The sequence below is a fragment of the Ornithorhynchus anatinus genome, chromosome 7, assembly GCF_004115215.2.
Source record: "Ornithorhynchus anatinus isolate Pmale09 chromosome 7, mOrnAna1.pri.v4, whole genome shotgun sequence".
Taxonomy (NCBI): domain Eukaryota; kingdom Metazoa; phylum Chordata; class Mammalia; order Monotremata; family Ornithorhynchidae; genus Ornithorhynchus; species Ornithorhynchus anatinus.
Window position 1 is genome coordinate 47,976,997 of NC_041734.1, and position 144,179 is coordinate 48,121,175.

Consider the following 144,179-nt stretch of genomic DNA (forward strand, 5'->3'; position numbering starts at 1 on the left):
CTTGAACACTGTCCCTTCTAGCAGTTAATCAACAACAAATGATGGCTGAAATATCTGTCTTTATACACCCTAAGGCTCTCAAATATTATTTTACAGTAGATACCATATTCTATGTATATTGATGCCTGTTTACTTGTTTTGATGTCTGTCTTCCCCCCTTCTAGACTGTAAGCCTGGTGTGGGCAGGAATTGTCTCTCTTTATTGCTGAATTGTACTTTCCAAGCACTTAGTACATTGCTCTGCATACACTAAGTGCTCAAAAAATACTATTGAATGAATGGTAATGATTTTTTTTTAATTCCCCTTTTTACTCTACAACACATTTTCTCGGGCATCATAGTTTGAAGACAATTTATTAATGTATGGATATAAAATTAAAGATAGAGAGCCGAAATCAGATCATCACAAGTATGTGCCCTACTACATAACCTGGGTGCGCAGAAACCTATTAAGGATATGGCTTATAGGGTAACTTGCTGTGAATATGATGTGATAATAAAATAGTGTCCAAAAGCAACCATCAGGTTTTTTGACTATTTTTAGCCTGTATAAAGACTAAGTAGCTTGAGATCAGAAATATAAGGAACTGCAGTTTATATGGTGAATGTTTCCACATCTGTAATTGTCTTCTTTTCTTTCCACCTGCCCTTCTGTTTTTGCTCATCAATGCCATATTAAGAGTACACTCAGACTGCCTTGGGGCTGCCAATAGCTGATCTGCTGCTTCTTTATCCTCCTGCTTTGAAATATGTGGTTTTGTGAAGGGGCCAGGGAGTTATGACATAGGATGTGCAAAAGAACAAGTGATCAACAGCCCTGACCAGGTGAGCAGCACAAAAGAAAAGGATTTTGGCATGAGGAGGGGAGATGGGGGAGAACAGAGGGGAAGACAGAGAGACAGCGAAAGGTTGGGGGGGAAGAGAGAGAAGGTTGAAGGATGAGAGGAAATGAGAAACATGATTAAAGCAATGAGAAAAATACAGTAGGCTTCAGAGAGAAGGGTGAAGATAGCCATGCTAAGTGATTGACTTAGGTAAAATTTTAGAAGACATTTTATTAGCATTCACTTAGACAATATTAAACACTTTAAATAAATACAAAATTCAGGGAATATTTTGGTATGTAGAATTCCTTTTCTATTCTGAAGAATCAGATTTTATGTAATCATTCATTTCAGAATCATCTTGAATTTGGTACTATTCTTGAAAAAACATTTTTAAAAAGCTCAACTCTGAAACAATATTTTCAAAACAAATGAATTCCAAAATAAAAGTTGTACTCAATTACTTTAACATCCCAAAACTCACTATTATTTTACATATTTAGTCTATGTTGAAATTGTTCAGTATTTGTTTACCCTTAAGAGGATGTTAGAAACTAAGATTAAATACAAAGTTGCACCCATCATACCAATTTGTATTTTTTATAAAGTACATTGATTTATACTAATGTAGACATTACTTTAGGTCAATCATTACACACAGAAACAAATACAATGCATGAAATGATAACCTCTCTCTTCAGTGACATTACTTATTTTTACATTAAATTTTTAAAGCACTCTGTAGTATTTACTCATATTAAAGGAATCACAAGATACTCAACTGCTATGATAGAATATAGCCACTCCACATTGGCATAAAAATTGGTGGGCAGTGAACAGAAAAGTAAAGTCATTCAAGTGGAAAGATTTTATATTTTCAAGCAAAAAAAAAAAGTCATACCAACCCTACCCTTTTTTTGGGAGAGTCACTTTGTAGATATATTTTTCTACTGATACTCTAACTTTCAAAATGATTTGTTTTGTTTGCAGCTATGGTTTATTTTTTTCTTATTTTCATAACTGTCTTCTTCCTGACCTTCAAACTGATATAAATAAAAATATATACTCTTCAAGAATTAAACACTAAGGGTTTACATTTGGGAAATGCATTTCACTCTTTCAGCAGCAGGAAATGTTGAATTATATTTTTGAGGCTTTTATTCAACCCTTACAAATTCTGCCAAAATTGAGAGTTGAAGCTAAAGGATTCTTTCTCACCTCACCCTGCTAGGGTCAAAACACAGGATGTTGTTAGCAAACAAATTTTACCCTTCTTGGAAGCCTGGGGCAGAACCTTTCAGAATTATTACTTTAAAAATAACAACAGGAATATATTTAGCTATAATTGAATAGGTTTTGTTGAAATTGCTGGAATAAGTCATTGAAGTATTTGGTTAAGAAATCAATGAAGAACATCCCATGCCAATGGTCTCAACATGGCTATTAGGTGCCAAAATCACACAAAAACAAAAGCCCCAAATTCTAAACTGCCTTCCTTCCCAAAGTCCAACAACAACAAAACCCTGCTAGTTCCAGGCTCCCTGGGGTTTCCCTAGAATTACAGATGGCATAGCTAGCCAGGCTAGATCTGGGTTTCCTACACTGCTTTAAGGTTAACACATCACAAAGAGGAGCAGTAGAAATACAAAGCTTTAGATGACACAGGGCACAAGGACAGGGCACTAGGACAAAAACAGGGGGTTTTTTTGGAGGGAAGGGTTAGAAAGAGGTTGTCCATTATCTAAGACTATTCATTTTAAAATTTAATTTGGTCATTTCCTTTGACATTTTCTTTGAAACACCTTTTGGTGTGTGCTCATAATTAGGAATCTCTGGCCACAACTCCCTCCATGGTTTAGGAAAAGGAGTGGATGTAACTAGGGAATAAAGAGGAAGAAGACACCTGGGGAGTAGGCAGGGCCATAAACTATGTGACCATAAGAACTCTCCAGGTCTCCAGGCAATCAGCCTTTAAAGCTTTTGTATCTCTGTGGCCTCCAGACATCCACAAAGAGATCTCCATAGGTCTAACAACTAACTGATTTGGCCTGCAAGCATGTCTAAGGAACCACAGATCACAATTCACCTTTCAGCACAATCTTAATATTTGCCTTAATGGGTATAGCTGTAGTTTTGTGAAGATTTATTTTTTTTTTATTTACTGCTTTTAGATTTCATCACATGAACTGAAATGAGTCATAAATGTTTAAATTTCTCCCTATTGTTTTCTGTTCTTGGAGTGAGTTATAGAAAGGGGGATTTTGGCATTGAATTTCATCGTACCACTTTGTTACTGATGAAATTAGGAGGCTCAGACTGAGTCGGGGTAAGATCTATGCAATGTACAGATGGCACCCACTGCCATTAACAAGAGGTGCAGATTTGGATTGTGGGCATTTAAAATATTAATTTGGACATTTCACTTTTGCAGTAAAAATGGCAGGGAGAGTCATATTCACTCTAGACTACTACAGATTTTAAAAAGCAAGGCTTAAATTACAGAACCACAAAATATGTTTCCGATGCCACTCTATTTTATTTTGCATCTGGCTTAAAATGGCTAAATGAGTTCCATTCTTTTTTAAAAAAACATCAACAATCATGCAAAATCCTGATCTGCAAAAGCCAAATTTTCATCTGCTGGGATCCAATCTACAAACCTTGGGATGTTAGAGGTTATAAAGGAAATGCTACCTGATCCCTGTTATATCAGAAAGAGCCTATTGGCTAAATGGAAACCTCCAAAAAGCAGTCTGACACACCAAAATTTCACATACACTTTGCTTACTTGACACAAAACAATATTGGCTACATTAGTGTCCTCTTGCATGAGGGAAGCCCATGTTTTACAGTATGAGAGACTTGGTACCTCATTCCTTTCCGCAAGACATCATCAAACTTTTCACCAGGTGCTTCCTGCCGCATTCAAGCCTGCCTTTTAAGAGGCTAACAAGACTAGGAAGTATCTAACCTGTATTTTGTCCTGCTGCTTTTCTTAAAATATCAGCATGGTATAAAAAAAAAGTTGCTCAAAGGGTCATACCTTTGCTCATGTAGCAGCATTACACTAGATGAAATCCTTTCAGATCGAGATGACTCAATTTACAGAAAATAAGCTATGCGGGCAGTACTAAACCTGATGCAAAGCTGTGCTCTACTGGTTTAGAGAAAGGGGCCAAATGAAAATATTTCAAGGTAGAGGCTAATTTATATCAGTACACACATCAGGACTATAACAATGACCAAGATTTCATTAGTGCAAAAAAAAACCATTTATAATCTTTAGAGGACTTAAATAAAGCTTCGAATAAGTATATGCACTAAACTAACCATTCAGTTTGGAAAGCTGTAGCTGCAGCTCGCCAAACCACATAGGCTCTGATATGGACAATTACATTCAAAGAGGTTACTTCGAAAATAAACTGAGCATTATCATTTTTAAAGTCTATTGGTTCAGAGGAGAAGGGCTCCAACCGCTGGAAGAACACGCTGGATGGGAAGGCAGGTCCAGCTGACAAGCCAAGCAGTTGTCCTGTTCAGAAGAGTTTCTCAAATACACCTTCTTAGTGATGGAAGCTTGCAAAAACAAAAGCCAAAAAAAAAAAAATAGACCTCTTCTATGTATTCTGCAAGAGATAGCTTCCCCACCCCCACCAAGAATTTTACAAGAACCATGAAACCAAAAACTGTCCCCAAAATGGGCATTTGCATCTATGGCTCAAGTTCTCCTTTAAAAACAACCCTCATCCCGCCCACTCCACCCCCCGACAAAAAAAAAAAGTAAAAATCCCAAATATGACACGACCAAAGAAAAGGAGAAAGCAAAGGCAGAACATGAAATAGTAATATACTGTTTCAGAACCTGCACCATCCTGCAGAAACAGGAACATAACTCAAACGCTGTTCTCGACAGACCCAATCTCTGCTGGATATGTAAAAAACAACAACAACAACAACAACAACAACAACAACAACAACAACAAGGCAGCATCACAAATCCACAACACTTTGTGAAAGTCTTAGAACAGAGCCCAAAAGAGAGGTCAGCCCAAGCTCAGAAGAATTTATCATCAATTCTGAAGTGGGGCCTCGTTACATCGTCGGGGTTGATGAAGACCGAGATGGACTTGCCCGGGTTCTCAGTCACTAGCTGCTGAAGTTTTTTGGCTAACCGGTCGTCGGGTTGGTTGGGGTCCCCTCCGTCGGACTGCGGGGAGGGGATGCTAGTGGCACTGCCTCGCCGCTGAAGGTCGAGCGTTAGCCGATTGGCTGCCTTGACGTGTTCGATGGCCGTGCGCAGGTGCTCTGCGGGGTCCGAGCGGACCGAGGACAGCTTCCGGGCGTGAAGCATGACCGTCTCCTCGGACAGGTGCTCGAGCATGTTGCACTGAGGGATGAAGTAGTTGGGGCACATCTTGTTCACCAGGCAGTGTTGGAGGTCATCAATGAGACCCACGAGAAAATGGGCGGCGTAATCTTCCTGGGCTAAATAGTTGGCGGGAAGCCTGTCACAGGCCCACAGCATCATACTCCGTAGGTGGTAGGGACTGATGGCTTTGGGGCGGGAGAGGAGCTTGATGATTATGGCCTTGCAAGCCTGATAAGCCTGCATGAGACTGCTCGAGATGCACTTCTTCAGCTGCACTTCGCTCCTGGCAAAGGACAGCCGCCACTCGTTGTCTTTCTTGCCTTTGTAGGAACAAGCGGGCACCAGGTAAAATCCGCTGATGACCTCTTCCTCGGTAATCTTCCCATCCCAAAAATGGTTCTCCATAAGCCAGCTCTGGGCCACCGCAGGCCACCCTTTGAAGGACACCACCGGGACGATGTCATACAGCATGCGGCTGCTCCCCACCCCAAGGATGATGGAGATGATCGTCCCATTCTTTTCCACCTTCTCTACCTTAGGCATCCCTCGCTGGGGCTTCTTCTGGATCTCGGAAAGAACGATGCTGATGGAGTCATAAAACCAGTCGGCCACTTTGGTTGGAGAGAAGAAATAATTAGTGGCCCCGTTGATGTGGTCCACGATGGTGCAGCAATCTTTCCATTTACTGATCGTTCCTTCGTCGAAGAGTCGAAGGCTCAGCCAGGAGTGGCACAGGGCAGAGTGACGCATATCCAGGGTCACAGGCTGATTCCGATCGTGCAGTTTCAGGGCCGGCACAAGAAGGGTGAAGTCCATGTCGTAGTCGGTCCCTCGGGCATAAACGTTGAGTTCATCTAGGTCGAGGTCCACCACGCCTTCCCGGACACCCCCGGAAAGCAGCAGATATTCATTGGCCACGGGGAGTTTCTGGTCCAGTTTCTGGACCATTCCTGGAACAAAAGAGAGAAAGCATTGGAGATATTGCTTCAAGGCTCTGTGGATATCAAGGATTAATTACCCACTCATTCATTCATTCAATAGTATATATTAAGCACTTACTATGTGCAGAGCACTGTACTAAGCGCTTGGAATGTACAATTCGGCAACAGATAGAGACACTCCCTGCCCATTGACGGGCTTACAGTCTAACTGAACATCCATAGGTTGGATGTTGACATGGAGACTTTGCTAAGGCTCTTCTGTATTGTTTTTCCCTATCCTCCTTCCTCGATCTACCCCTCCCATCATTGTCATCATCATCAATGGTAACTGTGGAGCACTTACTGTGTGCAGAGCACTGTTCTAAGTACTTGGGAGAGTACACTACAGCAGAGTTGGTAGACACATTCCCTGCCCACAATAAGCTAAAAGTCTCATCCCAAAGAGATGCAGAAAATCTGATATAAATATACTCCGACGTTTCCTCCACAACCCGAGTGCCAAGAAAAAACCAAGAGATGATTTTCTTCAGCCCATTCCTGATTTATTTCTGTGCATGGACACTTAGGCTAATGCTCATTTTCATAAGTGGAATATACCAATCATCACCCTCCATCACTTCTTTAGCTCCATTATCTCAATCAGCATCACAAGCTCCATAAAACTAACACAATACTAGAAATAGAATGGATCTAACACCATCTATTAATATTTCTGTGAAAAAAAACCCTAAAGCCACAGTAATTATAAAGTGGTATTCACAAATTCACACATTTCCACCATGTCTCAAATGAATAAAGTGAACGTGATAACACTATAGAAACCAGTGTTAACTGAATGCATGCTTTCTATTCATTTTCCTGTTTCTCATATTAACTGCTCTTTCCCCTCCTTTATTCACAATTCAAGAATTATTTCTGCTACATAGCATTCCTGATTAAGCCAACTCATTTGCCACGCCATCAGGGCTACCTGAGATGATGGTGATGAAAACGATGATGATAATAATAGTAACAGTGATATCTGTAAATCTCTTACGCGTCAGGCACTGTACTATGCGTCGGGGAGAGGTAAGTAAGATAACCAGGTTGGAAATAGTCCCTGTTCCACCTGGGGCTCACATCTAAATTGGAGGGAGAACGGGTATCAATTTCCCCTTTTGCAGACGATGAAACCGAGGACCAGAGTAGTTAAGTGACTTGCCTGAAGTCACACAGCAGACAAGTGGTAGATCAAAGATTAGAATCCAGGTTCTCTGACTCCCAGGGCAGGTTCTTTTTACTAGACCATGTTATTCTTTCCCTCTTGGCACTTTGGCATCTATTATTTAGAATTGAATATATTTTATCCACCTAGATTTCCCCATTATTTTGGTTAGTTTTTTTTAAGGGAGGAAGTATGAATTTCCTTTAAAATGTATTCCGAGTATCGGTTAGAGTTCTAGGCACCTTGAGGGTATTCAATAATATATTTGGTAGCTGCTGAATAAATACTATTGACTGATGAAGTCACTTAACTTGGGACAAAAGTGCAGTGTGCAGACTTCAAATCTTCCCACTCCGTGAGAAGCAGCATATCTAGTAGAAAGAGCCCCAGGCTAGAAGTCAGAAGACCTGAGTTCTAATCCCAATTCTGCCACTAGCCTGTTGTATGACCTTGGGTAAGCACTTGACTGTTCTGTGCCTCTGTTTCCTCATTTATGAAATGAAGATTAAGTATCTGCTCACCCTCTCTTGTAAATGTGAGCCTCAAGTGCGACAAGGGCTGGGTTAAATACAATCTATCCAGAAACAGTCCTTGTCCCACTTGAGGCTCACATTTACAAGAGAGGGTGAATAGATACTTAATAGATACTTTTCTTTGTTTGGATAGATTGTATTTAAACCAGCCCTTAATACAGTGCTGGGGGATAAAGTAAGCATTTAAATACTTACCATTATTACTCAGTCCTAGCATCAACTTTTTCAATTTAGAATGGAGATAAAGAGAGAGAAAAGGGGTTAAACAGGAAAAGGGTCACAGCTGTACTTGATGTGGCTGCATTAATTTACACCAGTTGGACAATTTCAGCTGTACTACATTCAAGGTTTTAAATGAAGAAAACTGTTCATATCCTTTATCTGACCTGCTGCTTTGACATTCTCTCACAAGATCTGACCAGTAATGCCCCAGAACCTACAATTTATTTAAATTTTAAATTATAAAACATCTACTGTAACGTTACTGTCACCCACAAAGTGAGTCCAGGCTTCAGTCAAAGCACCCATCGCTGTGATCACGAGCAGATATGAAGAGAAAAGGACTTACTGCTTTCATGTTGCATAACGCTAGGACACGAGGAAGTTAATGCATAATTTCTCATCTATCTCCTCATTCTACAGTATCAGTTTCTATAATGCAATGCATATTTATTAAGAATTAAATGAACATTTAATCTGGAGTAAAGGTAAAAGGTTACCCCCGACCCTGCCTTCAAGGAACTAATGATTCTTTGACAGAACAGTGGTGGAGAAAAATATTTATATGAACTTATATATACACAACAAGAGATACTACTATCTGAATAATGCCCTCCAACAGTGTGTAAACAGGAACACATTGCGTTTACTAACGTGCTTTCGCACTTTCCTGACTTTTGGCAATATCACCATTTTTCCTGTAACATGAAGTTACAGAAAAACAAGCAGCCAACGTAAATCACGACTGAGCTTTATTCTCCACTTCAACTCCACCAGTGTTGCTCTTGTTTGCTCGGGGATATTTATTAAGTGGTGTCCAACTGGGATCAACCTAGGGAGCAGTTCTTCTCAGTATTTTTATTGATAATTTGAACAAAGGAAATAGCTTGCAAATCTAATTTGTATGTCGGGCAGGAATGCTGACACTTCAGAATGCATGAGTATAATTCAAAATAACTTGGTCAAAGTGGAGAACTGGTTCTGCCGAAAAGTATCAAGTTCATTCTATTATTCAATAGTTGGTAGTGCCTGCCTCCTGTGTGCAACAAACTCTACACTGTGGACCCCACGTGGGACAGGGGCTGTGTCTAACCTTGAATCTTGTATCTACCCCAGAGCACAGTACTCGGCACATAGAAACTGCCTAATACCACTAATATTATTATTAATGGCCCCTGGGGAGAGAGTAACAGGCAAAAGACACAGTTCCTGCCCTCAAGCTCCAGACAATATAATGGTTTACAATCTAATTCATTAGGAAAGAGTGAATATAGAACATTGTAAAACACAAATCAGCAAAAGATTGGCCCACAAATATTAGACAAATCAAACTGACTAGAAGCTGATGAAACATTGTCACAATGCCAATATAATGCTGGGATCTACCACAATTAGGGTTAAGATATGCCAGAGAAGGGTAATAGTTCTTGTGTTAGATTCTGCACTAATCAGACTTTCAAAGGAGTGCCGGGAAGATCTTTGAGGACTGCTTGCTAGGCAGTCAGACCACAGACCTAGAAGAAGGGCAACCCTCCTGCCCCCCAAGTACTGGTCTGGAACATTCTGGGAGGGGGCTGATGTCCTGAGGGCAATGCAAAGGGAAGTAAGATCACAGGGACCTTCCCATTGTCTCTTGTATCTATAAATTAGATACTATAAATATTTACTTATATCAATGCCTGTCTCCCCCTCTAGATGTGTAAGCTTGTTGTGGGCAGAGAATAAGTATACCAACTCTGTTAGACTGTAATAATAATAATAATGTCGGTATTTGTTAAGCGCTTACTATGTGCAGAGTACTGTTCTAAGCGCTGGGTAGATACAGGGTCATCAGCTGGTCCCACGTGAGGCTCACAGTCTTCATCCCCATTTTACAGATGAGGTAACTGAGGCACAGAGAAGTGAAGTGACTTGCCCACAGTCACCCAGATGCCAAGTGGCAGAGCCAGAATTCGAACCCATGACCTCTGACTCCCAAGCCCGGGCTCTTTCCACTGAGCCACGTACTCTGCTAGGCACTGAGTGCAGTGTTTTGAACACAGTAAGCACTCAATAAATACCACCGATTGACTTTAAGGATGAGGGAAAAACTAGAGCATGTCAAAGAAAGATGGTAGAGTTATCACAGGGGTCCACCATAAGTGTGGTCTTCATTTAGAGTTTATTTGTGAGTTTTATTTAATTTTAATAATTTAAATCTTTAGAGTGCTCACAATGCGTGCCGAGTTAACTTGCCTCAAATAACTCCCTTATTCCATATTGTCGATTTTCTTCCTTCTCAGCCCATGTAATGCTTTGACTTAAATGAAAATTAAAATCCTATTTTAAAAGTTGCTCTCTCTTTGGAATTAGCTCCGGGCATCTTTTTGCTGAAAATAATGTGAAAGATAAGATTCTGAATATCAAATATTTGTATTAGTGCCTATTAAAACATCTAATTATTTTTCTCCCATGAGATTGTAACGTCCTTGAGCAATACGAATATTGCTACCGCCATCCTCCCTCAAGCGCTTAGTTCAGTGCCGAGAACTCAAAGGCTACTCAATAAATGTCACGGATTGACATTTTATTATTAATAAACGTTGACACTGATATTCCTTCGTGTAACTATTCTTGTGTCCTGAATCACTTTGTAATAAATTCATATTATTTTGGCTAAGGTTTTGTATCTTGGGGATGCATTACTGTAAATTAAATGATTTCCTATGGGAAACTATATTTCATTAACATTCTTTCACTTAACACTTTATTTTTATGGAACCAATTAAGAGCACTAGCTGGGGGGAGGGTCTCTATATAGGGCAATAAAATAGTTCCTGTGGGAAAAGGTTGAAAGAAATGTAGTTGTTTAGCCTGGAACAGAGAATGTGATGGGAAGACAACTGACTTTAAATATATGAAGGGCTTCTTTGGACAAAATGTTAACCAAGTACTAAACGTGAGAAAATGGGCTTAAATTAGCATTGGGGTGATTTCAGATAGACTTATGAAGAACTTAAACAATCAACAGTCAAAAACATTTTTTTAAGAATGTACAATGAAGTATTAAACTAAGTTCTGGGGAGACTGCGTGGGCAGTTATTCAGTCAGTGTCCTATCAATCAATGGTATTTATTGAGTGCTTACTGGGCACAAAGCACCGTGTTAAGCACTTGGGGGAGTAATAATACAACAAAGTACAATATAACAGAGTTGGTAGACAAATTCCCTGCTTACTAGTTTATAGTTTATAGACAGATAACAAAATAAATTATGGATATCAATGTTTTTTATTGAGTGCTTACTGTGTGCAAACCATTGCACTACAGGCTTGGGTGAATGCAATACAACAGAGTTGATAGAAACTGTTCCCAGCCCAAAGGAGCTTATCTACCTAACTGCTATGGGACTGAGGATGGGGTGAATATCAAGTGCTTACAGGGTGCAAACCTAGGTCTTAGGTGTTGCAGAAGGGTGAGGGAGTTGAAGAAATGAGGGCTTAACTGGGGAAGGCCTCTAGCTCTAGTCCCTAACCCACAGGGACCCTAATCCACAATCCTAATAATGAGAAGAGCTGACACACACACTCAGGGAATAGTCAATACAATATTATAACGAATAAAAGCAGAGAACAAGCATGAGAAATTCACCAGGAAAATGAAAGTCATTGAAAAAGTTAGTTTGGGTTAATATTTAAACAGTGCGAGAACCCAGAGACCCCCATCTGTAAGTCAGCCGAGAGGACAGAAATCAATCTGTCTGGCTCTAAATACAAATATTTAGAGGGAAACAATTCAATTTTAGTTTAAATATTTTCTTGTTCCTCACCTCTCTTGCATCACGTCCCCTAATTGCCCTCCCTTCTGTGTCACCAATGCAGCTGAATCTATAACCCTTAAGCATCTTTTCATCCCACCCCACAGTGCTTATGTAGACATCAATCTGTAATTTACTTTAACGTCTGTCTCCCCTCTAATCTGAAAATGCCTTGGAAGGAGGCATCTTGTCTACCTACTCTACAGTACTGTACTACCCTAAGTGTAAGTTAGTTAGAGGCGGGGATTGTTTCTGCTACTATGTCCTGCACTCTTCCAAGCACTTAGTACAGTGCTCTGCACATAGCAAGCACTTAATAAATCCCACTGATTGCTTAATACAGTGCTCGGCACACAGTAGGCACTCACATACCACTAACTGATGGGTGAAACAAAGCCAAGTTTATAATAGTCCTCGAGTACCTCATCCTACGTCAATAATACTAATTATAATAATGTTGGTATTTGTTAAGCGCTTACTATGTGCCGAGCACTGTTCTAAGCGCTGGGGTAGATACAGGGGAATCAGGTTGTCCCACGTGAGGCTCACAGTTAATCCCTATTTTACAGATGAGGTAACTGAGGCACAGAGAAGTGAAGTGACTTGCCCACAGTCACACTGCTGACAGTGGCAGAGCCGGGATTCCAACTCATGACCTATGACTCCCAAGCCCGGCCTCTTTCCACTGTCAATGAGAAACTGACATCACTGCCTGTCTCAATGTGGGAACTGGAAGTTCAGGAGGAAGGAATCGCCTATCCTCCCCACAAACCCTACACTTGTGCACATGGGCCAAAGAAGCAAGACAGTGACTCAACGAGGAGATAAGCTGTCAACATTCACCCATCTCCACTAAGGACTTGATAGTGTTAGGCCATTCTCTCTGGATGGACGCTATAGTGATTTGCTGACCTCATTTTAGGACCTGTGGATCCCCCCCACCTGGAGCTATTGAATCACCACCTACTTAATGAACCTGTATTGGCCACTGGGCACTACAGTCAACTGCTGCAGCTCTGGACTGTCTTCCTCTTATGTCCCAGCCCCTGCCATGTGGCCTCAGAACCCTCCCTCTTAGCACTCCCATCCATGTCCTCCACATCCAGTAACCCTTCTTATCCTCCTCCCCAAAGGTCAGCCCTCCTCAGGTCACTCCCACCCAATCCCTCCTCACACCTTACACAGCCCCCACCTCTTTCCCCATCATCCTGTCCCAACTCTGCCCCTCATCCCCGTCTCCCAACACTGGTCCCACCAGCTCACTCCCATTCAATCCCTTCCTCCCTCTCACACCATCCCCACCCCACACATCCTCTCCACACCCTCAGTCAAATGGAGCCTGTGGAACTCCAGCTCCATCATGGGATAGCTTCCCTTCTTCACTGACCTGTTCCTGACCCAATCATAGCTCCTCTTCGCCATCACTGAAAACTGGCTCTTCCCAGATGATACAGTCTCCTTTGCCACTCCTTCTGGGGTGTGGAAGGGGGCTCATCTTCTCCCACTCCCCAAGACTCAGTGGGAAAGGGGGAGAACTGAATTTCCTTCTTGTTCCCCATGCCACTTTCACACCATCCCACCTTCCCTATCCCTCTCTTTTCCATCCTTTAAAGCCCGTATCACCTGCCTTTACCACCCACTCTAATTACTAGTCATGATCATCCATGGCCCCTCGAGCTCCTTCTCCAATTTTCTCAACCATTTTGATCCCTTTCTCACATTCCTTCTCCATACCTACATTAATCTTCAGGGACTTCAATATCTATGTGGACAATCCTTCCACTGTCCACCTTTTCTCATTCCTGTACTCCAATGAGCTCCCACTTCCCCCTACCTCACATTCACAAACCTTGGCACACATAATTTTATAATCTCTAGCCACAGTTCAATCTCTACCTTCATCAACTCTGAAATTCCTCTAGAGAGAAAGGTTGAGCACAGGGGTAAGAAGCATGTGATAAACCCAATAATAGGTACAGCACAAAGTGATTCTGGTTGCCATATTACTCTCTAGCCACAGACTGGGCTTTGATGACCACTTCACTCGGCACCAGCTCCAGTTCAGAACCCTTATCCAGACTCTGAGGCTGCCATCTCAAACCCTGTTACTTATCATCTGCACCTATGTCTCTCTAATCTCTGGGCTACTTTGTGGATTGCGTCACATGACTGTTCCAGGGGCTAAGAGTGGGCTGGGGGGGTTGGTGCCAGGCAGGTATCATATTATGTCATAAGATTGGCAAATACCGATCAAAGGAGATGTGGTTCATTAGTTGATCACAAATCAAGCCCTACTACCAGTGGTCAGTGGATCGGATAGCGTGCCCAGGTGCATTCATAATCCAATCAACAGCCTCTTATGCGAACTGCACTCCTGTCACGTACCTCTCTCAAGGAATCTCGGAAGTTCCCTTTGCTCTAGGGTGCCAAAAAAGCCCCTTTGGGATCCTGGGGTGCTGGTACACACTCCACGGGGGTATCCCAAGTCTTTTTTGGAGATTGACCCGACATTTGAAAAGACTGCAAAAGCCTTGTCTGGCACTTCATGGAGAAAGTCCTCAATGTGTTAATATTCATGGTTGGTAATGAAAGAAGGAATGACAGAAAGGGAGAAAAGAGAAAGGCTGCACATAAAAGAAAGGAAGAAGAAAAGAAGAGATGGCCATAACAGTGCAGGAATCTGTTTCACTTGCTCTCCCAACTAGTTAACTTTACTACTATTCAGAAATTACAGGTTGGTTTCTTAACTACTCTACCTCCTGGCCCTTTTGAGTCCATGCATTTGAGGAATCATTTTAGAAATCATGACCCCACTAAAAATAGACTTTACAAAGCACAAAGCCAGAGTAGATAACAAAATAAAATTGTATGCTACTTTCAATTTGGTTCGACTATTCTGAAGACTTCTGTCACACAAAGCTTCAGTTGATAGGAACTATCAGATAACACACTGGTCCCCTGCCACTTTCTAATAAACAACGAATGGTAAACAGTTCAGCTGGACATTCAGCCCCGCTTTCTTGGTTTAAGCAAATATTTCCACAGCCTCTAGGTTCTGTTCCTTCAGAAAGCATAAGCTTGGTAGTGACTGGGAATGTAATGATCAACACCTATTAGTTTCAGAGTAAACTGCTGGTACTGAACCATCAAGATTAACATTCCTGATTAAAGAGGTCTCCAAATCCCTTAACTTTGTCAATACCATTGTTACTTGGGCTAAAGCTAGATAGTTGGCATTACCGACAGAGAATAGAACTTTAAATGATAAGGTATCAGCAATGTGGTCAAAACGGGATGATTAGAGCTTCTCTCTAACAGAAAATCACCACACTCCTAATTACCGAAAAAGAGATGTAACTGCCACACTTAAGTGAAGCAAAAAAAAAAAAATATATGAAGGGAATGGTTATGAAAAGTGATGAGCCATTTAGTGACCTTTATACACACAGAACCTGTTTCCTTTGTGAAGAGGTACTATTCAGTGTTCATTTTTGCCCCACTAAGCAACTAAAAAGGCACAGACACTTGAATACATCAGGAAAAAAAAAAACATGAAAAAAGTACTTTGGGAATTTAATAAAGCATAAGACAAATGCTGTTTGTGATACCTCAACCAAATCAAAAGCAAAATATGCAAAATTTCAGAAGATAGGTTGAGGAAAAGCAAAGCCAAGAATGTCCTGCTCCCAGTCCTAGAAACCTATAGTTTCTTGTAGTTCACTTTTAACCTGCACAGATAAGAGGGGGTCCTGCCACATCTCGGTTCTGATCCTTCAAGATCAAGAATCTGCATGAAGGAATTGGCAATATGGCTAGCGGTTTGCACAGCAGTCTCGTTTCTTTTCCCACCAATCGGGTTCCCAGTGGGACATGAAATGCCCAGGGAAATAAATGGGTAGCAGTACCGCACACTGTCAAGTTTACTCCAAGGCTTTTTACATGCGGGAGCCATTTATGGCCAAAGAAATAATAACGATAATATTGATAACTGTGGTATTTGTTAAGTGCTTACTACATGCCAAGCGCCGTACTAAAGTCACATCTCTTCCAGGAGGCCTTCCCTGATTTAGTCCTCTTTTCCCTGGCTCGTTCTCCCTTCTGCATCATCTTTGAAGCTCAATCTGTGACCCTTGGACACTTGATATTCTCCCCACCCAGAAACCCACAGCACTTCAGTAAGTATCTTTAAATTATACGTTATACTTATTTATTCAAATTAATGTCTGTTTCACTCTCTAGACTGTAGAGCTGATTATGGGAAGGAAACGTTTCTGCTAATTCTGTTGTTCTGGACACTCCCAAGCATTTACTACAGTGCCCTGCACATAGTAAGTGCTCAATAAATACAATTGATTGATACTATGCAATGGGGATGATCCAATAATCAGTTTTGATATAAGTCCTGTCCCACATGGGGCTCACAGTGTAAATAGGAGGGTGAACAAGTACACAATCCTCACTTAACTATTGAGGAAACTGAGGTACAGAGAAGTTTGGTGACTTGCCCAAGGTCACACAGCAGGCTAGTGGCAGGAGCTGATTCCAAATCAAGCCACACAGCTAACAAGTGGTGGAGCCAGGATTAGAACCCAAGACCTCTGACTCCCAAGCCCGTGCTCTTTCCACTGAGCCACGCTGCTTTTTAGTAAACAAACTTTCATTAATGATGGCTCTGTTCCAGCAGGCAGTCCCCTACTTGAACAATCAGGACTAGAATTCCTGATTTCCAGAGCTGGGCTCTTTCTACTTGACCAGAATGACCCCCTACACGATAAAGAGAGAAAAGTCCTGTCATAAATGTCTACTTTGTAATTTACTAAATTAGGCTGCATTTGCTGCTGAAATTACTAATAAAACCAGAAAGCAAAGAACATTATTTTAATGAAAACTTACAAAGATCATCAAATTTTGGCCTGTTACTCAAAGTGCCACAGGCATTTTCAAACCCAATCACACGAACCCAAACTTTATATTTGCAGGAAAAATTTATTCTGTTGGGAAAAATATGACATACTATATTTGGGAGAAACAACTGCGGAAAAGGAAATGAAGTGATGGAATTCCGATTTTAGAAGAACCCACTAAGATGAACGCAAGCCTGGCTGACCTAGTTCTTAATACCTAGGCACCATTCAACCAGTAGCTCCAAACTCAGACATACCCTTAGAATTCCTTTATCAAGTCTCTGGAGTTTCATTCATTCATTCAATCGTATTTACTGAGTGCTTACTACGTGCAGAGCACTGTACTAAGTGTTTGGAATGTACAATTTGGCAACAGAGAGAGACAATCCCCGCCCAACAACGGTCTAAACGGAGATGATCAAGTGAGGAATTTTAATTTAATTTCATCCAGGACATTTCACCCCTCTGGATTTAAAGAGCATTAACCCAAGGTAACAACTCTCAACTGATGTGCAGTGATACACAATGTACATGAAAGCAAGGTCATTTATTTTTTTCCAGAAAGCAATTCCCCTTCTCTGGCAGGAGATGGCATACGAACACCACTTTCATTTCCTAAAACACTGGCACTAGTATTCGGAGGGAAAGGAATTTTGTGATGTTCATACGGTGGCCAAGGTTATTCTAACCAACAATCACAGACTATTAAGAACAAACTGATCTATAACTGTGTGTAGGACTAAGGAAAGAGCACATGGAAGCAGCTCTAAGATTCAGCTGGAATATATTTTCATGAAGTAGGTGAATGGGGAAGAATACAATAATAATAATAATTCTTTATTTGTTAAGTGCTTACTGTGTGCCAGGCACTGTACTAAGCAATGGGGTGGATACAAGCAAATCAGGTTGGACACAGTCCCTGGCCCACATGGGGCTCACAGTCTTAATCCCCATTTTGCAGATGAGGAAACTGAGGCACAGAGAAGTGATGTGACTTGCCCAAGGTTCCAGAGCAGACAAGCAGAGCCGCGACTAGAACCCACAACCTTCTGACTCCCAGGCCCGTGCTCCATCCACTACGCCGAGTGTACAGTAGGGACAAGTTTTGAATTAGGACACTGCACGGGTACAGGGTATGGTATACAGTCATATTGCAATAAACAAGAACGTAGCATCCTTTAGAACTAGTACTTTTTCTTCCTGGGCACTCAAAGTTCTTTTGCTGCAGAATCCAACAAAAGCACAAACACTCAGGTAAATGACCACCTTATCGCCTATAATTGCAGATTCATCTACAGTCAGGTATGATGGGTGTCTAACCTTTAGAGGGAAGGGCCACATGAGATGGGCATGAGGGTGACAGGAATTGTAGAAATGGGGTCACAGTCCGACTAAGTACGCATGACGTGGGAGGGGACAGCCCTAGTCAATCAGACTTGTTTCAGCTTGACCCACTTTTCCTTAAACCACCTCCTTTAGGGCTCTACCAGTTGGTTCAAGTGATTGGTTGGTTATATTTATTAGGTATTTGCTATGTCCCAGGCACTCTGCTAAACCTCTAGACTGTAAGCTCATTGTGGGCAGGGAATATGTTATTACTGTACTGTACTCTCCCAATACACGCTTAGTAGAGTGCTCTGCGCACAGTAAGCATTCAATAGGTAGGACTGACTGACAAGAGTATCTGCAAATAAACAGCTCGGGGACACATGCCCCATTCCATACAGGGCTCACAATCTAAGTAAAGGTAAACAAATACAAGAATACAAGGGAGCAATGGATTGTAAAGCACAATTAAGCATTTAAGTCAACACACCAAGGTAAACATTAAGAAAGTACGTAGGTAAACATTAAGATAGTACAGAAAACCTTTGGAGGGACGAGTCTTCTGACCACCAACCACTCCAGGAAACTTTTTTTTTATTTGTCTGTTTGTTTTTAATTTATGGTATTTGCTAAGCTTTCCAGGTGCCAGGCACTGTACTGTGGTACTTATCAGGCTAATCTGGTTGGCTAAAGTCCCTGTCCCACATTGGGCACACAGTCTTAATCCCCATTTTACAGGTAAGGTAACGGTAGAGACAAGTAAAGTGACTTGTCCAAGGTCACACATAGGCAAGGGGCAGAGGTGGGATTAGAACCTAGGTCTTCTGACCTCCACACCCACTAGGCCATGCTGCTTCTTGGTTACAAATCCCTGTGTAAGCTTCTCCAAAATTCTACAGGTTGTAAAGGCAAACCTGAACTACACAATGCTTTAAAGTGCTATGGGGGAACTGGTCATGTTGGTGGGGGTGGAGGGTGGGAGGGACATGGCTGAAAGATTTAGAAGCTCCTGATATGAAGGGGGATGACTCTAAGCTACATTCTAGGATTTACAGGACAAACTGCATCCCAGGATGTCCTAGAAATAATTCAATTCCTGAAGTGACTGTCTCTACAGGGTCTTTCAAACCGGAAGATGTGGAGTTTACGCTCCTCTAGAGAGAGATTTCAGTCACCTGGATTCTCCTCCTACTTGAAAAAGGGTAAGAGGAGCTGCATGCATGTGGGCCTTCATCTCTGAAATGAATGCCACAAAATTAACCCCCTACTGATATTTAATAATGTTGGTATTTGTTAAGCGCTTACTATGTGCAGAGCACGGTTCTAAGCGCCGGGGTAGATACAGGGTCATCAGGTCGTCCCACATGAGGCTCACAGTTAATCCCCATTTTACAGATGGGGTAACTGAGGCACAGAGAAGTGAAGTGACTTGCACACAGTCACATAGCCTCCTGCCACTACACTGAAAAATGGTAAGGTTCCTGTTCAATCTAAGGGATGCAGATTTAGAATGCTGAGAAAATCCCACCTAGTACTGGTTCATCGCCAGTCTGGAAGATCCTGTTGAGATTTGGCCAGTTTCAAAGTGGGCATGCAATTTACCAATCGATCATATTTATTGAATGCTCACTATGTGCAGAGCACTGTACTAAGCGCTTGGGGAGAATACAACATAACAGAGTTGGTAGTCATGTTCCCTGCCCACTTCAGTTTGGGGCCACGGTAGATCTGGGGTTCGGATATTTGGGCCACTTGAGATTTGAGCTTCCAAACTAGGCTCCCAGAGATTACGTGCTCTGAATGGGCCCTATTCCTACACTTTCTGGAAGCAGATCTATATTCTCATAGCTGGTTGTGAACAGGATGGCCTCCCGGGGTGGATGGGCCCTGCTGGCTGGACCAATCTGCCAAAATAGAACCCGATGCTTTGTCAGACACTGTTTTTCCTCACTGTGGGTTTTCTCTTCCCAGACAATATCTCTTTAACACTCAGAAGGGGATGGGTTTGGGTTATTACTCTCCAATTTCAAAATGAGTAAGATTGAAAAATAGGTAGAGGCAACCTTCAATTTACATTCACAGTATGCTCGTGGCTTGTAATTCACTGTTTTTGGTGTTATAAATTCAGGTATGATTTTCTGATTCTCTTTTCTATTCTTTCTTCCCTCATCCCCATCCTTCTCTTTCTCTCTCTGATTCACGAGTCACTGCACCGTAAACTAGTTTAGTCTAACAAAATGATTTTACCAGATAGGGAGTCTATTAAAACTCTGAATATGAAGAAGAGTAAATTGCTGGCTAAATCAAATCAAGAGGTCCCATGACTGAACACAACCATAAGCTGGCAATTCAGGCATTTAGCTCTCTGTGTAAGATCAGGCTAAGGGGCAGGAGGAACCTGGCTTTCTTTATAGTGTGAAAGCTGATTCTCAAGGGTTCTCCTCGCAGAGAAAATCAAGTTTTCCTTTCCCCCACTCCAACAAATTCACCTCTGAGTAGGCTGACATGCACACACAACTGTAACCCTCACACTTTACACAGCCTTGTTTCACATTTTTGTCCAAATGCAGCTCTTCAGTTCACCTAGCTCAAAAATCTCAAAGACCTTGACTTGATCAAATACAATGGATGCTTTGTAACAGCAACACTATTAACTATTCATTCCTAATGAATTGTTAATGCACGGTAGGAGAAAGATGAACTCGTCTCACTGAGTCAGAACTATGAAGAATTCATGAATGAACCTTCAGGTGCCACAGAAGATGGGGAGAACAATACAGGAGAATGACAAGGCCCAGAAGCTAGGACCTTACATAGTTAATACAAATCAGCCCACAGGTTTCCCTACTTCTTTTTCCCTAAAAAAAGTTATAGAAGATCAGAAGTAAAGTGTTTAGAAGGAAGTTATGTAAACAAAAATTATGCTGAATGGAACTTTAAGGGAAGCAGCCTGGTTTAGTGGATCAGCACAGGCCTGGGGAGGGGGGGGGGGGATCAGAAGATCCTGGGTTCAAATCCCAGATCTGTCACATGTCTGCTGTGTGACCTTGGTAAAGGCACTTCATTTATTCAATTGTATTTATTGAGCGCTTTCTCTGTGCAGAGCATTGTACTAAGTGCTTGGAAAGCACAATACAGCAATAAAGAGACTTCACTTCTCTGGGCCTCAGTTACCTCATCTGCAAAATAGGTTAAGAATTCATTCATTCAATCACCATTGATTGAGCGCTTACTATGTGCAGAGCACCGTACTAAGCTCTTGGAATGTATAATTCGGCAACAGACAGAGACAATCCCTGCCCAACAACTGTGTTCACAGTCTAAACAGGGGAGACAGACAACAAAATAAAACAAGTAGTCAGGGGTCAATACCATCAAGATAAATAGAATCATAAATATATACACGTCATTAATAAAATAGAGTAATAAATAATATATGCAAATATGTACAAGTGCTCTGGGGAGGGGAAGGGGGAAGTGCAGAGGGAGGGAGTAGGGGGAATGGGGAGGGGAGGAGGAACAGAAGAAAGGGAGGGCTCAGTCTGGGAAGGCTTCCTGGAGAAGGTGACCATCATGGGGCCCAGGGACTGTGTCCAGCCTGATTAACTTGTATCTCCCTCAGTGATAATAATGTTGGTATTTGTTAAGCGCTTACTATGTGCAGAGCACTGTTCTAAGCGCTGGGGTAGACACAGGGGAATCAGGTTGTCCCACGTGGGGCTCACAGTTTTAATCCCCATTTTACAGATGAGGGAACTGAGGCACAGAGAAGTGAAGTGACTTGCCCACAGTCACACAGCCGACAAGTGGCAGAGCTGGGATTCGAACTCATGAGCCCTGACTCCAAAGCCCGTGCTCTTTCCACTGCGCCACGCTGCTTCTCAGTGCTTAGAACATAGTAAGCTTGGCACATAGTAAGCACTTAACAAGTAATATTATTTAAGTTGTAGGCTTAAGGAGGGGAGAGGAGGGATGACTATAATTAAATCAGTGTTGACAAATGAAAATGGAAGCAATTCCCAGCCTCATGCTTTGGGAGCTTAATGGCTAGTGCCAAGAAACCTACATCTCAGATCCTGAAATTATGAGTTAAAAAATGACTCCAGTGCTTTCAGGGAATATTACCATATCCCCGAGGGTTGAAATGGGCCATGATAAAGACAGTAATGATTTTGGGATGCTAATGCAGCACTGGAAAGGCAAGAAGCCTATGCACAGATCTGCCTCAGGGAATATCCTATAAGCAGCTCCTAAGAGCAGGGCGGCACCCAGTGAACACCAATTATCATCAATAGTATTTACTGAGTACTTACTGTGTGCACAACACTGTATTGAGCAACTGGGAGGGTACAATACCACAGAATTGGTAGACATGTTCCCTCCCCACAGGGAGCTTAGAGGCCCCTTAACTAATAATTATCATCTGTGGGAGGGCATCCTCCACTGCAGGCTCAGAGCTGAATCCCTGGGCTGCATCTGCAGGGACAGACCCTGAGCTAGACCCCCACCACCCTCAGTAGTGTTAGTATTTATTGAGCGACTACTGGGTAGAACACACCGCACACTAAGTACTTGGGAATCCAAAACAAAGAAGTGACATCCTCCCTGCCCCCGGAGGAGTTTATATTCTAATGGGGGAGACAGGAAGAGATATTTACAAATCGAGGAGTCAAGATGAACAATTCAATATAATAATAATGTTGGTATTTGTTAAGCGCTTACTATGTGCAGAGCACTGTTCTAAGCGCTGGGGTAGACACAGGGGAATCAGGTTGTCCCACGTGGGGCTCACAGTCTTAATCCCCATTTTACAGATGAGGGAACTGAGGCACAGAGAAGTGAAGTGACTTGCCCACAGTCACACAGCCGACAAGTGGCAGAGTCGGAATTCGAACCCATGACCTCTGACTCCAAAGCCCGTGCTCTTTCCACTGAGCCACGCTGCTTCCCTACTGAGTAAATGTACATACAGAAGTGCCGAGAGTGGGCATAAATGCATTTTTCTTTCTGATGCTGCCTTGCTTCTTAGACTTTAATCGGAAAACTGGACAACCTATCTGATGATGTCTGTCTTCTGGGGAAGTGGGATATACGCCTTAGTAACCCCTTGAACTGGATCTTTATCTCAAGTTTGTAAATGAACTTGTTAGGTGAGGATTCCCCCAGCTCTGTCTACTCCAGTGTGCACAGCATTGCTCTCAGTATATTAAGGGTTTAAGAAATACATTAACTAACCAACCAACCAGTGGACTGAAAGTCTGGGCTGGGACTTCAGTTCTGAAGAAGAGGAAAGGAACCCAAGTAGTTGGACCTTGCCCTTCCTGCCAGAAAGGGTAATAGAACAAAGGTGAACTCCTGCCAATAAATACAGGCAGTTATTTGTAAACATAATCTATTTCTTTTAAACACCTTATATGACTGAGAATGGTTCTCATTCTCACCCCTAAGCACGGGGTGATACAAAGCAATCAGAATCCCTCCCTGCCCCATTTAAAGCTCACATGCTGATGTTTATTAAGCTTTAGAAAATAAAAATTGTATTTGTGCTACTTTATTTTAAAACACACACACATTTCCCTCAGTGATCAGATGGTGACAGATTTCAGATAGAATTCAGTCTTGGGAATAAGCAAAGCAATTGTGTATTTGCCCATTCATAAAGCAGCTGGGAAATAGAAAGAAAAAGTCTATCTCCCTTATCACACAGCACACACAAACACCATTATTCTAGTTTCAGAAAGTTTATATGGGTCACTGAGTATTGGGTGCCGAGTTCACTGGGGAGCTAAGCAATAAACCTCCAAGTGATAGGCACAATTACGGTTCAGTTCTTGAAACCTAAGACTAACTATACAGTTTAAATGGAGGTTTGCAGTGTCCAGGGCTATCAATCTTCACTAAACAGAAAATAAAAGAAAAGAGTCCTGGCAGCATGGATCCAAAAAAAAAAAAGGCTCCAAACAACAAGCACAATAAGTCCTTTTGAAAATCTGATTATACTAGATTTTCTATTTTGTTTGGGTGAAAAAATATGTGGTGAATGCAGTTTTTAAAAAGAGAAAGTACCTGCTGGGGAGACTTCATAAGATGGTAAAAAACAATGGCATGTCACTGAAAACTAAATCTATAGAGTGCCTTATTTACATAGTGGAGAAATGGTAATAATGTCTGACTGAAGCTGCCCACAATAGGCTGTGGAATCATGGCTCTTCAAAAGATTTCCCTTCTGAAAAAAACAACGAAAATGAGGGAAAAGATAAACCTCTGCAGTAAAAGCACAGTGCAACCTTAAGAGCTGCCACAAGAGGTCCTATATTTCTTGAAATTCATTTTTGTCTCTGTTATTAAGGGGAAAATGAACCACAAAAGCAAGGAGGGGAAAGAAAAAGCTTGAAAAAAATCAATGTTTTTTTTCAATGGAATCCCACTATACTGCAATTCTTTGGGCCAATGTCTCCATCCTGGAAAATAAGTCAAGTTATATTATGAAGGGAGGAGACAGTGTAGAGAGTTGATGATGATGACGACGATAGTATTTTACTAGTAATGGTATTTGTTAAGTGCTTACTATGTGCAGAGCACTGTTCTAAGCGTTGGGGTAGATATAGGGTAATCAGATTGTCCCACTTGGGGCTCACATTTTTTAATCTCCATTTTCACAGACGAGGACACTGAGGCCCAGAGAAGTGAAGTGACTTGCCCTAGGTCACACAGCAGACAAGTGGAGGAGTCGGGATTAGAACCCACGACCTCTGACTCCCAAGCCCGGGCTCTTTCCACTAAGCCACGCTGCTTCTGTGAGCCAAGCAGTCTACTAATCACTGGGGTAGCTCTACGACAATCAGATGAGACACTGCTTCTGTCTCCACATGGGGTTCACAGTCTAAGAGGGAGGGAAAGGATGCGCACATACCCATTTCACAGTTAGAAAGAAAAATAACGTAGCAACCTTATCACCTGTGGTAAGGCAAGAAAGATGAAAAACCTCCCTTGCTTGCTCCTCTCCAAATTCAGCATTTAGAAAACTGTGGATTTCATTAGTAGCCACTGTGGCCCATGCCCCAGAACCAGTAAATTTAAAACACAAACAAGGTTTCCAATGAGGGATTTTGAAGAGTAGAAGACATTTTTAGTTATTTGTTAAACGCTTAGTAAGTACCAGGCACTGTACTTAGTGCTGGGGTAGATAGAAGCTAATCAGGTTGGACACAGTCCACATCCCACATGGGGCTCAGTCTTAATCTCCATTTTACAGATGAGGTAACAGACATAGAGAAATGAAGTGACTTGCCCATTTCACAAAGCAGGTAAGGGGCAGAGTCAGGATTATAACCCAGGCCCATGCTCTATCCACTAAGCCATGCTGCTTTTTTAAAAGAGTTTTTAAGAGGTCAACAAGCCATTAAGAGGTACCAGAATGAGCAACAGGTTTTGACCACCAAGAGGCCTAATCCAGGGCCTGCAATTTTTGAAGAAAATTTTGAAACTCAAAATGCTACCTCAACTGTGCATTCATGAGGATTTTTTTATATGGTAGTATAAGAATACCCTGCTCCTCTTCCAGGTTTGGAGTAATGAATGTAAGCCCCCGATTACTATAAGCCCATCAGTGGGCAGGGATTATCTCTGTTGCCGAATTGTACATTCCAAGCACTTAGTACAGTGCTCTGCACACAGTAAGCACTCAATAAATACTATTGAATGAATGAATGGGAGCCGCACAGGCATACTCTCTACGTGAAAATCTTCTGGAAGGCATAGGGAGCCAGGAGAGAAAGAGTAATAGGGGAGAGCGGAGGGGGTAAGAGTCTTCATGTCACAGGTAACCATGGAAAACCAATCAATCATATTTACTGAGCACTTGCTGTGTGCAGAGGACCGCAGTAAGCATTTGGGAGAGTACAGAGTTGGTAGATACATTCTCTATCTATATGAGCTTCTCTCAGGCCCTTCTGTTCTTCAGGCCTTCGGCTAAATTACTGTCTTAGTTCACCCTGTTAAACTACAAGACAATTACAGAAACAATGCATATAGAAAAACACATTCTAAAGGCATCAAGAAACATTTCATGTATATTATCTATCCATCACCCCCAGTCAAATACCATTCATATACAGATCAATCCCGTTTCATAATTAGTTTTTGCTTCGATTTCTGTAGGCTGAATAGACCCTGAAAAAAGCAGCAAGCTGTCATTAGAAGACTGTGGTTCCACTTTGGTTATTCATTTGTCCCATAATGTTACTTTGGACTGCAAAGGAATGAATTGTTTGACTCAGTTTATTGCTTACCCAGTCAGGCATGAGGTCCCTTCTGTATCAATCTGTTTGAAGATTTCGGCCCAGGAACAAACAACCAGTCACTTTGACACTGGCATCCAAGCTGAGATGGCCTCATTTGAAATGAAACTAATGCACAATCTGCTCTCTAGGAACAATGTGCAAAAGTCCATCAATTCCAGTTCCACAGGCCACCCCGCAGCCTTGGAAAAGTAATGAGTCAAACCTTTACTTCCATCCAAACCAAGGATGTAGAACTGAAATGCACTAAAGTCCAGTAATAGCGCTCTGAGCTGTCTGTGGAGCCAATTCTCTCCTATCCAATCACCCACCAAACAACAAAGACAAGGTTAATCAAGGACAAAAATTCAGGCTGGGTTAGGATAGATCTATTAAATGGAAGGATACTCTAGAAATGTGGGAAATGAGGAGGAAGAAGGAAGGTGGGGTGACATCTTTTAGCTAGGTTTATTCCTGACCTATACAGGGCAAGAATAAAGAGTCTAAATAAAGAGGAAAGAAAAGAAGCACACCTAATATTTAATATTAAATGGCCTCTTTGAGGCTAAAAGACAAGAGTCCAGTCATCTTTCTCCAGCCATGATCTCATTCTCCTTATAAGTCATAAAATACTGAGCACACGCTGTAAAAATAATGAGTTTTTTCTATCTTATCCTCATCTGTCTGTGCTTATCACAGTCAGGGGTATGTTTGTTTCCCAGGGTCCTTTATTTAACACTATCTTACTTGCCATTTACTACATACTAAAGTTTAGCCAAGATTTTCCAAAGAACAGATTTTCTGAGCAGCAAAATCAATTCTATCACTTGGTTGACAAGGGAATGAAGGAGACCAAATGTCAGGGGTGGCCAGAGGGATAATGAATAATAATAATTGTGGCATTTAAGTGCTTACTATGTGCTAGGCTCTGTACTAAATGCTGAGGTAGATACAAGATAATTGGGTCAGATAGAGTTAATAAAGAAAGTGGAGTATTAAGGAGTTATTTACAAGGCAAAAGCCAGAGCACACGGTTTCACTGAAAGCTCATAAATGTCTCAGGAGCAGAGCAAGGGAAAAAAAGAAACAGTCATCGTGTGTGATGGTGCAAAACTAGCAGGAGGGTGTAGATATATTTTTAATTACCTAAAACGACAGCTCGTGACAGCACAAAGTTAATCTCAAATCTTTCAAGAGGCACTTCAAAGTCTAGAGATGCTTCTGAGGGTGGCAGAGAGACTTGAGGAAAAAAAAATATTAAGGCGGCTAGAAAGAAAATAACTGATATTGAATTTATAGCAAGTCTGCACAATTAAATGGCTGGCCATCTTCAAGTGGCACTGATTCTCCTCAGATGATGAATATATATTTCACTTGTTGTTTTTCTTCCTTTTTTAAATGAACAATTTGGTTAATCTAATTTGGCATATTTAACACTAAAATAGGAGAAGGGAATCAAAAAAAGGCTTAGAGGCCTTCCTTCTACGTTGCCTACAAAAAGTGAGGATGGAGCCCTTACCTCTATCAAGGGCAAAGACATAACGGATGAATAACTTACACAGTCAGTCATTCAATCGTATTTATTGCGCACTTATTGTGTGCTCAATAAAGTGCTTGGAAGAATACAATAACAATATAACAGACACATTCTCTGCCCACAGCGAACTTACAGTCTAGAGGGAGCGGGTGTACTTCAAATAGAGTAAATGTAGTTCATTAATCCACCACTGATGAAACATGAACCTCTCCCATAACAATAGAAATAAGCAATCTTTCTGGTTATTACTTTTATCACTGTCAGTGGAATCATCTCTAAATAAGATGAACAATTACATGTAAGTGTTCATTCATTCATTCAATAGTATTTATTGAGCGCTTACTACGTGCAGAGCACTGTACTAAGCGCTTGGGATGAACAAGTTGGCAACAGATAGAGACAGTCCCTGCCGTTTGACGGGCTTACAGTCTAATCAAGTGCCAAGGACTGTACAAAATAATCAGGTTGGACAAAGTCCCTGTGCCACAGAGGGGTCTCAGAGTTGAAAGTAGAGGGAAAACAGGTATTAAATCCCTCTAGACTGGAAACTTGTTATAGGCAGGGAACGTACCTACCAACTTTGTTGTATTTTATTCTCCCAAGAGCTTTGATAGGCACTTACTGTGTGTCAAGCACTGTTCAAAGCACGGGGTTACATACTAGATAATCAAACTGGACACAGTTCCTGTCCCATATAGGGCTCACAGGCTAAATAGAAGGGCACTTAATAGGTTGATGTAATAGGCAGTAATAGGTACTTAGGTTAAATATCTAGAGCTCTAAGAGCGAGTTATTCAACAGCTAATTTTAGGGCTATTTTATTATTTTGTAAATGGAAACAGAATATGGAAATATAACTTTTTTGTTGTTGTTGTTGTTGCTCTTAACCTGAAAATGCAAGTTACCTTTGGGACAATCTTTAATAGACTGAAAATTCATATGTCATGTTTTCAATCTCAAAAAATACCCTAATTTTTGACATTTAGTCGGAACGTTCTGAGTCGAACTGCATTTACATCCCCCAGCCAAATAAAGAATAGGTAGAAGTTCTACCTGTTGAAAAATAATTTTGAAGCTAGATGTTTATGATTTTTAATTAAAGCCACAAAAAACTGATTGGGATTGCTTCAAACATTTTAAATAAATACTTCATGATGTTCAAAATGATTTGCAGCTGGAGAATGCCTATCTGCATCTACTTACAATTCAACAGAATGCAATCCAAAAAGAGACAGGATAAATCCATCACCAATTATTTAAAATATATTTACATTGTTATATAAGGTACAATGTACTCTTCAGACCACAAATCAAGAAATAATAGTAATTGTGGTATTTGTTAAGCTCTTTCTATATGCTAATCATACATATGGGGAGGCAAGAAGGTAAAAGAGAAAACAAGACGAGGTGCTACAAACACAACAAAGCAAGAAGCAGGGTGGCTTAGTGGATAGAGCACAGGCCTGGGAGTCAGAAGGACCTGGGTTCTAAACCTAGCTCCACCACTTGTCTGCTATGCAACGTTGGACAAGTCACAACTTCTCTGGGCCTCACTTACCTCATCTGTAAAATGGGGATTATGACCGTGAGCCCTGTGTGGGACAGGGACTCTGGCCGACCTAATTAGCTTGTAGTGAAGGTCACCAAGCAGACAAGTGGCAGAGCCGGAATTAAAACCCATGACCTTCTGTCTCCCAGGTCCATGCTAGATCCATATAAGTGCCAAGCACTGTACAAAATAATCAGGTTGGATAAATCCCTATCCCACACAGGGTTCTCAGAGTCAAAGGTAGAGGTACTGAATCCCTCTAAACCTCAAGCCTGTTGTAAACAGGGAACGTGCCTTTCAACTCTGTTGTATTATCCCAAGCACTCGGCATAGTATTATAGTATTTGTTAAGTACTTACTATGTGCCAAGCACTATTCTAAGCACTGGGGTAGATACAAGGTAATCAGGTTCTCCCACATGGGGCTCACAGTCTTAATTCCCATTTGACACATGAGGTAACTGAGGCCCAGAGAAGTGAACCCGATTTGCTTGGATCCACTCCAGCGCTTAGTACAGTGCCTGGCACATAGTAAGAGCTTAACAAATACTACAGTAATTAAAAAAAACTCTGCCTCTTGTCCCTTTCTATCTGCTCTGCATCAGTGTTTCATATCTGATGCCTCTTCAAGCTGGGTCCCTGGGAGCTTTTAATCTGTTTCCTGTAAAAAGAGCAAGAAGGAGGTAGAAGAGCAGGGAACTAGCATGATAGGTTAAAGAGAGGTTTGATATCAGGTTAAACTCAATCTTTCCCTCATGACTGAAATTTTCACACTTGTTCTGTGTCCTATTGCCAACTGTACAGGGATGTACACCATCTGAGTTCCAATGTGAAGCCAGGGAGAAGAAATATCGCTTAAAGGGCTCAATGGAAGGTCTTTTAGTCTGTCCTAGGATAAGCATCTCAAATGTTGATTTGAGCTACCTACTCATGTAAGATGTTTGTCACTAATTGCAATTGGTTGTGATTGGCCAGGCTGATGAAACGATAGTTTGACGACTTAAAACTGAATTTCTGATCATGCATCCATGCTAAATAGTTAATGACCAATGAGTCTAACCCACTTGGACTGTTCTGTTTTTCTACTAACTTAAAGGAGTGGATTTTAAATCTGTGGTGAGAGGAGAGGCTTAGTGTTTTCCCAACAAATGCTATCATATAATGAAAGTTAAGTAGATGTCCTCCAAAGTTTCTATCTCTTTCTCTCTTCTCATTCAGCTAGAAGAAGTACTTAAATGTTTAAGCAACCACAAAAAGCCATGATGCAAAATAGCCAAAAGCACAAATAAGTAACAGAATAAGCAAGTAAAGTGCCAGGACAGAGCATTCATTAACAATTCCATTTAAACTAGTAAGCACAATATACAGTATAGATTTGCAAATGGAGAAATCTACACTTGTTGAATTATTTACTATATTCATTTGAAAGTCTGCACAAGAAAAAACAATGTAATGACTGTTAGTAGAAACGTAGTTGATAGTGAATTGTTTTAGGTCAACAAGGAAGAATCTAACGGTGCAAGTTATGGAATCAGCTGCTGCCACTGATGACTTCTTTCTCCTTGCTCCTATCACTTTCTCCTCTTTTCTCCTTCCATTCTACCCTTTGGGGTGGTACTAAAGAGATGCCTAAAGGGAGAGAAACCTAAGGGAGGAAAATAGGGTCTCAGGTAATTCATCATTGACTTTTAAATGTTGGTCATATCAAGACACTGTCTGCAAAGATGGGGATTCAGTTATTCAATCAATCAAGCAATCATATTTGTTGAGCATTTACCATGAAGCAGCACAGCCTAAAGGCAAGAGCACGGCCTTGGGAGTCAGAGGGAGTGGGTTCTAATTCCATGTCTGACACTTGTCTGCTGTGTGACCTTGGGTCCCGCGACAGGGCTCACTGTCTTAATCTCCATTTTACAGATGAGGTTAACTAAGGCAGAGAATTGAAGTGACTTGCCCAAGGACACAGAGTAGACAAGTGAGAGAATACGTCCTCATCCCTACACATATGGTAAAATCAATCATAATCAATCTCATTTTACTTCCCTGCATTGAGTCTCTGCAAATGCAGGGCTATGAATTCTTTTTCATTCATTCATTCATTCAATAGTATTTATTGAGCGCTTACTATGTGCAGAGCACTGTACTAAGCGCTTGGGATGAACAAGTCGGCAACAGATAGAGACAGTCCCTGCCGTTTGACGGGCTTACAGTCTAATCGGGGGAGACGGACAGACAAGAACAATGGCAGTAAACAGCGTCAAGGGGAAGAACATCTCGTAAAAACAATGGCAACTAAATAGAATCAAGGCGATGTACAATTCATTAACAAAATAAATAGGGTAACGAAAATATATACAGTTGAGCGGACAAGTACAGTGCTGTGGGGATGGGAATAGTAGATAAGCACTTGATCTCTTAAAGATGGGCTTCATTACCTTTTGTGGCAAGAATGCCAGAAGAAGGGATGGGAGAGAAAGTCTCAGCCTCCCAACAAACAACTTCCACAGAACATTTAGGTGCAATTACCACCATCACGGTTCACAGACAACTTTGATTTTAAGTGCTGCAAACCATCCCCCATCCCAAATCTTATCTTGGTTGCAGAAAAATACAACTTATTTTGTCTTCAAACTTTGGAGTCAATCACTCTGTGCAATAAACAATTCTTTTTCTAACCATTTTCCAACTTTAGAAAACTCCCATACAGCCTATCTAGCCCCATTTTGCTCTTCCTGGTTTGAATTAATTATGTAGCAGGCAATGGGGATGACACTACCCACCCCTCTAATATTCATAATAATAACTGCTAAGGGCTAAGTGCCACATACTGTGCTAAGCACTACGGATAGAGATAGTTTACTATCTGAGAGGGACAGCAGGGATCTTATCCACATTTTACAGAAAAGGTGAAGTGACTTTTCATTAATTCATTCAATAGTATTTATTGAGCGCTTACTATGTGCAGAGCACTGTGCTAAGCGCTTGGAATGAACAAGTCGGCAACAGATAGAGACAGTCCCTGCCTTTTGACAGGCTTACGGTCTAATCGGGGGAGATGGACAGACAAGAACAATGGCAATAAATACAGTCAACGGGAAGAACATCTCGTAAAAACAATGGCAACTAAATAGAATCGAGGCGATGTACATTTCATTAACAAAATAAATAGGGTAATGAAAATATATACAGTTGAGCAGACGAGTACAGTGCTGAGGGGATGGGAAGGGAGAGGGGGAGGAGCAGAGGGAAATGGGGGGAAAAGAGGGTTAAGCTGCGGAGAGGTGAAGGGGGGTGGTAGAGGGAATAGAGGGAGAAGCGGAGCTCAGTCTGGGAAGGCCTCTTGGAGGAGGTGAGTTTTAAGTAGGGTTCTGAAGAGGGGAAGAGAATCCGTTTGGCGGAGGTGAGGAGGGAGGGCGTTCCGGGACCGCGGGAGGACGTGGCCCGGGGGTCGACGGCGGGATAGGCGAGACCGAGGGACGGCGAGGAGGTGGGCGGCAGAGGAGCGGAGCGTGCGGGGTGGGCGGTAGAAAGAGAGAAGGGAGGAGAGGTAGGAAGGGGCAAGGTGATGGAGAGCCTCGAAGCCTAGAGTGAGGAGCTTTTGTTTGGAGCGGAGGTCGATAGGCAACCACTGGAGTTGTTTAAGAAGGGGAGTGACATGCCCAGATCGTTTCTGCAGGAAGATGAGCCGGGCAGCGGAGTGAAGAATAGACCGGAGCGGGGCGAGAGAGGAGGAAGGGAGATCGGAGAGAAGGCTGACACAGTAGTCTAGCTGGGTGACATAGCAGAGCCTAGGATGCAAGTCTAGTGTTGAGGAACCAGACTGTAATAAGACCCTATACTAATTGGAAGCTCCTCCACTAGACTGTAAGTTCCTGCTCCACTCTCCCAAGCACACTGTAAGGACTCAATGAATAACAGTGATTGATTGGCAATGAAAAAGAGGTATCTCAGTTTCAGTCTTTAGGTCAGCAACTCCATTTCTTTGGGTGACTACGTTTGAATTGCTTTTGGACTGTTCTGCCTCTGCCTTTGTATTTTCCTATGTTCGTGGCCACATGCGTGGTCACTTTAAGGCAATGACAGCCCCCATACCGTCACCAGATCATTTCCAATTGGAGTTTCTGCCCCACAATCCATCATATTTTCCAATAACAAGGTGTTGGACAACAGAATGAATGTGTTGCAGGTCTTAAAAATAAAAACAATTCACCTTGGACTTCTTTTTTTTTTTAAGAGTCCAGCGTCCAAGTGCTGAGTTTACTGTTCCCTATCTGGAAATTGATTCCCCAAGGACAAAGTATCATTAACTGAGTTGCTCTCATTTTAAACAATCCAAAAGCTAAAGAGTGAATCCACCAGGAAGACCAACCTATTTACAGATTAGACTACTGAATTTAATGGCAGAAGCAATCAACTGTACAGAGATCTGTACTAAGCACTTGGGAGAGTAATAATAATCATAATAATAATAACTATGGTATGTGTTAAGCACTTTCTGTATGCCAGGCACTGTACTAAGTGCTGCGGTGGATACAAGCCAATTGGGTTGGACACAATCCCCGTCCCTCAGGGGACTTACAGACTCAATCCCCATTTTACAGATGAGGTAACTGAGGCACAGAAGTTAAGTGACTTGCTCAAGGTCACAGGCAAGTGGCAGAGCCAGGATTAGAAACCATGACCTTCAGACTCCCAGGCCCGTTGTACAATATATTAGATAGGCATATTCCCTTACTACAGGGAGCGTGGGAAGAAGTATGGTTTTAAAAGAAAAAAAAGAGCTTACAATTTAGAGTTTATTAATGAAGTTAACACAATGTCAACCTCATCAAAGCTACTTTTGTAATTGTTTAGTCCTCTCAGATTTTTTTTAAAATGGTATTTGTTAAGTACTTACTATGTGCTAGACACTGTACCATGCGCTGGGATAGATATATGCTAATTAGGTTGGACACAGTTCATGTCCCACCTAGGGTTTACAGTACTTTACAGTATTTTACAGTTGAGATAACTGAGGCACGGAGAAGCTAAGTGATTTACCCAAGGTCACTCAGCAGACAGGCAACAGAGCTGGGATTCAAACCCAGGTCTTCTGACTACTAGTTTCATGCTCTTGCCACTAAACCACTTCTTTAACCTTCTCTGATGGCTGTTTGAAGGCACAGGGTAAGGGGCCAAGAGAGAATGAGTGCATGAAGATATGAAGTAACAGAAGGTAGGAAGATGGAAGCAACAAGTTTTAAGAGGTGAGAGAGTTATCTATGGGCCAAGTGGATGGGACAGATTTTGAGCAGGGAGTTAAAGAAAAGGCAGCAATCACTTGAATAATAAACTGAAGAAGCCTCAGGACTGTAGGCTCCTTGTGGGCAGGGAATGCGTGTCTATGTTGTATTGCACTCGCCAGAGCTTAGTCAGAGCTTGCTCTACGTGTAGTAATTGCTTAATAAATGACTACTTTCTCTCATTTTAAGGGATGCCATAATCTTCTCTCCACTCCCCTTCCCTAATTCCCATCACTTCCAGTTAATTAGCTCTCCTTCTAGTTAACTCATTCTGTGAGCAAAAGGGCAAGAGAAGAGGGCGTTTTTGTGACAATATGGGCTATTGTTTCCTCCCTGGAGAACTTTTAAGTCTTCCAATAGACATTTATCTTCATGCTAGAAGAAAGCCAATTAACAACTGGAAACAGAAGGCCCAACACCTAGCATAAAATGTGAGTTATTTATTGTCTAGCATAATTTGAGGCCACAGGTACTGATTTTCCCCTCATTATCTTGAGTTCATTTACCTCCTGATTTTAGCTAAAATGTCCTAGCAGTTATTTATTATTATTAATGATAATAATAATAATAACAATGGTATTTGTCGAGCTCTTACTATGTGCCAAGCACTATTCTAAGTGCTGGGGAAGATACAAAGTAATCAGGTTGTCCTAAGTGGGGCTCACAGTTTTAATCACCATTTTACAGATGAGATGACTGAGGCACAGAGAAATTAAGTGACTTGCCCAAGGTCACACAGCAGACAAGTGACAAAGTCGGCATTCGAACTCATGTCCTCTGACTCCTAAGCCCGTGCTCTTGACACTAGGCCACACTACTTCTCTGGTTTAGATGATTTACCATCTTCTTTCCTGGGTCACTCTGGTTTTTAAGCTTTATAAATTGGCTGTCTTTCATTCTTGGGCCTTCTGTCATTACATGGACAAACCTACACTGTGTAGCATTAAAGCTAGTGCAGATTTGAGAGGGTAGCAGGGTGGAGGTAAGAAGATTCAAGAGTTGATGGGGAAAGAGTATTGAGTCTAAGGTCCAGGTGAACTGGATATATTTTAAGAGCAGGCAGGAGCTGTCAACTAGAGAGGAGCTAAGAAGGGAAATAGGATCTGGGATTATGTCAATCAAACTAGAGCAGATTTATTCTTTATAACCAGATCTGCAGAACTGAAATCCTTCTTTATTTTAAACTACATTTGCCAGCTGATTTGCATCAGCAATTTTTCCTGTTCAAGGACCTCTCACAACTTTGCAAATACTAATTAAACCTCACAACACCCCTGTGAAATGGGTATTATTTCAGAAAGGGGAGTTAAATCAGAGCACAGTCAGTTCAAGCAATTTAATGACATTAAGAGAGCAGATTGTCTCCACTAGTACAATTTAACAACTCAACTATTACCTCTAGAAAGTTGTGTACGTTCCAGACCACTCAAAGCAGCACTTCAGTTCCACTTAACATCTCTGGAATGCCTTTCTGACCATTTCCAGTTCTCTGCACTAAAAATCACCATAGAGAACCCTATTTATTTTATCTGCTCAAATGGTAACAAATTGTATTTTTAACAGGTGCAATGATTAGAGAAAGCATGGTATATCCATTGGTTAAATATCCAAAGAAATTTCTCAAAACAGGGGGCAAAGCTATGGTTATTACTATTATTATGTGCCATCAAGTCATTTCCAATTCTTAGCAACTTCATGGATATACTTTCTCCAGAATATCCTGTCCTCTGCCATAACCCACAACCTTTCTAATGGTTCTTCCATTATCGTTGTTATGGTCTCTATCCACCTAGCTGCTGGTCTGTCTCATCCACATTTTCCCTGGCCTTTTCCTAGCATTAGAGTCTTCTCCAATAAATTAGTCTTCGTGATTATGTGTCCAAAATATGCTAATCTAAGTAGAGTAATGTGATCTTCCAAAGATCACTTTGGTTTAATTTTCTCCAAAATCCATTTGATTGTTTTTCAGGCAGTCCATGGTACTAGCAAAAGCCCTCTCCAACACAGCATTTCAAAAGAATCCAAGTTCTTTCTATCCTGTTTTTTCACTGTCCAGTTTTCGGATCCATACATTGTCACTGGGAACACCATTCATTCATTCATTCAATAGTATTTATTAAGCGCTTACTATGTGCAGAGCACTGTACTAAGCGCTTGGGATGAACAAGTCGGCAACAGATAGAGACAGTCCCTGCCGTTTGACGGGCTTACAGTCTAATCGGGGGAGACGGACAGACAAGAACAATGGCACTAAACAGCGTCAAGGGGAAGAACATCTCGTAAAAACAATGGCAACTAAATAGAATCGAGGCGATGTACAATTCATTAACAAAATAAATAGGGTAACGAAAATATATACAGTTGAGCGGACGAGTACAGTGCTGTGGGGATGGGAAGGGAGAGGTGGAGGAGCAGAGGGAAAAGGGGAAAATGAGGCTTTAGCTGCGGAGAGGTAAAGGGGGGATGGCAGAGGGAGTACAGGGGGAAGAGGAGCTCAGTCTGGGAACGCCTCTTGGAGGAGGTGATTTTTAAGTAAGGTTTTGAAGAGGGAAAGAGAATCGGTTTGGCGGAGGTGAGGAGGGAGGGCGTTCCAGAACCGCGGGAGGACGTGACCCAGGGGTCGACGGCGGGATAGGCGAGACCGAGGGACAGTGAGGAGATGGGCGGCAGAGGAGCGGAGCGTGCGGGGTGGGCGGTAGAAAGAGAGAAGGGAGGAGAGGTAGGAAGGGGCAAGGTGATGGAGAGCCTCGAAGCCTAGAGTGAGGAGTTTTTGTTTGGAGCGGAGGTCGATAGGCAACCACTGGAGGTGTTTAAGAAGGGGAGTGACATGCCCAGATCGTTTCTGCAGGAAGATGAGCCGGGCAGCGGAGTGAAGAATAGACCGGAGCGGGGCGAGAGAGGAGGAAGGGAGGTCAGAGAGAAGGCTGACACGGTAGTCTAGCCGGGATATAACGAGAGCCCGTAATAGTAAGGTAGCCGTTTGGGTGGAGAGGAAAGGGCGGATCTTGGCGATATTGTAGAGGTGAAACCGGCAGGTCTTGGTAACGGATAGGATGCGTGGGGTGAACGAGAGGGACGAGTCAAGGATGACACCGAGATTGCGGGCCTGCGGGACGGGAAGGATGGTCGTGCCATCCACGGTGATAGAGATGTCTGGGAGCGGACCGGGTTTGGGAGGGAAGATGAGGAGCTCAGTCTTGCTCATGTTGAGTTTTAGGTGGCGGGCCGACATCCAGGTGGAGACGTCCCGGAGGCAGGAGGAGATGCGAGCCCGAAGGGAGGGGGAGAGGACAGGGGCGGAGATGTAGATCTGCGTGTCATCTGCGTAGAGATGGTAGTCAAAGCTGTGAGAGCGGATGAGTTCACCGAGGGAGTGAGTGTAAATGGAGAACAGAAGAGGGCCAAGAACTGACCCTTGAGGAACTCCAACAGTTAAAGGATGGGAGGGGGAGGAGGCTCCAGCGAAGGAGACCTAGAATGATCGGCCAGAGAGGTAAGAGGAGAAACAGGAGAGGACAGAGTCCGTGAAGCCAAGGTGAGATAAGGTATGGAGGAGGAGGGGATGGTCGACAGTGTCAAAGGCAGCAGAGAGGTCAAGGAGGATCAGAATGGAGTAGGAGCCATTGGATTTGGCAAGAAGGAGGTCACGGGTGACCTTAGAGAGAGCAGTCTCGGTAGAGTGGAGGGGATGGAAGCCAGATTGGAGGGGGTCTAGGAGAGAATGGGAGTTAAGGAATTCTAGGCATCACAGAGTTGACAATTTGTATTTTTGTGGCTATTGTTACATCAGCACATTTCATGACTTTTTCCAGGCTCTTCATAGCAAGTCTTCCTAGCATTAATCTTTGGCATATTTCTTGGCTACTAGTTCTTTTATTATTATCAATCCCAGTAGAGAAAAATTATCAACTATTTCAATCTTCTCTCCATCCACTACCCATGTTAAAACTTCAAGTTGTCAAGATCTTTGTTTTCTTGACATTCAAATATAGGCCCAGCTTTCTGCCCTGGGTAGACTGTGGTAGGCTGTCTTTTTCACGGGGTACTCACATATAAAATTATCAATTTCAGAAAATACCCAGACTGTAAATTGGGGAGATTGTAGAAAATTTTACTGTGCAGCTTCATTCTTTAAGGTAGTGAGGATTTAGTATTAGATACCATCTTACAATTTCAATTTTCATACTTCTGGGAAAGCCATTTTGGCAATCTGTTATATGGTGGTATTCTCCTTAGTACAGAGCTCTGCACACAAATACTCAATAGATATGACTGATTATAGTTAATGATTTTGCACTATTCATATGCTTAAACCAAAAACTTGCCAAAGGGCAACTTTTTGATTGAAGTATTAATTCATTCTATAACCTACTGCCTTCAATAATTCTATAATGAGCACTTTTAAACCTTCATATGATAAATATGAGCAGAGCTCCCTTAAATCACCTTCACTTACAGAGCAAACTTCAAATTATTCTGTCATCTTTAAAGACAAAATACAATAAAAAAAGGAGAAATATTTGAAATAGTACAGAAGTTTAAAAAAAATTTCCTTTATAACAGTAGCAGTCTTGGGAATAAAAGTATTAACAACCTCTTCTAGTGGTATTATCAATCTAGGTGAATCCCACTAGATCAATATAACATTAGAACTGCAGCACCAACTTCCTTAGCCACTCTAATGTGGAGTGAACATGCACTGGGAACTTGGAATGGAAAAGTGCCCGACAGCAAGACTAATCTTCCCCGCCTGCCTACTTGACCAGAAATTCAGATTTAGGTGGAGGGTCCCAAGATTTGGGATTCTATTCCACCTCAGATTCTTTATGTTAATGTTTGTGGGATAAAAGACAGGAAGAAACAAAGACAAAGCAATTGAAAAGTTGAGGGATTTATGAGGAGAAAAGGAAAGTAACAGGATAAGACAAGTAGAACAGCAGACAATTTTAGGAAGAGACAAACAAAAGGCGGCCAGAGAGAGAATAAAGTGATTAAAATTATGATGTACTGCTGCTTGTAAACAGAGAAGTGTGGCCTAGTAGAAAGACAATGGGCCTGGGAGGCAGATAATTAATAATTGTGGTATTTGTTAAGTGCTTACTCTGTGGCAAGCACTGTACTAAGTGGTGGGGTAATCAGGTCCTACATGGGAGTCACAGCTATGTAGAAGGCAGAACAGGTAAAGAAGCATTTCTCCCCAGCGCTTAGTACAGTGCTCTGCACATAGTAAGTGTTCAATAATTGCAATTAAAAGCATTAATTTCTCTCATTCAACCCTCATATTCAATCTGTCACTAAACCCTGTCAGTTCAACCTTCACAACATCACTATAAAATTAATCCTTTCCTCTTCATCCATACTGCTAATGTGCTGATCCAAGCACTTATGCTATCCCGCCTTGACTCCTATATCTGTCCTCTTGCTGACCTCCCTGACTCCTGTCTCTCCCCACTCCAGTCTATACTTCACTCTGTTGCATGGATCATTTTTCTAAAAAAATGTTCAGTCTATGGCTTCCCACCCCTCCAGAACCTCCAGTGCTTGCCCATCCACCTCCACATCAAACAGAAACTCCTCACCACCATCTTTAAAGCACTTGATCAGTTCACCCCCTATCTTATCTCACTGATCTACTACTACAAAGCCTAACCCATACACTCCGCTCCTCTAGATCTCTCCACCGACCCCTTTCCCAAGTCCTCCCTCTGGCCTGGAATCCCCTCTCCCTCCATATATGTCAGACCACCACTTTCCCCACCTTCAAAGCCTTATTATGAGGATTACATCTCCTCCAAGAGGCCTTCCCCAATTAAGCCCTATTTCACCTGGCTCCCGCTACCTTCTGCACATCTACGCACTTGAATCTGTGACCTTTAGTCATTTGATAGTCAACCCAAGGCACTTATATACATATCTATAAATTACACGTTATAAATGATTTATATTAACATCTGTCTTTCCTTCTAGACTGAAAGCTCATTGTGGGCAAGAAATGTATATACCAACTCTGTTGTACTGTACTCTCCCAAGTGCTTAATACGATGCTATGCACATAGTAAGCACTCAAAAAATACCATGGATGATGATGATGCACACAGGAAGGGGTCAAATAAATATCACTAATGATGAATCCCTATTTTGCAGATGAGGGAACAAAGGCACAGAGAAGCTAAGGGACTTGCCCAAGGTCACACTGCAGGTAGGTCATAGAGCTGGGAGTAGAACCCAGGTTCTTTGACTCCCAGACCCATGCTCTTTCCACTAGGGCACACTGCTCTCTAGATCAGATCAGAGGATCTGAGTAGTAATCGCGGAGCTGCCACTTGCTTATTGTGTGACCTTAGCTAAATCATTTAAATTCTCTGAGTCTCAGTTTTCTCATCTTTAAAATGGGGATTCAATTCGTGTTCTCCTTCCTCCAGTAATTATCTCGATAAATATCACTGAGTGATTGATTCCTACTTATACTGTGAGTCCTATGCAGGACAGGAACTGTGTTCAACCTTGTATCTTTTATCTACCCAAGTGCTTAGTTCACTGCTTAGCTCACAATACCGTAAATATTATTAAAAACCTATAGCTTCAAAAGTGACAGAATAGACTGATGAACTATGATTAATAACATTTGGATCTCGGAAAAACATAAGCAATGATAGGTTTGTATCATCAAATCTGGCTACTAAATTAAAATTGATAATAATAATGTTAATAATGTTGGCATTTGTTAAGCGCTTACTATGTGCAGAGCACTGTTCTAAGCACTGGGGTAGATACAGGGTAATCAGGTTGTCCCACGTGAGGCTCACAGTCTTAATCCCCGTTTTACAGATGAGGGAACTGAGGCACAGAGAAGTTAAGTGACTTGCCCACAGTTGCACAGCTGACAGGTGGCAGAGCCGGGATTCGAAACCATGACCTCTGACTCCCAAGCCCGTGCTCTTTCCCCTGAGCCACGCTGCTTCTCTAGGGTAATTACGGTAGGAGTGTTTTTTTAAAAGGAAATGATGATAGGTAATGCAGCCTATATTTTTGCTGAAGGATGCTACTTGATAGTTGAGGTGATTACAGGAAAAGAGGTAAAATACCACTTCTGAAAAATAACTTGGCTCTCACCAGTTATTTTAATGGAATAAACGATTCAAAATCTTATAGAGAAGAAAAAATCTTATGGAGGAGCAGCATGGCCTGATGGAAAGAGCACAGGCCTAAGAGTCGGAGGACCTGGATTCTAATCCTAGCTCTGTCAGTTGCCTACTGTGTGAGCTTGACCAAGTCCCTTAACTTCTCTGTTCCTGTTTTCTCATCTGTAAAATCAATCAATTGTATTTACTGAGCATTGCGTGGACAGTACTATAATAAGGAGAGTATAATATAACCGAGTTGGTAGACACATTCCCTGACCACAATGAGCTTACAGTCTAAATAAAAATAAAATTGGGATTCAATGCTTATTTTCCTCCTATTTACCCTTGAAGTCCCTTGTAGGACAGGGACTGTGTCCAACCTTATTAACTTGTATGTACCCCAGCAATGAGAACAGTGTTTGATATACGTTAAGTGTTTATTAATAATAGTAATAATAATACAGAAACCTAATGCAGAATTTTTCAAAGGAGGGAAGGACAAACTGCAAGTCAATCAATCAATGGCATTTATTTATTGGGCACTTACTGAGTGCACAGCACTGTACTATGTGCTTGGAAGAGTACAATCCAACAAAGTTGGTAGATCCGTTCCCTGCATACCCAAAAAAACCTTATAGTCCAAAGGGGGAGACAGACATTACTACAAATAAATTAATTACAGAGATGTACATAAGTGCTGTGGGAACTGAGGGTGAGGTGAATATCAAGTCCAAGCATACATAATTGAAATACATTGCCCTATACGGTTAACATCCAGAAGAGGAGCTCAAATTCTGAGCCCGGAGGATTTTGATAGCGCAGACAGCTAAGAAGTTCTATGAGTACAATACCATCTTATCTACAAATGAGAAGTGATGAAAGCCATTTCATAGGCGGGGATGCCACAGTGAGTCACTTATGATACTCAGTGTGAGAGAGTGCTGAGTTGTTAACCATCAGAAACATTCAGCTCTTCTTGGGCTCTCATGGGAAGACAAGAGGCTTGTCACTGTGACAGGAGAGCACAGTTGGAATCTAGGATCAGCAAAGCCTTAAGTGGGTTCTAAAGATGGCAGAGTAAACACAAGTCTTTCTGGACTCAAGGCTTGCTGATTCAAACAAGCTTGGTTTGGACATATAAGAAAAACTCAAGAAACAATTCAAAGGAAGCCCCACCCACTCACTTATATTTGAATTACGCCTTAAAATATACAGAATTTAAAGATTGGGACAGATGTGAAAAATCTTCTATTCATCTGGGAGTGGGATTCAATACCCATATAGACTTATTCACTTAGCTACCCGAGCAGATACTGAATCAAAATGGGCTACTCAATTAAAGATACTTATAGAGTGCTACAGCATCTTTGTATACATCCATAATTTATTTATTTTTAATAATGCCTGCCTCCCCCTCTACTGTAAAGTCCTTGTGCATTCTGTTGTATTGTACTCTCCCAAGCACTTAATACAGTGCTCTGCCTGAAGCACTGAGTTTAATGTTTGGGAGAGTACAATAAAATCTGTCCACACAATTCCTGTCCTCAAGGAGCAATCTAAGGTCATGAACACTCTTCAAAGTACATGCTGTGAACATAGGCAAAGTGGCTTTTTATTTTATTTTATGGTATTTGTTAAGCTTTTACTATATGCCAGGCACTGTAATAAGCACTGGAGTGGGGAGAAGATAATCAGGTTGGACACACTCCACGTCCCACAGGGGTTCACCGTTGCAATCCCATTTTGCAGATGAGGGAACTGAGGCACAGAGAAGTTAAGTGATTTTCCCACCGTCACACAGCATTCAAGTGGTGGAGTGGTGCTTCTGAACAGAGAGAAGCAGCGTGGCCCAGTGGAAAGAGCACAGACTTTGGAGTCAGAGGTCATGGGTTCGAATCCCGGCTCGGCCACTTGTCAGCTGTGTGACTTTGGGCCAGTCACTTCACTCCTCGGTGCCTCAGTTCCCTCATTTGTAAAATGGGGATGAAGACTGTGAGCCCCACGTGGGACAACCTGATTCCCCTGTGTCTACCCCAGCGCTCAGAATAGTGCTCGGCACATAGTAAGCGCTTAACAAATACCAACATTATTATTATTATTAGAGATTATGCACGTCAATGATGGGATGAACAAAGACGAAGAACTTAAGAGGAATCCATTCCACAGTTGGAGTAATATTCCCTTATGTTGCTATGTGCTCCCCACTCTGAGCCTCTGGCTGACAGGGAGTGCTCCAAAGACCACTAACTCATTGGACATGTGTCCTGTAATTTTTTTCAAAAAGAAACCATTCATTCAGATATATTTTGAAAGAAAGTGAGGAGAGAAATCAGAAAAAAAAAACCAACTGCTCCACTGTGCTATTTTATTAAAGTAGCTTTGTAGGTTCATTGTGGTCAGGAAATATGTCTACCAACTCTGTTGTATTGTACTCTCCCTAGTGCTTAGTACTGAGTTCTGCACACAGTAAATACTCCATAAATATGACTAATAGCTTTGCCGATAGTTTTGAAAACCGCTCTGATGTTCTGCTTCCCTGACAAATTTCAGACTGGTGCCAGCCTTCTTCACTATCACCTCCAAAAGCAAGTCACTCAAGTGAAAGGGTCAGTCCTATCTTCATCCACTTGGAAATGTTATTAACAGCCACTTGAGAAACAGTGATCTTCGACCTCATGAAGACTTCTAAAGCTAAGTAAATCTCCTAACTGCCATGAGAAAACAGATACCTTCACATCCATTCCAGTTGGAAGCTTGTACATTTAGGATCAGAAACTAAAGAACAGAATGAGAAGTGTAATGAGTGGTGTATTCAGGTATTCTTTGAGCTGTATATTTCTCTTCTTGTATATACTGTTCATCTTGTCTTTTATGTGGTTTTTGTTGCCTTATTTTGTTTCTGTTCCCAGCTCCCTCTCCTGTCCATTATTCTTAAATTTGTGAGTCCACGGAGGGCCAGGACCATGTCTAATTTTCACTAACACTAAGGGACATGGAAGAAACCCTCTTGTTTCCCAGATACCTTTCTAAATTTCACCACTTCAAGTAATCCCAGTGTTTCAGGTATTAAGAATAGTCACCAATAATAACAACACAGAGCTGTGATATTTCTTAAGCACTTATTACGTGCTAAGCACTCTGAGCACTGCACTCTATACAGGACAATCAGGTTGGATACAGGACTCACAGTTTAAGTAGAATGGGTAGTTTACCTTGCTACTTCTCACCTTCTTTGTCTCCAAGACACAAGTCTGAAAGAGTTGATGTCATTTTCTATTTAAAAAGGAAATCAGCTGCTGGGAAGCTGCTCATAGGAAGTACTGATGCTAATACAGAACAAGTCAAAAGACTGTAGCCACTGCAGTCTTAGTTTCTCAATAAGTCCTCTTGTTTTAGGAAAGTTCAGTCAGTAGAATGCACCGTGGAAACAACGAAGTTGGAGAGGGGAATGATAGGATTATTGCTGAGTGTAAGTTTTTTGTAGGCAGGAAACAATGTCTGCCAACTTTGTTGTACTGTACACTCCCAGGCGATTAGTATAGTGCTCTGCACACAATAAGCATTCAATAAATACCACTGATGGATTCAACACAATAGCTGTAATACCCTACCTCTGTAGTGTGATTGTTAGCTTTTTTTAATGAATCCCTACTCCTAGAGAATTGGACATTTATTGGAAGGTTGGTTCTTGGAAATTCACAGAACACACAAAAAAAAAACTCAGCTAGCTTTTTAATAATTAAACAAATGTACTAACATTGCATAGGATGAACTTGAATTTAGGAGTGCTCTAGTGACAGAGTGAGACTGCTAAATCTCAAACTAAGCAAGTCTGAGCAATTTGGAAATACTAATTCATTTTTCAAACTAACAGAACCCAGAAAAATACAAAGGATACAAACTTGGAGATGTAATCTTTCCCTCAGTGAATGGGCCTATAAAGGAACAAGGATTTTACAATACAATTTAGAATGCTGGTGTCTCCCTATTAGACTCAGAAAACAAAGGGAAGGTGGGAATAGGGGGGAGACATTTACCATGCTCTATTGAGCAATTTGGCCACTTTCAGGCCTAAATGTCTCTGTCCTTCATTATACTTCCCTCTTTCCTTAAAGCACTTTGAGGATTAGGACAGTGATTCAGTTTTTCTACATATAGTCCTGAGCATCTAGTAGGGTTAGATGCACCACTCAGGGAATATTAGTAATGAGAATAACCATGACGATGACAATAAATTTGTTAGGATTATGCCTAAGCAAAAGTGCTCAACTCCTAACTTTCTCCAGTCCTTCATTTAACTATGCTGCCCAGATCATTTTCAAAAACATTCTGCACACATCTCCTCATTTATATTAATGTCTGTCTCCCCATCTAGATGGTAATCTCATTAAGGGCAGGGAAACTGACTACCAACTCTGCTGCACTGTACTATCCCAAGCATTTATCAGAGTGCTCTGCATACAGTAAGTGCTCAATAAATACTACTGATGACACTGAGGATGGTGATTCCTTCAAAATACTCAATGACTACCCAATTCTTTGTTGCATCAATCTGGAACTTCAGTTTATCAGGCTTTTGAGAGAAGCAGTGTGGCTCAGTGGAAAGAGCACGGGCTTGGAGTCCGCGGTCATGGGTTCGAATCTCGGCTCTGCCACTTGTCAGCTGTGTGACTGTAGGCAAGTCACTTAACTGCTCTGTGCCTCAGTTACCTCATCTGTAAAGTGGGGATTCAGACTGTGAGCCTCACGAGGGACAACCTGATTACCCTGTATCTACCCCAGTGTTTAGAACAGTGCTCTGCACAGAGTAAGTGCTTAATAAATACCAACATTATTTTAAGGCACACAGGCGCACATTCCTCTTACTTTATCTGCTCTCTTCTCTTTATCTGCTCTCTTCTCCCATTACACCCCAGCTTCCAGTCTTCATTCCTCTCACATTAACCCACTAATTATGCCTCATTCAACTCTCCCACCTTCAACCCCTAGCTCACATCTTTCTACCTGCCTGAAACTTCCTCCCTACTTCAAATCAGCCAGACCAAAATTCTCCCTTTCTTCAAAGCCCTTCTGAAAGCCCACCACCTCCAGGAGGCTTGCCCCAATTCATTTTTCTTCTCTGAGCTTTGCCAATTACCACCACAGAAGCAGCGTGGCTCAGTGGAAAGAGCCCGGGCTTGGGAGTCAGAGGTCGTGGGTTCTAATCCCGGCGCCGCCTCTCGCCAGCTGAGTGACTTTGGGCAAGTCACTTAACTTCTCTGTGCCTCAGTTCCCTCATCTGTAAAATGGGGATTAAAACTGTGAGCCCCATATGGGACGACCTGATCACCTTGTATCCCCCCAGCGCTTAGAACAGTGCTTTGCACATAGTAAGCGCTTAACAAATACCACCATTATTATTATTATTACCTCTCCATACTCAGGCACTCTGTAAAGCAAAGCTCTTCTGTAAATATTCTTACTATTCAAGTACTTGATCTCTTATCCAGTTTTCCATTTCTTTTTTCCTCCTAATCATAATCATTTTGTGTCAGTCTTCCCTGCTACACTCTAAGCTCCTAAAGGGGAGAAATTGTGTCTTCTTACTCTACTGTACTCTTCTCACTACTTAGTGCATTGCTCTGACTGATTAGCATTGTCTAATTTAAGATTCATTTTCCAGCTGGATAAACTGAGGAACCAAATGGAGTTGGTGTGTTATGGGTGACCAGGAGTCAACAGTAGAGAGGCAAAACTAGGCTCCTTGGCTGCCACTCCTGTGCTCACTTTTGCAGGCAATAAAATTTTCTACTAATTTGTCTTTTGAGATATATTATGTTCACTAACCTCAATTACGATACACAGAAGATTAGCTCAATGATCATTACAACTGTCTTAAAATCATCAAAGGGAAATGAGCAAAGGAGATCTTACTTTTGGAAATTAGAGATGACATTCCCAAAAGCAAAGGAATTCCATTCAACAACAAAGCACTCTAATATACCTTTAAAAGACAAACTGCTATCACACAAATGCCTGGAACGCTGACAACATCAGAGCAATACTGAGTGGCAGCACAGCCTAATGGAAAGAACATGGGTCAGGGAGTCAGAGGACCTGGGTTCTAGTCCTGGCTCTGCCACTCATCTGCTATGTGATCTGGAGCAAGTCACTTAAACTTCTCTGTGCCTCAGTTTCCTCAATGGTAAAATGGGGATTAAATACCAGTTATCCCTCCTACTTAGATTGTAAACCTGATGCAGGACAGGGATGTGTCCCACCTAATTAACTTATATCTACCCCTGAGTTTAGTACAGCATTTGGAACATAGTAAGACACATAGGAAAAGAAAAGAAGGAGAAAGAAGGAAGCTGAAGCAAAAGGTACACTGGGTGGAGAACCTACACTTCACCACCTCCCCTCTTATCTTCCTTTGCCCCCACCCAGAGCCATCTGCCCACTTGCCTCACTCCTGTCTTAACATGACCACACAAGTCCCATTGTGATGGCAGAGTTCCAGTTCCTGGCCCCTCTCCAGTGGCCCTGACTCACACTCGGTCTCTGCTTGTGCTAGGAAGACCCCTGGCCTGAGCCTGTAGCATTTGAGAAGACTCAAGCCCCTGGGCGTCAGAGGGCAAGAGGTTGAACCATCACCCTGGGTCCACCTCTGATTTATTTTCCTAATCCAAAGGATGAAACAGGCTAGCTAAGTCTAACCTTCCTGTCCCCAAAACTGTGGGGGCAAAGCTAATGATGTTGACCTCATGGTGCCAGGCCCACTGGGGGCATGACTCCAATTTACGGGTACCTAGGACTTTGTGCCACCTTGCTCTACGTTTGGACAAAAGCCTGGGCAGAGTTCTGAGAAGTGTTATGTAATAATGAGATAGTAAAATATAGCAGGCAAAAAAAAAAGAAGAGAAAGAGCCTGAGTAATCTTCAAACCCTGAATAAAGAGTTGATTGTACCCACCTCAGAGATGATGTCATCAGCATTAGTGAATGGGGCTCAAAAAAGTATGGGTACAGAGTGTAATTATGGCCAACATGTCCTAGCCTCTGATTTCAAAAAAGCAATAGAGCCCACGGACTTTCTTGAATTCAAGAGAGGTGGGGAGATTTATTTTCAGAGAAGGTGGCATGGAGCCTTTGAGGTAAAAATGAAGAACTACAAACCAACGGTTTCAGCTACTAACCAGAGATCAGACAATGAATGTACTGTTCTCCACGCAGCTAAATATGCCCTTTAAATTCTACCATACCGAACTGCTATTCATTCAGCACTGTTCTTCCAGGCACTGATGATGGAAATTATCTTTATGACACTACCTTTAAATACCACGTTTAATCTAGATATCTTTTAATTTGGGGTTTAACATATCCCCAACTGATGTACAACACTCTGCACACAAATACTCTGCTCAATAAAAAAAGATCGACAGCTGCAAATAACACATAATTACTCTGATACCTGTTAAGCGCAAACTGGGTGGCAAACACTGTAATAAGCGCTGGGCTGGATACAAGGAAATTGGGTTGGATACAGTCCCTATACTGCATGGGGCTCACAGTCATTTTACAGATCAGATAACCGAGGCACAGAGAAGTGAAGCGACTTACCCAAGGCCACACAGCAGACAAGTGGCAGAGCCAGAATTAGAATCCATGACCTTCTGACTCCCAGGCCCATGCTCTAGCCACTGTGCCATGAGAGCGTGCATATGAGTACATATGCAAAATTACCATGAGTTGAACCAGAAATCTGGTTACTTTCTTAATTCAGAAGTCTTGAGCTCACTAAAAAAAGAGCAAACCACCATTCCTCTTTATATTATATAGCAATTTCAGACTGACTACTGAAATACACTATTACCAGCACTGGTGGAATTTGAAGTAGAAGTATTTGGGTACCCATGTGGTGCAGTCTACTTGGGAATCAGTAAATCAGTTACATTTACTGAATGTTTATTGAGTGTATAGCACTGTACTGAGTGCTTGGGAGAATACAACAGAACAGAGTTGGTAGACACGGTCCCTGGCCACAAGGAGCTTAGAGTCAGTCTGGAAGTACAGAATAGTGAAATTACACACTTCCTGCCCAAAAAGACTTTACACTCTAACATGGGAGACAAACATAAAGATATTTACAACAATGTCAGTGTAAGCACATTTAGCAGACATATATAGATGAACACTCAGGAAGGGGTAAATGAGTTCCTAAGTGCTAGAGCTGGATGATATGGCTCAGGGTGCTGGGAGATTAATCGGGGCAGTAGATTTTGTCTTCTCTAAATACTTATTCACAGTCTTATAACTGCTTTTTCCAACTGATTTCAGAATCACAATTTTATAACTGTAAAATAAATTAATCACATTTTCCATGTAGGGAAACTGTGATTTTTAAATGCTGACCGAATTTGGAACAATACAGGTGCTCGACAGATGAGAAGCAAGGTGGCCTACTATGAGAAATGGCATGACCTACGAAATAGAGCACAGGCCTGGGAGTCAGAAGGACCTGGGTTCTAATATCGGCTCTGCCACTTGTCTCCTGTGTGACCTTGGACAAGTCACTTTTCTTCTCTGTGCCTCAGTTACCTCAGCTGAAAAAATGAGAAAAGACTGTGAGCCTCATGTAGGACATGGATTCTGTTCAACCTGATTAGCTTGTGCCTACCCCAGCTCTTAGCACAGTGCCTCGCAAAGAGTAAGCTCTCTACTCTCCCAAGTGTCTAGTACAATGCTCTGCAAACAGCAAGCGTTCAATAAATACGACTGATTAACAAATACCATAAAAAAGATCTAACTCTTTAAAACTAGCCCTGTCTCTTTCAGTCTATCAATCAAATGTGAAGAAGCATACACAAATTACCCAGCCACTTTCTTATAGACTCCTGATGACTTTATGGTACTTGTTAAGTGCTACTGTGTGTCAAGCACTGTTCTAAGCACTGGGGTAGATACAAGTTATTCAAGTTGGATATAGTTCCTGCCTCGCATGGAGATCACAGACAAGTAGGAGACAAAACAGATACTGTAGAGAGAACAGGCACTGAATCTCCAATTTGTAGATGAGGAAACTGAGGTACAGAGAAATGAAATGACTTGCCAAGATTGAGACTGAGAGTCCCACGTGGGACAGGGACACTGTCCAACCTAATTTGCTTGTATCCACCCCAACACTTAGAACAGTGCCTGGCATACGGTAAGCGCTTATATTTATTCCTAAGTGTTCATCTATATAATTATTATCATTATTATTTCCTAGATATTTTGCCGACTATCCCAGAAATCTTTAAATCTTCCAGGAGAAACAAATGATTCAAGAAAAACAAATGTGTAAATATGCGAGAGACTTGGCTTTTGTGCTTTACAAAATACATTAAGATAAAGAAACTATGAAAATTGATTTCATGGTTTGTATGAAAAACTGTAAACAAACACAAAGGTAATACAGTACAGCTTTTGAAATGAAGTTTATTTTACTCAAACCTGCTGTCAGTTGAGAGTTGTAGGTTATATTTTCACACCGCTACATTTAGCTGAATCATCTGGTAATATAAGCTACATTTATTTCATACCTCATGCTCTGGAGAGGACCTTACCTACAGATATTTTCATAAGAGAGGAAAGAAAGAAAGTAAAAGAAATAGAGGTAGTAGATTGGGTTTCAGTCCAGAGCAAAGCAGAGAGCTACCCTCTTTGTTCCAGGAAAGGAAAAGGAATAATGGAATAATAACTTCTCTTTCTTTTCTTTCCATACCTCAAAAGATGTCTTCAGAGATTCTTAGAGAAACTACAAAACACATAGAACAAACAGAAATCTGTGGAACTGTACTATGTATAGCAAACCTAAATAGTGATTTATTACCAAAGTGAGAAATTTCTAAAGGTAAATTTAGCCAATTGCCTTGGGCCTCTTCAAACTCCAATATGGATCATCAAGAGGTAGCCTACCTCAAAACTGAGGAGTAATTTCAGAAATACAGTGCATCACCTCCCACTTCTACTCTATTTATTAATCTATATGTGGTGGAAGAACTTTTCCTTTTGAAATTTTGGGCTATATTTTCAGAGTCCTACAAAGGGATCACTTTCTATTAGTCATCTGAACTATATAATTTTACTTTGCCGAACTACTTTTTGTCTTCATACTATGAAAACATAAATTGTTGTTGATAATTACCATATTTTCACACAGTATTGCCTCCACCACAAAATTGCCCCACCTTGATTCTTTCACTCCACCTCCATCCCCTAGCACTTTTGTACATATTTTCAATTCAGTCATATTTATAGAGTTCTTACTGTGTGCAAAGCACTGTGCTAAGCACTTGGGAGAGTACAATACAACAACAGACACATTCCCTGCCCACAACGAGTTTACAGTCTGGAGGGGGAGACTGACAATATGACTAAATTAATATCTCTACATTCTCATATCTCTATATTCTCCCATTTCCCTTCTCCCTTCTGTCTCCCCTTCTAAATTGTAAGCCCCTTGTGTTCAGGGCTACCAACTCTATTTTACTCTCAGGAGGCTCTGTTCAGTTTTCTGAACACGGTAAGCTATCAATAAATACCAATAAATAAATTTCAGTACCACTTAATTGAAAGCACTGTTAGCTTCCCCTAGGGGGAGGAGAATGAGCAGAAGGGAGAGAGGGAACACACCACCCCCTCCCCGCCTCACAGCACTTATGTATATATCTACAATTCTATTTTATATTGATGTCTGTTCACCTGTATTGATGTCTGTCTCCTCCTATCTAGACTGTAAGCCCGCTGTCAGCATGGATTGTCTCTCTTCATTGCTGTATTGTACTTTTCAAGTGCTTAGAACAGAGCTCTACACACAGTAAGTGCTCAATAAATACGACTGAATGAATGAATACAGCAGAATACAGTGAGGAAAAGAGGTTAGATCACTGAGTCCTTATTGTTTGCTAGACCTGGGGGAATAAAACCAAAGTAAGATGCTATTTCCTTTTCCTTTCCCAATCCTCTTTTTTTCTTCTTCTCCCTCATTGCTAGACTAATCCATATAGTACCATGTAAGAGCTCCACTCCTCTTTTAATGTGACAAACGTTATGCACAAAACTAGGGCAATTATGTGACTAAAAACTGCATTAGGTAGGGTGTTTACCTCAGGGATTGCAGATCAACTGGAAAATTTGGCGATTATCATTGTCCAAGTGATTAATGGAGAGGTGTCATACTGCAAATCTATGACAGGAATAGGTCAAGCCTACTGATTGTTTGTCCAGAGTGACAGCCATTAGGCAACTCTGCCTCTATTTCCCAAGAACCTATCACCTTATGAAAGTCCTAAGTCCAAATGCCAAGGAATACAAGTCATATATCAGACAATAAAAAATACCATTTCGAAACATAAATGGACAGATTGTCAAATGTGGCAACTCAAATAGAAGAAACAAAAGTCAAAAGGTAAGTGAAGGTGATGTGAGTTCTGTTTAGCATCAGTTTTAGTTGCCATTCTTCCGTAACAGAAAATAATAAAAACGCCCAAACTGAAGGAAAAAAACATGAATGAAGAGACATAAATGGAATCTTAAATATCTAATTATAAAGTACAGACCTTGAATAATAAACTGAAAAATCTCCTCAGGGAGAACCAATTGAAAGCCCCAAATTGAACAGCCATGGCAATTTGCAAAAGAACAGATGTTCTGAAATGGAGTAATGGAGAAACAAAGAAGAAAGCATTTTTATCTGGCTTCAAAACAGTTAAGTGGATCTGCCAATTCAGAGCTGAAAATGAGCTTTTAACAAATACAGCAGTGAAGAAAAACGGTCAGAATATCTTGGAATTCATTAGATACCAATGAATGAGCAGTTGTGTATTGTCCAACATCTTCCTGTTATCCTGATCAAGAAGGATTATATTTGAGAATTTTAAAACACATACAAAGTACCTAATAAGAGATTTTGCAGCTTCTCTGCTTCACCCTGGGAACTACTCAATCACACGCAGTATACGTCGTTCCAAACTTTTAGCATCTCTAGAATGTCACTGCATATTCAGTCTGGGTCCAAATCCTATCACATCTATCAGTTCTATCCTCTCCACATCTCTAAAATCCACCCCAAATTGCTATCTCACTGATCTAACCACTGATCATATGCCATCATGACTGTCAGCCTCCTCATAGAACTCCCTGCCTCCTTTCTTTCCCTACTCCATACTTCACTACACCCAAATCATTTTGCTAAAATACCACTCAGTCCTCATCTCCCCACTCCTCAGACACATCCAATGATTGCCCATCCATCTCTGCATCAAAGAGAAACTCCCTACCACTGGCTCTAAAGCACTCAAACAGCACTCCCTCCTACTTCACCTTACTGATCTCCTAGTACCACCCAGGCAGCGTGGCCTAATGGAGACAGCATGGACCTGGGAGCCAGAGGAACTGGGTTCTAATCTCACTCTGTCAACTGCTTGCTGTATGGCCTTGGGCAAGTCACTTAACTTCTCTGCACCTCAGTTTCCTCAACTGTAAAATGGAGATAGCTGTTGTCACTCCTACTCAGATTGTGAGCCCCACGTGGGACAGGGACTGTGTCCAATGTAACTGATTTGTACCTTCCTCAGTGTTTATAATTATGTTTGACACATAGAAAGTGCTTAACAAATACCATTAAAACAAACAAACCACCCCCTCAGAATTTCAGTCACTGAAATCACTGAAATTTCATTCCTCTGTCACTGAACCTCTATCTCATCTTTCTCACCACAAACCCCTCGTCCAGGTCCTCCCTCTGACTTGGAATTCCTTCCCCCTTTACATCTGGGGCTTGGAAAGTGTCTATATTATTATATTGTACTCTCCCAAGAGCTTAGTACAGTGCTCTGCACACAATAAGCGCTTGAATACGATTGACTGGCTGATCACAACTCTCTCCAACTTCAAAACCCTACTAAAACCACATTTTCTCCAAGAAGCTTTCCTTGACTAAGCCTTCACAATTCCCTGTCTAAGCCCTCTTTTGGTGCACTGCCTATATACTTGGATCTGTTTCCCTTAAGCACTTTGATATTCACCCCTCCCTAAACTCTACAGCATATATGTACCTATCCATTTGCAATTTAAGTCTCTCTCTCCTTCTAATCTGTAAACACCAAGTGGGCAGGGAATATGTTTATCAACTCTGTTGTATTCTCTTCTCCCAAGCACTTAGTACACTGCTCTGCATACAGAAAGCACTCAATAAATTCCACTGATTCATTAATCCATCACCAGTAGGGCCAGTGCTATGATATCTGTGATTGTTATTTGAGCTATGTAGGTCAGAAAACCTGTTGCTCCTTTCCTGTTTATCACCTTTATCTTTAGTATCTTTGTTTGCCTTTCCTTATATATCTGTTGTCAACATTCCTGTAGACTCTAAGCTCGTTGCGGGCAGGGAATGTATCTGTTTACTGCTATACTGAACCCTCCCAAGCATTCATTACAATCTTTGCACAGAGTAAGTGCCCAATAAATATGATTGAATAAATGAACATTCTTCCCCCCTCAGTTTTAGACTATGTAATCCTTGGAGGCTAGGGACCTTGTCTATACCTCATCTGTGCATTTCTTTCCTAGTGCTTAGTACAGTGCTTTGCACACAGTAGCACCAAATAAATACTATTACTTTTACTTATCAATGGGATTTTTTTAAGCACTTAGTGTGTGCAGAGCACTGTTCTAGAACCTTGGAAGAGTCAAGAGAATAGAGTTGGTAGACATGATCCCTGCCCTCAAAGGTATTACAATCTAAAAGAGGAGGCAGTTATTAAAATAAATTCCAAATAGGGGAAGCAGCAGAGATTAAAGATATGGATAAGTGCTGTGGGTTTAGGGTGAGTGAGTCAGAGAGCTTAAGGAAGTATAGATCCAAGGGATGAGTGACCTAGAAGGGAGGGAGAACAGGGTGGGAAGATGAGAAGTTAGTCAAGGGAATCTTCTTTGAGGAGATGTGATTTTAATAGAGTTTTAAAGATGAAATGAGTGGCAGTGTGTCTGATATGAAGGGGTACAGAGTTCCAGTAACCTGCAAATTATCTGCTACGTTTGCTTTCAGGTGGACATATAGTCCACGTGTGCCCTGTCATGATGATCCAGATTCCAAGCAGCTTGTGGCTGGGGACCTGGCAGTTGAAGCTTTAAAGGCTTTAGCCTGCTAGCCCAGTCACTGAACAGCCAGGCACTACCTTGTCCCATGAACCTGTTTCTCAGAAACAAAAACCATATCAGAAGAGTCAAACTGAGATAAGGGCCAGCCGTTACTATAAAGAAGAGCATTTTCCTAAAACAATTCATTTTAAGGAGTTCCCAAAGCAATCCATAGATAATAATAACAATAATAATAAAGATGTTGGTATTTGTTAAGCACTTACTATGTGCAGAGCACTGTTCTAAGCGCTGGGGTAGATACAGGGTAATCAGGTTGTCCCACATGAGGCTCACAGTCTTCATCCCCATTTTACAGGTAAGGTAACTGAGGCACAGATAAGTGAAGTGACTTGCCCACAGTCACACAGCTGACAGGTGGCAGAGCCAGGATTTGAACCCATGACCTCTGGCTCCCAAGCCCAGGCTCTTTCCACTGGGCCACGCTGCAGGAGATTCATTTTTGAAAAACTTACAACAAAAACAGAAATCAACTGCAGAGAACCAAGACTGGAAAACAGTGAAAATTTTAAGTTGGGGGAGGGAAGTCATTAGCATGCATAATAAATAAAGGCAGTAGAATATTGATTGTAGTAATTTAGCCAAGTTGGCAACACTCACCTCTTCAGTCTGCAGGAAACTGAAAGGAAATATAATCTATATTACATATTAAATGGAGTGAGTATAGCCTCAGGATAAAGAGTTACTAAATGAGCATGGGTGTTCCGTGCTCTGTGCCAACCACTAAAACAAGCAAGCAGTGCTGGAATTGTCAGGAGAGGAAAAGGAAAAGTTAGAAGATTCTTTCACAGAAAGCAGGTCTAGGGGTTATCTTGCTCCTTTTCCCCAACTTCCTGGGCTGCTAAGGGATATGTTTGCAGAGTACTGTACTAAGCACTTGGGAGAGTACAATATAACAGTAAACAGACACATTCCCTGCCCACAACCAGCTTACAGTCTAACGGGAAATGGCAGGATATACAAGTGCTGAGGGTGGGGTGAATATCAAGTGTTAAAAGAGTACATATCCAAGTGCATAAGTGATTTGGAAGAGGGAGGGTATAGGGGAAATGAAGGCTTAGTTGGAAAAGGGCTCTTGGAGGAGAGGTGATTTTAAGATGGTTTCAGAATTGGGAGGAGTGGTGGTCTGTGGTGTGTGAAGGCTATATTCCGAACACCAGTTCCAAACACACAAATTCACATGGCAAAGGCACTGCTGATCCTGAAATCTAAGTGTTTCAGGGATCTATTAACCTGGAAACGGTTGGGGATGGTGTAGTAATCCTATAAGAACTATGGGAGGAGGAACTCTAGCTCTGGGACCTTCACCAATTTCAGCGGTCCGTACAACTATCTGCTTTACCAACTCGGGGCTGTACCACCACTTTCATTCATTCATTCAATAGTATTTATTGGGCGCTTACTATGTGCAGAGCACTGTACTAAGCGCTTGGAAAGAACAAGTCGGCAACAGATAGAGACAGTCCCTGCCATTTGACGGGCTTACAGTCTAACTCTGTTATACTGTACACTGCTAAGCACTTAAAACTGTGGTCTGCACAAAGTAAGTGCTCAATAAATAATAATGGTGGTATTTGTTAAGCACTTACTATGTGCAAAGCACTGAGTTCTAAGCGCTGGGGGCATACAAGGTGATCAGGTTGTCCCACGTGGGGCTCACAGTCTTCATCCCCATTTTACAGATGAGGGAACTGAGGCACAGAAAAGTGAAGTGACTTTCCCAAAGTCACACAGCTGGCAAGCAGCAGAGCCAGAATTCAAACTCATGACCTATGACTCCCAAGCCCGGGCTCTTTCCACTGAGCCATGCTGTTTCTCTAAATAAATAACACTAACTGATTGATATGATGATAGAAGAGTTATGAAAGAAGTACGTTTAGCATAATATAATAGAGGACTTGATGGGACATTAGATCAGGAACAGATACATCTGTGTGAATTTTACATTCGAGGAGTTCATTCCAGAAAATCTATCAGACACCAAAATAAACCGGTCATTATACTATTATAATGGCAATTTATGCATTTGATTCAGGACAAACACAGAACCACAAGCCTGAACAGGATCTCCAGAGTCTATGTGAACCAACCCTCTCTCTTTAGCTAAATTACACCAGATAGGTGAGTCTGGAATTTTGTTTCTCTTTCCCAAAGCTTTTCTAGTGGGAGAAACTCAATGCAAATCTTCAACCTGCAGAACTCAAGGCTCAACAGGCTAGGGAGAAGAGCACAAAAAGAGAGACCAAAGCTGTGGTGTATGGGTATGCCAGCATGTGCACTGGGTTGGGTTGGATGAGGCTCTCCAATTTCCTAAATCCCATAATGACCTATTGCTCCAGTCTTGAAGGTCCCATGTATGTAATATAGCCATCATTATCATCATCATCATCATCATCATCGTAATGGTTTTTGTTATGCGCTGTGTGCCAAGGACTGTACTAAGCAGTGTGAGAAGTGGCATAGCCTAGTGGATAGCGCATGGGCCTAGGAGTCAAAAGGCTCTGACACTTGTCTGCTGTGTGATCTTGAGCAAATTACTTCACTTCTCTGTGGTTCAGTTCGCTCATCGGTAAAATGGGGATTAAGACTGTGAGCCCCATTTGGGATGTGGAGTGTGTCCAAACTGATTAGTTTATATCTACCCCAGTGCTTAGAACACTGCCTGGCACGTAGGAAGTGCTTAACAAATGCCATAAAACAAATAAATAAGCACTGGGGTAGATATAAGATATTCAGGTTGGAAAAATCCCTGTCCCACATGGGGCTCACGGTCTAAGTAGGAGGAAATAAGATCTAAAATCCCATTTAACAGATGGCTAACTGAGGCACCGAGAGGTTAAAAGCCTTGCCCTAGAACACACAGCAGGTAAGTGTCCAACCTTGAACCATGTCCAACCTAATTCACTTGTCTCTACACACTTAGAACAGTGTTTGACACATAGTAACCTAGTGCCAGAGCCAGAATTAGAACCCAGGTCTTCTGACTCCCAGCCCTACACTGTTTCCACTAGGCCATGCTGCTTTTGGTGATGTGACTGGCCACACCAAACTGACACGAAACTGACAAAATACTGAGTGACATTCCTGACGATGTACTGAGCTGAGACTAGAGGTCGGACCATCAAGAAGCATATATACTGAGCGTTCCCCAGGATGTAAGTACTCTCCCCAAGAATAAGTACTCTCACTGAAAGTATATAGTAATGATCTCACACAGCACAGCCCTCAAGGCTTTTACAGTCAAAGAGCAGAGGCAAGAAACACATGCCCTCAGCTTAAGAGTGTAATTAAATTCAGTAACAACTGAGTGTACAAAGGAGAAAGGGAAGATTGATTGGTGAATATCCATGACTGTTATAAAGATTACACTAACCTGTTCACCTCCATTTCAGAGAACTGTGGGAAATGGCCAATGTGTAAAAACAACACGAAGCAAAAAAGAATCACATCAACTGACCGATGTGGGATAATGGTTTCAAATTTGGCTTTACAAAGTGATCAATAATGGACTTGTCAGTTTGCTAAACATTTATAAAGCACTTAACAAATAACAAATAACATTAGAGCTCAGCAGGAGTGTTTTTCTTCCTGAAAACACATATTTTCTTTAAATTATCAATTTTTTAAAAGCAGTATCCATTAGATAGCTCTTACCCTAATTGAATTGGTATAGATCCCATAACTGGGGAATGCTAAGTAAATTCATACACGACGGTAACATCAAGCAGATTATACCAACATATTTAATCGGAACTGAAAATGAGAGAAGGAATTCAGACAAAGTCTCCCACCATTGGGGCAGTTAAATGGGGACCCCAAGCTTTCAAGCCCCCGTTAACCAGGAGTGTGAGCAAGGGCTCACCAGACAGTAGTCTCTGCATGTTTTATTATTGAAATGTTAACCTAAAAATGTTAACTATTGATAGTTTCTAAATTTGTCTTTCCCCTTGAAGGGTAAGTAAGCTCCTCGAGGGCAGACACTAGCCCTAATTCATCTCTTTACTGATCCAAACCACTTACTATAGCTTTGGGTACAATGTAGATAACAGATTATTTTGATGGTTGGAAATTTCATCTCTATGGTGCTATAGTGCTAGGTGCTCTGATGAAAAGAGTGTGTGTCAGTGAGAAAGAGGCAAGTCAGAGAGAGAGACAGAGCACATGAGGAAGGAAAGAGCATAAGAGAAAGTGCACAAACCTAATTTTGTTTTAAGAAACAATTTACAGTGGATGAAATAGCTGAGACTTATTAGTTTTAAATGGGTTAAAAGACTGCGGGGCGAGGAGTGGCAAGCGATGTTTCTGGATTAATGAAATATAATCAGCTTTCCTCTCCCAACATACAATTATTGCTCTCTGTTTTAGTGTTTTGTTCATTCTCTGCAACATTGGGTCACAGACAATTTGAAAAAGGGTTAGAGTGATCCCTGTATATGGCTAAAAAGAGGCATCTACATCCAAGGCAAAGGGTAATTCCCAAGCCTGGAAGAGTAGGGCCAGAAAGAATTGTTAGAAAATTGCTCACCACTATTAATCAACTGATGTTGATAGCTTGTTCTCCTACCACCTCTTCCTCCAAATCAGATACCCTAACAGACAAAATTGGTTATCATAAAACATTCATCCCCTGCCTCCCTACACACACACGCACACCCCCCCACACACCACACCAGTAATGGGAAACTAACAAAGCTGCTTTATTTTCCTCTAATCATCCTCCCATGTGTATATGTGCCAGATGGTGCTGAGCTGCAAGTTGAAAGGAAATGATAAACCCTCAAAATATTGTAATATTAGGTTATAAAATGGCTGACCTTCAATTATTAACATGACCGCTCCTAGTTAATTGATGGTAAGATTATAGAGTAGGCACCTGCATCTTTGCACCCTAGGGAGAAAGAAATACAGATACACAGAAACTATGCTCTGTTCATTAAAAACAGGTTAGCCTTTTGCTCCTGAATGGGGAAGTAGCCACACTTACCATGTAGAGACAACCTACGCCTGGCGTTAATAATACAAAATACAAACAAAAACATCTAAAAATCCACTTGTGTTGACTTGAATACAAATGGAATTTTCTATGTAAATCAGGTGTGCAAGCAATAAATAAAAACAATGATTTAGGCATTCCAAACGAGTGTCCACTCTCATGCACTGCAGTTCCCTCCAAAATGAGGAAGACTTGAGTCAGCTGGTAGGATTATGGCTGCCATTCAAATGTGTAGCACAGTGTGTGTATGTGTTTTAATTCCAAAAAGAGGGCTCTGGACTCCCATGCATTTCTCATCAATTCTCTTCCTCGTCCCCCTTTTGGTGGCTACCAAAAGTTACTTATTTCTTCAGTGGTGTTTAATCAACCTATCAACAGTATTTTTTAAGCACCAACAATGTGCAGAACACTTACTAAGCATTTGGTAAAACACAATGGAATTAATAGACCAGTTCCTTGCCCCCAAGAAGCTTACAATCTAGCAGCCATGAGGATTAAGGACTGTGTCCAACAACTATATCTATCCCAGTGCTTAGAACAGTGCCTGATGCTTCGGATGAGCTTAATGAATACCCTAAAACAATAAAACAGTGTATGATAAAACAAACACTAACACATTACAGGAGGAGGAAACAACAGACTATAAAGATAGGTACCTCAGTATTCCTGGGGTTTTGTAATAAGTGTTTAAGTGACAAGAAGTTGCTGAAATAGCAATTGGGTGAATTTGAAATGGGGAGGTTAGAAATAAGTCACAGAAGACGCCTTGCAGATGTGATCTTAAAAGGCCTGAAGATCGGGGCAGTGGTCTGTAGATGTGAAGGGGAAGGCAACTTCAGCCAGAAGGCGGGGAGGAGAGAAGCTAGAGAGGAATGAAGAGGGGTAGTAGAAGACAGTGGGTAAATAGGAGAGAGAAGTGACTGAGTACCTTACAGCCATAGGTAAACGGTAAAGTGTTTCTACTTGATGCGGTGTAAGCTCCTTGTGAGTTGGGAACACGTCTCGCAACTCTGTGGCACTGTACTCTCTCAGGAAGCAGCATGGTGTAGTGTAGAGCACGAGCCTGGGAGGTCAGAAGGACATGAGTTCTAATCCCAGATCTGCCACGTCTGCTTTGTGACACAGGGCAAATCACTTCACTTCTCGGGGCTTCAGTTACCTCATCTGTAAAATGGGGATTGGGCCTGTGAGCCCCATGTGAGGATCAGCGTGGCTCAATGGAAAGAGCCCGGGCTTGGGAGTCAGAGGTCATGGGTTCGAATACCAGTTCTGCCAGTTGTCAGCTGTGTGACTGTGGGCAAGTCACTTAACTTCTCTGTGCCTCAGTTACCTCATCTGTAAAGTGGGGATTAAGACTGTGAGCCTCACATGGGACAATCTGATTACCCTGCATCTACCCCAGTGCTTAGAACAGTGTTCTGCAAATAGTAAGCGCTTAACAAATGCCAACATTATTATTATGTGGGAAGGGACTGTGTCCAACCCGATTTGCTTGTACCCCTCCCACTGTTTAGCATAGTGCTTGTACATATTAAGCGCTTAATACTATTATTATTATTTAGTCAGCACCTGATAAATCGTCGATAAGTACCACACATTGATTCACTGATGCAGTGAAGACTAGGCTCTATTAGGGGAAATATTGGCAGAACGATGTTTAGAAAAATGATCTGAACATTAGAGTGAAGTCTGGACTGGAGAGCGGAGCTGGGAGAATAGCAAGGAGGCTGATGCTGTAGTCAAGCTAGGATATGAGGAGTGTCTTTACCAGTGTGATGACTGTTTAGGAGCCCAAGACCAAAAAATCTATCTAACACTGTACTGAATCCAACTTTTCTCACATAGTTTGGGAGACCAGCTATATCGGCCCAAGTATGAGGCTGACCTGGCCACTTTATTATTATATTATGGTATTTGTTAAGTGCTTACTATATGCCAGGCGCTGTACTAAGCAAATCAGGTTGGATACAGTCCCTGTCCCACACAGGGCTCACAGTCTTCATCCCCATTTTACAGACAAGGTAACTGAGGCACAGAAAAGTGAAGTGGCTTGCCCAAAGCCACAGAGTAGACAAGTGGGGGAGACGGAATTAGAACGCATGACCTTCTGACTCCCAGGCCCTTGCTATATCCATTAACCCACGCTGCTTTTCATTGATGGATTTTAGTCCTCAGAAGCAATTATGTTTTCCTAAAGGTTTTCCTTGCGAAATCCCTCAACTGTGGGAAGGCCAAACAGTATAAGTCAAAAACTGAAACCAAACAAACATATATCATGGCACTCCAATAAGATTTACTCAGAAATTAAATCTGGAAAAATGATATGCTATCTCTTTACTAAAATCCACAGAAAAGAGATCAAAAATGGAAGGGGAAAATAACCAATAAAGAAACCAACAAGGGAGAAACTAAAATGCCTTTATAGGTAAAAGAAAAATGATTGTTTCACTCCCATTTACCTTTCTTTCCTTACATGCTCATTCAGACAAAACAGAAGCATACCTCTCAGTTTATCCACTTTAAAAAGACATAACTAATATTAGAAAAGCAGTGAGGAAAAGAAGAGGGACAACGGATGAAGTGGTGAAAAATTCGCTAGTACAGTGCTCTGCACATAGTAAGCGCTCAATAAATACTATTGAATGAAAATTCACTGAATTTGTTATATTAGCAAGAGACTGGGACAGGCAACACCCCAGTGCCTATGACCTAAATGAAAATCTAATCATCACCCCACTTATCAGTAACCTCAGCAAGGACCCACCAGAATTATCCTCCCTGGGGCTGAAAAACACAACCATTCAGAATAATTCACCTTTTGTGCTGGGCCTGCCCCAGCTTTTATTGCACTCCTGTCTATTGTTCATGCCAAAGGACATCAAACTTTGTCACCCCCTCATGACATACTTTGAACAGGGATGGGGACACTGTTCACTTCACATAAAAACTTGGCTTAGATTTCAAACCACAGTCGTTTTTTCTTTAAAAAAAGGGAAAGAAAAAAAGAAAGGGCTTCAACTACTGCAACAAACAAATCTGTTGCCAGATTGCATGGACAGAACAAGCCAACCTGCTGTGTACGTTATGAATTATGGAAAAGAAAAATCATCCTTTTTTTCTTTCTACTGGCACCTTCAACTTGCTGGGACTCGGCAAGGAAAGGAATCCAACATTAAAGAAGTGTTTCAGTTGCAGCCTTCACATTATATTAAATCCAAGCTGAGCAATTCCCAAATGGAAATAAGTTGCAGAGCAATAGCATGTCTATGGATAGTGCTTGAGGGAGTAAAGCAAAGTCTTGAGATTTATCACTGCAACTGGCCGAGGGGAATTTAAAAAAATTGAAAAAGCTTCCAAGATCTATGCAGCCAAAGGCCAATGAAACAGACTCAGAAATGCTCAGAGAATGACAAAACTGAAATCCTGGAAACTAGACTGGCTAATCTCTCTCAATATGGAATTACACATTTTTCTTCTACCCATGATTGCACTAACCTGTTGGAGAAAATTAGGAGGAAAAAAAATTGTGGAAACTGGTTCTCATAACATATGGTTCAAGGTCGGAACCTCATCCTTCAACTGAAAAAAAAAGAGGTTTTGCATCTCTTTTGCAGGTTATTACAGGGGTAACACTGTTGGTCAGTGTTCTTGACTAAAACTGGTCTGCAGAAGCTAAACAATAATTCTAATAGTCCAGATATGTAGCCACTACTTCCATTTAAATTCTCCAACGAGGAACTCCCGATTCTATTTCAAACTTCTGCCACCGAGCCAAGATGACTGAGGGAAAAAAGAGGTGAGCCTGGGTACTTAATAAAAATAATTGTGGCATTTGTTAAGCACTTACTGTGTGCCAGGCACTGTACTGTGGATACAATCAGATCAGGTTGGACACACTCCCAATTCCACATGGAGCTCACAGTCCTCATCTCCATTTGCAGATGAAGTAACTGAGGCCCAGAGAAGTTAAGTGACTTGCCCAAGGTCACTCAGCAGGCAAGTGGCAAAGCCCCGATTAGAATCTAGGTACTTATGACTCCCAGGCCCCTGCTCTACCCACTAGACCACAGAGCTTGACTAGTCAACTGGATGCAAAACACATTAAGAATTTCAAGGGTATTGTTCAGGTAGGATGGTCTTATGGAGGTACCAGAAGGAAGCAGCAAATCTAGTCTCTGGCTCCCCGGAACACTTGCACTTCTAGTAATTGTGGTATTTGGTAAGCACTTACTGTGCAACAAGCACTATACTAAGCACTGGAGGAGATACAAGACAATCGAGTTGGACATGGTGTCTGTCCCACATGAAGCTCACCGCAAAAAGGAGAACGAGTATTGAATCCCCATTTCCAAATGAGGAAACTGAGACTCAGAAAAGTTAACTGATTTGTCCAATGTCATACAGTCGGCAAGTCGGAAGTCAGGTCCTCTGACTTCTGAGCCCATGCTCTTTCCACTGGGCCATTCTGCTTCTAAATGTACACTTCTCGATATACGATTCCTGTCAAGGAAGAAAGCAAAGGACCACTGGGAGATGAAGAAATAAGAAGAGATGAATGTCTCCTTCTGGTCATGTGGTGTACACTATTAGGAGCACTAACATGGGGTGTGAGGGAAGAAATTCAGCAGCACAGTACTATTTACCCAAAGTGCCAAAAAAAATAAAGACATTTCGTTCAATTGTTTATATTCATTCCTTCCGTTCTCCCATCTTCCCCTTGCCTTCTTTCCCCTCCCACTGGTTACTTTTCAATTATCAATTCAATTAGCCTGAGGCAAAGGTGTTCTGCATAACAGTAAGGCTGAATGCTGAACTCCGCTTCACTTTCCTTAGGGGACAATAGCTAGGGGCACTGTTAAAGCTAGATCCTGCTCTTTGGCTTCCCAGAGATTGCAGGGGCTGATTGGTGAAATGGTGCTTTAGCTACACCACATAAGGATTATTATTTTCTTTCCATTTGTGGAGAGATGGGGCAAGAATGAAAAGGGGAAAAGATTCTCCAACTCTCACAGCTATTATTAAAGGTAATCTCCGTGCCAAACTCAACAACTGTTGTGAAAAATGAGAGAAGGCACAGCATGAGAGAAGCAGCATGGCATAGCAGAGCATGGACCTGGGAGTCAGAAGGTCATAGGCTCTAAGGCTGGCACTTCACTTGTCTCTGTGTGTCCTTGGGGAAAGTCATGTCACTTCTCTGTGCCTCAGGTGCCTCATCTGTAAAATAGGTATTGAGACCGTGAGCCCCATGGGGAAGAGAGACTGTGTTCAAACCGATCCACCCCAGAACTTAGTAGAGTATCTGGCACATAGTAAGCACTTAACAAATACCATAATTATTATTAATTATTATGTCTGCTGGTGATGAGGTCTTATAGAGATCTTCTGTTCCCTACTCACAGACTACCGCCACTATCCTTGCCAACCATTTTACAATGAGTGCAGCTGCGCACACAGACTGTGTTCTATTACTATTAATGATCAGCACTGTGTATTTGTTGAGCATTTCCTGTGTGCTGAGCACCGTGCTGAGATAGATGTGATACAATCAGATCATGCCTAGGGAACAGAGTAGGGGGCAAACTATCGCTGGTACTATAAAAACAATGCAAGTACATGGTTCACTGGCTAGAGGATCCCTCTTCCATTTCTATAGTAAAGTCCTATGAACACAATATGGTGTCACTTTACTGGAGAAGAAGTGGCGACATCTGGATAGTGGTTTCTAGGTATCCCTCCTTTATGGAGGCAATGCTCAACCTAAATGTCAATAGAACACAAGACAAACTGCATCTGCAAGCCCACATGCAAGAGATTGCATGTTAAGAGTGTAAATATCACTTGGAGACAATCTCACCATCAGCAGCCCATCTTGAAGCATGTAGAGAAGCAGCATGGCCTAGTGGAAAGGCCACAGGCCTGGGACACAAAGGATCTGGGTTGTAATCCCAGCTCCACGGTGTGTCTGCTGTGTGACCGGGAGGAACTCAATTAACTACTTAGGGCTTCAGCTATCTCAACAAGCACTTAGTGCAGTGCTCTGCACAGAGTAAGCACTCAATAAATATGATTAATAGTTAATAATAAAATGGGAATAAGACTCTGAGACCTATGTGGGACAGGGATGTGTCCAACCCGATTAACATATCTATCCCAGCACTTTGTACTGGCACATAGCAAATGCTTAACAAATACCTTTATAAAATAAAGGTAAGATGTCTGTCTATATAAGCTCTTAGTACAGTCTTCCTCAAACAGTAAGCGCTCAATAAATACCTCTGCTTGACTGACTGATATGCCTTTCCATGCAGAATATTTAATTTAAGTAGTTAACAAATACCATAAAAAAAAGTGAAGCACAATTGTTAAGCAGCAAGGATCCTGAGGATGGGTCTGAGTTGAATGTGTTTTATAAAGATAATTTTTAAAAGATACAGTACGGATTTTGCTCTAAATGTTATATTTCCCTGTTTCTAGAACAGTGTTGGGCACATTGAAATGCACTAAGTAATTGTGATGGTGATGAGCACAAGAAATTAATCAGCTAATCAGGATATGAGCACCTTCAGGGTGCAGGGACCCTCTACCTGAGCAAGTGCAGTAGCTGGCGAAAGTCCAAGCACCAAGCCGACCTCACACACTTCAAATTTATCCTTTCCTGCCTTAACTCTGCCCTCTCCTCCGCCAGGCAAAGCTTCTTCTCCTCCCTCATCGACACCCATGCCCGTCACCCCCGCCGACTGTTCCGGACCTTTAACTCTCTCCTTAGGCCCCTGTTCCTCCCCCTCCCCCATCTCTCACCCCCAATGATCTGGCCACCTATTTCCTCACGAAAATCAACACGATCAGGTCTGAGCTCCCCAAAGTCACCCCTCCGCCTCTCCCCTCCCCCCCACCGACCCCCTCCCCTACTTTCCCATCCTTCCCTGCAGTATCCTCAGAGGAGATCTCCTCCCTCCTCGCAAGTGCCACCCCCTCCACCTGCGCCTCGGACCCCATTCCCTCTCACCTTCTTAAAACCATCGCCCCTGCCCTCCTACCTTCCTTAACTTCTATTTTTAACCACTCGATCTCCAAGGGCTCCTTCCCCTCTGCCTTCAAACATGCCCACGTCTCCCCCATCCTAAAAAAACCCGCTCTTGACCCCACTTCCCCCTCCAGTTATCGCCCTATCTCCCTACTACCCTTCCTTTCCAAAATCCCAGAACGAGTCGTCTACAATCGATGCTTAGAATTCATTAACTCCCATTCTCTCCTAGACCCCCTCCAATCTGGCTTCCGTCCCCTCCACTCTACCGAGACTGCTCTCTCTAAGGTCACCCGTGACCTCCTTCTTGCCAAATCCAATGGCTCCTACTCCATTCTGATCCTCCTTGACCTCTCTGCTGCCTTTGACACTGTCGACCATCCCCTCCTCCTCCATACCTTATCTCACCTTGGCTTCACGGATTCTGTCCTCTCCCGGTTCTCCTCTCACCTCTCTGGCCGGTCATTCTCGGTCTTCTTCGCTGGAGCCTCCTCCCCCTCCCATCCTTTAACTGTTGGAGTTCCTCAAGGGTCAGTTCTTGGCCCTCTTCTGTTCTCCATTTACACTCACTCCCTCGGTGAACTCATCCGCTCTCACGGCTTTGACTACCATCTCTACGCAGATGACACACAGATCTACATCTCCGCCCCGTCCTCTCCCCCTCCCTTCAGGCTCGCATCTCCTCCTGCCTCCGGGACGTCTCCACCTGGATGTCGGCCCGCCACCTAAAACTCAACATGAGTGAGACTGAGCTCCTCATCTTCCCTCCCAAACCCGGTCCTCTCCCAGACTTCTCTATCACCGTGGATGGCACGACCATCCTTCCCGTCTCTCGGGCCTGCGATCTCGGTGTCATCCTTGACTCGTCTCTCTCGTTCACCCCATGCATCCTATCCGTTACCGAGACCTGCCGGTTTCACCTCTACGATATCGCCAAGATCCGCCCTTTCCTCTCCACCCAGACGGCTACCTTACTGTTACGGGCTCTTGTTATATCCCGGCTAGACTACTGTGTCAGCCTTCTCTCTGACCTCCCTTCCTCCTCTCTCGCCCCGCTCCGGTCTATTCTTCACTCCGCTGCCCGGCTCATCTTCCTGCAGAAACGATCTGGGCATGTCACTCCCCTTCTTAAACAACTCCAGTGGTTGCCTATCGACCTCCGCTCCAAACAAAAACTCCTCACTCTAGGCTTCAAGGCTCTCCGTCACCTTGCCCCTTCCTACCTCTCCTCCCTTCTCTCTTTCTACCGCCCACCCCGCACGCTCCGCTCCTCTGCCGCCCACCTCCTCGCCGTCCCTCGGTCTCGCCCATCCCGCCGTCGACCCCTGGGTCACGTCCTCCCGCGGTCCCGGAACGCCCTCCCTCCTCACCTCCGCCAAACTGATTCTCTTTCCCTCTTCAAAACCCTACTTAAAACTCACCTCCTCCAAGAGGCGTTCCCAGACTGAGCTCCTCTTCTCCCTCTACTCCCTCTGCCATCCCCCCTTTACCTCTCCGCAGCTTAACCCTCTTTTTCCCCTTTTCCCTTTGCTCCTCCACCTCTCCCTTCCCATCCCCACAGCACTGTACTCGTCCACTCAACTGTATATATTTTCGTTACCCTATTTATTTTGTTAATGAATTGTACATCACCTTGATTCTATTTAGTTGCCACTGTTTTTACGAGATGTTCTTCCCCTTGACTCTATTTATTGCCATTGTTCTTGTCTGTCCGTCTCCCCCGATTAGACTGTAAGCCCGTCAAACGGCAGGGACTGTCTCTATCTGTTGCCGACTTGTTCATCCCAAGCGCTTAGTACAGTGCTCTGCACATAGTAAGCGCTCAATAAATACTATTGAATGAATGAATGGTTAAAGATCCCTGCCCTCAGGGAATTTACAATCCAGTGGGAAACTCAAGGGCTAAGTACTTAAGAATTGCCACAGATGTCTGCACTGATCAAAATTCTGGGATCTGTCTTGATCTGACTTAAATGTAATGAGTGTAAATGCCTTGTACTCCGTATAACATCTGGCTTTTTTTCGCTGGAGTCATTAAGGCTCAACATGACTTCGGGTAACAGAGAGGAGGAGAAAGAAGTACTAGTAATGAAATTTGAGGGGCTGCTGAGTACAATGCACTACACTAATCGCTTCACTGAGTACAAGTTCTGATTGTACTGTATCTACTCCAAAGCTTATCACAACATGAAGCGACTAATAAAAACTATATTCTTTCCCATCATTATATTCAGTATAACAGGCATTCCCTACTCACAAGGAATTTATATTCCTATGGAAGTTGGGGTGCTCATATTAAGAGAGAAAAGCGATGCCTCAAGCCAGATTCCTTTCCTACTAAATCACTATCATCATCATCAATGGTATTTTTTGAGATTAAGCACTTTTTTTTTAAAAAAAGGGCATTTGTTAAGCATTTAATATGTGCCAGGTACTGTATTAAGCACTGGGGTAGATACAAGCTAATCGGTTTAGACACAGTCCATAGTCCACATTTTATAGATGAGTTAACTTAGGCACAGAGAAGTTAAGTGTCTCGTCCCAGATCACACAGCGGACAACTGGTGGAGTGGGATTAGAACCCAGGTTTTTCTGACTCCCAGGCCTGTGCTCTACCCACTAGGCCAGGCTGCTTTCTGTGTGCAGAGCTCTGTACTAAGCACTTGGGAGAGTACAGTCTAACCAAGTTGGCAGACATGATCCCCGCCCACAATGAAGTTATAGTCTAAAGGGTGAGACAGATGTCCATGAAAGACTCTAGTTATTAACATCTGATCCAAGGGGACAAAAACAAACATTAGGCAGCTAAGAATTTTGCTACCTCCTAGATCACACCCAGGATCCTCCTGAGAACATCTTGCATTTGTTTAGTGAGCCCAGCTGTCAGTCATGTGTAATCCCAGGCCTATGAGGAGATAATCTGGAGAAGATATTCACGGGCAAGTCCATGGCACATTTGGTCTTTATGCTCAAGCCCAACCTCCTAGGCAGCTCCTGGGTCAGCAACCCAGGCTGATATGTAGTGAAAGCATGGGCGGAAGTAAACCGAAACTGGTTGGAACTCAGCTCTTGAATAAGACAAAGCTCTGGGGTGGCAAGGGAACAGCTGCAGCAGTGGCGTGGCCAAGTGGAAAGAGCATGGGCTGGGGAGTCAGATGACCTGGGCTCTAAACCCAGTTCCGTCATTTGTCTGCTGCATGATCTTGGGCAAATTACTCAACTTCTCTGTGCCTGTTATCTCACTTGCAAAATGAGTATTCAATACCTGTTCTCCTGCCTACTTAGACTGTAAGCCCTAAGTGGGACAAGATGTACCTACCCCAGTGCTTAGTACAATACTTGGCATATTGTAAGTGCTTAAATGCGACCGTTTCTTTTAATTCTGCTCTCTCCATGTCCAGTATCTTCTTCAGTGGCTGGTGGACAACGCTTCAACTACCTACTCCCCGACTTGGGCAGTGGAGACTGCCCTTGTACCAGTTAGATGTATCATTTTTTTTCCTTTCTGCATTGGACAGGAGGCACAAATCCACAAGAGGCACAAATTGCCAGCCCCTGGGGTTGATATTAATATCAATGATTGAGGGGTTGATATTAGTAAATTGTGGAATAAGCACTGTACAATGCGACAGAGTAGATACATGATAATCCCATCCCACATGGACAGTCTAAAGTAGGAGGGAGAACTGATCCTGAATCCCTATTTTACAGATGAGGTGACTAGGCACCAAGAATAATAATTAATAATTGTGGTATTTGTTAAACGCTTACTGTGTGCCAGGTGAAGCAGCGTGGCGCAGTGGAAAGAGCATGGGCTTTGGAGTCAGGGCTCATGAGTTCGAATCCAAGCTCTGCCACTTGTCAGCTGTGTGACTGTGGGCAAGTCACTTAACTTCTCTGTGCCTCAGTTCCCTCATCTGTAAAATGGGGATTAAGACTGTGAGCCCCACGTGGGACAACCTGATTCCCCTGTGTCTACCCCAGCGCTTAGAACAGTGCTCTGCACATAGTAAGCGCTTAACAAATACCAACATTATTAGGTACTGAACTAATCGCTGGGGTGGATACAAGTAAATCAGTTTCTGTCCCACATGGGGCTGTATATATATACAGCCTCAACTGTATATATTTTCATTACCCTATTTATTTTGTTAATGAATTGTACATCGCCTTGATTCTATTTAGTTGCCATTGTTTTTACGAGATGTTCTTCCCCTCGACTCTATTTATCGCCATTGTTCTCGTCTGTCTGTCTCCCCCGATTAGACTGTAAACCCGTCAAACGGCAGGGACTGTCTCTATCTGTTGCCGACTTGTTCATCCCAAGCGCTTAGTACAGTGCTCTGCACATAGTAAGCGCTCAATAAATACTATTGAATGAATGAATGAATGGGGCTCCCAGGCTCAATCCCTATTTTACAAATGAGGTAACTGAGGCCCAGAGAAGTGAAGTGACATGCCCAAGGTCACAGCTGGCAAGTGGCAGAGCTGGGATTAGAACCCATGACCTTCTGACTCCCAGGCCCATGGCTCTATCCACTCCGCCATAAAATTAAGTGACTTGCCTGGGCTCACACAGCAGACAGTGGCAGAAACAAGATTACAACTCAGTTCCTCCAATTCCCAGGGCAGATTCTTTCCACTAGGCCAAACTGTTTTTCTGTTATATGTTCCTCAGGGACCAGGTTAAATACCCTATACAAAGCCCCATGTGAGACAAGGACACTGTTGGACCAGCACTTAACACAGTGCCTGGTATATAATAGAAACAAAAAATACCACAATTATTATTTAGTGCTCAAGAACTGATGATATTGATGATGAATTTTATTTCAATCTGGCATCTGGGTTGCCACATGCAGATATCTATAAAGATGTCTCAATTCTTTTTTTACCTAGTACTCACCAAGGCAGGGGCAGTGGTGCTTGCTTTTACTTCTGTGCCTCCCTATTTCCTCTCTGTAACTTGGTTTTTCATGAAGGCACCACTTATACATGAAAACTCAAGGCAAAGCTGAGGCCATTACTGCACTTCCTAGTTTCATAAGGTCATCACTATTTATGTAAATCAAATCAAAGCCAGATCAAAGTGCTGGGACAGCAGAGTTTTCAGTTTCAAAGTAACAATTAAAAGCAGTTTCTGAATACTGGAACCTAAAGTGAATAAAAACCAACTGAGAATCAACATTTAAATATTGTTATAGGTGCAAAACTGAAACAGAAGTCTTTGGGAGACAGCGAAAGGGTGAAGCATTAAAGTTGGCTTCCTCTCTGTACATAATTATTAAAGAGTGATTAAGACTTTCCACTGTGTTAAACATCCACTTGTCTTAACAAAGTTGCCCTAATCCTGTGAAAGCAAGAGCTTTAAAAGGCAGATGGAATTAAATGAGATGCAAATGGAGCATCTCCCCCCCCAGTGGAGTTATGGCTCATGTTTGCCTCCAACTTCACTCTTCAATAGATTTTTGGATCAGTACTTTCCCAAAGCTGCTATATAGGAAAGAGGAGATGTAGGATCCCAGTTTCTGCTTACGAGTCAGAATAGATACTACACCTTGGCTGCAGAGAGCCTGTGCCTGAATTCAGCAGCAACAGCCCACTGCACAAATGGGAAACTCGACAACCAGCACCCCAAAATTGATAGTCCTGTAGAACCAAAGAATGACTGGATCACCTAAACAAAATGATCAATGGTACTTATTGAATGCTTACTGTGTGCAGAGCACTGTACTAAGTGCTTGGGAGAGTTCAATATAACTAATTTAGTAGACACGTTCCCTGCCCACAAGGAGTTTACAGTCTAGAGGGGATTTATCATACACAATCCTGAGGCTACAAAGCGCCTCCAGGGCTTTTCTAGGTCCTTTTGCCTCTAGAGTAGCTCCCCACTAACCTTTCAGGAAAAAGCAGAGATAATAATGCATATGTCATGTATTTAAGTCATTCCATGCAGGTAAATTCCAAAAGTAATAAAGGTTGGCTTTTTTTTCCATGGTGTCGTGTCTACTATGCACCAGGCATAGTAGGTATAACAGGCAGGTATAGATCGAACACAGCCATAACCCACATGGGGCTCAAAGTCTAAGTAAAGGGGAGAAGGATTTAATCCCCATTTTACTGATGATGAAACTGAGGCCCAGAGAAGTTGTGTCTTGACTAAGGTCACACAGCAGACAAGTAACAGATCTGGATTTGAACGTGGGTCCTCTGACTTCCAGGTCTGTGCTCCACAAGGCCACACTGCTTCCCTGGCTTGTGCACTTTGTGCTTGGGTGACTGGTTTTATAATCTGCTTGGGTGACTGGTTTTATAATCTGAATTACATATAGATTTCCTTTTATATTTCATATATTCCCTTATATTTGTGTCTCAGAACTACACTTGGAGAACATAGTAATATATTTCTTTGCTCTCACAAGAAGGTGGGTTGAAACAGCCAACAACATTGCTCAATTCTAAGTCATGGGGGATTTTAGGAACTATCAAGGGAGCCATGTTCCCAAGCCTCAATTATGAAAATATAATGCATATGCTTATATGTTCTTTAAGAACTTTCCCAGTTGGTACTAGACCAGACATTTCATATTTTCAGTATGTGCTGCCTGAGGGCTTCTTCAGGCCAGGCCGCTTCAGTCCACATTTCATCTAGGTTTTACTGGACCTCCTCGGAAACGTCCCCCTGATCAGTGCTTCTATATGTATGCATGTGCATTCACATCAGCATACAACATACAAATTTGGTTGCAGGAATGAAACAAAAGTGAATATAAACAAGATGAGTTTAATGAAAGCTCATTATGGACAGGGAAATGTCTGCTAATTTTGTTGTTTTATACTCCCCTGAACTCTTAGTACATTGTTCTGCACATAGTAAGCACTCAAATACCGATGATTGATTAACTTTCCTTCTATGGAAAAGTGCATCCCAAACCCCTAGGAAGTCCATTTTAATAGCCCTTTGTTTTTTAGTGTCAATTTTTCAGAGATCTCTTTCTTCTTCATTATTCTCAGTGGGAAATTAAGTGTACAGCTTGTCTAATTTGCCCTTTCAAAGAAAACTAACTTTTTAATGGCTTTAAATAACATCCATTAACCAAGTAGAGTTTTACTTTAATGTCTGCATTTGTATGAACTATGTGCCTTAAGACCTACACTGAAAATCCCAGCTATATTATTAAACCCCATCTAACATGCCATTCACGTGGAAGACAAATTGTGCTGATGAAACAATATTTTGCATTACTCTGTCAGCATGTTTCTCAAAGAAGAGGGAAAAAAAAAGAGCAAAGTGTTGGAGAAGGAATAGACAGGCTATGAGCAAGTCTTCCCTTATTCATTCAATAGTATTTATTGAGCGCTTACTATGTGCAGAGCACTGTACTAAGCGCTTGGGATGAACAAGTCGGCAACAGATAGAGACAGTCCCTGCCGTTTGACGGGCTTACAGTCTAATCGGGGGAGACGGACAGACAAGAACAATGGCACTAAACAGCGTCAAGGGGAAGAACATCTCGTAAAAACAATGGCAACTAAATAGAATCAAGGCGATGTACAATTCATTAACAAAATAAATAGGGTAACGAAAATATATACAGTTGAGCGGACGGGTACAGTGCTGTGGGGATGGGAAGGGAGAGGTGGAGGAGCAGAGGGAAAAGGGGAAAATGAGGCTTTAGCTGCGGAGAGGTAAAGGGGGGATGGCAGAGGGAGTAGAGGGGGAAGAGGAGCTCAGTCTGGGAAGGCCTCTTGGAGGAGGTGATTTTAAGTAAGGTTTTGAAGAGGGATAGAGAATCAGTTTGGCGGAGGTGAGGAGGGAGGGCGTTCCAGGACCGCGGGAGGACGTGACCCAGGGGTCGACGGCGGGATAGGCGAGACCGAGGGACGGCGAGGAGGTGGGCGGCAGAGGAGCGGAGCGTGCGGGGTGGGCGGTAGAAAGAGAGAAGGGAGGAGAGGTAGGAAGGGGCAAGGTGATGGAGAGCCTTGAAGCCTAGAGTGAGGAGTTTTTGTTTGGAGCGGAGGTCGATAGGCAACCACTGGAGTTGTTTAAGAAGGGGAGTGACATGCCCAGATCGTTTCTGCAGGAAGATGAGCCGGGCAGCGGAGTGAAGAATAGACCGGAGCGGGGCGAGAGAGGAGGAAGGGAGGTCAGAGAGAAGGCTGACACAGTAGTCTAGCCGGGATATAACGAGAGCCCGTAATAGTAAGGTAGCCGTTTGGGTGGAGAGGAAAGGGCGGATCTTGGCGATATTGTAGAGGTGAAACCGGCAGGTCTTGGTAACGGATAGGATGTGTGGGGTGAACGAGAGGGACGAGTCAAGGATGACACCGAGATTGCGGGCCTGCGGGACGGGAAGGATGGTCGTGCCATCCACGGTGATGGAGAAGTCTGGGAGCGGACCGGGCTTGGGAGGGAAGATGAGGAGCTCAGTCTTGCTCATGTTGAGTTTTAGGTGGCGGGCAGACATCCAGGTGGAGACGTCCCGGAGGCAGGAGGAGATGCGAGCCTGAAGGGAGGGGGAGAGGACAGGGGCGGAGATGTAGATCTGCGTGTCATCTGCGTAGAGATGGTAGTCAAAGCCGTGAGAGCGAATGAGTTCACCGAGGGAGTGAGTGTAAATGGAGAACAGAAGAGGGCCAAGAACTGACCCTTGAGGAACTCCAACAGTTAAAGGATGGGAGGGGGAGGAGGCTCCAGCGTAGGAGACCGAGAATGATCGGCCAGAGAGGTAAGAGGAGAACCGGGAGAGGACAGAGTCCGTGAAGCCAAGGTGAGATAAGGTACGGAGGAGGAGGGGATGGTCGACAGTGTCAAAGGCAGCAGAGAGGTCAAGGAGGATCAGAATGGAGTAGGAGCCATTGGATTTGGCAAGAAGGAGGTCATGGGTGACCTTAGAGAGAGCAGTCTCGGTAGAGTGGAGGGGACGGAAGCCAGATTGGAGGGGGTCTAGGAGAGAATGGGAGTTAAGGAATTCTAGGCATCGATTGTAGACGACTCGTTCTAAGATTTTGGAAAGGAAGGGTAGTAGGGAGATAGGACGATAACTGGAGGGGGAAGTGGGGTCAAGAGCGGGTTTTTTTAGGATGGGGGAGACGTGGGCGTGTTTGAAGGCAGAGGGGAAGGAGCCCTTGGAGATTGAGTGGTTAAAAATAGAAGTTAAGGAAGGGAGGAGGGCAGGGGCGATGGTTTTAAGAAGGTGAGAGGGAATGGGGTCCGAGGCGCAGGTGGAGGGGGTGGCACTTGCGAGGAGGGAGGAGATCTCCTCTGAGGATACTGCAGGGAAGGATGGGAAAGTAGGGGAGGGGGTTGTTGGGGGGGAGGGGAGAGGCGGAGGGGTGACTTTGGGGAGCTCAGACCTGATCGTGTTGATTTTCGTGAGGAAATAGGTGGCCAGATCATTAGGGGTGAGAGATGGGGGAGGGGGAGGAACAGGGGGCCTAAGGAGAGAGTTAAAGGTCCGGAACAATCGGCGGGGGTGACGGGCATGGGTGTCGATGAGGGAGGAGAAGAAGCTTTGCCTGGCGGAGGAGAGGGCAGAGTTAAGGCAGGAAAGGATAAATTTGAAGTGTGTGAGGTCGGCTTGGTGCTTGGACTTTCGCCAGCGGCGCTCAGCAGCTCGAGCATAGGAGCGTAGGAGGCGGACGGAGGAGGTGATCCAGGGCTGTGGGTTAGTGGCGCGAGAGCGGCGGAGGGAAAGGGGGGCGAGAGAGTCGAGATGAGTAGTGAGGGTGGAGTTGAGAGCGGAGACCCGATCGTCGAGAGTGGGAAGAGAGGACAGGGCGGCAAGGTGAGGCGAGATGCTATTGGAAAGACGGATGGGATCGAGAGAGCGGAGGTCTCTGTGGGGCAGTAGCGAAGATCTGCAGGGGGAGGGAGTGTGAGAGATGAGGCAGGTGAGAAGGTTATGGTCCGAGAGAGGGATTTCAGAGTTGGTGAGTGAGGAGATAGTGCAGCGGTAGGAGATGACAAGATCGAGGGTGTGACCGAGTCGGTGAGTGGGCGCGGTATGGTGGAGGAGGAGGTCGGCAGAGTCGAGGAGGGATAGCAGGCGGGCGGCAGAGGAGTCGTCGGGTACATCCGTATGGATGTTGAAGTCTCCAAGGATCAGAGTGGGCAGAGAGAAGGAGAGAAGGAAGGTGAGAAAGGGGTCAAGGTGGTTGAAGAAGTCGGAGGTGGGACCGGGAGGGCGGTAGATGACGGCGACAAGTAACTGGAGTGGGTGGTAGAGGCGAATGATATGGGCTTCGAAGGAGGGGAAGGAGAGGGAGGGGGGAGGAGGGATAGTGCGGAAGCGGCATCGGGGCGAGAGGAGGAAGCCGACGCCTCCTCCCTTACCGGTGAGTCTGGGGGAGTGGGAGAAGGAGAGGCCTCCGCTGGAGAGAGCGGCGGCGGAGACCGTGTCTTCGGGAGAGAGCCACGTTTCCGAAAGGGCGAGGAGGAGGAGAGAGCGGGAGAGGAAAAGGTCATGGATGAAAGGTAGCTTGCCTGTAACAGAGCGGGGGTTCCAGAGGCCACACTTGAAAGTAGCTGTAGGTGCAAGGGGAGGAGGGGGGGAAGGGCGGGGGGAGGGGAGGGTTTGGATGGGAAGGAGGTGGCGGGGCCCTGGACGAGGAGAGGGGGATGAGGGGTGGCGGTGGGACAAGAGGACTGGGATGGGGCATGGGTGGGGAAGAGAGAAGGGGGGAGGGGGTGAAGAGGGGGTTAGGTGGGGGGAAGAGTAGGGGGAGGGGGAAGAGGGGTAGCGCTGGTAAAGTGGGGTTCTAGGGCGGGAGAGAGGAGGGGGGGAGGAGACAGAGGAGAGAGCGGGAAAGAGCTGAGCGAGAGAGGGGAAGGGGAAGGGGAGGATAGGAAGGGGCGGGAGGGGGGAGGGGGGGAGGAGGGACATGGCGAGGCCAGAGAGGTGGGTGGCAGCACTGACAATAAACAGTAATAAACGAAATCGGTAATATAGCAACATGATACAATATGATACAGTACAGTGGTGCTAATATAGCAACATGATACAGTATGATACAATATCGTCGTGTTAATAAAAGGGGTGATGACCAGGGTCGGGGGTAGACTCGATTAAGGGGCGACCTGATCAAATTCAAAATCTGACGACAATAAACAATAAAAAGCGAGATCGCAAATATAGCAACATGCTACAGTAAGGCACACTACAATAGTGTTAATAAGCAGGCGATGACCAGGGTCGGGGGACGAGCCGACCCTACCCGATGTCCTTATGTCCTATGGGCATACAGACTTCTTAAAAAAACCCCCATATTTAGCATTAAATAAGAATACAGAGTAGGTAGACTTGCCAAGATTCAAAAGCCAACAAATACATACAGGTATATCCCCTAGAGTGTCAGCTCGCTGTGGGCAAGGAATGTGTCTGTTATATTGTAATCTCTCAAATGCTTAGTAGTATAGTTCTCTGCACATAATAAGAGCTAAATAAATACAACTGATTAACCTGATAAACCATGCAAACTATTGTACTCTTACCAGCACTGTGCATTGTACTTTGCTCACAGGAAGTGCTCAGTAAATAGTACTGATGATTAAAATGCTGAGCTACAAGACAGAACAAACATCACATACGTGAATCGCAAAAAACTCCTAGGCATGATTTCATCCAAAAGATTGGAGGAAAAAGAGGGGTAGGGTTTAGGGGAGGAAAAGGTCACAGTCAAGACATGCCTAAAATTACTTAAGTTCACAGCATGTTAAAAACAAGTGTATGAAAGGAAAGACACTAGTTTCTCCTAATACCTCCAGGTTGTGGGGTATAGTCAGTTGCTTTATGTTTTCCTGGGATTTAAATTCTGTTGGAAATTAAGGGTGTGATTTTGGAAATTAAATGCTAAAAGGGATCTTTCTGTATTACCCAGCCAACAAACTGTAAAATCTTCCTTCCTCTAAATTATTCTTTGTGAGACTGGAAGGAGGAGAAGAGGTGTGTGGTGGGAGAGCTCCTTAACTAGTTCTTTGATGTGAGCTTCCGCAGTTCTAATGGAGCTTTCCAAGGCATATAAATCTTTAATTAAATAGGGCCATAAACAATTACAATAGGTTTTTATTGCTGAGGATACTGGTCCCATTGAGATCTTTTAATCTTTCAGTCAGAAGGAGGACACTAGAGACAGCCTCCAAGCTTTGAGCAAGGCTTCATTCCTAAAATTCATCAATTCAGGCACAAGCTGCTGTCTATTTGGAAGGTGGAGCTGAGGGAGAGAGAGGAAGAAAAGAGTGTGGAATAAAACAAGGAGATTTTGCACACAAAATTAATTTGGGTGCATCTGACTAATACCAACAGATCAAGCTAGGAAACATTGCTATGACACACAAAAGCACAGAAGTATAAACCCTCTAAGTTTTAACAAAATACGCAGGTTAGTTTTCACCTGTAAATCTGAAATCCTACAGCATTCCAAGGTGAAAGTTTTTTTGTGCTTCACAGTAAAGTACTATATTCTGCCTCCAGCAGAATTCCTAGTATTTCAGAAACCTTATTAAGCACTTATTTAATTTTTCCTTGAGACATAGATGGGGCTAGTACTCTTGTTTTACAACTACAGTTAATAAAAATGTACACACAAGAACACAGCAACATTACATCCAATGGGTGCTTGAATAATGTTACTACAATTATCATTCGAACAGTACATTCTCCAAATGGCTATTTACTATTACTTTATTCCACTTTTTTTAATCCTCTCTCGGGATCCCACCTGGAGTGTTTCCAGTACTCTACCAGTCTCGACTATGGGAGGGAGAGTCAAGCAGAGGCCTACCCATTCCATTCCTAGCTTGGCCAGTGACTAGCGAGAGGAAGGCAATCTCCTACAAGTCAAAACTCACCTGTGTTAGGCAGCAGCAGCAGCATGGGAGAGAGTCAAGGGAGGAGACTCAAGATTACCGCGTGGAAGGCATTGGTAAACCACTTCCTTACCTTTACCAAGAAAACTCTATGGGTACACGACCAGAACGCCTGCAGATGGTGGTAGGGGGTTCTGGGAGAGATGTGTCCATGGAGTCGCTATGGGTTGGAGACAACTCAACAGTATAAGTCATGACTGAAGATTATAAAGACCAAATAGACACAAAACACAAAATCCCTTCCTTAATAAACTTTTTTCCAGCACTTGACTTGAGGTTCGCATTGCCAGATCTAATATCTTGCCTTTTGAAAAGTCACCACCCTAATTTATCTCTAGATACTTCTGCTATAAAAAATAAGATGCTGATGAATTGTTAGCAGAACACTTAAAGATCTCAAACTAAAATAGAGAGTATTATCATTGTTGATTTAGAGACCTATAAGGCAGGTGCCTAAAAATAAAATGCTCAACTTAATATGCCCTGGGTAATAAGATAGCATGTAAAAATTATATACACACACATATAAACAAATACACAGAACTGGAAGATGCAAGTTCTAGAAATAACGATGATTAAGAAAAGTAAAGTCTGCAAATTAAATCCTAGGGTGCAATTCGCATCACTCAAACTATTTTTATTTATTCAATTGTATTTACTTAGCACTTAGTGTGCAACGCAGTGTACTAAGTGCTTGAGAGTGTACAACGATTGATAGACACAGTCCCTGCCCACAATGACCTTACAGTCTAGAGCGGGGGAGATAGACATTAATATAAATAAAACTCACATTGGCCTAATGTTTAATGTCTTTATATTCCTGCTTTTTCGGAAGCCACAAAGCTAAAATGCTAATTTAAAATCCTCTTGCTCCTCCAGCAGACCATATCTGTTAAATGTCATATGGGAGAAAAAAAATATTCTATTTTGCCGGGACAAACACATTATACAGAATGTGACTCAAATGCAAAAATGGCTCAGTAAACTCTATTAAACTATTACCGTATTTACATGCATAACTGCCTCATGTTTTTTGCAACATATTGTGCATGGCATTAAGTCTAAGAGGGAGGAAGAGAAAAAGGAGGTATGGGGGAAAAAAAGAGAAAAAAGGGTGAGAGGAAGAGAAAAGTAAGGTGGCAACAGAGATTGCATATCGTCTGCTGAATTCTCCCAACTGCTGCCTAAAACAGGCACTAAAGGAATTCCAGTAATATCTCCTTCCTTCTCTTCCTAACCTGGCTTGCTCACCCGCATTTCAAAAAAGAAACCTAAAGGGCTCTTTAGCCTAAACCTGAGACGTAGGAATATGCAGGGGAGGCAATTATGTCAATGAAGTTGGTATATAAAAATATCACTACAGATAAATCAAAACAGTTAATGATATTTATTGAGTGCTTACTATCCGCAGAGCACTGTACTAAGTGATTGAGAGAGTATATATACAACAGAGTTGGCAGACATTCCCTGCCCAAAACAAACTAGCAGTCTATAAGGGGAGACAGACATGAATATAAATAATTTATCACACACTAATAATTCTATTTGTCATATGCTTACCATGTGCCAGGAGCTATGCTAAGCACTGGAGTAGATACAATACAATCGTATCAGACACAGTCCCTCTCTCAGATGAGGCTCACAGTTTAAGTAGGAGGGAGAGAAAGCATTTAATCTCCAATCAACTTCACTCAATTGCTACTACGTAGAGTTCAGTTATTACATTACAATGCCATAATTTGTAGGGATATACAATAACTCAATCAATGTGCTCACTGAAGGGAACATGTCTACTATTGTACTCTCCCAGGCACTTAGTACAGTGCTCCGCACACAGTAAGCACTCAATAAATATCATTGATTGAAATGTGTGTGGGCATTTGCTACCTATATTATCCATTATAATCATTTTGAATCCATCTTTTAAAACAATCATAATTGGTATCAGCACTAGTATCTTTTACCCAAACATTTTCATACAACAATTCCCATAGCACTTGTCTGGATACATTCATTATATTTATTTTAAAGTTAGTCAAACTGAGGTACAATAAGGAACATGTATAGTGCTTGAGTCAAGCTGGTGCTCACAGATTTAACTTCCAGCTCTGACTCCCCATCCCTAACTCTATTAGAGCAAATAATTATATACCTTACTGAAAGTACATATGCTCAGCAAAAGGCAGAATTAATCATTAAACCTTCAAATGGAAATATATTGCTGAGACAAAAAAGAAGCAAATTACCCTGAAAACCAATTAAAATAAAAATGAGTTTGATTAATAATACAGATAAAATTCAGCCAGGCCTGGGGATTTTTGAAGCACAACTGGATTTATCCCTAGGAAATTAATCATTGCCCTCAAAACATAAATAATGCCTCTTTTCTTTCCAAATCTTTCTAATGTGGTCATACAGTACCTTATCATAATTCTCATGTACATCAAATACAAAAAACCCCAGCAACCCACGAATGTATTCATTCAAGCCAATCTGAGGCTAATTTATGAGAAATGGTGTAATTCATTCTTCTGGGTCATCTATGCACTTGGATCTGTACCTTAGGGCACCTGGCATTTGCTCCACCCTCAGCCCCACAGCACTTACGTAAATATCTGTAAATTTATTTATTTATATTGACTGTCTCCCCCTGTAGACTGTAAACTCAATATGGGTGGAGAAGGTATCTACAACCTCTGCTGTATTGAATTCTCAGAAGTGCTTAGTACAGTTTCCTGCACACAGTAAGTGCTCAATAAATACCATTGACTGATTCCTTCGTTCATTCAATTTTGGCTATCCACTTGTGTACTCAGTTGGAGATTCTGGGTTAGATCATTTTCTAGCTTTTGGACCTTTTATGAAGGTCTGCATAGTTCTCACTAGATTAAATGTGAATGACCATGTAGGTTTCCTCTAAGTCAGTTTTACCTCTATTAACACTTTCCAAATGGTTTAGAATTTAAAAAAAAAATTATGGGCAGGGATCGTATTTACCAACTCTACCATGTTGTACTCTGTTTTGTAGGGTGTACACAGTAAGTACTTAATTTATACCATTGATTGATTGATGGATAACTGATGTCTGGGCCAAACTTTCATTCTCAGAACTCCATGGGACATCAGACAAGAGCCCAGAAAGGTAAACTCATCCCTGACTCACCTGCCACCGTTTGGTAAAACCCAGGGCTAAAAGTGGCAACTATCTGTTTGTCAATTTAGGTGTCTCAGGGAAAAGTGAACTCAGATCCACTGCATGCAAATTTTACATTTATTGAAGAACACATGAAATCTATTTTAAACAAAAAAAATCAGCTTTTAACCCATTGTGGAACTGCCTGCACAAGTGCAGAGCTATAAATCTAGGAATTCTTTTAAATCAAGTGACTATAGTACCAGGCTATCTCTATAGAACAATCTTCTTAGAAATACAATCGTTTCAGTGAAAATGTCATTTCCCTGGAGAATAAATGCATCCCTGTGTCAAAAAATACTGCTTCTCTCACTCTTTTGTCAAATGACTATTGATATAGTACAAGCATGACTATCCATAAATGAGGATTTGAAAATTGCAGAATGGGAGTAAGGAAAATAATGCAATGAAAATCCTTTTGGAAAAATATTCCCTAAGGAGAGTAAGAAATAAGCTAATCGGACAGTGATATGATTAAAGTTCTTGGGGTGGTTAAAAAAGTCAAATAGTAAAGCAGCATAAATAAGGACTCAAAAGGCAAAGTAAATTATGAGGCGTCATGAAATTTAAAAATCAAGCCCAAAACACATACACCATTCAAAAAATTCCAAAACCTCTTTATGGTTTTCCAAACTGCATCTGGAAGGAACCTAGTTTAGGTAGGACGTATGCCGGTAGCAATCAATCAATCAATGGGTTATTCATTCATTCAATAGTATTTATTGAGCGCTTACTATGTGCAGAGCACTGTACTAAGCGCTTGGAATGTACAAATCGGTAACAGAGACCGTCCCTGCCCTTTGACGGGCTTATCAATCCAAAAACTATTCAGTACTAAAAATTCCAGCTTACACCATGATTTTCAAAGGTATAAATTCTTCACTCTGCTAAAAACTCAGAGGTTTATAACCAAAATATACCTGAAACAATGACTGCCTTCTTGAGTCTTAATTTTAGATAGTATGAATGAATGCTAGAAGTCCCTGAAAACCTGGAAATTGTGTCCTTACAAACTGTAGTTGCCTATTAATATGTTTAGTATGGACAGCTCCGATACTAACACTACAACTGAAAACCATTACAGATACCAAAAGGAGTGCTAAATTACACTAATGTTTCCAACAGACCTACACAATGGGCTAGACTTCAATGGAGGAGGAAAAATATGTTTTAGAAACCTCGACCTCAAAAACTGTTCTACTTGGAACATGGGTTCCAAGTAAGATAAATTCTGCTTTTGGAATTCCAGTTAATTTGCATCTAATAGCTGGTCTGATCCAGCACAAACTGTGTAGGTCCTTTTAAAGGCACTGCGCTATAGAGTTTAAAATCCATTCCAACCTGGCAAAACTGAGAAATTGTAGTAACAGAATAAATAGTTACAGTCAAATGAGTCACCCAGATGCAAATAAACTACCTAAACCAAAATCTCCCACAAGACGCCTAAGCAAATGTCAGAAAGCCTAGGCTGACGCAAAGAATGATCAGCTTTGACATTCAGCAGTCATGTGCCACAAGAGATTAAGTCAGTACATCACGGATTGACAGCAAAAGCAGCTCTCCTGCTGCCCTCCTGAATTATAAATTAATATATTTACCAAGGAGGAACAACAAAAATCCCTAACATCTGCTATATATGTTGCAAAAAGCTACAGCTGTTGATACAGACTATTTAAAATAATGAAGAGGATTCTATTTAGTGTACCTCAGAGCATCACAAACCCACTCCTCCACCCCAACTAACAGCACAAATGCTTTAAATGCAAGGCAGCTTCTTTAATAAAGAGGTAAAGCAGCTGAATTTAAAGATTTACTGCAGTGAAGGTTTATGATGCCTGGGTTCACTTTGTTCCAAAGAATTGTTTGGTCAGAAAGTAAATACCCTTCCTATACTTAAGAAGGCCTTTCCCAAATTTGAGTTTAAATATAATTTCAGAAAATCTACCATACCACCCAAAAGTAATACATGGGGTCCAGGAGAAAGAAAATATTATCCACTCCTAATATGCCCCTTTCCAAGTTCTCAAAACATCCCTAATTATTTCTAGTGCCATTAAGTCCAAAAAATCCAAATACAGTTTTCCTACAACACTGGGGTTGCATTCTTACAGAACTCCATATTATAAAATTCTGGTTATAACATTCATGTTTCACAGAGACCACCTACACACAAACCACATCTTCTGACATCACCTCACACCATATCCACAAGGATGTGAGTTTTCGAAGAAAGGCCCCTGCTTCTGCCATTGTATTTTGTCCCAAACATGTAGTGAAGACCCAGATTACTAATGAACATACTGTATCATGTATCCATTTCCTTTCTTGAAATCTCAAATAATGCCCACATTGGAGCCTCATCTATTTAAAGCAAATCCTTCCAAAATCATCTGATCTTCTTCTTCTTCAAGGATAGCTCAGGGCTGGATGACAACTCAAGGGATCATTAAATCCATCCACCTGCTGCTAGGCAAGTCCATAATGATCCCAGGCAAATAGAATCTTGCCTAGATTGCACCTAGCCCATAGTAATAATAATAATTGTGGTATTTGTTAAGCACTTACTATGTACCAAGCACTGTACTAAGCATTCATTCATTCATTCAACAGTATTTATTGAGCGCTTACTATGTGCAGAGCACTGTACTAAGCGCTTGGAATGTACAAATTGGTAACAGATAGAGACAGTCCCTGCCCTTTGCCGGGCTTACAGTTTAATTGGCGGAGACGGACAGACAAGAACAAAAGCACTGGGATGGATACCAGCAAATCAGGTTGGATATAGTCCATGTCCTATGTAGAGCTCACAGTGTCAATCCGCATTTTACATATGAGGTAACTGAGGCACAGAGCAAGTGAAATAACTTGACTAAGGTCACACAGCAGAGGGTGGCAGAGTCGGAATTAGAACCCATGACTTTCTGACTCCCAGGCCCATGCTCTATCTACTATGCCATGCTGCTTCCTGTGGAATCAGAGTTTCAAATGGAAGACCAATTTACAAAACTGCCAACTGCAGAAGTGAGAAAAACACAATTTTAACTTGGATTCATTCAATCATATTTATTGAGTACTTCCTGTGTGCAGAGCACTGTTCTAAGGGCTTGGAAAGTCCAATGCAGCAACAAATAGAGACAATCCCTGCCGAAAAGCAGGGTCTGTGTTAGCAAGGGAACAGAACAAAATCCCAGTGCTTTAGACCTAATCCCTTTGAAAACATTTCTCCCATATCATTACGAGGAGAAATTCTGGCCTAAAATTTAGGGATGAAATGTCCAAGGTGATAGTGAATTGATTTCACAAGGAAAATGTGTTTTGGAGAAATAATTTACAGTAAAAATGGTCATTTCAACATGGAGACAGCATGACCAATGTTAATAGTGCTCAGATTGGTTACTCCAAGCAAATGTTATGGATCATGCTGCAGGAATCAGTCAGTCGATGGCATTCATTGAGCACTTACTGTTTGCAGAGAACTTACTAAGCGTCTGGGAGAATACAGTAAAACAATATAACAGACACATTCCCTGTCCACAACAAACTTACAAGTCTAGAGGAGATGACAGACATTAATATAAATAAAATTATACCTTCAAATCTGAGGCAACTACAGTGAAATAACTGACAGATTATCGGTCTTCCCCAAGCCCATAGCAGCCCACTCAAGATAATCTCAAAGTGTGCAGAGTCCAAGTAGATTGGCAGCAAAGCAACTTTCCCAACAACCTCAGAAAACACCTGTCAACATGTATACTCCATGGTCAGTCAGATTACAATCCTTCATAGAAAGGTGGTGTCATAACATGAAATGGTTCATTGGGAGGCTTAGTTCTTGGCAATAAGGAGACAAGTTGTTCTCACTGAGCAGAAGCTTTGGGAAGATCAGCATATTTAAAAACAGCAATAGGTTGTGCAACATGATAAATGCACTGTACAACAAAATAATTTTTATGAGCCTACTGTGGAATGTACTTTCAATTATGCCTGGTTTCTTTTCAGCCATATACGCTCTCCACTAACTTTGGGTAAAACAATAATCAATCATATTTATTGAGAACTTCTGTGGGCACAACACTATACTAAGTGCTTACTCACGAACACCTCAACAAAGTACTTAGGTTCTTGCATATTATAGGGAAATAGGGAAGTGAAATATCGTATCTCCATTAATGTTGTTCTGGTAAAATTAAGCTCTTTGCAAATTAGTCCAACATCTCAAATATCCTCTAGACTGCAAGCATGTCGAGGGCAGGGAACATGTCTGCCACCTCCGTTTTATTGTACCCTCCCAAGTGCTTCGTACAGTGCTCTGCAAATGATGTCACTGATACAGATGATTGACCAGCTGATATACTGGACTGTAAAGGGAATGGATAAGGTGAAAGGAGACTGAATTAATCCATAGCATATGTAGGCATACAGCAATATGGGTGAATTATACCACATTATTCCCCTCTATAATGCAAACTCTGGGTGAGAAGAGAATGTATATACCAACTCTGTTGTACAGTACTTTCCCAAATGCTTAGCACAATGCTCTGCACACAGTAGGTGCTCAAATACCATCGATTAATAGAAGTCACCAGAGGGCCAACTTTTCATAAAATAAAGATGTAGTAATCCCATCAAACTTCTTTTGGGCAGGGAATGTGTCTACCAAGTCCGTTGTATTGTGTACTCTCCAACCATTTTAGTGCAGGGCTCTGCATTCAGTAAGCACTCAAAAAATACCTTCCATTGTTCAAATCATATTAGGTAAATGAAGTTGGGGGGGGTGGGTGGGGGGGAACACCTGAAAATGGGAAAGAATTATAACAAGACAACGTCCTGATGTAAAAGCTATGTAAAAAACCCAGTGACGCAAAAACAAATTTTGAATGAAGGCGTGAGTGACATTTTCCCATGAAACTCCACAAGAGCTTTCTCTCAAGTGGTTTCAGGCAAAACCACTTCTCCATTCTCTGTACTTCCCCAAAAACGATTATAGGAAAATGAGGATATGAAGAACTTTGATTGGTACTACTTGGGTTTGTGGAGACAGATTCGTCAAAACATTTTCTCTTAAGCCTAGCTCTTTCACTTCTCTGTCTTCTTGAGCTTTGCCTCCATTACTCACTGTCTCATTGGGAAAGACTACGGGGAAGAAAAAGCAAAAATGAAACCTAAACCCACCATTCTTAAAGGCATAAACAGAAGTGTTCTCATTTTCAATCCAAAGAAAGGGGGATTTGCTATTAGGTGACTGTGTTCATGGGATTGGCTTACCTGCTTTTGCCATTAATCAACCTTGAGCCATAACTTCCAATCACTGCCTGGATCCAAGGTCCCTTCATGGAGTTCTGAACACGGCAGGAATGAGGGAACAGAAAATCCATGTGGTGGCAGGAGCCTAACAATATATTTTTTTTAAAAAAATGCTGAATTGGCTATTTGTCCAGAATACCCCTAAGTGAAAGCTATTGTGGATTAGCAACTACTAATTCTGGTATATTGAACTCCTCCAAGCTCTTAGTACAGTGCTCTGCAGATGAGAGGTGCTCAATAAATACAAATACTGATTGACATATTGGTAGGGACTCATTATTCTTTCCTTCACTCTGCTACCAGCCTGCCTAAACTGCAGGGATTACCATGAGGTTCCTAAGGTAGAGTGATAGAGCGGCGTTGACAAGAGAGGGCAACATACTAGAAGAGCCAAGATATCTGTAGCCAGCCAAATGAAAGGGAATCCAGATACTTGGGTCAGAACTAGCAATGCATGGCTTTGAAGACATTGTCCCTGCCTTCATGGCTAATACTGAACTACCACTGTGTTAGAATTCTCCAGTTTAGATTAGGTTCCAAACTAGAAGTTTTCAGTGAAATCAAACCTCAAAAACAGATTAGCCCTAGACAGCCTTTGGTGGTGAGTTATTCAATTTGTTGCCCTAGCAAAAATCTGACAGCATCAATTCATTAGATCTTGGGCCTCCACCTCAGTAGCTAGTTACTGAGATGGGGTCTCAACAGCCTTGGAAGGCCTTGAATTGGCCATGAATTCAGGCCATGGCTCGGTAGGGGAATTCGCCTTAAGAAGCAGCACGGAGTAGTGGAAAGAGCATGGGCCTGCCAAAGAACCTGGGTTGTAATCCCGACTCTGTCAACTACTTTCTGTGTGACCTTGGGCAAGTCACTTAACTTCTCTGTCCCTCAATTTTTCTGTTCTCCCTGCTACTTAGACTGAGCTCCCTGTGGGACAGGGATTGTGACCAACTTAATTAACTTGTACCTACCCCAGTGCTTAGAGTAATGTTTGACAAATAGTAAGCGCTTAACAAATACCATAAAAAAGAGAGGTTAGTAATGTGATTTGCAATAGATGTCTGTTACTGTCTAAAGTCTGGAAGTTGTATCCCCAAGTCTATCTCCAATTCTACCACTGATTTCAGGCAAAACACAATGCTTGCCTCCTATGCTTGATTTCCTCCCAGTTTGGCAGGAGAGGAAATTGGTTTATGACCCGACCTCACTGATAGGCAGTTAATAAATTTTACATTCTCCACAAGGCAACGAGCCAGTCTATAGGTCCCTAGCAGAAGACCATGCTCCAGTAGGTGCTTGATAAATGCTAGTCTGATTTCAAGTCATCTGGTGGTAGCTTTATTTAAAGATTTCTGAAAGGACAGGACTTTATGTGATCAGAGAGAGCCTTTAGTATCAGTCCAAAAAACTGCAAAGTAAAACAGTTAATTAAATTTGCCATCGGGCTTTCAGTGCTCACTGTTACAATGTTCAGTGTAAGAAATGTTAATCCATGGTATTCACTGAGTATTTACTGTGTGCAAAGCATTGTACTAATATTAAAAAAAAACACTTTGTAGTCTGGTCTACTGCGCAGATTACCATCCTCATCCTGTTGCAAAAGAATGAGGTAATGGTCCATTTAAGTTTAGACTCAAAGACTCAAATTCACAGCCTCTGGGCCACAAGCAAACAAACGATTAATGATAATGGGAGAGGGGAGGCAGTATGTAGAATACACATCTTTGCCTCAGAGTGCTCAAACCACTGTCAGTCCTTTTGGGAAAACATTAGAAATAGTCATGAACAAAACCAACAATTATCCTTTCTTATCACCATAAAAACTGATCAATCATTGGTATTTATCGAGCACTTACTGGGTACAGAGCGCTGTACTAAGCACTTAGGAACACCACAGAACTAAAGCTACAGTCCAGGCTTTCAAGGAGCTCATAGTATAATAGAGAATAATAATAATAACAATTATAGTATTTGTTAAAACACTTACTATCTGTCAAGCATTTACGAAGTGCTGGGGTAGATAAAAGATAATCGGGTCCCACATGGGGCTCAAAGTTTCAGTAGGAGGGAAACAGGGTATTAAATCCCTTTTTTTTGCAGATGAGGGAACTGAGGCACACAGAAGTTAACTCACTTGCCCACGGTCACACAGCAAGTAAGTGGCAGGGCCAGGATGAGAACCCAGGTTCATGGTAATTCCACTAAACCACACTCCTTCTCAGAAGAAAGGTGGCTCTAAATTGCCAAACATAAAACAGGGGAAAAAAGAGTGCACATACAAAATGGTAAAAAGAAAAAAAGTAAGCAACTTAATTTACATGTAAACAGAAATAAAGGTAATATAAGGTGGCTGATGGGGAAGGTGGAAATCAAACAGGAAATGCCTTTTAGGGGGAGTAGGGATTTACATGGGCTTTGAAAGTGTGAAGAGATATGGATTAGGGAACTGGAGGGACAAATAATTACATAAGGTGAAGTGGGAATGTTAACTTGGGAGGAGCCAAGAGTCTGTGCTGGAGTGCAGCAGAAGAAAATACATAGGAAAGAGAGAGACAGCTGTGAATACTTTTAAAGCCAACAGGAACTCAAACAGGAATGGAAGCAAGATGACAAGGTTATAGCTAGAGGGTGTGATGGGGAAAAAGGGATTTTGGTTTTTTCCTAATATAAGAGAAACCTGACCTTCTCTGAAGACAAGGGAAATGAGTCAGAGAAGCAGGGAGGGTGGTGGAAGAAGGCACATCATTTTAAGGGTGGAGAAGGGACAGCAACCACAACCCAGGTGGAGGGAAAGATTTTACGAGTAGGCAAGAAGCCCACACTTGGGAGACAGCTAAGAAAGAAGAAGAAGATATGGATATGGAGCAGGAATATACTGAGGTGGCATAGGGGGCCCTAGGTGAAGTTCATTTCTATCTTGTCACTGCTTTAAATGTCAAGGTTGCCAGTAGTTCAAGGGAGAAGAGAAGCCTCATTCTCCAAGTCCCAACTTATTCGAAGCAACATGGCCTATTGGAAAGAGTACAGGCCTGGGAATCAGAAGATCTGGGTCCTGATCCCAGATATACTACTTGCCTGCTGTTTGATTTGGGGCATGTCACTTAACCCCTCGGAGCCTCAGTTTCATTACCTATAAAATGGGGATTCAAAATGCTTTAATAATAATAATAATGTTGGTATTTGTTAAGCGCTTACTATGTGCCGAGCACTGTTCTAAGCACTGGGGTAGACACAGGGGAATCAGGTTGTCCCACGTGGGGCTCACAGTCTTAATCCCCATTTTACAGATGAGGTAACTGAGGCACCGAGAAGTTAAGTGACTTGCCCAAAGTCACACAGCTGACAAATGGCCGAGCTGGGATTCAAACCCATGACCTCTGACTCCAAAGCCCATGCTCCTTCCACTGAGCCATGCTGCTTTGACCGTGAGCCCTATCAGGGACCAGGGCTGTTTCTGATGTGATTAATCTTATATCTACCCCAGAACTTGGTACGATGTTTGGCACAAACTAAGTGCTTGACAAAAACCACAATTATTATTATGATTATTATTAGTTGTAGTAGCATTAAACAACACCCACATTAGAGAACTCAGAATGGTCAGTCTTGGGAAATTCAGGACCCAAGGTGAGAGGCTGTCCATGGTACCCCATAAAATGACATGGCAGGGGTAGAAACCTAAAGAGAAGCAGACTGGCTTAGGCCAGTGAGAACAGCAAAGGCCTGGGAGTCAGAAAAATACGAGTTCTAATTCTGACTCCGCCACATCTGCCGTATGACCTTGGGCATGTTATTTCATTTCTCTGTGCTTCAGTTCTTTCATCTGTAAAATGGGTTTGTTTACTGTTATACTGTGCTCTTCTAAGCACTTAGTGCACTGCTCTGCACCCAGAACAGTGCTTGGCACATAGTAAGTGCTTAACAAATACCATAATTATTTATTTATTATTAGTAAGCATTCAATAAATATGAATGAATGAATAAAATGGGGATTAAGACTACGAGCCCCATGTGAGACAGGGACTGTGTCCAAACTGATTCGTTTGTATCTACCCTAGTGTTGGTACAGTGCCTGGCACATAGTAATTAACAAATACCATTATTATTATTATTATTATTATTAAAGCTTGCCCACTACTGGTGCAATGACTGTGCCCGCTTTCCCCATAGCTACAAGGTCAAAAGGGACTCTGCATCTTGAAGACCAGAACTCTGTCATTTGCCTGCTGTGTGTCCTGAGGTAAGGAGCTTCCTTCAATTCATTCATTCAATCATATTTATTGAGTGCTTAATATTTGCAAAGCAGGGTACTAAGCGCTTGGGAAAGTACAGTACAACAATAAACAGACATTCCTTACGCACAAGGAGCTTACAGTCTAGAGGAGGGGAGACGGGCAGCAATACAAATTACAGATCTCTACATATGTGCTGTGGGGCTGGGAGGGTGGAAGAACAAAGGGAGTAAATCAGGGCAAAGAAGAAGGGAGGGGGAGAAGAGGAAAGGTGGGAGGTTTAGTCTGGGAAGGCTCCTTTGAGAAGTGCCTTCAATAAGGCTTTGAAGAGGAGAAGAGTAACTGTCTGTCAGATTTGTGGAGGGAAGACATTCCAGGCCAGAAGCAGGATGTGGGCTGGGGTAGGTGGCAAGCAGCATGGCTCAGTGGAAAGAGCCCGGGATTGGGAGCCAGAGGTCATGGGTTTGAATCCCGGCTCTGCCACTTGTCAGCTGTGTGACTGTGGGCAAGTCACTTCACTTCTCTGTGCCTCAGTTCCCTCATCTGTAAAATGGGGATTAAGACTGTGGGACAACCTGTATTTAGCTCACCGCTTAGAACACTGTTCTGCACATAGTAAGCGCTTAACAAATACCAACATTATTATTATTATAGGTGAGATGGAGCCACAGTGAGAAGGTTAGCTTAACTTCGGTGTGCAGCAGTTTCCTCATCTGTAGAGATTCAATTCCTGTTCTCTCACCAACTTGAATCATTAGTCCCCTGTGGGAAAAGGACTGTGGCCCTACCTGAATCTCTGACATCTACCCCAGTGCTCAGCATACCTCTTGGCACCTAAGAAGTGCTTAACAAATAGAATATTGATTTTCATCCATGTATTCTTCACAATGCTTAGAAGAGGGTTTTGTGCACAGCAGGTACTTGAGTAACTCTGCAGGTACCTACAAAGCTGCTTGGCCCAGGCCCTTTGCCCCCCATTCACAATCAAACACCACCAATCCTTAGTAGTTTGAGCCAAGAAGTGAATGTAGGAAATACACTACTCTGTATGCATCAACACCTTTTGCTAGAGTGGCTCAGAGCATTTTACAAACATTATCACCTTAGCTTAAAACACCTTCCCTCTGGGGAAACTAAGATCAGAGAGTGGAAGTTTGTTTCTCTGAAGGTCACAAAACAAATTAGCAAAGGCCCTGGGAGTCCTGCAACCTAGGGCAATAACCAAATCTAGTTTAGCAATCTAACCAATAAAATCATGTTGTCTGCACTAAATAAAGTCCTGTACTAAAATACAATTATCCACACCTGGCTCCTGTTGCCTTCTCATGCCAAAGAGAATCACGGTATCTTTAACAGCCACACCCAATCCATTTTAATGAAACAAACTGAATGTTGTCAGTGCAGAAAATACAGAAGCGCTGTATTTACATATACAATCTGGGAATGCGGGGAAACCTTTAACCCACCTGTACAATGCACTACATCCATTCAGTTTGACAGCCCCAGTATATTCATTCATTCGATCATATTTTGAGCCCTTACTGTGTCTAGAGCACTGTACTCTTGTTCAGCTCTTATTATAAGCCAGGCACTGTTCTAAGCACTGGGGTAGGTTATCAGGTTGGATACAGTCTATGTTCCACATGGAGCTCACAGTCTTAAACCCAAATCTACATCTCCTCCCCTGTTCTCTCTCCCTCCCTCCAGGCTCCTATCTCCTCCTGCCTTCAGGACATCTCCACCTGGAGCTCTGCTGGCCATCTAAAACTCAACATGTCTAACACTGAGCTCCTTATCTTCCTTCCCAAACCCTGTCCTCTCCCTGACTTTCCTGCGATTGTGGACACACTACTACTACTACTAATAATAATAATAATGTTGGTATTTGTTAAGCGCTTACTATGTGCCGAGCACTGTTCTAAGCGCTGGGGTAGACACAGGGGAATCAGATTGTCCCACGTGGGGCTCACAGTCTTAATCTCCATTTTACAGTTGAGGTAACTGAGGCACCGAGAAGTTAAGTGACTTGCCCAAAGTCACACAGCTGACAAGTGGTAGAGCCGGGGTTCAAACCCATGACCTCTGACTCCAAAGCCCGTGCTCTTTCCAGTGAGCCACGCTGCTTCTCTACCATCCTTCCAAGTCTCATAACTTGGATCTGTGACCTTTGGGCATTTGATATTCTCCCCACCCCCTACCTCACAGCTCTCATGTATACATAACCATAATTTATTTTTATTAATGTCTCCTTCCCCCTCTAGGCAATAAGCTCACTATGGCCAGGGAACATGTCTGCTAATTCTGTTGTATTGTACTCTCCCAAGTGCTGACTACCGGGCTCTGAACATAGTAAGTACTCAGTAAATACCACTGATTGACTGCTATATCATTCATCTTATTTTAGTGGCCCCTCAATTCTGTTCTATCCTTGTAAGATTTTCACAGTTTTAGCTTGGTATTTTTAAATTCAGAATATTAATAGTTTACTCCCGTGACCCTGACCCAACTGTTTATAACTCGGCACATCCTTCCCATATCCTGTTTTTCCCCACTTCCTGCTTTATTTTGATTATGAAAGAAATGTATTCAAAAATAGAAAATAGATCATTCAAAAGGAAGTAGGAAAATGTTATAATGAATTTTAGAAGAGGAAATGTTATGAAAATGTTTTTAGATTTTCTACAGACACCCCAATACACTGCTGAACTTGAAATCTGACATACCTAACTCGCTGCAGATGACCCCATAAAGAAGGTAAATTATGACTTTCAGGAGGACACTTGGGTAGTTTGGAAATCTCTTGTCCTTGTAAATCTCACTAAGAAAATTGGTGACATTCAAGTTGTCCACCCATTCCAATTTTTTTTTTTTCTCCACAGGAACAGTAGGCATAATGAAATGACCATCACTGCTTTTGCCATGAAGATTAGCATGACTAAGCCCCAGAGTAGGCCACCCCTTTCTCTGCTCCTCCTCCCCATCTCCCTCATTCACTCCCTCTGCTCAACCTCTCACCCCGCCCCACAGCACTTGTGTATATAGGTACATATTTATTCTATTTTTAATAATGATGTGTATGTATCTATAATTTTATTTATTTATAATGATGCTATTGATGTCTGTCTCTCTCCTTCTAGGCTGTGAGCCCGTTGTTGGGCAGGGATTATCCTTATTTGTTGCTGAATTGTACTTTCCAAGCAGTTAGTACAGTGCTATGCACATAGGAAGCGCTCAATAAATACGACTGACTTTCAGACTGACTTGCCTTTCAGTACAAGGGCTAAGATAATTTTTTATGCCAGGCCACTTGAGTCAAGCAATCAATGATATTTATTGAGCATTTACTATGGTGCAGAGCACTTGGGAGAATACAATACACCAGAGTTGGTAGAGAGATTCCCTACTCACAAGTAACTTAGAGTCTATAGAGGATCTACTCACCACATAAATTGCTCAATCCCCCAGATCATTTAGGCTGTGCAAACTATTTTTTAAGTACAGTTTAACTCAATTTTGTAATAGTGCCCATGTAGGCACAATACCTGCGCCATTTCTAAGGGTGGAGTCAAACATAAGACAATTACCTCAGTAAAACACACACACACACCCCTCCTCACAGAGAAACCTAATAAATTTTATAGCCACAAGATCATTAATCTTTGTACTTCATAATGCCCAGCAGACAGGGCTTCTTATTTAATAGCTGTGGGAACTGGGCCAGTGCGGAGGAAAAAGAAGGAAAGAGCAAAGAGATGACCAATAAATCAGTGGTATTTATTGCCACTTTCAGTGTGCAAAGCATTGCACTAAGGGCTTGGAAGAGTACCACATGAGTATGTAGGCACAATCGCTGGCTCAAAAAGGTTACAATCTAAAGTAGGAAAAACATCAAAATAAATTAAAAATAGGAGAAATGGCGAAGTGTAAGGTTATATAAACTATCTGGGGCTGGGTTATCACACTGCTTATATGGTACACACCCAAGTACACAGATGATGAAGAAAGGAGGAAAAATAGGGTGGGGAAATGAGAGGTTCGTAAAAGAAGGTCTGTTGGACGAGATATGATTTTAGAACGGCTTTGAAGATGGGGAGACTGGTGGTCTGTCATATGCAGAAGGAGGGAATTTCAGGACAGAGGAAGGATGTGGGTATTCAATCGTATTCATTGAGCGCTTACTATGTGCAGAGCACTGTACCAAGCACTTGGAATGTACAATTGGCAGCAGATAGAGATGATTCTTGCCCAACAATGGGCTCACAGTCTAAAAGGGGGAGACGGACGGCAAAACAAAACTAGTTAGGCATCAATCCCATCAAAATAGATAAACAGAATCTTAGATATAGACACATCATTAATAAAATACAGTAATAAATAATATATACAAATATAGACAAGTGTTGTGGGGAGGCGAAAGGGTAGTGCAGAGGAAAGGAGTAGGGGCAATGGGGAGGGGAGAGGGAGCAGAAGGAAAGGGAGGACTCAGTCTGGGAAGACCTCCTGGAGGAGGTGAGCTCTCAGTAGGGCTCCAAAGAGGGGAAGAGAGTTAGTTTGATGGATGTGAGGAGGGAGGGCGTTCCAGGTCAGCTGAAGAACGTGGGCCAGGGGATGACGGCGGGACAGGCGCGAAGGAGGGACCATGAGGTTAGTGGCAGAGGAGCAGAGTGTACGGGGACCACAGACACCCCACTGCGTAGGCGCTGAGGGCCTAGCTCTCTGCACCCGATCCACACACCCCCAAAATGGCAGCCAGAGCCAGAAGGGCGCCCTAGTCAGGAAGCGCCACGTGGCTCAGTGGAAAGAGCACGGGCTTAGGAGTCAGAGGTCATGGGTTCTCATCCCGGCTCCGCCACCTGTCGGCTATGTGACTTTGGGCAAGTCTGTGCCTCAGTGACCTCATCTGTAAAATGGAAATTAAGGCTTTGAGCCCCATGTGGGACAACTTGATTACTTTGTATCACCCCCACAGTGTTTAGAACAATGCTTGGCATAGAGTAAGCGCTTAACAAATGCCATCATTATAATTATTAACTGCAAACACCCCACCGCAATGGCAGCGGGGGTCTGAAGTGCTCACTAGCCAATGAAGCACAAGCACCCCACTGTACAGGTGCGGAAGGCCTGCCTCACCCGCTTCCTCATCCAAAACTGTGGCAAGAGGCTGAAGTGTGCAGGGTAAGGGGTTAGTGTTCATAAAGATGATACCAAGGTACAGTAATTAGGTTGATGTTAGAGAAGTAAAGCGTGCGGGCTATAATGTTGGAAATCAGAGAAGTAAGGTAAGGGGGAGAGAACATTCAATAAGTTCTAGAGGGATTAACTGTGAGCCTCACGTGGGACACCTGTTTACCCTGTATCTCCCCCAGTGCTTAGAACAGTGCTCTGCGCATAGTAAGTGCTTAACAAATACCAACATTATTATTATTAATTGAATGTTCTAAACTGAAAAACCGTTGTGTGCAGGGATTGTCTCTATTGCTGAACTGTATTTTCCAAGCACTTATTACAGTGCTCTGCACCCAGTAAGCGCTCAATAAATATGATTAAATGAATGAATGTCTTAAAACCAGTGGTAAGGAGTTTCCTTTTGATGCAGTATGGATGGATCAGCCACGATTGAAGGTTTTTGAGAGAAGGGTAGTTGTGGACCGAACAGCTTTTTTTAATAGAGAAATGATCCAGGCAACTGAGGGAAGTGTGATCTAGAGAGGGGAGAGTCGGGAAGCAGGGAGGAGGCTGATAATACTAGTCAAGGTTGTATATAAGTGCTTGGGTGGCGGGGGCGAAGGAGGAGTGAAGAAGGGGTGTATTCTAGAGATGTTATAAGGGTGGAACTAACACGATTTGGTGATGACCAACTGAATGTGCAGGGTGAATGAGAATTATTATATGGATAATTATTATATGGATAATGCCAAGGTTATGACCTTGCAAGACAGAAGAATGGTGATACTGTCTAGAATAGTGGGAAAGGCAAGAGGGTGACAGGTTTGGGTGGAAAGACTTGGAATTTTATTTAGGACATGTTAGGTTTAAGGTGTCAGTGGGACATTCAAGTAGATATGTCCTGAGGGTAGAAGAAAATGGGAGTCTGCCAAGAAAGCTGGGGAGGTAGATTTGGGAATCTTCCACAGAGAGATGATAATTGAAGCCATAGGAGCAAATGAGTCTCCGAGGGAGTGGGTATACATGTAGAATTGGAGGGGACCAAGAAATGAATTCTGAAGGACTCCCACAGTTAGAGGGTAGAAGGAAGAGGAAGAGCCAAAAACCCTGAGAAGAGGCAGGCAGAGAGATAGGAGAACCAGGAAAGGGCGGTGTCAGTTGAGCGAAGTTAGAAAATGTTTCCAGAAGAAGGCAGTGGTCTATATCAAAGGCAGCAGAGAAGTCAAGGAGGATACGGATGGCGTAGAGCCCATTGAATTTGGTGAGAAGAAAACCATGCTAGGGCGGTTTACATGGAAGAGAGAGGGCAGAAGCCAAACTACAGAGGCCATGGAGAGAATTGGAGCAGTAGAAGTGGCGGCAGCTGGTGTAAACAGCTGAATAAAGGTAGGAGGGAGATGAGCTGGTAACTGGTGGGTGCTGTGGGGTCAAGGTTTTAGGGGTTTTTATAGAATGTATATGCATGGGCATCTTTAAAAGCAGTAGAGAAGGAGCTTTTGGAGAGTGAGAGGTTAAAGAGAGTGGTCAGGAGGAAAAAAAGGAGGGAGCAAACGTTTTAATCAGGTACAAGGGGATGGGAATCAGAGGTCCAGGTACAGTGGGTAGATTTTAGGAGGAGGGAAGTGAGTGATGTGAGAATGATTAAATGCCAAGTAAAACATGGTTCTTCTGACTTCAACATCATTAAGCATATACTCTGTGCAACTGCATAAGAGGTTTCCGTAACATAAAAAAAGACATCACCCCCGCCCTTGAGGAACTGCTAATATAACAGAAGATAATGAATGTGGAGTTAGAGAATTACAATTGATACAAGAGAAAAAACAGGCATATAAATACAGAATTGCTGGAAAAGTTGATAGGATTACATGACCACAAAGGTGGGAGGACTGCTAAAGGAATGCCTCTTGGAAAAGGCAGTTTATTTAGGAGGGCATTGAAGATTTTTCTATGACAGAGAAATTGAGCCACTGTATTTAATGACAGTAAGATACACTTTTCAAAAAAATTGTTTACACATCACAGACTCATATTATTGCCTCCTGGGTAGCAACCAGTCTCTAAACGTAAGCTCACTGTGGGCAGGGAATGTGTCTGTTATATTGTACTCTCCCAAGTACTTAGTTCAGTGCTATGTACACACTAAGCACTCAAAAATACAATTGACTGATGACCTTAACAACTTCTTGGCTGTGTGCAGAACACTGACTGAAACCCACTGTACTAACAGGGAGAACCAAGTTAATATCTTGGAGCTGCAAAAAAGGTCACCTTATTATGCCTTGACTTACAAAGGAAGATTTTTTTTTCTGGACTTTATCCTCTCAAGGTCTGCACTTGTCTTGTGGTCTGATATATTTTATGTTCTAGTAAAGGTAAATCACTCTCTGACACTAAATTAGCTGTATAAGAGTCAGGGCTTGAAAATGTGCCCTGTAATTTTTTTGTATCTTCAACACCTGCATGAAAGGATGGGGACCATCTGTTAATCAACGGATAACATTTATTGAGGAGTTGCTGTGTGGACCTCACTGTACTAAGCACTGGGGAGAACACAACTGATTAAGAAACACTGTTCCTGCTTTCAAGGAATTTACAATCTAACAGAGGAGACTGACAGATACAGCTTACTGACAAAAAAAACTGGTGCAGAAAGACCCTACACATGGGGACAGGAAACTGAAAGGATAAACAGATGAATTAAAGTTATTAATGATAATGATAATTGTGGTATTTGTTAAGCACTTCCTATGTGGCAAGCACTGTTCTAAGTGCTGGGGAAGATACAAGATAATCAGATTGTTCCATGTGGGGCTCACAGTCTTTATCCCCATTTTACAGATGTGATAACTGAGGCACAGAGAAGTTGTCACCTGCCCAAGGTCACACAGCAGACAAGTGGCTGAGCTGGGATTAGAACCCATGCCCTCCGACTCCCAAGCCCGTGCTCTTGCCACTAAGCCACGCTGCTTCAAGAAAATACACAAGTACTAAATGCAGGTGTATAAACACAAGCTTTATGCATGTCAGCTGAATGACATTATGGATTCAGGAGATATTTTCTGGAAGAAATTAGTTTTCAGGAAGACTGAAGATTCAGTCATTCATTCAATAGTACTTATTGAGTGCTTACTATGTGCAGAGCACTGTACTAAGTGCTTGGAATGTACAATTTGACAACAGATGGAGAAAATGCCTGCCCAATGACGGGCTCACAGTCTAATCGGGGTATGAAGATGGGGTAAACAGTGATCTGTAGCTAATACTCCAGCCCCCAACACTTTCCTATAATTTCCCCTATCTCTAATCTATTTTAATTTCTGTCTCTCCTGTAGAATGTAAGCTTCTTGTGGGTAGGGGCCCCATCTACCAACTCTATCGTATTGTACTTTTCCAAGTATAGGACTCTGCACATAGTAAATGTTCAAAAAAAATACCATTGATTGATTGACCCAGATTTGAGGTGGAAGGGAGTGCCAGGCACGAAGAGACAGTGTAAGGGCAAGACTGGGGAGACCTAGAGTATGCCAATCTGCATGAGCAGGCCAGCTTCCTCCAGTGCCAAAGAAAACTCTGCACTGGAAGCCCCAATCCTACTTTAGGGCCCTGGAAAGACTACTGTGGCTTGTAACCAAGATCTATTTGCCTGGAGCCATTAAATGTCTGAGGACTTCCTACAACTATTTACTTACAGGCACACTGATTCTGGTTTGTTGACCCAGTTACTTATTGTTTGCAACCCACTGTTTGTTTGTTTGTTTGTATTGTCTGCAACCCACTGTTTGGAATTACCTCCATTTAGATTGTGAGGTGAATGGGAGAAGAGCTGAAATTGAATCTTTTATTTAAATTTACCCTTGTTCTTAGCACAGCACTTACCATCACCACCAAATAAGTGGTCAAAAATGAGAGAGTAGAATACCGGGTTCAGTTAGGTTCGTTTGGAAGGTTCAAAGACTGAAGTGCTGTGGGAGAAAAGAGCTAATCAGTCATTTGTAGTTATCAAGTGCATAATGTGTAACCAGATCCTGTACAGAAGAACTTGGGAAAGTACATTCAATTAGCAGGCATCCTTAAGATCTAGTGGAGACAAACACTAAAATCAATTACAGATAAGAGGAAGAAAGAAAAGGAGATATGTTCATGAGTTAATGCTTAAGAAATAGGGTACCTAGAAATCAATTCAATTGTATTTATTAAGCACTTCTTATGTGTAGAACACTATACTATAGTACAATAAAACAAAGTTGGCAGACACATTCCTTGTCCACAGTGAGCTTACCATGAGCAATTAACTGCCATGAGCAATCATATTGGACACAGTGCCTGCCCCACATGGGGCTCAGAGTCCCAATCCCCATTTTACAGATGAAGTAACTGAGGCACAGAGAAATGAAATGACTTGCCCAAGGTCATACAGCAGGTAAGTGGCAGTCCTAATTCCCAGACCGTGCTCTTTCCATTAGGCCATGCTAATTAGTTTGGATGTGGTCCACAGCCCACATGGGGCTCACAGTTTTCATCCCCATTTTACAGATGAAGTAACTGAGACACAAAGAAGTGATTTACTTGTCACAGAGCAGACAAGTGGCAGAGCCAGCATTAGAACCCAGGACCTTCTGACTCCCAGATCCATGCTGGTCTAGGCCACACTTAAAAATAAAACTCTAATCAAATACTAAAACTGAGAAAAAGCAGTTTGGGAAGCAGAGTGGGAAAAAAGACAGGCTTGGAAGAGAGGAATGGGTTCTAATCCTGGCTCTGCCACTTGCTTGCTGTGGGACCTTGGGCAAATAATTTAACTTTTTTATACTTGTTTCCTCAAATGTAAAATGGAAAATCAATTCCTGTTCTCCCTCCTACTTAAACTGTCAGCACCATGCCTACAGGGATTGTGCCCAACCTGATTAGCTGGTATCAACCCCAGCACTTCAAACAGGGCTTGACACATAGTAAGTGCTTAACAAATACCATAAAAAAAAGAAAGAAATGGAAAACCATCAAACGATCATGTTACTCCACTGAAAAGAGCAATCTATTCTAACGCACATAATAATGGTATTTAATGCACTGAAATGATAAAAATAAGTGAAAAGTCAGCATTTGGGAAAATAAAAACAAAACAAAATGAGCAACTGGTGTCCCACCAGTTCTATTCTGAGTAGTTCAGTTGGTGGTATCTTTGTGCATCCCCATTCTTCACACAAGGTGTTCATGACAAGGCACTTAAGTGAGTGGGGAAAAAAATAGCTGTCTCCTGGTTACCAGAGCTCTTATAATGGTGTAATTATGAGCTGTCCTTAAAGTTATAATTGAGCTTGGCAAGAATTCACCGAAACCTCTATAAACATTACCACAGACTGTGGAAACCAGTCGGGCAAGGCCCTGACAATTGGGCTTTGAGAATGCGTGCCCTCAGGTCATATTCTTAACCATTCAAATAAATACCTTGCGTCACCACTTTATTATGCGTATATGCCTGAAAATAGCAGATCAAGAGATGGGAAGGGCAGGGTGGCTCCCACTGTCTGAATCGTCTCAAAATGGGGTCCTTTAAGCTGCAATCAGATAAACAAGCCAACACCCGCACTCGTGACCAATGTAGGAAAGTCCTGCTGAGAAAAGCTGAAAGACAAACTAACATTTCTTAAAGGTTGAGACCAGACTTCAGTTGAATATATGTACATGAATACCCTTAAACAGAAATTGAACAGAAATGGCCATTTTTTAACGGACCTGTCTGGGACAAATTAAAGTCTCTGATAATGCAATGGTTTTGACTCTAATGCTTTGTATAGTGTTTAGCACACTGTAAGTGCTGAACAAATACCACTGCTATTATTGGTAGCAAGAAGGGTACTTTAGAAGCATGGTTTTAGAGCCACACACTACTCCCACTTCCCAACCTGTCCTGAGAAAGTTGACATCAGCATGTCTTTTTAACACTGTATGAATCTGAACAACCCAAATGAAATGGGGTAAAGAGGAATTAGCTGGTTGATTGGCTCCATATATTTAATTCAGATCCCAAGGGGGAATTTTTCACCTGAAATATCCGGTTGGGCTGTCTACCTGGAGCAAAGCTACCAGATCATTCCTTGATATTTCATTTTCCTTAGACGACACAGACCCAGCCAGTATATCTCTGGCTTTTCCACACCTCAGCTCTGTCCCCCGTTTCTCAAAGAACCTGAGGAGAATTTCTAAAATCTAGGTAAGCAGGCAGCAAGATGGACTGGAAGAGGTAAACAAAGAACTGCCAGCACCTCCAGGTAACAGTTGCCAATTAGATAGATTCTCTACTAAACAGGTACACAAGGCCAAAAATAAACAACTACATAAAAAACAGATTTCAGCTCACCTATATTACTTGCTGCAAAAACCAACCTTGCAAATCCCATATTCAGTTAAAAACGAGCTGAAAATATTTCCACCACTGAGAAATAAGGAAGTGAGGGTTTTTTCCCATGTTTACTTCTTTGGTCTGTGCAGATTCAGGCTACAATTCTACAATATTAAAGTAGAAGCAGAGGCTATCTCAACATGTGGTAATACAGTGAGTATTTAGCTTTCTTTTTTTTTCCCTCCATATGTTCCTCATGGAGTCGGCAGCAATGTGACAAACTCATTCAAGACAGGTGGGTGCTATTCTGTTCCTTAAAATTTCTGGGATGGTGACTCCTATTGGAATGTTTCATCAACCTGAGACTCAAAAAGTTCTTCATTTCTTGCCAAAAATAAGTCTGTTTCCTCTTTGGGTCTTTTGTGAACATAAAGAAAAACCGATTAGTATCTTTAGGCAGTTAGGTCAGCCAATAAGAATTATGACATTTGTTAGGGAGTTACTATGCAACAAGTATTATATTAAGTGCTAGGGGAGATACAAGATAATCAGGTCAGATAAAGTCACTGCCCCACCTGGGGTTTACAATCTAAGGGAGAGGGAAAACAGATATTTTTACAGATGAGGAAACTGAGGCACAGAAAGGTTAAGTGATTTGTCCAAGGTCACAAAGCAGGCAAGAGGCAAAGATGAGATTAGAACCCAGGTCCTCTGATTCATAGGCCTATACTCTTTCCCCTAGATCATTCCACTTCTTAGCCTCTCAAAAAGTTGCCATTCCTGCAACATTTCTTCCAACCTATTAAATCACTTTTGACCTCCTTTATTGGACCTTCTCCAGTTCTTCTAAAATCAGTAACTCAAACTAAACATCATATTCTAATAAGAGTTAGAGCAACAATAGAGTGGAAGGATTAGATATTGACATTTCTATGCTGCTTCCCTGACTTGTTCCTACTCTGTCTTTCTCCATCTAAATTTTTGTTATGGGTCAATCACATTTTTGGAGTACTTACTGTGTGCAGAGCACTGTACTAGGCCCTTGAGAGAGTACAATATAAAAGAGTTGGTAGATACGTTCCCTGACACAATAACTGTCTTACAATTAGATGGAGAATGGAGAATGTTAAGCCTACACAAAAGAGACAAAGATCAATTAAGTACCGGCTTAATCCACAGAGGGAGGGAAAACAAAGTTGGGGGGGAGGGGCGGGGATGGAAAAGGCAAAAAAAAAAAAAAGATACCTATCAAGCCTGGAGTTCAGAGCTCAGCAAATAAGAGGAAAGGGTATTATAGGGTTCCCTTAGGAGTTGGTTGGATCTCAAAGGTAATAATGGGAAAAACAGTGAGCCATACACATGGGTCAACTCTACCACATAGACAAGTCTGAGTAAATGCAGGAGGTGCTATTCAGCCACGGGCAGTTCTTTTCTTTTTCTGTCTTCCACTTATCATCTCTTGGTTCAAATGCCTTCTGAATCCTTTCCTTGCCTACAACGTGTAGGTCTGGAACCAGCCCTGCATATGCAGGCATGGCTATTTAGAGAAAGAAACACCAAAACTCAGAAGCTCATGAGGATGGGTGATATCAAACTTACTTGGAAGGAGATAGATGGACAGGATCAATAAATAGGTAAGTGGAAGAAAGTGGGTGAAAAGTGGATAGCAGGTGTTATTTGTGAAGAATTAATGATTTTTTTGGAAAAAGGTTCAGATATTTTGGTTAGAGAAATCATGACCTAAATAACCGCATATTAACTACAAAGCAAATTTAAGAAAACAAAAGGGAAAAATAAGCTTAAGGAACCTGAGATTCTGTTTTAATTTAAACCAGTTCAATATTATCCTTCTCAAGGACTAAAGCCTAGTCCCCACATTTTATTAATTGGCTCATTTATTAAAAATAGCAAAGAACCTTGATTAATCAATCACAGTCATCCCTGGAACCTAACATCCTAAAAAACTGGGATTTTTTGTTTTCAATAAACTACTTTTACTTTTTTTGGTCTTAGAAAGAACAGAGATAGTGGCCTTGTATCTTGCACCGACCCACTATCAATGTCAAAAATCAGCAACACTTGCTACATTTAACATAGAATGACAGACTAAATAAAAGCCTCAGACCAGGGTTCTAATCTCAGCTCTACCACTTGTCTGCTGCCTTTACCTTGGGCAAGTCACCTCACTCTTCTGCCTAGTTACCTCATCTGTAAAAAGGGGATTAAGATTGTGAACCCCATGTAGGATGGGGACTGTATTCAACCTGATTTGCGTGTAGCTACTCCAGTGCTTAGTATAGTGTGGAGTACACAGTAAGCGCTTAACAAATAACACAAAAAAATGAGATGATGAGGGCAGATATTCTCTAAAGACACTAAAGGCCACACTTAAGGCAGCTCTGCATTGCAGATTTTTCATTTAGATGGAGAATAGGTGAAAATCAGGAAACAAACGTAGTTGCTATGTGCTGAGACTAAAAGGGGGCATTCACAAGAGGCATAAGAAATGCTACAAAAATACACTGAGGCACATAGCTCCTAATAGCTTAGGCAATGACTGAGGAACAAACAGCCAAGGAAACAGATCACACTGGCATACAGCAGAGGCAGAATGGTTATTTTGAGCATAAAAACCCTGTCTTGTTCAGTAGATTTAGTTCAGGTTCAATTTAATATATATTTTTGTTTTGATAGGTGAGAGGAATTAAAATAGAAGACTCCAAACCGTGTTTACCATTAAAGCCTAGTTTGACCATGGGATAGTAAGAAGTCAATACAAAAAGCAACAAATGCCATAACCGGTACTATCATTAGTAATTACAAACAAATCATTTGCATAGCTATTGTAGAAGAAACCTCAGCTCACCAGTCTTTGTAGTTATATTCACACAGAAACATTTCAAGCAATTCTATTTTCAAATGAAAATACACTCTCTTTTTTTCTCTCTCTCTCTCTGTCTCTCTCTACGTATAAATAATCAGAAATTGGATCATGGCAAAGGATGGAATATAAACTGCGTCCAGATATCCGGAGTCTATACTCTATTCTTGAACTTGCATGGAAATAACAACTGTGTTATTTATTAAGCACTTACTAAATGCCAAGCACTCTACTAAGTGCTGGGATATATACAAGATAATCGGGTCCCACATGGGGCTAACAGTAAGTAGGAGAGAGGACAGGTATTGAATTCCCATTTTGCAGATGAGGGAACTGAAGCACAGAGAAGTTAAGTGACTTGCCCAGGGTCACACAGCTATAGGTGGAGATCCAGGATTAGAACCCAGGGCCTCTCCCAGGTCCATGCTCATTCCACTAGGCCATGCTGCGGGAAACAAATATTATGTGGCTTTGAAAGCAGCCTTATCTTGACCCCTCCTTTCACAAGCTTTGAATACTTCAATTCAAGATTAACTTGGGAACACTCTGTCCCCTGTCCATCATTACTAAAATTTATTGAATGCCTTCTGTGCATTGAGCACAGTACTAGCCACTTGAGAACATATGGTTATGTTCCCAACATATGGTCTCTACATGGTTATGCCTGTCTCCCTGTCTAGACTGTAAACTCATTATGGGCAGGGAACATGTTTGCTAATTCTGTTGGACTTTACTCTCCCTTAGTACAGTGCTCTCCACAGAATAAGCACTCAATACATACATTTGATTGAAGATCCTGGTTCTCAGGAATTAGACAATCAAATGCTTTATCATAAGAAGTTAAGGTAACAAAATTTGAAAAGGACACTGAAAATTCTAAATATTACTAAAACATTAATGAGCTCTGAAAATTTCCTTGAGTTCTGATCAACAGTGTATAATATTCTCTGCATAACAGCTCACACTACCTTGGCTCTCAGATAGTAACTATGAAGTATTTTAATTCTCTTAAAAGATAAGGATGGAGAGAAATCAAATGCACACTTTTTTTTTATAGGTGTTCCACTAATACCTAGGTCTCTTAATGGAGGGAAAAGAAAAAAATCAACCAGTAGGTGCTCAACTGCCACACACAACAAACACCTTCTCTAGGAACTGGAAATTTTTTAAAGAAAAAAACCCCCAATCTGTCTTCTATTATGAAACAGCTGTTCAGAGCCTCAACAATTTTAAAGCATCCTACCTATTCCCTTCCTCTTCACCCTCCCAACCATCTCCTTTTATAATCTCACTTCAGATCCCAGGGTTCATATCAGAACTGAGCGCCCCCCACCCCCCATACAAGTGCTGTATTGTACTTTCCCAAGTACTTAGTACAGTGCTCTGCATAGAATAAGTGCTCAATAAATACGACTGAGTGAAAGAACTGGATGTGCTGTTAGACAAAAGGGACTGTTAATCTTACCCATCTCCAAAGGAACCTAAATTATTCTGGCAACCAAGAAAGATCAGCATAATGACAGGTGGTGTGACTTATGTGAGACACACCTAGACCTAAGCACCATCTTTCTGCTCTGTGATTTCTGCTTCAGTGGTACATCTCCTTTTCAGGACACAGAACATGGCAAGTTAGAATAACTGCCAGAGATTTAAAATGAGGACACTTCAAGAATTTGTTGGACATTGACTGGATAGATTCAGATGGCTTCAGCTCATGCCCTTAAACTGTTATCACTCTTCAGGCATCACTCTACTACTTTGATTTCAGTTGCCCTAAAACCAGTAAAAATGCACTGAAATGAAAAAGGATATCAAGAAGACTGGCTTGAGTCTATGCAAGCAATTCCAACATCAGAAAAGCCACTCTGGCATTTTGAAAACATGGAGGGAGATCAAGTTTCATCCCAGTTATGGCTTTGCCAAATTTCACTGCCATTGTTATTTCAATAATATTGATAATTTAAGTGACTACTGTATGCCAAACATCTTATTAAGGGTTGGAGGAGACACAAGTTAATCGGGTAGGATGCAGCCCCTGGTTCCACAAAAGTTCACGGTCTAAGTAGGAGGAACAACAGGCTCTGAATCCCCACTTTATACAGATGAGAAAACTGAGGCACAGAGAAGTTAAGTGACTTGCCCATGGTCACACAGCAGGCAAGTGGCAAAACTGGAATTGGAACCCTGGTCCTCTGATTCCCGGGACAGGGCTCTTTCTTATAGGTCACTTCAGCTCCTCTAGCGTAAGAAAGTACCATACTTAGAAACGGCTGACAATCCTCAGGTGCAAGTCATTCTGAAACAGAACAGTGGACCACAATCACAATTCAACATCAGTAGGGTAACATTAGAAATCTTAGTAGGGATCAGTTGCTGCATTTGAAACAAATGTCAGAAGACTCATAAATATTCTTTCAAAATAAATAGAGAATTATCTGGGGAAAAAAAAAGGGTCAAGGGGTCCTGGATGCTGCATTACTTTTCTTCGGAGAACCTAACTCTGACCTCTTTAACCACTGATAAGGAAAAACAAAAATAAATTAAGCATCAAAGACATGCTAATTTCCAAACCTGCATCCCATAGCCCTAAGAGGCAAAACACTAAAGAAATAACCTTATTTGGTATTGGTTATTTTCTCCCCTAATCCGGAATACCATGGATGAATAAGAATTTTTCTCTTTGAAAATTAGATTCAACAGTGGATGGGGGAAAAAAAAAAACTGCTACCTGTCTGTAGAGTTAAGTTCACTGTGGGGATGAATCATGTATACCAACTCGGTTGCATTCGCCCAAGTGCTTAGTTCAGTGCTCTGCACACAATCAGTGCTCAATAAATACCACTGATGGACATTTGCAAGGCTATCACATAAAAGTAAGATGATACATTCAAAAATATGCTCTTCCCCAAGTTAAAACCAAGTTAAACCCCTTTCCATTGTAGTGCATTATTCATGCTTTGAAGATTTTTTTAAAGTCTATCACGAAGTAATAATGATTGTGGTATTAATTAATAGTAATAATACTAATTGTGGTATTTGTTAAGCACTGTGTGTCAGGCACTGTACAAAGCGCTAGGGTAGATACAAGGGGTAAATGGGTTGGACACAGTTCCCGTCCCACATAGGGCTTACAGTATTATTTTACTACGTAATACATTTTCATTAATGCTCCAGGTATGTAACAGGTTTCTCAAATACTCATATTTCCACAATGTAGCTATTTCCATTTTATAGTTGGGTACTGGAAAGCAATAGGGAGTTAAGACTTTCCAAAGATAAGATGACAGACTACTTTCTTCTGAAGTAAAGCAACTGTCAGGATACAGCTAAATATACAAAAAGGATGCTCAGGGTCATAACTCCTCTGCCCAAATGGAGTTTAAATATCACTGTTTGCTTATGCAAAAATCATAAGCTTTAACCACTGTCATTCAAACCTTCTACCCATGCAGACCTGCCATTTGATCTTCATGTTTTCTAAACTGGAGGTGTAGAAACAAATTTCTTTAAGGAGTTTGCCTACTCCTGCTACCTTATTTTTAAACGAGGATCCTTGAGTTGTCAAAATGTTTTAAAATATGTAAAACTCAACTGCCAGCTTTTCAGCCATAATTTAAGACAGCTTCTCTTCGGGAAAAAATGTTTGAAATAAGCAAGCTGTAGACTACAGTTTGACTCACCCAACTTTTCAGGGATGTAATGGTGTCTTCAAGCTAAGCTTGCATTCTATTTGAATTCAGGAACAACAGACAAAACAGGATAAGATAAATATTTGGAAAAATTGAGAGCTATGAAAACACTTTGCTACTGTAGAAAGTCATCGCAGTTTAATGAATAAATACTGTAAGGTCAATTTGTGAAAATTAATGAAGGTATATATATATATACACACCTTCATTATATATATATATTTATATATAGTGAGAAGCAACGTGGCTTAGTGGAAAGAGCATGGGCTTGGGAGTCAGAGCTTGTGGGTTCTAATCCCCGCTCCACCACTTGTCAGCTGTGTGACTTTGGGCAAATCACTTAGCTTCTCTGTGCCTCAATTCCCTCATCTGTAAAATGGGGATTAGGACTGTGAGCCCCACGTGGGACAACCTGCTTACCTTATATCTACCCCAGCGCTCAGAACAGTGACTGGCACATATTAAGTGCTTAACAAATACCATAATTATTACATATCTATCTAGTTCATACAATTAAGGCAGTGCTATGACCGACATACACCACGTCCACAATGTGCATTCATTCGATTGTATTTATTAAGTGCCGTGTGCCCAGCACCGTACTAAGCACTTGGGAAAGAACAGTACAACAATGGTGAAAATCCCTGCCCACAAGGAGCTTACAGTCTAGAGAGGGGCTCACAAGGCTCACCTACATATGTCCATTCTCTATCTTATACTATATCAGTGATATAAAAATAGTGGTATGTTAAGCACTTATGTGCCGGGCACTGTTCTAAGCGCTGGGATGGCTATCTGTTGAGTCTCCCGCTCTAGTTCAGCCAGTTTACACACCGAAACTGTGAGTCCCGTGTGGGATTGGGACTGTGTCCAACCCGATCTGCTTGTAACCACCCCAGCGCTTCGAAGAGTGCCTGGCACATAGTTAAGCGCTTATCAAATACCATAATTATAGATCCGTAAATGATTCAAACATCAAAACTCCACCGTCCCCCCCAAGACCCAACTAGGCTACTGCCTTTATTGCATTCCACTTTGGGGAACTGACTCCTGGGGCTTTAGGAAAATAATGAAGGTGTTCACGTTGGAAGATCAAAGCACCAGGAAATCCATCATTCATCCCCTAACGAATTCCCTGGGAGCCGCCAGTAGCGGCAGAGCCTCTGCACCCAAACACTGCGACGTAAATAATTCACAGGCGGCGACCCCTTCTCCCGAGGTTACCGCGCTGTGGACATAGCTTAAATATTAGTCTTTTTTTTTTTCCAGAAACCCCAAGTGAAGAAGTTTCAGCTCGCTGGAAGGCTGGAATTCCGGAAACGTTCCAGAGTCCTTCCAAAAAAAAAAAGGTTAGTCACTCCGGACTGGAAACGCACTTGCAAGAGAAGCTGCGTGGTTTAGTGGACAGAGCCCGGGCTTGGGAGTCCGAGGTCGTGGGTTCTAATCCTATCCGCCACCTGTCTGCTGTGTGAGCTTGGGCAAGTCACTTCCCTTTTCTGGGTCTCAGGGACCTCATCTGGAAAATGGGGATGTAAACTGGGAGCCCCAACCTGATTACGTTGTATCTATCCCAGTGCTTAGAACGGTGCTTGGCACCTAGTAAGCGCTTAGCAAATACCATCATCATTATTAGGGATGATTTTCTTCCCCCACCCTACACACACATACACACACACAGAGGCACACAAGGTTTGCTCGTTAGACACACATACACACACAAGCACGCACATATGTGCACGAGTTTTGTTCGCCTGGGGGTCCACAAGCACACACATGCACACAAGTTTTGGTCGCTGGGCACACGCACGCACACACACGCCCGCAAGTTTTGCTCGCTGGGGACACACACACCTACAGGCACGGACCTGCACGCACATGCACACAAGTTTTGCTCGCTGGGAACACACATGCACACGAATTTTGGTCGCTGGGGACACGCACGCACACACAGGCACACCAGTTTGGCTCGCCGGGCGGAGGGGGACGTTTGCACCAACATCACACCGTCCTTGCCGAAGCAACTGGTCGCTCTGCCGGTCCTCCACTCCCTCCTAAAACGTGCGGTCCGGGAGGAAAAAGGCAGGACCAGCCGCTCCCCATAACGCTCCCCCGCCACGCAAGACCCACAACTCAGTAAACCGCTCCCCACCCCGGCTGTGGCAACCGACCCGGCCCTAACCTTCTTTCAGGAGCGATCCTTAAGACCCTCAAAAACGCCCTCCCTCCAAAAAAAAATAAAATACAACCCGCAGCCTCGGAAATTAACAAAAGACCTGTGTCGGCCCAAGCTAAGATCCAAGATCCAAGCCAAGTAGGGCACCAAGTGAGCCAAGCTCTGCTCCAGATCTCTTCCCTTTTTTGAGGGGGACGGGCAGGGATGGTCCTGGGGAACGGGGAAATAGGGGTGTGGGGGGGAAATCTCTCCCTCTTCTTACCCAGCATGGAAAAGATGAAGTCTTTGGCCAAGATCCAAGCCAAGTAGGGCACCAAGTGAGCAAGCTCTGCCCCAGATCTCTTCCCTTTTGGGGGGGGGGGGGAGGGGGGAAAAGGACGGACAGGGATGATCCTGGGGAAGGGGGAAATGGGGGGAAAATCTTTTCCTCTTCTTACCCAGCATGGAAAGCATGAAGTCTTTGGCCAAGATCCAAGCCAAGTAGGGCACCAAGTGAGCCAAGCTCGGCCCCAGATCTCTCCCCTTTGGGGGGAAGGAGGGCCGGGCAGGGATGGTCCTGGGGAAGGGGGAAATGGGGGAAAAATGTGTCCCTCTTCTTACCCAGCATGGAAAGCATAAAGTCTTTGGCCAAGATCCAACCCAAGTAGGGCACCAAGTGAGCCAAGCTCTGCCCCAGATCTCTCCCCTTTAGGGGGAAGGAGGGCCGGGCAGGATGGTCCTGGGGAAGGGGGAAATGGGGGTGTAGGAGGGAAATCTCTCCCTCTTCTTACCCAGCATGGAAAGCATGAAGTCTCTGGCCAAGATCCAAGCCAAGTAGGGCACTAAGTGAGCCAAGCTCTGCCCCAGATCTCTTCCCTTTTTGGGGGGAGAGGGGAAGGCCGGGCAGGGATGGTCCCGGGGAAGGGGGGAATGGGGGTGTGGGGGGAATCTCTCCCTCTTCTTACCCAGCATGGAAAGGATGAAGTCTTTGGCCAAGATCCACGCCAAGTAGGGACAGAGTGAGCCAACTCTGCCCCAGCTCTCTTCCCTTTCTGGGCAGGAGGGCCGGGCGGGGATGGTCCCGGGGCAGGGGGAGCTGGGGGCGTGGGGGGAAAAACCTCTCCCTCGTCTTACCCAGCATGGAAAAGATGAAGTCTTTGGCCGTGTGGATCTCCAGGGCTCTCTGGTCGTCGTATTCCCGCTGGTCATGCTTGGTGAATTCTTGGATGAGTTTGTTTAATTCTTCTATCCGGGCCCCCGATCGGAAATCCAGCTCGGGGAAGGAGGGCTTGCTGCTGCCGCCGCCGCCGCTGCCGCCGTTGCCGTTGCTTCCTCCTCCTCCTCCTCCTCCTCCTCCTCCTCCTCCTCCTCCTCCACCGGAGCCTGCCTTGCTGGCAAGGGGAGCCGCCATCTTCATGCAAAAATGCACGGGGATATGAGAGCGACACCCCCAAGCCGGTCCCTTCTCCGCTGCGGGCGCGGCCCTCTCCCCGCGGCCGGGCCGCTGCTACGACGCGGGCGGGCCCCGCAGGCCTCCCCGCCCGGGTGTGAACGTGTGAACGTGTGCAGGGTTGTGTTTGAATGTGTGTGTGTCCCCGCCCCCCCCTCCCGACACACCCAGGCACCCGCCCAAGTCCTCCGAGCTCCCCTGGGGGGCCGGGAGCCGGTCCTGATTCCTCCACCCGCGTTCGAGCGGCTGGGCCGGGAGCGGCTGGGCCCGGACCCGTCCCTCCTCCCGGATTCCCGCCCCCGGGCGAGGAAAGTGAAGTGGAAACAATGTGGAATTCGCCGGCTCCCAAATCAACAAGCTGCCCCGGCTCCTGGGAGCTCAGACCTCACGGCGGCTCCCGTTTAAAGAGACAGTGCAGCCGGCCAAGTCCCACCCTTCGCTCGCTCGCCAAGCCTTGCTAGCTGTCAAGCGCTCCCTCTGGGCCCAGCGCTGTTCTAAGCGCTGGGGGAGGCACGGGGGAATCAGGGGGTGCCACGGGGGGCTCACAGTTCATCCCCGTTTAATAATAATAATAATAATAATAATAATAATAATAATAATAATGATAATAATGTTGGTATTTGTTAAGCGCTTACTCTGTGCAGGGCACTGTTCTAAGCGCTGGGGGAGACACGGGGGAATCAGGGGGTTCCACGGGGGGCTCACAGGCTTCATCCCCATTTGATAATAATAATGTTGGCATTTGTTAAGCGCTTACTCTGTGCAGGGCACTGTTCTAAGCGCTGGGGGAGGCACGGGGGAATCAGGGGGTGCCACGGGGGGGCTCACAGGCTTCAGCCCCATTTGACAGATGAGGTCACTGAGGCACAGAGGAGTGAAGTAAGAATCATGATGTTGGTATTTGTTAAGCGCTTACTCTGTGCAGAGCACTGTTCTAAGCGCTGGGGGAGACACGGGGGGCTCACAGTTCATCCCCGTTTAATAATAATAATAATAATAATGATAATAATGTTGGTATTTGTTAAGCGCTTACTCTGTGCAGGGCACTGTTCTAAGCGCTGGGGGAGACACGGGGGAATCAGGGGGTGCCACGGGGGGCTCACAGGCTTCATCCCCATTTGATAATAATAATAATAATGTTGGCATTTGTTAAGCGCTTACTCTGTGCAGGGCACTGTTCTAAGCGCTGGGGGAGACACGGGGGAATCAGGGGGTTCCATGGGGGGCTCACAGTTCATCCCCGTTTAATAATAATAATAATAATGTTGGTATTTGTTAAGCGCTTACTCTGTGCAGGGCACTGTTCTAAGCGCTGGGGGAGGCACGGGGGAATCAGGGGGTTCCACGGGGGGCTCACAGTTCATCCCCGTTTAATAATAATAATAATAATAATGTTGGTATTTGTTAAGCGCTTACTCTGTGCAGGGCACTGTTCTAAGCGCTGGGGGAGGCACGGGGGAATCAGGGGGTTCCACGGGGGGCTCACAGGCTTCAGCCCCATTTGACAATAATAATAATACTAATAATAATGCTGGTATTTGGTAAGCGCTTACTCTGTGCGGGGCACTGTTCTAAGCGCTGGGGGAAACACGGGGGAATCAGGGGGTTCCACGTGGGGCTCACAGGCTTCATCCCCATTTGACAGATGAGGTCACTGAGGCACAGAGAAGTGAAGTAAGAATCATGATGTTGGTATTTGTTAAGCGCTTACTCTGTGCACAGCACTGTTCTAAGCGCTGGGGGAGGCACGGGGGAATCAGGGGGTTCCACTGGGGCTCACAGTCTTCATCCCCATTTGATAATAATAATAATACTAATAATAATGTTGGTATTTTTTAAGCGCTTACTCTGTGCAGAGCACTGTTCTAAGCGCTGGGGGAGACACGGGGGAATCAGGGGGTTCCACGTGGGGCTCACAGGCTTCATCCCCATTTGACAGATGAAGTCACTGTCGCACAGAGAAGCAAAGTGACTCGCCCACCCTCACACAGTTGACGAGGTGGCAGAGCCGGAATTCGAACCCGTGACCTCTGACTGCCCAGCCCGGGCTCTTTCCGCTGAGCCACGCTGCTTCTCTAAGTAAATGGTGGTATTTGTTAAGCACTTATTATGTGCAGAGCATTGTTCTAAACGCAGGGGGAGATACGGGGTAATCAGATTGTCCCACTTGAGGCTCACAATCTTCATCCCCATTTTTCAGATGAGGGAACTGAGGCACAGAGAAGTGAAGTGACTTGCCCACCGTCGCACAGCTGGCAAGCGGCAGAGTCGGGATTCGAGCTCATGACCTCTGACTCCCCAGCCCGGGCTCTTTCCACTGAGCCCTGCTGTTTCCCAATAATAATGGTGATATTTGTTAAGCCCTTACTCTGTGCCGAGCACTTTTCTAAGCGCCGGGGGGGACATACGAGGTCATCAAGTTGTCCCACATGGGGCTCACAGTCTTCATCCCCCTTTTACAGACGAGGTCCCTGAGGCCTAGAGAAGTGAAGCGACTGTCCCAAAGCCACACAGCCGGCAAGCGGCGGCGGGGGGATTAGAACCCATGACCTCTGACTCCCAAACCTGGGCTCTTTCCACTGAGCCACTCTGCTTCTCTATTTATCGAGAGCTTGCTAGGCGCAGAGTGCTGTTCTAAGTGCTCGGAATGTAAAATTCCGCAACAGGTAGAGACAATCCCTGCCCAATGACAGGCTCACAGGGGAAGCAGTGTGGCTCAGTGACCTCATCTTGAAAATGGGGATGAAGACGGGGAGCCCGTATTGGGCAAGAATGGTCTCTATCTGTTACTGAATTCTACATTCCAAGCACTTATTACAGTGCTCTGCACATAGTAAGCGCTCAATAAATACTATTGAATGAATGAATAATAATAATAATGTTGGTATTTGTTAAGCGCTTACTATGTGCAGAGCACTGTTCTAAGCGCTGGGGTAGATACAAGGTAATCAGGTTGTCCCCCATGAGGCTCACAGTCTTAATCCCTATTTTACAGATGAGCGAACTGAGGCACAGAGAAGTGAAGTGACTCGCCCACAGTCACACAGGTGACAAGTGGCAGAGCTGGGATTCGAACCCATGCCCTCTGACTCCCAAGCCCATGATCTTTCCACTGAGCCACGCTGCTTCTCCTGCCACGCTGCTTATGACTGAGAGCCCCACGTGGGATAACCTGATTACCTCGGATCTACCCCAGTGCTTAGAACAGTGCTTGGCACATAGTAAGCGCTTAACAGATACCAACATTATTATTATTATTACTAAGAAGAGCCCAAAGAAACGGATCCCGCTTCACTACTTTCTTTTTTTTCCTTTTTCCTTCCTTTCTGAGTTTGTCCGACAGATCGCAGGCCGATCTTCCTCTCCCTCGGTCCGAAGGCATGGATCGTTTTGGTGGAAACCTCTCCGTCGAGGATGGGCGGGGTTACCTCCTTAAATCTATAAATAAACCTCTTTCGTGGCCCGATCGTACTCTCCCAAATGTTCAGTGCGGTGCTCTGCACAGGGTAAGCGCTCAATAAATACAACCGAATGAATGAAATCCTGCTCTCAGAAATGACCTCGTCGTCCCTTGTCCTACCTGGACCACCCTTTTAAGGGTCTGGAGCGACTCAGTCCGAATTCTGGCTCCCTTAAACTTTTTAAGTGGATGCTGGGATCCTCTTAAAAGGATGGGGATTTTTCGTTAGTGTATCCTTGTAGTATTTCTTCTGACTCGGACCCGTGTGGCTTCCCCTCCCCACCCTGCTATTTGGTGGGGGTTTTTTTCACGTTGATTTATCTAAAGCGTCCATCCCACTGTTTTTGTGAAGGCTGGTAAGACTTAGATGATTAGTGGAGGTTGTGAGTGTGAACCCCACTAATGCAGTCCTGTTAGGCTATTTATTTATTTTTAATGCCAGGACTCTTGGGTTAACCTTACATCAGGTATAGCGCATTATGGCTCAGGGGCTCTGCGCTAGAGATATTATTTAAAGGTAATGAATTAGTTGTACATTCCAAGCGCTTAGTAGTGTTCTAGACATAGTAAGCGCTCAATAAATACGACTGAATGAATTAGAGCAACTTTGCAACTGCCCTCAGAACCAGCAACTGGGCAGTGGGTACCAGAAATACACGTCATGTTTGTAGAGTGAAATGACATGTCATTTTAAAAGAGCCTGGATTTGCAGTTGAAGATTTCCACACATCCATTCTTGCTATAATAATGACAATTATAATTGTGGTATTTGTTAAGTCCCGTGTGGCAGGCACTGTCCTAAGCGCTGGGGTGCGTACAGCAAATCAGGTCGGACATGGTCCCTGTCCCATTTGGGGTTCACAGTCTCGATCCCCATTTTACAGATGAGGCCCAGAGAAGTCAAGTGACTTGTCCAAGGTCACACAGCAGACCTGTGGCAGAGCTAAGATTAGAACCCATGACCTTCTGCTTCCCAAGGCCCGTACTCTATCCACTAAGCTATGCTGCTTCTCCAAACCACACTCCTCCAAGTGGGGAGTTTTCCTGGTCCTTCCTTTGCTGAAGAATGACTGTGAAGGCATCGTCTAGCAGGAAGCCGGGTTCAGACTGGAAATACAAGTCCTGGTCCATCTCGTTTTCAGCCCGTGCCAGCCCCAGCCTCAGCCCACGGTATCTGTGCAGCAAGCCAAACTGGAGGTCAGCCAACGCTGAACCGGAAATAGGCGAATCTGACTCAGCCACTCGATCGCTGGTCACACCCAAGTAGGGTTCTGCTGACAAGAGTGTTACTCCTCCACTGGAGGTGGTCCATCCCCAAAATTGCATAATGAATTTAAACAAATCACTCAATTTCTCATTTCCTTCCCTCCTTCCTTCCCCCCTTCCCTCCCCCTTCCTCCTTTCCCTCCGCCCTTTCCCCCTTCCCCCCTTCCCCCCTTCCCCCCTTCCCCCCTTCCCCCCTTCCCCCTTCCCGCTTCCTTCCTTCCTTCCTTCCTTCCTTCCTTCCTTCCTTCCTTCCTTCCTTCCTTCCTTCCTTCCTTCCTTCCTTCCTTCCTTCCTTCCTCTCCTTCCTTCCTTCCTCCTTCCCTCCTTCCCTCCTTCCCTCCTTCCCTCCTTCCTTCCTTCCCTCCTTCCTTCCTTCCTTCCCTCCTTCCTTCCTTCCCTCCTTCCTTCCTTCCCTCCTTCCCTCCTTCCTTCCTCCACCCCTTCCTCCACCCCTTCCTTCCTTCTTCCACCCCTTCCTCCACCCCTTCCTCCCTTCCTTCCTCCCTCCCTCCCTTCCTTCTTTCTTTCTCTCTCCCCCTTTCTCTCTTCCTCTCCCTCTCTTTCTCTCTCCCTCTCCCACCCACCACCCTTTCCCTTTGTCTGGATCTGTCTCTTTTATCCTCTAGCTGTAAAAAAACAACACCATTCTACATCCTACCACATGATCTTGGCCAAGTTATTTAACTTCTCTGAGCCTCATCTGTAAAATCCAGATTAGATACCTGTTGCCCCACTCCATTAGTCTGTAAACCCCATCAGGGACAGGTAGTGTGTCATCTGAGTATTTTGAATGTACCTCGGTGCCCAGCGCAGTGCGTGATATGTAGTAAGTGCTTAGCAAATGCCACAATTATTATTATTAGGAATAACAATCATAAAGCAGCTTTATAAAATATTAAATGCTGTATGAATGTTACTTGCCTTGTCTTCATTTAGACACAAAATTGGAAACACAGAAAGTGAAATAATTTGCCAAAGATCAAAGAGTTAATACATTAAATCCTAGAGTAACCATATGGTAGAGAACCCTAGGAATGAAAAATCACATTGAGAATAAACTAATGTCATCCTTGATGGGTGAATCATTTAGGAGCCAGGATTAAAATTTGGGTCACTGTGATCCTGGTCTAATGCTCTTTCTATTTGAATATCAACTCATTGCAATGAGTGCTTAAGTATAAGGTCCTCAAAATCAATGAGATTTCTGCAGCACAGTGGGAGCTTTGGTTAAGAACCTCAGACCTTGTTCAGAAATACCCAACTCTTACCTTAATTTTGGATATAATAATAATCTTTTCACATAATTTTAGGCACTTGTTTTACAAGCAAGAAGAGACAGGAGGGAGAATGAGATAGAGAGAGACATTGGAGACGGATAGAAAAGGGAGATAAGTTTAGAGGAAGGTATAAGAGAAAAGAGAACCCTGAGAGTCAGGCAAAGAAAATATTGAAAGGTCGACTCGGGGAGAGAGTTAGTCCCCACAACGCAGCATGACCCAGCTTTCTGGCTCATTCTCCTTGGGACCTACCAGTTGCCAAGCTGCTGGTTCGGGATGCCCCAGAAATCCGCCACAGGCTAGAGGAAAAGCAGCATTGCCTAGTGGGAAGAGCATGGGCCTGGGAGTCAGGGGAACTAGGTTCTAATCCCAGATATGCCACTTGCCTGCTATGTGACTTTGTGCACATTGCTTAACTTCTCTCTGTCTCTTCTGTAAATTGGCAATGTGATACCTTACCCGTTCTCTTTTCCCTCCTACTTAGACTGTGAGCCCCATGTGGGACAGGGACTGGTCTGACCCAATTAATTTCTATCTACTTTAGCACCTAGCGCAGTGTTTGGCATATAGTAAGCCCCTAACCAATACTACAGTTATTATTATGCCACTTAGTAGCTGGGCTGGAGCAGCATGCAAACCTCTCCCTTTCCCCCTCACTGCATCTGAACACTCCCACACTTTGATGGTCCCAGTCCTTCAGCCTGTCTCCAGGAGGGTACTTCTCCGGTCCGCCCTGCCACTCGTGGCTGTTTTGGCTCTGGAAGCCATAAGTTGTAGTTGGCACTGCACTGTGGCTTCCCCACTGCTCCAGACTCTTAACCCTGCATCCCCTCAGCTGGGAGAGGCAGGTCTGGAGAGCTGCTGGAGAGACAGTAGATCCCGGGGCTGGAGGAGAGATAGGCAACCGGATCTCTCTGCAACCTCCCCCCAAGTAGTTACATACTTGGAGTATATGCTGCCATCATCCCATTCCACCATCCTTCTACCTTACCACCCTAGCCGGAACATCTGTTCTGGAACTTTTTCTTATTCTCCAGCTGAGTTCAGACTGGTCCAAAGCTACTTCCAGAACTAGGCAGCGGGGACGGTGCCACCCCTGCCAGGTTTCTCCCTGAGCCTATTCGTCCCTCTCACCCACCCTCTGAAGCTGGCCCTGTGACCAGCCTCTTTGCCTGTTCCACTCCATGGCCCGGCAGGAGCGCGGCCAGTAGACACGAGAGAGTCAGAGCTGTGCTATGTAAATCATTTCCTTCCCGAGTCAGCCAGTCTCAAAGCGAGACTCCATCGGAGGTAAAAGGAACCTTGAAAAATCATTTGGTCCATCCTGCCTCCGGGGACTCAAATGACACAACCACCCAATACAAATAAATGCCTTTTCTTAAACATTTCCAAGAACAAGGACTTTGTATCTCCCTTTATAGACTAGTCCAATATTTTCTCATATCGAGAGTGAAGAAATTCGTCTTTATGTTTAGCTAAAATCTTCCCTGCTTTAATTAAAGTACGTTTCCTGGTGTTTACTCTTTCTGGACATATCATCTGTGAAGAAAACAAAATCCTTCATATACTTGAAAGCAATTATTAAAACACTTAGATCTCTAAGCTAAATAACCCCAATTATTTTCACCTTTCTTCACAAAACCTATTTTCCTTCCCTTGTGACCATTTTTGTTTCTCTGCTCTGAACCTTTTCAGTTTCTCTGCACACTTTAAAGTTATGAACTCACTACACTAACAAGGGCCTGACCAATGTAAATTATGGCAAATGATTTATTCCGGGACCTCTATAATAATAATAGTATTTAAGTGCTTACTATGTGCCAAGCACTGTTCTAAGCACTGGGGTGGATACCACCTAATCATGCTGGACATAGTCCCTGGCCCACATGGGGCTCACCGTCTCAGTCCCCGTTGTACAGACGAGGTAGCTGAGGCACAGTGAAGTTAAGTGATTTGTCCAAAGTCACACATCATACAAGTGGCAGTGACTCCCATCTATCTTTTCTTAATAATGAGAAGTGTCGTGTTAGTTTTTAAGGTGACTACACAATGTCACCAGCTCATATATGGGGCTGGTCATCTCTAACCCCTACCAGTGTTTTCTGAACCAGGCCAGTCTCTCTCCATCCTGTTGTTGGTGTGCTTTTCTTGGTTCCTAAGGGTGCTTATTCTTTTCCCTATAGGATTTCCTCCTGTTTACTATAGCCACCTTTTCCAAATTTGTCAAGGTCACTTTGAATAGCAGCTTCTTTCCCAAAAAGACGTCAATCAATCAATAGTATTTATTGCGGGCTTACTGAGAGCAGAACACTGTACTATGCATTTGAGAGAGCACAATATAACAATATAACAAATACATTCCCTGCCCAAAGTGATAAGCCACCTTATCCAATCTACAAATCTGACGAGCATGCTCTCAGGAAGTAGCATGGTGTAGGGGATACAGCACTGGCTTGGGAGTCAGAAGGTCATGGGTTCTAATCCCAGGGATCTGCACTTGTCTGTTGTGTGACCTTGGGAAAATCACTTCACATCTCTGTGCCTCGGTTACCATATCCATAAAATGGGGATTGAGACTGTGATCCCCATATGGAACACAGACTATGTTCAACCCCGATTTGCTTGTATCCGCCTCAGTGCTTAGTGAAGTGCCTGGCACATAGGAAGTGCTTAGAGAAGCAGCGTGGCTCAGTGGAAAGAGCACGGGCTGGGGAGTCAGAGGTCATGGTTCAAATCCAGGCTCAGCCACTTGTCAGCTGTGTGACTTTGGGCAAGTCGCTTCACTTCTCTGTGCCTCAGTTACCTCATCTGGAAAATGGGGATTAAGACTGTGAGCCCCATGTGGGACAAACTGATCACCTTGTATCCCCCTAGCGCTTAGAACAGTGCTTTGCACATAGTAAGCGCTTAACAAATGCCATCATTATGATTATTATTATTAACAAATACCCGTAACTATTATCATCATTATTATTAAATACCACTGTTATTAGTTCTTTCATCTAGATCATCGATAAAGACTGACCCCTAGGTCTGCTCCTTGAGGGACACCACTCAATACTATTCCCTCATTTCCATTTCCAACAAACTCCTTCCAAAACTTCCCTGAGGGCACAACCTAGAGCTAGCTATGTATCTATCTTTAAAGATAACCCTCAAACCTTCTGTGACTCCAGTGAATATAGGGAGAATCAGCTGAATCAATGACATTTATTGAGTGTTAACTGTGTGTAGAGTACCGTCTGAAAAGCTTGGGAGAGTATAATGCACCAGGATTGGTAGACATGTTCCCTGCCCACAAGGAAAGATTGGGAATATTGGAAGCAACAAGATAAGAAAGGAAGGGTAGGGAAGTAAGGGAAGAAAGTGGAAAGTGGAAGGCAAAGGATTGACTATATTTTGTTATGGAATTACATATTTCCACAGTTTTGAACTGAATTCTGTGTGCATAATGGACTCAAATGATGACATCAGTTTGTAATTCCAAAATGTATTTAGACAGTTTTTAAAGTGTACATTATGCAAATCTACTAGGTCAGAACAACTTCATGGGTTTTCAAAAAGGCTTTTCCAGTTTGAGTGTTATGAACCATCATATCATGTCAAGAGTCTTTTGAAGAGAACTCTTGTAAAGTCGGTATAGATATGCCAATTGGACTTATTTTTAAATGTGATTGTGAGTATTCAGTAGCCATCTTTCAGCCATGAATAATGACTGTACAAAGGAATGTATTAAAAATAACAAGAGCCTCATCCACATGACAGTTTAACCAATATAATTTTAAGCAAACATTCTCAGCTGTCAGAGCTTTAAAAAACACCTAGGATACAAAGCACTGAAGCTTTTTTGGAGTTTGGTGTGACTTCAGTACACACAGATGAAAATGGCTCACCTTTCTCCTTGTTTAAAAATGGAGCTTGAAGAGGGACAGATAATAAATTGGAAATTCCTGGAGATGCAGTACCTTCTTATCCAGTGTCTGCTTAAGAATCTCTCAAGTAGTAGAGGGGTGGGGAGATGGAGGTAGGGCAGGTGAGGACCTGTGGTGGTGATGGTGACAGCAGGAACTCTAATGGTAAAGGTTGCCAGATAGAGTCATCCCAGAAGAGCTTGGGGTAGGAGAAGCAGCTGAAGCGCTTAGTTCAGTGCTCTGCACATAGTAAGTACTCAATAAATACGATTGAATGAATGAATGAATCCGGTGAGAGACCTGGCTGTGGAAACAATGGATCTCCACTGAGTCAACCACGTGACATCAAGAGAAAACTGACTCTGCCAGCCGCTTTTCTTTCTTCTTTTTTTATGGTATTTATTAAGCTCTTACTATGTGTCAAACACTCTTTTAAGAGCTGGTGAAAGCACCAAGGCATGGCGAGAAGCAGCATGGCATCATGGATAGAGCATGGTCCTGAAAGTCAGAAGGTCATGGGTTCTAATCCCTGTGCCGCCACTTGTGTGACCTTGGGTAAGTCACTTCAAATCTCTGTGCCTCGGTCGCCTCATCTGTAATGGGGATTGAGACTGTGAGCGCCACATGGAACAGGGACTGTGTCCAACCTAATTTGCTTGTATCCACCCCAGTGCTTAGTACAGTGCCTGGCACAAAGTAAGTGCTTTAAAATACCTTAGTTGTTATTATTATTAAGTCAATTAGGTCAAACACAGTCCCTGTCCTGCTTAGGGCTCACAGTCTAAGTAGGAGGGAGAACAGGTATTGAATTCCTATTTTACAGTTGAGGAAACTGAGGCACAGAGATCTTTAAGTGATTTGCCCAAGATCACACAGCAAGCAATTGGCAGAGCTGGTATCTTTAAACTGTATATAATAAATGGCCTAATTATAAATTACTTATGTATTCATATTTATGTCTGTCTCCCCTCTAGACTGTAAGCTTTCTGTGGGCAGGGAATGTGTCTGTTATATTGTGGTGTTGTACTCTCCCAAGCACTCAGTAGAGTGCCCTGCACACATTAATTGCTCCATAAATGATGACTGATTGGGTCTCCTCTCTCATTCTTCTATAAGGTAGGTGTTGATTAGCCAGATGCTCCTCAGTTATCTGCAGCAGAAGACCATCCAGGAACCTAGATTAATTATTTGAGCTGGTATACTGATCGATTCCCTCTCAGGTTCACACCTGGAGAGTTTTCAGTACTCTACCAGTCTCAGCTATGTTAGGGAGAGTGAAGCAGAGGCCTGCCTATTACATTCTTAGATCGGGTAGTGGCTAGCAGGTGGAAGACAATCGGCTACAAGTCAAAACTCACCTGTGCTGGGCAGCAGCAACATGGGAGAGAGTCTAGGGTAGAGACTAAAGTTTACTGTGCAGAAGGTGGCACTGGTAATTCACTTCTGTATTTTTACCAGGAAAACTCTATGGTTGCACTAAAAGAACAGTTGCAAATAGAGGTGGGGAGTTCTGGGAGAGATGGGTCCATGGCGCCGTTATGCACTGGAGACGACTCGACAGCCTAAGGCAAGACAAGACCCTGATAGACCCAGAAACTCGGTGCAGGGCAGGGACTTTGCGGTCTCAGAACTGCAAGCTCCTGGTGGGCAGGGTATGTGTCTATTTACTGTTATATTGTACTCTCCCAAAGCATTTAGTACAGTGCTCTCCACACAGTAAGTGCTCAATAAATACAGTTGACTGAAAGGAATGGCTTAATAATCACTTGGTATGTGTTCATTTAGCTTTTGGAATCCGTTGCAACTAGGGATTTGAGGGTTTCAGCTGCGTCTGTGAACTAGCCTGTGAACTGTCAGGGTTTTTAATAGCTAAAGATGGCAATAACATTGCAATAAAAATACTAAGCTGTCTTGGAAATGCTCTCTCTTCTTTCTACATGTTCAATGTCTCGAGTGCCAGCTTTCTGGTTATTTTGTTCATCTTCATAACTCTAAACAGTGCTTATTATGCACACACCGTGTGTGGAGCGTCTATTGGATATTCGAGTCATATGCAAGTATATAATCCAATCCTTGCCCTCAAGAAATTTAAAATCTAATGGGAGAGTAGATAGAAATAAACTGCAAATAGGTAAATGGAGACATGCTTTGGAGCACTGGGGTAGCTAAATAGTCGAATGCTAGGGTCCTGGAGCTATTAGTTTATGAGTTTTCTCTCCTGGACCACTAATTCTGAGATTCACACCACCATCTGTTGTAATACAGCCCTGCTGCATAGTCCTCTGCAGGCACAGATATGCACCTCTTAATATGGACATTTTCTTGCCTTGAAAATCACCCTTCCCAAATGGTTATCAATAATAATCTCAAACTCACACATATCTGCTCTCAGAGATTAGCCTTAGAGGTGCTTTACACTGGCTTGAGGAATGAATAAATCAATCAGTGATATTTGCTGAATCCTTACCGTGTACAGAGCACTGTACTCAGCTTTTGGGAAAGTACAGTACAACAGGGTTGGTAGATATGGTCTCTGCCCACAAAGAGCTTACAGTCTATAGGGGGACAGAGACATTAGAAACGGAACCATCTCAAAATTATCTTGGTCAGTGAGATAATTACAAAGCCTTTTTCAGACTATTTCATTAATAGAAAACTGGTTTAGTTCCTTCTTACACAACTCTGAGAACGTTTGCTAATTCCATTGTATTGTACTCTCCCAAGCACTTAGAAGAGTGGTCTGCACATAGTAAGCACCCAATAAGTATTACTGATTGATTGATTTACAGGCCTATTGTGGGAATCCATATTTTCTTTCTCTTCCATTAGCCCCCAAATGTTCCATTTAATTCTCATATTAACAAGGTACATAAAGTGTGGTGGGGGATTGGACCAAGATTCAGGCATGGATGAGAAGAAAAAGAGCAAGAATGGGAGTCAGAGAAAAAGACAGAGAAACTCTGACAAGTGAACAAAGAGAGGACAATAGAGACGAAGACAGAAGACACACACACACACATGCATGTGCAAAGACAACTTGATACACAGACACACACATTTTGGCCCATATGCACTCTCCCAATCATACATATATAAATATTCTTCTCACTACTAAATACTAAATAATTAGTAATCAGTCAATCAGTGGTATTATTGAGCATTTACTGTATGCAGGGGACTATACTAAACACTTGGAAAAATACATTATAATAGAGTTGGTAGACAATCTCTGCGTCCAAGGACCTTATGGTCCGCTATCAGACAAGCGCAGTTGGCTCCATTGCTGGCTCTCTAAAATTCTTATCATTAATTGATTCATTCAGTTATATTTATTGAGCACTTACTGTGTGCAGAGCACTGTATTATGCACTTGGGAGAGTAAAATACACATCTACCCACTATATAGCTCTGAGACCAATGAAGGCAAATTAGTCTGGAGGGTTTGAAGAAGCGGTATTTTCCCAAGCTAATGTTTTCACTTCATTCCTTCTCCTGCAGCTGGCAGCTCCATGCTGGTCTCCTTGAAGTTCTTGCTGGTGCCGCTGCAGCCAAAAATAGTACATTTGCCCAACCTGCCTACCTTCCAACTGGGGGGCAGTGGTGAAATGCATGATTGTACCTCCCCCCACCCCCACCCAGCCAGGGCAAATGACTGTACCCCCTGGATCGATTGGATGAAAGGCAGAATGCGAGAGCTACAGATTATAGTAACGGGAATAAACCACGCCAGAAAATTCTTAGTTAACATCACAGACATATGATCAAGAAAGGAGGGTTGCCAGGAGCTGATATTTAGCATCATAAATAGAATTATGTCCTACATACAGAGCCACTGTGTTTAACATCCATTTAAATCGTGCAGCTACAAGAATGGAGATGAACTATTTTTCTTTTGAAGTTTAAGAAGTGTTTTCCAAATTTGGGACTGCCCCATTCTAAATGCATTCTTTAGTGTTTCCTGGCAGGCTTTACCCCAACATCATGATGCGGGTATATTCTCTCCTTTCATGTTCAAAGAAGCTCAGGAAAACCAATTTCTGCTTTCTCATTTACTTAAATACTAATTTATGTTATGCCCATTATACAAATTCTCCAGCAGACTACAGAAATGATTAAGAGCACAAAATAGTGGTTTTGTTTTTTAATCTAAAATCTAGTACCATGCTGAGTTTATTTAGAATCTGATTTCTTCCCCAAAAGTCTGCTTCAAATTTAATGCAGCAGTCCACATTGTGGCTATCTCATGTATGTAACAAAACTTTCAAGAAAATAAAAATAATCAGAGACGATCCTGATAGTCCTCACTGTTGTTTTTACCTTGTTTGCAATCTAGTCAAAGGGGAATCAGGAACTAGTGTGTTTGGGTCACAATTAATCTGCAGCCAAGCAATTACTGTGTGAATAACACCTTGCAGTAGTACATCATGACTCAGGCAAAAGTGAGGCTTACAGTAGCTGTGCTGGGCCATACAAATCAAATTAAAAAACATGGGCAACAGACAGGGGTGCTTTCTTTTTATTTTTAATATGGGGGTGAATTTAGGGGTGGAGCATTGAAGGGTGGGGCAATAGGGGCCAGGAAAGGAAGAAAAGAAGGAAGGAAGAAGAAAGGGAAAGGAAGAGAAGAGAAAGAGTGAAAGGGAAGAGAAGAAGAGGAAGAAATGGGAACTTTTCCTTCACTGCTGTTTTGGGTCTTTGCCGAGCATTGAGACCGAGGGTGGGAAAATTACAGAAGAAGAAATGGAGGACGAAAGTCTCGGGCTGCCCACGCACACCCAGCTAAAAAGCAGACGCTTTCCTCCTCCGCTCCAGATTCCCACAGGGAGGGACCGCTACCCTGCCGGTCCCATCCTGTGGCCCGAGCATGGCCTGGTTGTGGAGCCTTTGGGCTGTGACGGCTACGAAACTGGCCTGGCACCGCAGCCATGGGTCTTTATAATGACTGCGGTATTCGTTAAGCACTTATTATGGGACAGGTGGTGTACCAAAAACAGGGCTGGATTCAAGCAAATCAGGTTAGACACAGTCCCTATCCCACATGGGGCTTCCAGTCTTAATCCCTATTTTTAGAGATGAGGGAACTGAGGCACAGAGAAGTGAAGTGACTTGCCCAAGGTTATACAGCAGACGAGTGGCACAGCTGGGGTTGGAACCCAAGTCTTTCTGACTTTAAGGCCCGTGCTCTATCCACTAGACCATCATACCAATCACTGGTACAAACATGATATGTTCCATTTGATTCATGTCTGGAAATCCTGATTTTCAAGACAAAGCTTTTTTTTAACTGTCTGCAAAGTACTGAAAGGATATTTGAGGGAAATTCTTGGACACCTTCTACTATGAGAGCATTTGTGGGTAATGCCATAAAGTATTCTCCATTCTAACTTTTGTCTTCCCTTGTTGGTACACCAGCCCTATCTCCCTAATCCCTCCTCTTACTACAAAACTCACCAAACCCAACTTCTCTTACCCCACAGTGTTATTTTCAGAATATTTCTCCTGACTTTAACTGCCTGTTCCCAGATTATCTCATCTCTACTACAGCATGTAGTACACTGTTTGGCACTTAGTAAGAGCTTGCAGCATGGCCTAGTGGCTAGAGCACGGCCTTGGAGTCAGAAGGTTATGGGTTCTAATCCCGACTCCACTACTTGTCCACGTATGACCTTGGGCAAGTCATTTCACTTCTCTGTGCCTCAGTTCCCTCATCTGTAAAATGAGGATTAAGACTTTGAGCCCTATGTGGGACAGGGGCTTTGTGTCCAACCCCAATTATCATATCTATCCCAGCGCTTAGAACAGCATCAGGTACATAATAAGTGCCTAACAAATACCATAATAATAATAATAATTATAAATACTATTATCATCAATTGCTTGTAAATCTTGTGGGGGTTTTTTCAATTAGTCCAAAAAGCATGAAGACTTGAGAACTTTTGATCTAAAAAGAAACAGCTTTCATTGAAAGGGGAAGAGAACGTATAATCCTCTTAAGATTCCTTCCTTAAAGCATTAAGATGTCCTCCTTAGCTTTCAGTCCTTTTAGTCTCTCATGGTAGGAGATGTAGCCACAGGCCACTAAAATGTGCTCAGCAGCATATCCATGAGCAATGATCCACTAATAGCTGGTAGCCTTTGGGGAATTGGAGTGGCTTTTTCAGTATCCTCTGGGCACAGCAGGTGCACTTAAACTCAAGATATACGCCTTCCCCGAAATAAGTGGAACAAAAGACATCAAAAGAAACTATCACAGGAAGCAATTATGAGGAACTGCAAACAAGTCAAAAAACACAAATACTCTCTAACTAGCAGCAATAAGTTTACAAGTGGAAGGGCAGGCTTCAGATATTTAGCTTCCCTGAGGAAGGGAAAAAATATGCTCTTCTGTCCAGTCCCCCAGGACATTATCCTGTTACACTATATATACTGTGAATACCATCATTTCATCACACAGCACTCCACGAGCCATCATCATGTTATGCCATGTGTTGTCATGATGTCAAGTGGAAATCTGTAAGCGTGTTCTGGGCAGGGGACATGTCTATCAACTGTTCTATTGTATTTTCCCAATCCCTTAATACAGTGCTGTATTCACAGTCAGGTCCTGTGCCCTAGTGGATAAAGCACGGGTCTGGGAGTCAGAGGGACCTGGGTTCTAATTCCAGCCCTGCCACTTGTCTGCAGTGTGACCTTGAGCAAGGCGTTTCACTTCTCTATAGCTCAGTTACCTCATCTGTAAAATGGGAATTGAGACTGGAAGCCCCATGTAAGACAGGGACTGTGTCCATCCAGATTGTCTTGTATCTACCGCAGCCCTTTATACAGTGTCTGGCACATAGTAAGCGCTTAACAAAATACCACAGTTATTACTACTGATTTATGATGGACCTCCCAAGCCTAGAGAGCTTTCTCGGAGGGAGTGGACCTCAATGTGTCCCCTTTTCTTAGTCCAGAGTCTTGCATTCTCCTCGTTGGTTCCTGTTCACCCAGGCACTTCTGATTGGGGCTGGAATGTCTACATTTTTAACCACCATTACCCCACCCCCTTCCCTTACCTAGGTTGCTCTCTGAAGTGTCTGCTTCAACTGTTAACCTTCTGATGCTGGCTCTGACAAGTGGGTTTCCTTCTGAAGCCCAGGTATGGAGCGTGGCTTTTATTGGTATTTCCCTCTAAATCTGTTGGATTCAGAGTCTGAGATTCTACTGCAAACTTGAGTAGCTGTGTGCACAGAGAAGTTATCTACTACTACTAATAGAATTTCTTCAGCGCTTACTCTGTCTTGGACACCGTTCTAAGCACTGGGGTGGATACAAGCAAACCAGGTTGGACACAATCCCTGTCCCCCATGGGGTTTAGAGTCTCAATCTCCATTTTACAGATGAGGTAACTGAGGCCCAGAGAAGTGAAAAGACTTGCCCAAGGTCACACAGCAAACAAGTAGTGGAACCAAGATTAGAACCCATGACCTTCTGACTCTATGCCATGCTGCTTCTCTGAAAATAAATGTTCATATGTATATGGGTGTCCACCCGTCAATCATATTTATTGAGCACTTACTATGTGCAGAGCACTGCACTAAGCACTGAGGAGAGTACAATACATCAGTAAACATATACATTCCCTGCCCACAACAAGCTTACAGTCTAGAGGGGGAGAGAGACATTAATATAAATGAATAAATTACAGATATGAACATAAGTGCTGTGGGGCTAAGAGGGGGAATGAATAAAGGGAGGAAGTCAGGGTGAAGCTGGAGTGGGAAAAGAGGAAAGGAGGGCTTAGTCAGGGAAGGCCTCTTGGAGGAGATGTGCCTTCAGTAAGGCTTTGAAGAGTCTTTGTCTTTTGGAAGACAGCATTTCTGAAGAGGAGAGGAATTCCAGGGTTGAAAAAGGCAGGAAAAGGAAATGGAGCCAAAAAGCCGGAGTACCATGGAGACACGAACAGATGTAAACTCGGAGAAGAGTGAAAAAAATAGAGACAGACCCAGACATTTTCTGCCAGATGGAATGTACTACATGGGGATAGCTGAATATTTATCAGATCTAGCTGGTTCCTTAGGAAAGTTCCTGACTTTCCTGCCACACCACAGGACCGTCATGGGGAGGACCCCGTGGGCAGAGACCGGGCCTGTGAGTTTATGGTCCCCTCTCCACTGCAGGCAGCCCTGCTCTCTCCTTAGTCTCAAGCCTGTCCCCTGGTCCATCTTGCATGAGATTCCCCCTCATTATCAACCACCCAATTCTCCTATCCTGTCCTCACCAAACCTCCTGCTTAGATGCCTCTGGGCCAGAAGGAAGAAGGGTGCCCTGAGAGGATGGGCCGGGAAAGCCTTTCATGGGCAACTCTGGGATCCCCAGACAGGGAATGCTGACCCCGGGCCACCAGCCACCTTCCTAAGGTGAGAAGTGCCAACCCTAGATGGTCTTGCCTCAGTGAGCAGAGCCAACCCTGGATCCTCTCCCCAGCCTGCCTAATGGCCCACTCCAGATACAAGGAAGTAGATAGGTGTATTAGCAGTTCTTCCAGCCCCCTCCGCCCCCTTAAATCAAGCAGCTTCTTGGCACCCCTGGGAGTGAGAGACATAGGATGGGAGGGAGGGAACAACACCCCAGACCTTAAAGAAAACAAAACAAAGCAAAAGAAGATGTTGATCTTCTAAAAGGAATCCTTTAGTTCAGAGGGTGGGGAATGGGTGTAGTGGATAGAACAAGAGCCTGAGAGTCAGAAGGTAACAGGTTCTAATTCCTGCTCTGCCATTTGTCTGCTGTATGGCCTTGGATGAGTCACTTAGCTTCTCTGTGCCTCAGTTACTTCATCTGTAAAAAGAGGATTAAGACTGTGAGCCCCATTTGGGACAGGGGCTATGTTCAATCCAATTTGCTTGTATCCACCCCAGTGGTTAGTTCAGGTTCTGGCATATAGTAAGTGTTTAACAAATACCACAGTCATTATTATTATTATTATTATTATTATTATTAAGAGGAGTTTCCACATAAATATAACAAAGTATGAAAACCACTCAGGCAGTGGCTGGGGAAGGGGGGACAGCAGAGGGGCAGCAGGGGCTATGTACACGTGTGGCAGCCATTTCATGTGGTCTAATGTGTATAGGCAAGAAGCAGAGAAGCAGCGTGGCTCTGTGGAAAGAGCCCGGGCTTGGGAGTCGGAGGTCGAATTCCGACTCTGCCACTTGTCAGCTGGGTGACCGTGGGCAAGTCACTTCACTTCTCTGGGCCTCAGTTCCCTCATCTGTAAAATGGGGATGAAGACTGTGAGCCCCACGTGGGACAATCTGATGACCCTATATCTACCCCAGCGCTTAGAACAGTGCTCTGCACATACTAAGCGCTTAACAAATACCAACATTATTATAGGCATCACCTTAGATGTTCCAAATCAGCTTGGAAGACTCCTTGCCTCACTTCTAGCCTGAAGCTGGCCCTGCTGCTTAGAGGCAGCACTGTTCTGAACCCGGGGCAGGCAGGCGAGCAGAAATCCCAGGTCAGATAAGAGCAGAGTTGGTGGGAATAGTGTCAGAACTAATCTAGACCTGGAAAAGACCCATACTATTGCTTCCTACATGGATCACTCACCCAAATTTGGGGAATTCCTGGGCTGTTGCCAGTCACCCTTAGTCCAAGAGCAGCACTGCCTCCTAGAGGGTAAAATAAAAAGAAAAGAATGTTATTAAGTACTTACTGTGTGGTGGGGTAATAATAATAATGGTGGTATTTGTTAAGCGCTTACTATGTACAAAGTACTGTTCTAAGGGCTGGGGGCGGATACAAGGTGATCAGATTGTCCCACGTGGGGCCCTCAGTTTTAATCCCCATTTTACAGATGAGGGAAGAGACACAGAGAAGTTAAGTGACTTTCCCAAAGTCACACGGCTGGCAAGCGACGGAACCGGGATTAGAACCCATGACCCCTGACTCCCAAGCCAGGGCTCTTTCCACTGAACCATGCTGCACTGTGGACTGTGTAATTATTTCCAGAAACAGTGGAAGCTTAGTGAGGGCATTGTTAATATTATTATCATCACTACTCTGGGGACTAGAAGAATCCAAATGGTCACATGGTCTCCGATGGGTATTATAAAACCAATCAAGAGATGGGCCGAGGGAAATGTTTCCACCCTAGCCTTCTCCCCATTTCCTGCCGCACCCTTTCTTTACTCTGCTGCTTATTCAACGAGTGCTTGCCTTGGAGAACATCAACAGCTTGTTTACATCATCGAAGCCATCAAGAATTTACAGGGGACTCAAGGAGACCTAGCCCTTCAGCCCCAACCAATTCAACTGCATTTTCTTCCAGAATCCGGATGCTGAGTATTTATAATTAGCTTTACCACGGCTAAGAGAAAACTGCATTATCTCCGCTCCATGGTTTGAAAACCGCAATTTAAAAATAGTTCATTGTCCCCTTATGATGAAAAAGAAAGTATAAACTCCTGAAACAAGATGCTCTGGGATTTATCTATCATAAAATTAAAACCTTATTGGTTTTACTATTCAGCTGTGAGGTTCTCATTTTTGTACCGTAATTAAATTGTACAGCTAGGGAAATAATGCAGGCAGAGAAGTCTGTGCAACAGCCAAAGAGTTCATGAGAAAGTAAAATTCATCCTGGACACTTGTTTTCTCATGGTTGAATGCCTTGCATATTTCTATTACTGCAGTTAAGCTTGGCCTAGCAGTCACCTCTTTTCTCCCTCAGTAACTCTTACAGAAAGAGTGTTTTAACAAATTGGAAAGCAACAGCTTAGCTCTATGTCTTAACCCAGCAACCTGCCAGCTTCTCATTCCCATCTACATTGTTATTATGGTATTTGTTAAGGGCTTACTATGTGCCAGGCACTTTAAGTGCTAGGGTATATACAAGTTAACAAGGTTGGACCTAATCCCTGTTCCACGTAGGGTTCACAGTCTTAACCCCCATTTTGCAGATGAGGTAACCGAGGATGGGAGAAGTGAAATGACTTCCCCCGAGATCGCACAGCAGACCAGTGGTGGAGTCAAGATTAGAAGGCATGTCCTTCTGACTCCCAAGCCTGTTCTTTATCCATTGCTTCTCTACTCAATCATCATTGTTGGCAGCTGCATGCTAATTCATTCCCAGTGTTTGGGATCATAAACCCTTAAGACTAGTTTTGCTTGACAGATATGAGTCAGGGGTCAATCAGTGCTTACTGGGTGCAAAGCACTGGACTAAGAGCTTGAGAAAGTTTAATTTAACAGAGTTCATTGCCATGGTTCCTGCCCACAAGGAGTTTAGTCTGCAGAGGGAGAAAGATAATAAAACAGATTAGGGATAGGGGAAATAGAGTATATTTACATAAGAATTGTGAGGATGGGATGAGCCTCAAAGTGAAAATTCCTAGTCGAGGCAGAGGAGAGGACAGAGAGGGGAAATAAGGTCTTTAATCTGGGAAGACCTCTTAAAGGAGACGTGATTTTTAGGTGGACTGTTGGTTAAGAGGAGAGAAGAGTATTCCAGACAGGGGAAGAATGTGGGCAAGAGGCTGGTGGTAGGATACATGAGATCGAGGTACGGCGAGTAGGTTAGTGTTAGAGAAACGGAGTTTACAGGTTGGCTTGTAATAGGAAAGAGCAAGAAAGGTATTAGCCCAACAACTAAATAGAATTCCTAAACCTTGGACACTCCATGTGCTTTTCAGACCATGGTTTCATTAATTCTGTGAGTACTTAGAGGGCTATGGAAGAGAGAGGAAGAAAGATAGAGTGATGGAGGATGTGAAAATTGTCATCATATCCACTTTACAAACTGGATAATTGAGGCCCAGAATTGACAAACCACACTCTTAATCCCAGGGAATTAATTCTCTATAAACATTCAGGGAGAATGGGGAAGTGATGATTTTCCTTGGGGTACACTGTATGAAGACTTCAATAGCAAGCTGAAGATACTAGACAATTGAATTTCCAAATGTGTAACATGTCTCTGATAGACCTTGCACTTCAACAGAGGCAAGATCAGTCAATACTATTGATTTAGCACCTACTGTGCGCAGAACACTGTATTTGTGAGCAGAATAGAATTAGTTCGCTTGATCCTTGCTCTCAGAGAAGTTTGCATTCTAGCAGGGGGTAGAATTTCAAAATTAACCAGCAACAAAGCCTTTAGATTCATGTGACCACAATTCAGTCAATCAATCAAATTTAGTGAGCGCTTTCTGTGTAGACACATTCCCTACCCATAAGGAGCTGGCAGTTTAGGGGTCCAAAAATGGGTGAGGGGGCAGGGTATTTGGTCACCAATCAGAAAAGGTTCAGCTGAGTTTTAGAAGAAGAAAATGATGCAGTTACTAGTGTGATGGGAAGCTTTCAATGCTGTTAGGAGCTAAAATTACCAGTTGCTAGTGTGATGGGAGAAGTTTTTACTGCAGCTAGAGGAACTGAAATTGTCCTGCTTCATGAAAAGAAATCTACCGAAATGTCTCAGAGAGCAATGTAAGTGATAATTATTATATACTTCACAGCTGTAAGTTTTGTTCTAGACTAGTCCCATTGCCATGGACCAGTGGCTGGGTAGGAAGAAGCAGTACAAAAGGAACCATAGTGTTGGTGACTGTAAAAGGTGCTCAAGACAACAGCCCGGAAGGGCCTGGAGGAAGCATTAAACCAGCTTGGAAGCTTGGCTACTTCCCTAATTCTCTAAGCGGGATTGCTCTATTTTTGCTACCACTGTTCCTAGCACCACTGTGCCGCCAGAACATCTCCCTCAACCACCACCAATCGCCCTAGAACATTTCTCCCTATTGCTGCCACTCCTAGAACATCTCTCTCTGCCTCAACCCCTTTCCCTGGAACTTCTTCCCTTCCACTCCCCCAGACCTTTCTCCCCTTCGCTGCTGCTCCCGGACAACATCTCTCCCTACTACAGCTCCCCCGCCAAAACATCCCTTCCACCACATCTCCCCCTGCGGTCACTGCTCTCCCAGAACATTGTATCCTCCTGCCCCGTAGGAACTGCTGCTCACACTAGAAATTCTTTCCCAGTCTTCTCTGCTTCTCCTCAGAAAAATCCTGCTTTCCCTGCCTCCTCTGCTGCTCCTCCTAAAATCTGCTGGCAGATTTTAATGGATCAAAAAAATCAACATTAATATCACAGGAATTTCGGACACACCAACATTATTGCTGCTTTAATACAATAGTTTTCTTCCATAGTTCTTTTCTTTAAAGAAAAATGTAAAATAAGTTCAAAATTAACCATTACCTTCTCAGAAGAAAAAATTTTCCTCCAAAACTATGATTTATTTATATATATTACAATGATGATGATGATGATAATGGTATTTGTTAAACATTTACTGTATGTCAAGCACTTTATTGTGTGCTGGGGAATATAATCAGGTCCCACATGGGGCTCACTTCCTAAGTAGCTGAGTGAACAGGTATTAAATCCCCTTTTTTTTAGACAAAGAAACTGAGGCACAGAGAAGTGACTTGACCAGAGTGACACAGCAGGTACAATGCAAAGCCAAGATTAGAACTCAGGTCCTCCGACTCCCGGGCCTGTGCTCTTTCAACTAGGCCTTGCTCTCCTAAAATGAAAAGATCATCCTTTAAATTGCATTCACGTCATTAATAAAAATCAAAAGAATCATTTGTCTTCTACTTTAGGTTCTTGGGCTATTATTAAATCTTTCTAAGCACTGCTGGGAATATAGTATGACTCATTTTATTCTAAAGATTAAGGCCAATAAATTATACATCTTTGAGGGCAAGGCTGTGATTTTTCTCTTTCGTAACTTCTCCAAACTCTTAGTATGATATTCTGGACAGGACAGATATTCATTAAGGATGGTTGTTAATCCCTGAGGCCTCAAAGAAGGAAGAGAACCCCAAGTCACATAAAATTCATGACAGAGTCAGTTCCCAGCTTTGGAAATTGTGCCCAACCTTGTTACACATCCATCTGGGATTAAAACATTTGGCACTCCATATGACGGGTTCATTCCCTTCCTCTTTGAATCTGATGGAAATTTCCAATATGATTTAGAGCTGTGTCCAGTTTTACCAGGAACATTTAAAAGTTAGTCTTATAAAGCACAACTACAAGGTTTATTGACTAAAAATTGGGCAGCTAGAGTGGGCACTTTCATGCTCTTCTCATCCTGACCTAGCATAAAATGGATCCAATTTACAGTTTGGTATAGATTTTTCTCAAGTTCTTGATACAATTTAAAGATCTCTTTCTTCGTTGTAACTCAGTGACAGTGGTTCACTTTCACCAAAATACCTCTATTTCTGCACCTCCTGTCCACTGCACGAACTCATTCTGGGTAGGGCAGAGTAGAACCGAGGTATATGAGAAAAAACAGGCAAATGAAGGGCAGGGCAGCAAGGAAGGAACATACTACATTCCTGGGGTGGGAGCGTGAGGGGGAAGTTTTGCTTCATATGTTCAATTTGAAAAGAAATATGTGCTTTTTTGCATTAACATTGTCATTTTAATTCCCTAATATCCCTTAAGTAGTATTAACTTAGTTGCTTTAACAAATGATATTTATAAAGTATTAATCAACCAAATGTAAATTACAATAAAAAAGGCCTTTAACAAGCTGAGGTTAGTGCACAAATATTTTCTTGGTATACAAATGAGGTAGACAGAATACTGATTCATTTTTTGAGAATAATAGTTATGCTGATGGAACAAATGAATTTTTGGATACCAATAAATGCATTTATTTTATTCTTTAATGGTATCAAGTGCTTACTATGTGCCAAGCAATATTCTAAGCACTAGGGTAGATTCAAGTTAATCAGTCCAGATAGAGTCCCTGTGCCACATGGACTCAGAGTCAAGTAGGAGGGAGAACAGGTATTGAATCCCCATTTTGCAGTTGAGGAAACTGAGGCACAGAGATGTTAAGTAACTTGCCCATAGTCACATAGTAGACAAGTGGTAGAGGCAGGGATTAGAACCCAGGTCCTCTAGCTCCCAGGCCCAGGCTTTATCTACTAGGACATGCCACTTCTTGCCTTAAGCACTTATTGTGTTCAGAGCACAATATAACAAACAGCATTGGTAGAAACGTTCCCTGCCCGCAAGGAGCTCACAGTCAAGAGGGGGAGGCTGAAAATAAGGAAGACGGAAGGAACACTTTAAGAGCAGATAAAACAAAACATCAGCTAAAGCTGAAAACTAAGAGCTAATTGCAGCAGATACACCAGCATGATAGTAATCAAGAAAGAAGCAGGTCCTTTGGAGCAGATACTTCATAAAGATCGAAATAAAAAGAGATAAAAGCAAAAACAGCTCCAAATGCTGCAAACATCTAACATAACAACACAATAAGAGTCAGCCTTTAGTGAGGCTATGGTCTTTTCCAATCACAAACATACACATAGGTGAATTTCACCACCAGTGCCATCTTCAAGAATAAAGGACAACCATATATAGGTCATAAATTTATTTTGAGGTCAATACATGGCCATTGGAGAATTGAACCCATAGAAGGTCATGTAAAAGTTGTAGTAACACTAGTAGTATTTATTAAGTGCTTAATGTAGACAACACACAATATTAAGCATCGAGAACAATTAGAAATCAAATTGCACTACAGAGTCAAATACTTGCAACTCTGGTATCCATCCTTGTCTTTTTATAGGTGTTGTGACATGCTTGCAAAATGGACTTTTTTGCATTCTTCTTCACGTCCTCTTCTTGACCCATTTCCTTTTTCCTCATCACTTAGGTTACTGGGCTCTGAAACATCATTCCCTTGCCCCAGTTCCTCTCAGGATTACACTTTAAAATAATTGTTTTTTTCCAATTGATTTTCTTGCTTCCAGGGGTAAAAATAACATGCCTTCTCCTCTAATAACTTTTAACTACTAATGATCATGGGAAAATAAATCCCATCTAATTTTTAAAAGATAATTAGCAAATCACACATCTGTACAAAGTTCAGATTTTGTTAGGACGAATCCCCAAGCTGTAGCAACAAAAAGAGTCCAGGTTTCAGGTGAGCAGAGTTTTATTGCCCAATGGAGTCTACAGCACCCTACATTCAGTATCAGAGATTTATTACTCAGGCAACTGTCCTTAGGGGTATATGTTACAGACACACATTGCCAAAGTTTAAGAGCCCTTTCTCCCTGTATATGTCCTTTTTGGCCCTGGCTGATCCTCATTAACTCCTTCACTCTCATCCCAGCTCTCCCTCTCTATAGACATTAAGCTACGTGGCAGGAGTTGTATCTACCAACTCTGTTGTTTTGCACTTTTGCAAATGCTTAGTAAAGGGTTTGCATACAGCCCTCAAATTCCACAGATGGATTGAACATCCTTTTTCTGGTTCATATGTCAGGTCATATTCTGTGTCTAGTCAAGATCATGACCTGTGGGGGAAGCAATGCACTATTTCTCATAACCACCTTGTAGAATGTATGTGCCAGCTTTCTATTCCTTCTTTATTCTTTCCATATTTCTCCACATACACCTTTACCATTCCCCATCCTAGGCTAACTCCTTTATCTTTTTATGTCAACCTAAGTTTGTCACTCCCTACTTCTCCATAGTCTATTTCCTCATTCTCAGTGGTAACTCTTTCATTTCCCAACAACTAGATCAGCAAGTAATTATTATTCCCTTTCATTTTCTGCCTGGAGGCTATTGTGGAGTTCCACTTACCAATGGAAGTCTTTCCTGGATTTACTATGGTAATTCACAGTGCCATATTAGTGATATATTTTATCACCATTTTTAAGTACTTCATTCATTTTGAGAAGCTCATCATGCCTTCACTGTCACTCATGAGCAACATAATCTTGTTGCATGAGTCTAAAGACCTTATCCCATAGATGGTCCATTTTTCTTTAATATTTCAAAGGTAGGACAAGTTATTTCATTGTTTTGGTCATTTAGAATTTCATAGATGAAGACTGAAACTTTAAGACAGTCCCCCTGAAATCTGAAACAAATAGTGCAAAATATTAAACAAAAACTCTGTTGTATTGTACTCTCCCACACAGTAAGTGCTCAATAAATGCCACTGATTGAAATCATCATTCAAAATGCTGATACAGCAAATTCATCTGTAAAGTACATGATATTATTTCAAAAACAGAGGCCTTATAGTGTTTTATTTCACTTTCTGCCACAGATACGTAAACCTTCCCAAAACCATGAGAATATATTTTTTAATCACCCAGATTATGTGTCTTCATTGGTAGGAAAGTCCTTCCCTTAACCCCATATAAATCCTTTGCGCTGCAGTTTAAGCCCACTTCCTCTTTCCATCTCAAAAAATAGGAAACATCAGTTCTTCAAACTCCAAATGATAACATTCTTTATGTATTTGCAAACTAATCAAAACTGACTTCAGCCATCATTTTTTAAGGGTACCTCTTTTTTTGTGCACCTTGTTTACCAACTCTTAAATCTTCATTGTGATAATGATGAGCCTAATTATCTTCCCAACCCATCACACACAAGCCCAGCAGACTTGTGTGCCAATATAAGGAATCCTCAACATCATCTCTAATCCAGTTTACTTCCCTATCTTCCCCCCACTTCCCCCAAGCTCTTAATAGAAGGCTCTATAAAACTCAGGTGAAGCCCTATCTCACCTGGGGATTCAGCTGCAGGTGTGCTCCTTTGATGAGATATTTGGGGTGGGGACAGCCAACCAGAGTGGTTGAGGAAATATTCTTTTCTTCAAGAAGGCATAACAACACAATAAGGATAGAAGGAGTTTTTAAATGAACTAAAACATTTCTGAACTTCTAAGGTGAGTTGAGGCTTTTTTGTTCATTTGCATTCTGAGTAAAAGGGAAAAATGCTACTAGCATTGGTAATATTCTCCAGGGAGAAGCTTTTAGAGTACATTTTTAAGGTTAAAAACTTAAAACATTGTATTTTAGAAACTTTGCAGAATGTTGGTGATTAAAGGGGTACCCCACAGAGGATTCATTGTGTGAGCCAAAATGGTGTTGGCCTTTGACTTAGTTGTGATGGCAAACTGCATATATTTTCTATTTCTAAAGCCAAAATGTTAACTGATAGAAAAGCTGTGGCATTTTAGTAAGCCCAAAGAGATAAAAACTTTCATCTGGTGCACTGACTATAAGTGATATAATTTTTTATCAATCAGTGGTATTTACTGAGTACTTGTAGTCATAGTACCACACTAAGAGTTTTGGGGAGTACATTATGTTAGAGTGGGTAGAAATATTCCTTGACCACAAGGAATTTATATGGATGATATTGTCCAGTCAGATGTTTTTAAATTTAAACAAGATCATAACTATGAAATGGAGTATTTATAAATGAGTGAGTGAAAATTAATATCACCTAATGGAAAAGGTGTGGGCCTGGGAGTCAGAGTTCTATTCCTAACTCTGCCACTTACATAATAATCATGATGGTATTTGTTAAGCTCTTACTCTGTGCAAAACACTGTTCTAAGTGCTGGAGGGATACAAAGTGATCAGATAGTCCCATGTGGGAATCACAGTTTTAATCCCCATTTTACAAATGAGGTAACTGAGGCATAGAGAAGATAAGCGACTTGCCCAAAGTCATGCAGCTGGCAAGTGGCAGAGCCAGGATTAGAACCCATGACATCTGCCTCCCAAGCCTGGGCTCTTTCCACTGAGCCACGCTGCTTCATGCTGTGGCCACACAACTTATACTATGTGACCTCGGGCAAATAATTCATTCAATAGTATTTATTGAGCGCTTACTATGTGCAGAGCACTGTACTAAGCGCTTGGAATGTACAATTTGATAACAGAGACCATCCCTAACCAATGATGGGCTTACAGTCTAATCAGGGGAGTCAGACAAAAACAAGACAGCATAATCACAATAAATAGAATCAAGGGGATGTATACCTCTTTAGCAAAATAAATAGGGTAATAAAAATCTATACAAATGAGCA

The 144,179-nt window shown here is 42.7% G+C and overlaps 1 protein-coding gene across 1 annotated transcript; it reads right to left on the reverse strand.

Moving 5' to 3' along the window:
* Positions 1 to 1,035: 1,035 nt before the first annotated feature.
* On the reverse strand, positions 1,036 to 120,140 carry MB21D2 (Mab-21 domain containing 2). Its single transcript, XM_029069588.2, has 3 exons — positions 119,833 to 120,140; positions 115,039 to 115,223; positions 1,036 to 6,143 (listed from the first exon to the last, which is right to left on the reverse strand). The coding sequence occupies exons 1-3, from the start codon at positions 120,138 to 120,140 to the stop codon at positions 4,879 to 4,881; spliced, it is 1,758 nt and encodes a 585-aa protein (XP_028925421.2). The 3' UTR covers positions 1,036 to 4,878.
* Between the last annotated feature and the right edge of the window lie 24,039 nt (positions 120,141 to 144,179).

Coding starts and splice junctions, on each gene's coding strand:
- MB21D2 (XM_029069588.2), bottom strand. CDS start 120,140: ATGCAATTTTGGGGATGGACCACCTCCAGTGGAGGAGTAACACTCTTG. Junction 115,224..119,832: donor TCCCCACTTGGAGGAGTGTG/GTTTGGAGAAGC, acceptor AAGCAACGGCAA/CGGCGGCAGCGGCGGCGGCG. Junction 6,144..115,038: donor CTTCATCTTTTCCATGCTGG/GTAAGACGAGGG, acceptor CTTTTGTTCCAG/GAATGGTCCAGAAACTGGAC.